Raw genomic sequence first — 144,179 nt, forward strand, 5'->3', positions numbered from 1 at the left:
GAAGAGTCATAAAGATTAAAGCACTGACGAAGTTTTAGTAACAACTGGCTGATGCCACAGTTTAGACAGCACAACTGGATTCTGTTTGAAGAAGTGGATGATAAAAAGAACTGTTCTCAATGCTACACAGACTGAGTGCTGACACCCCAAAGACACTGGAATTTGCTCATTCAGTCAAAAAAAAAGGGTGAGAAAAAGACCCTTAGGAAGATTTTTCTTCTGACTCTAGTACAGTGGGGCATAGTGCTACTTTACTGCTTTTCCCCTCTCCTGCACTTATACCCTTCTGCCCTTTTTCTTTTCTCAGTGTTGTAAGTCTTCTCAGAAAGGATAGACATTCCTCAAGGGCTCACTGAATGTTGCACCTCCTAGGGATTTTTGGAGAAATAGGAGAGGGAGCAGAAGTATTCAATGTGGATTGCACATCTAGATCTAGCGGGCCAGTTACCTTGGCACAGTTTGTCCACCTCCTTTGCACACTCTGTTCATTTTCAGTAGTGGTCATGGTGAAATCCTGCTTCTCAGTTGTGGTTCAGCTTGATTTAGTACTGGAAGTTAATATTTATTGCAAAGCTTCACATACCTGGTTCAGTATTACGTATGGTCCTTAAGGTTTATTCATGTTAGGGGTGGTGTTGTTCTTCCTCCTGGGATAAACAGGATCTGTCTCTCTCTAGTAAAAGTTTGTTCATATCTATTACAGAGCCTTTTCATCTTATCAGAGAGGATAAGATGAAAAACAGAGGATCTCCACAGTTTTCCCTAAAAAGCATCCGAACTTTTACAATTTTGTGACAGTAGACATAGTCTGCGGAAGGCATTCATTTTCTTTCCTTTTGGGGAATTGTATACACAAACCTTGCTGAGTATTCTCATCTCATGGCCCAAATCAATAGCCATTCATAGCTCACTTTGATTTCATAGCTTATAAAATCTCACTGACAAGAGTCTATTACTCTGGCCTCAGTCATTTTACACTATGCCACAACAGATGCTATTACATCTCAAAACTTCTAGGGTTCCGCTGAAACTTCCCACTACTATGTTAGCCAGAATATAAGAACTTAAGGTGGTATCGGTGATGTAGGTTTTGAGACTTTCAGGAACCTTAAAATCTACTGAGTTACTTTTTGCTTTTTATTTCAGGATCTGCCAAAGTTATTTCACAGTCTCTGATCTCCTTTATGTCATGAATTTCCAGAATTTGGAAAGATGTACTATAGGTCTCAGCAAACAGCCATTAGCAAGTGTATTTAGAGAGCAGTATGTGTCTCATAAGACACTGCTGCAATATAGTTCATCCCTTCATGCAAAGCACCTTCAGGTTTCATTCCAGTTATTTAGGGCTGGCCTGTTTGTCCCCCCAAGATAATTTTTCTTGTAGTATGAGTAAGATTTCTGCAATCTGATATGAAACTCTTTTGTACATCTGGTCAACTAGACAACACTGAATCTCATTACCACATTTTATCCCCCACCCATCCATCTGATATTTTGTCTTTAACTCAACGTTTAGTAGCTAATGGTAGGTGATGTAGCAAATGATCAGTGGAGAAGAGGTCCAATGCAGCAGTTGTGTATATACTGAAAGGTGGGGTTTTTTTTATAGCCAGTATTATCCCTGGTTACCTTAGCACATTTAAGCTGCAAATATAAGAAAGAAAAAAAAAAAAACAACAAAAAACCAAACAACCAAAACCAAACCAACAACAAAGCAATGCATTAAGACTTAAATTCATCTCAATTCATCTCACTTAATTAATTTAAAACTCAGTGTGATTCAATGGAAATTGTTAAGGGAGTCAGGTTTGCTAAACAATGCCTACCAAATGATTGAGCAATTTTTTGTGACTGGCAAATAAAAAGAAGGAATGGATAGGTCTTAATTCCACAAACCAGAAAACAACTACTATGTTTTCAAAATAGAAATGTTCAAAATCATAAATAAAGGCATATTCTGTGGAGATAGATGTTCTTGTTTTCTCATCATGTATTTCTAACTCCTGTCTGAGAAATATTTTCAAGATCCCACTATTTTTATGAGTTCAAGTGATTATTGGAGCTGTATCAAGGTTAATGCTTTGGTAACTGGACTGAAGTTGCTGGGGTAGCACACCTTCTGCTCTAGAGAGCATGAAATTACAGAGGCTGCATTAGCAAGCTCCCACAAATAACCTTGCTTTTGGGGATCACAGATGAATGGGAACATTTCTTTACTGGGTACCTTATTTCCAGCTAATATAATTTCTCCATGATAAGCACAAGCTTTTCTCACCTGGAAACAGAACTGATAAAAATATGTATATCCTCTGTGCTAGGTATGACACAGTTCAGCCAAAACAGCATGAAACAGGTAAATGCATGGTGGTACATCTAGAGGAGGAAGCAGCACTGTGCATCAGGAGCGGGACTGGAGACAGATACAGCTATTGCAAAGGACATGACACTCACACTATATGCCTTTCCAAGGTTTTACTTTGAAGCCTGTCTTGAGTACCAATTTCATATTTATTTTTCAGAGGACAGCCTCACTTTAAAGGACATGAACATTATTCCTGCAGGACTGCTCTTCAGATCAGAACACTAGCATACTTGTCTGCCTGTAGTGAAAAGGAGCATTAAACTACCTAAGGCTGCTGTGTTTTCTCTCTAAAATCCTGACTGCTTCAATATTCAACCCCATTTAGTCCCTCCAAGGTCCATACTACCTGACTAAGAAATCAAGTGCATGCTGACCCAGCTGAACTTTCCAACATTTTGCCATGGTCTATGTTGAGTCTTTGTCATCTCTATTAGTTCTTTCCTGTTAATTTTTAAAAGTTTTTGTGGAGAACAGGTTACTTGGTTTAAATTTTTACTCTGAGACGACTTGTGTAAGAAAGTAGACTACTCTTGATCACGATGCAAGAAAATCAGCTTCCCAAAGTGGATTTGGATGATTCTGAGAGGGTTTGAAGGGCATGGGGAGGTAAAGGGGCAATTCCAAGAATTTTAAACCAAATCTGCCTTTTGTCTGATTTAGTAACCCAACTGCAATTTCCTTTGCACCTGTCTCTGTGTGTCTGTGTGTATGTTAGTTTCCAGCCACACCAACCCCCTGACTGTCTCCTTACACTCTGGAACAAGTGCTAGTGGCACCGCAAGAGGTGGAGTTGGGAATGCACAGCCAGGCAAAGGGGAGACTGAGTCCAGCCTTACGTTGGTTTAAAAGCACAGCCTAAGAGTGAGCCAGAAAGAACACATCACCTATGGCAGGCATGATCCATCAGCTGCTGTACCTTGTGACTTTTCAACTGTGAATACGAGGCTCGGGAACAGGCACTAAACGTGAGGCTCAGTTTGCCTCACCCAGGGTATGCATGTGTGTGTGCCTGGGGAGGGGGCTGCAGGTATCACTTTACACAGTACTCTACACACTACAAACCACTTTGGGTGTCTGACACACCACTCCTCCTGAACTATATGACAGCTTTTCCCTGCAAGTCAGCACCCTAGGCATTTCTGAAACCTACAAAGAGAGAGTCTTGCTGCCTTAATTAGCTGTCCACCTTTTGCATGCAGGGGCATTCAAAGGGAAATTTTTTTAAAGGCTATTTTTAAATGTCATTAATCTGCCCTCTATGCAGATTCCCAGTAGGGGAAAGCAAGTAACTTGTTAATCATGCAACATTAAGAATACAGAAATCTATCTATTATAGTCAAATCAGCCATGATATTTTCAATAATGGCTTGGAATTAAATCATAGAATGAGCTAAATACCAAAAATAACCAATTCTTATACACACTAGAAAGCCTGTCTTCCTGATCATTCACTATAATTAAATCAATTGAATAGAAAACTATAAATCGGCCCAATAGCAGAAATACATGAAAGAACTGATACTGGGTCAGATCAAAGGTCTATGCAGTACCAAGTCCTGTCTCATGTCAGCCAAAGCAGACATTACGGAAAAAGCGTAAGGCCAAGGCACGCAGGCGACCAGCTTCCCACAAGCACTCTTTCAGCCTCCAGCCTTTTTGCAGCTCAAGGTCTTCGTAGGCCGTATGGAAGGTTTCAATGTGTTTAGCAGTCCTTGGCCTATTTCTCTTCCAGGTTGATTTCTCTTCCAGGCCAGGTTGGATGAGGCTTTGGGCAACCTGGTGTAGTGGAGGGTTTCCCTGCCCACGGCAGGGGTGCTGGAATTAGATGATCTTTGAGGTCCCTTCCAACCTTTACCATTCTATGATTCTATGATTCTATGATTCTATGATTCCCTGACCTTGACTAGGAATCCAGGTTAGCTTGAAATATCCGCCACTGAACAGCACTGCTCTTCGCACCTGCGTGCTCCCTGGGAGAAGATTTGTTTTCCTTTGTTTGTGCTGATCTTGCCATGTGGCAGCTTCATCAGACATCCCTGCCTCACGTATTTAAAAGACAGAGTACAACTGACCCCATCAGCCTGATCCATGCCCTTTCTAGTATATATTTACTATGTCCTTTCAAAGGCATCTCTTTTCCAGAGCAAAGAGTCCTAATTTACTTAATTAGCGTTTGTATTGAGGCCACTCCCCATCTTCCTTAGTTTGTCTCGACTTTTTCTACTGAGATGAATGAAGCAAAATTGCACAAAGTGTTAAAAATGTGTGTCTTGGACAGTAGCATAGTGAAGTGCTGTTTTAATGTCTACTCACCGCCAAAAAAAACTTCCTAAAATCTCATTTGTGTATTCTTGACCTTTCCCAGTTTAATACCGAAACCGAATTATTACTAATGTCTAAACTACATCCTTACAGCTAATTTTAACATTTCCTTTTTAGATTTTGTTATTTTTTTAGTAGCTTATTCTTTTTTCCTTCAGCACAGCACTTAACATTTGTGTTACAGACATCAAGTATCTGCCAAAAATAATAACTGATACTTGGTAGCTCTTTCCTCTACCACCTTCAGACAAATCACATCAAAGGAGTGACTGACCTGGAGCCATACACCTTGGCCTCCCTGTGTGCAAATTACATCACCTTTGCAAGAGCCCCTCCCAGAAATACATTCACAGAACCCTCCTGTTTTGCATACCACCGAAACTCTGAGTCTGTGGCCAACCTGCACTGATGACAAAAACGGAAACTTTCTGAGAAGGTTGGCATTAATTGTACATTCTGTCATTGCATTAAAAAGCCAGGATAACACACATTAGTTGTAAAATCCCGTAATAAAACTGATTATTAAGTATGTTTCCACTAGAATATATTTTGAGACCCAAATATTTGCTCAGGATCTTCCCTCCGCAACTTTTCATTTTTCTTGAAAATGCAAAAATTGCAGTGATCTTTTTGTACTGAATTGATGAAGCTACTTGCTTCCCACAACTCTTGCCATGAAGAAGAAAGTTTGTTTGGCCCTTGCCAACAAAATAGTTTATTCTAATGTGCAAGTAATCCATATTTGCATAGAGCCAAGCAAACCAGCTCAGGCAGATATGGCGTTTTTGGCAAGTGTCCCTGTGATCACTGACAAGTAGACAAAACAGGGTGCTATAAAGCACATAATTAAACAACAGACATGTAAAGCAAAGGGTGTGTACCAGACTCCATTTTAAATTGCAAAGATAAAGAGCACTAACCAAAGTGTTCTCTTTTTTTATTTGTGTAAGTGAATTATAATAAAGAATAAGTAAGTGTAATATGTATAAAATAGCTGAAGAGAGTCAAAAAGGTGAAATACTGCACAATATAGAAAATATGGTTTTCTATAATATGCAATACACAGTTCAGGTTTACATGAGAAGGTTCTTATCAAATGCCTTGTAATATATATAAAATAGAAGTATTAATCTAAGGGAATATTGTTAAAGAATACAATAATTCTCACAGCATTTATTCTCTTATGACCTATTCTTTGTAGATACAGACAAATGTTGGTCTGAGAAGCAACACACTGGGAGACAGCCTTTGTGTGTGAGAAACTTTTTCAACATTGTGTCTGGATGAGGAAGAAAGTTTCATATCCTTAGGGTGTATTTATAATTAGAATGATGTAACTGAATCAAAGACATTGTTTCTTAGGAAACTGAGACATCTTACTCTGTGGAGGTTATTTTAGGGTGGTGCAGAGGGGGATTCTAGGTTTATTTCATCTGTTAAGAAACCATTTTTCTCTCTGCTGTGATTTTTTTTTTGTTTTTGTTATTGTCCTTTCATTAGTATTCATTTAATTAGTGTTTTTCTTCTTCCTCATGAAAGTATAGATTTTCCTCCTCATCCCAGAACTGCACACATATTGCTACACTCAGCACAGACGGGAAGAAAAGTGACTAGAGCTGCTCTCTCTGCCCATCACCATTTGCATGCTGGTCACTGGGTTGTACTTGGTAAACAAGCTGATGTTCCTGCCTTAGGTAGCTGCACCTTGAAGGGTCTATTTGCAGGGCTTCTGCGAGACCACGAAGAGGAAACCCAGGGACTACTCTGAGAGGCACATGAGTCATTTCTGCTAATAGAATCATTGAATCATAGAATGGTTAGGGTTGGAAGGGACCTCAAAGATCATCTAGTTCCAATCCCCCTGCCTGCCATGGGCAAGGAAACGCTCCACTACACCAGGATGCCCAAAGCCTCATCCTCATTCTCAACTTCAGAGTTAAGAAGTGTCCATGTGCTCACAGAGTCCATGTTCACGCATTAGGATGAGTAACATGCCTGTGCGTCCTAAAAGAGTAAATACATGAAAGAAATCAATGACGTGAGTTACACAGGGACAGGTTCCTGCTATACTTTCATCAATGATTTTAATGTCCTGGCAGAGCTTTCTTGAACTACACTATGTCCATAAAGAACCAATATCCAGATAAATACCTGCTGAACAACCCCACTTGTTGACAGGTTTCTTCATTTTAAATTACAATTCAGATTTAGAAAGTTAAAAAGAAATAAGAAACTAAGACAACATGTGATGTCTCAGTCTCTTATAACTCTTTTATAGCAGTCCTGAAATAAAAGCTAAGTTCAAAATTATTCAGCAGAAATCATTGCTACGAAATAGAATACATCCAATAGGAAAAGGTAGCACCACAGATTTTGGTATTCACCAGAACTGTGGAATGGAGAAAATAAGTGTTTCTCAAATACTCTGAATGTACAGTATTCCAACAGTGCTGACAAAGCTAGCTAGGCTGAAAGCTACACAGCACACAGGTATCCTACACTTTGCACTTCTTTCTAATCTCTTTGCAAATTGAAATCCTTATCTCATTATTTAGAGGCTTTGATTCACCTTGTCTCCTTGGACGTGGACCTGGCACCTAAGCCGATGCAGGCAGCATTTTGCATAGGCAATACATCCTCACCATCGTTGCCAACTTCGGCTCAGTTGTGTGGAAAGGCTCCTGGATGCTGTCGTACTCCTGCATAGCTGAGGGCATATTCTGCAGGAATTTCATTTAAAGGAGAAGATACATGCCATTAAACGTGCCATTTAATACTCGAGGAAGACAGCCACTCTACGCTGTTCCATAAATCCGCGTTTTACCACGATTCTCCATTTTTCTGACTTCAAAACTGGGGAAGTGGCATCCCCACCCCTCCAAAGCGTTGTCTCAGGGTACCCCGGGCCGAGGCGGCCGTTCCTGCCGTGCCTCGCTCCGCAGCCCTCCTTTCGGCGCAGCACCGGGCAGCGGGCACGCAGCCCTGGGCAGCGCCGGCCGGGGCGACCGCGGGTGACTCTTCTAGGGTCTGAAACCGGGCGAGAACCGAGGAGGACATCTTGGCTGCAGACTCTGCAAGGGACCGCCGGGACCCCGCCGGCGAGCACGGCGGGCGCGGGGGGCGGGGAGCTGCCTTCAGGCCGCTCCGCGCCCGCGGCGCGCAGGGGGCGTGGAGGAGAAGGAGGAAGAGGAGGAGGAGAAGGGGTATTTCGGGGCGGCGAGGAGCAGGTGGCGCTCAGTGTCGCGCTGGGAAGCGGTCACCTCGGGAGCGGCACCGGCCCGGCCTCCGCACCGCACCGCACACCGCACCGCGCCGCGCCATGGGCTCCGCGGGCGCGGCGCTGCCGCCGCTGCTCCTCGCTCTGGGTAGGTCGGTCTCCCCGCTCCGGGTAGGGGTCCCCGCGCTGAGAAGGTCTCCCTGTTTCGAGTGGGGCTCCCCGGGGGGAGGGGTGCGGGGCGGGGGGCGCAGGGGCGGCCTCCGGCTGCGGCCGCCGCCTCTCACCGCGGCGCCGGGGACGGGGCAGAGCCGTGTGCGGTGAGCGCCCGGCTGCGAGCGCCTCTGTGGTTTCTGGGCCAGAAGCGTGTGTGGCTGTGGCTGTGCGTGGAGTGCGATGCATCGGCGGCGTTTTTAAAGCGGGTTACACTCCTGAACTGCTGGATCGGCATGGAGACTCAGCTTCCCGCAAAATGGAGTGTGTGCGCGCTGCGGGGTGGGGGGAGAGGGAATGGGTGCAGTTTGATGTGTGAATTACCGTGATTATGCCTTTTTAAAAGGTAAAATGATATTCTCATTGTGGATGCTGTTCCTAATTTGCAAGAGTCTTCTAGGTCTGTTCCCACCCTGTTGGGCAGATGTTGCTCCCTGGAAAAGGACAGGGAAACTTGAACCATCTCCTCCTTCTCTTGGCTGACTAAATTACCATTACATATATTTTCCTGGGAACTATAAGCCATCATATTCACTTGCCATGAGCGAATTCCCAAGCACTTCCAGAGTTTTAATATTAATTTATACTCTCACAAACTCTTAATTAGCAAGTCACTGAAGAAGCAACATAAAAATGAGTTTTCACTGATGAGCTGTTCCAACTTGTTCTTTTAGTAAGCATGGCTAACACTGTGGTGGAATGTGCGGCTGCAGGGTATGAAATCAAATACAAAAATATTAACCTGTGATGATATATGGTATATAAACAACCTGGTAGTTTTTTTTTTTTTTAAAAAAAAAAGAAAAACTCTTAAAAGTATCAATGGGCAAAACTTTCACTCTGCGCTTTTCCTTAATCCATCCTTTATTCTGCTGGTTACAGTCACTGCACACCAGGACCATTAACATGCCCTGTGATTCATGGGGTCTTAGGACTTGCGAAGGTTTGTAGAGTGGTGCTGAAAGAAAATAAGGCCTGATTGGGAGAGGAGGATTCCCCCAGCAATGAGACGGACAGAAGTGGGATAGGTCTACTTTGTTCAGGCGCTATCCATGATTTGTCGTTATTTATACAGTTGAAAGCTGTTATAATTTTGATTTCTGATGTGTCGTGTTTGATGTTAGTGGATGTAATTGCTGAGTTAATAGTCGCTTAGGCCTTACTGATCCTGTAGAAGCAGCAGGGAAAAGAAAGTTTCAGGACAGGTGCAGTTTCCTGGAGTGATTTGAAGTTCCGCTGTGATGGTACTGTTGTAGCTTTCCTATAATCGTTTTCAAATTGTTTGAATTCTGATGAACTGGTTTACTTTCAAAGGCAATATTCTTGAATTTAATTGAGCTAGCTTAGCTAATTAGTCAGTACTTCAAGAAAATATTCCAAGTTTATTTTAAACTTGATTTTATGTCAGTGTATTCACTTCTGAATTATCAGCTGTATTAAATGGACCACATAGGAGTATTTCTTTGTTGTGTCTCCAGATTCAACTAAAAGTAATGCAATGGTTAGTAAAGGTGTGGGTTATTCATTGTTGATGTGTAATTTGGTGTTTGGAAAATCGTTAAGAACTTTGTACATGCTACAAGAAGAAAGGAATTGAACTACCATTTTGATAATACGACTCTACTACCAACCTTGTTACTCGTTGACCAAAAAGCATAGCATACAGAAGTAGATTTGTTAAGAGGAATAACAACAAGTGGAGGGCTTAATAGGGCGACCTGTACAACGAAGCCTGATGCTTTCTGTTGTAACACACTGCTCTTAGCTGCTTATAGGTTTGCAGCATCGAGTTCTTTAAATTTACATTTTAAGCATCCATTTTTTTCCTTATCCTGTTCTTAAAAATTGGAGCCAAAATAGCCCAGCTATTTCTGAGAGTGAGGCCAGTGGAAAATGCAGTAGCTTTCCTGGGCTCAATTCTGCTAACATTTTCTTTGGAAAGCTCTAGTGTCCTCGTGCTTCAGAGGAGATATTTGAAATTTGTCAGGAAGGTGCTATTTGCACCGTCTTGAAAATCTACCTAAATTTGACCAAATAACAAATCTTTGGAAAACTGTGGTCCTCTGGAAAGAAATACATTTCTGTCAGCTTGATTCTAAGATAAATTCTCTTCATCCTTGATGTAGAGCTTGGTCAGTTTTCCTCTGCTATTGAGGTTGTTAATGGGGTGTAGCTGTTTCTGTGTGAGGTCTAGATCTCCACCTGCACTCCCTCTCTTGTGTTCTCATGTTATTTGGTATTTTTACAGCAATCTGTTGTTGTTTGAGGCACTCTGCTTTCCAGTTTGCTTCTGGATCCTGGTCCGCTGGTTGTCCATACCACATGCAGTTAGCTAATTCCTGGGCTCTGAGTGAGTCAGACTGTTCTCCCTTTTATGAGAATCACTTCAGAGTCAATTCTCAAGTCATAGTCTTGGAAGGCTATGCCTAGTGGATGAAATCAAATTTAATGTGGCCTCACCTATACTATCTCAGCAGCCCTTCATTCAAGCCCACCACGCACCTTCCTCCAGCAACCCAGGATGTGAATGATATAACTCTGACGCATCCTTAAAATCCCCACTTTGTGAAGCACAAATCCTTCACACTATTTAACTCTGAAGTGAAAAAATCTCAGCTAAATAAGGGTTATGCCTTTTGGGCCACAGGTGTACCACTTGAGGACTGCTAGTCTTCAGGCCTCCCTGTGGGACCCTGCAGCCTGGAGAAGAAAGCAGCCCTATCTGAAATTGGGAAGGGGGGTGGGTCTCTGAAACTTTGGATAGAATCCAGAGTTTCCAAGTGTAACCCTTTTTCTGTTTGGTACATATCTGACCATTGCTGATGAAAAACATCCTATTGTCCTGGGTCCTTGATGGCAATGGGCTGTAGAGGTGTATAGAGAGATAGGAGAGAACTCCACTAACATAGCCTTTTTCTTCAGATCACTTTTGTTTAAACTGGGATCAAAGTTGTGATAAAAGAACAGAGTTTAACATGCTAAAGTTAGGAAGTGCCTGAAATAAGTTAGCAACCGGAATTTGTCCCTTCTACATATCAACGCATCATGCTGTCACTGCCTGTGGATGGGGGAAGGTACTGTGATCAGAGCAGAGGATGAGACTCCTGACTTGCTTAGTTTTGAAATTATAAGGTGCTTTGTGAATGAGGAGGAAAGGTATGATGAAGAGAAAGGAATATTGGGGTTTTTTCCCTTGCAAAATTGCATTCTTTCTCTCCCTTTTTGTCACAAAAGCCGAGTGCATTTTCAGGCGAGTCGTTTAAATCAAATCTTTGACATGTGGTTGGAGCTTTTGTGTTCCTCTCTTTCTCTTTGCTCAGCCAGGGGTTCTCAAAACTGAAGCTGCGTTTTCACGATCTGGTTAAGCTGACCTGAATGTGCGGCTGACGCTGCAAGGACATTTTGTCCACTCCTGATTGCGTGTTCCCACCAGTTTCCCTGTGCTACCACGGGGGCTTGGTCTGGGGAACAGGTCAGGGACCCATTTGCCTGAATAACTTTTTCCCTTTTTGGGGCCAGGTTGGTTTTGGAGATGAGCTAAACTGATCCTGTTCACTTCAGCAATTTTTTAAGTGTTAGCGCTGGCATAAGGGACAGTCAGAACTCGTGGCCAGAGGAGGGAGGGAAGCTGGAAAAGTGCCTTTCACTAGTAGCCAGCACTTCCACTGGCTTGTGCTGGTTGTGAAAGTGCATCTTGACATGCAAAGCTGCTGTCTATTCACAGCTGTGAATGAAGTCAATGGAAATTGTATTTTGAATGTGCCAAGTATTCTGAAAAAATAAAGTTTTAGCTATATCACTAAATATCCAAAAGCAGTAAGTACTTTTGACCTTAAACTTTTTTTTTTCTTTTGTAATGAGGCTAAGGATGATCTCTCATTGCACTTGAGTGTTGAAAAATAAATTCTTTGTCACTTGTAAATACTTATATCCCTATGGTCAAGATACGTAGAGATGAATACACAGGAAGCTGCTAATTCATAAGGTTAAAATAGTATACATAAAAAGCACAAGACCACAGGCAGCAAGGACTACACAGATAACTGTATAGCAAGTGAAAATTGCAGATTTGGTGCAATAAATGAAGCCAGAAGTCCAGGTGAAAATGCAGTGTATGATCATAACACACGTGCACACGCACCAACTTAACGCTCTACAAACCATCTTAATTTCTGTCATTCTCTCTCTATGTGATCATGTTTTATTACCTTGCTGGTTTATTATCGTAGTTGTGAGTGATGTTAATGTTAAAAGTAATTCTAAAATCTGGAGATTCTTAGAAACCAAACATGAACTCTTCTTAAACTAAAACTTTCTTCAGTATTTGCTACTTTAAGAGTGTTTTTCAGGTACTAGGAGTGTTATTATATATTATTTTTGGAGTTTTGCCTTTCACAGCATTGCGCACTGAAGTAAGGCTTCATTCATGCTGTATTACAGGGCTTGTATTTTGTACAAATGATGTTTATTTTAGAAAGCATACAAGGTATTGCCATCACACTCCTAAACACATTAACAGTTAATATTTATTTGTGCATAATTTGGGCAAAATCAACACGAGACCTTACTAACAAGTTTTAACTGTGTGCTGTCTGGCTCTGAAAAAATTTTTGATTTTTTCTTTTTTGATTCAGTGACACAGAATTTTCATTTAAGAAGTCAAAGAAGTAAAAGGACAGATACTCCTTAGTTTTATTGTGTTTCTTAGCCACTATATAAATGTTATTCATTGTGGTCTTTCTTCGCTGTTGTTAATTTTGAGTGAATGAAAGTGGGTTTTGCATGTGCTTCATGTAATGTATTTTCGTGAGGGCTAATAACTGGAACTGCCAATCTAACAGCTTAATGTCGTAACAGCTGAATGTGAATAAAATATTTTACTTTAGGGTTAGTGCAGGTAAAAGGGAGTTTGTACATCTTCAGACAAGTAAAGCAAGTCATTTTCCCCGGCAGAAATCTTGGGCAGTCTCTATCCAGTGTTGTTATTTTCATTTAAAGGTTTCCTTTGTTAGGCTCTGTGCAGGCTGGTTCCCATTTCCATGGTGACCATGCCGAAATGCAGACGGGACACAGGCTGGATTCTCATCGGCGTAGCCATGCACTTGCATACCAACACATGTTATCTGCTTGGCTTAGGACATTTCCATTAGCAGTTTTAATGTTTAGGACTTCTTTTTCACATAGTGATCTCTGGCCCTGTGATACAGCACTGTGTTAGGATTTCAGACCCTGTACAGCGAGACAAAGCAAGTTGATAAGCACATTTTTGTGTAAATAAATAGGCTGTACTGTTCCCATTCAAATTAGTCAAGGACATCAGAGAACTGTCTCAGCCTTGGCTTTCATTTCTGTTAAAAAAGATAGCTGAGAAGGATTTTTATTTATAAACCTTTAGGTGAAAGACCGACATGTATCTGTGCTAAATAGTTATATGAACATACCCCCTTCTCAAGGCACTGATAAAAGGATAATAAAAATAAATGAATGTGAATTACACGGGATAAATGATACCTTCTGTCTATATTAGCTGAGTGTGAGTGTGTATCCCTGTAAAGCAATATGCAATAATGTTCTTCCTGTTCACGCTGCACTCATTTTCTGGAGGTGGAGAATACTAAAGGCATCTAGTGGAGTCAACATAAGCTATGTGAATGTTTCCATCGCTTCCAAATCAGGATGGGAGTTCTCAAATACCAAATAAACTCAATATTCTGAGTGCTAGTAATTGTTACTTTGAATAAGTCCCCAAAAAGCATTTCAGGATCTTCACAGGACTAAGTTATTTTTATTTTCTCTCAGAGGTGCTTGTTCTTTAAAAATCTAATAAGACTTGCATATTATTCAGGACTTAAAAGAGGCATTATAGAGGCAAAGAAGTGAGATCAACACAGGCTTTTTGAATGCAGAAGGAGCAAAGACATTTTGTGTATAACCGAATGGCATCTGCATGGTTGAATGTCACACATGATGAATGTCACGGATTCTTTTGTCCCTTTCAAATTACTGATAGACAGGGTGAAGGGCTTGGAAGTTATGCACAGCCCTGGTGGAACTCTCTTGCCTTATTGCTGATTTATTTTGCCCTTTGAATCCTGCTTCCCAGTTCCTTTATTTCATACAGGATATTTTTTTAATCACGCAAATCTCCTTGGCCAATACAGTCAGTGATTTCTGAAGAAAAGACAATAAAGAAATCTTGAGGAAAAATACTGTTAATAACGCACTTCTGTAAGGGAGTGTTTTGCACAGTGGAAATACCAAGGAAATAATGGAGTTTGGGGTTGTGGTGGGGAAAGATTGAACTGGGGTTTTGCCTTTTATCTATCTACTGATGTGTCTATGTGCCTGCCTAGCCCTCTATCTCAGATATAAGTGACTCTTAAGCAAGAAAGCTGGCAGCAGTTGATGCTGCGCTAAGGCTGGGACATAAAGCTGTGTGTATAAGACTGCACATGCCCAGGCTGCCAGACCCACTGGGTCACCCAGTTAATAACTGCCTCAGCCAACTGCAAGATCAGGCTTCTTATCTGAAGGAGGAATAGCCGAGCTGTGCTTGACTCACGAGCTTAGTGCGGCGATGGATGCCATTATGAGAAGTTGTCAACCCTGCACTTCTTTTGGGGTGTGCTTGTCCCATGCTGTGTGCTGCCTGGAGTAGGGCAACTGCCCGCAGGTGAACTGGCTGGGTTAGCTGACAGGGTGTCTGCCTTTTCCACATGCACAGCAGACACTTCTCGTAGCTTCTCTGTTCTTGTGACTGTTGTGTTCATGTCTCCCTTCGAGTGCGAAAGCACACCAGGTAAGAAATTGTACTTCATTACCTAATCTGCTAAAACAACAGATCAGTATGTTACTGGACTTTAAGCTTAAATTTACACTTCGTTGTTCCCTTTCTATTACGTAAATGTCTACGTAGGTGTCCAAATCAGGGCAACCTGTGTCAAGAGTAAGCGACCTGGTTTCTTAATAGCAACATGCCACAATAAGGAAAGGAAAACAGAAGAATCCCCTGTCTGAAGCAGAAGCAAGTGGGGTATCTTGTCCCTGGGCAACCAGTGTGTTCTAGATGATTAACAAATATCATTGCAATGGAGGGTGTGTGACTCAAATGTTTCTGTGCCTGTATCCTTATTTGCGTTTTCTATTTCAGAAGAATGGTAATTGCTAACTGAAAAAGGCACAAAATTTTATTAGTTTTTCATAGATTCTACTTTCTTAACTGTAATTTCTAATGAGACAATAAGAATAGCGCTCTAATAACGAACATGAGAGCAATTTAATCCAGTATTCCTACTGCGTAGTATAAAATTTAGTTATCTTTATGTATGGTACTTCAGATTCACGTAGAACTGATTGGATTTATAGATATTAAACTCAGATTTAGCTGAAATTTCTCAAATGAGAATTTAGCTAACTTTTCCTAAATGGGAAAAATTTAAGTGTCATGACACTTTGTCTAACTATGCCCACTAAAGACAATTCCTGTTTAAATATGCTGAAATACCTATAGGCCAAATTCAGAAGAGCAGAAATGACTGAAAATGAAGTAACTCTCTTACTATGATTGGCAAAGCAATAAACAGCGAAAAAAATCCAGCAGCACTACTTGGATAGTAGTCCTTCAGTAGCTCTGCTAATAATAGTCATCCATTTGACTCTAGCCAAATATCCTTTCATTTCACTCTCTCTCTCTTTTTGTTGTTTTTGTTTTCTCTTCCAAACTGTCCAAAGACAGTTCATCACATTGAACAGTAAAAAAATACTTTAAGAGTCTCGGGAGTTGTCTGTCTGAGAAGGTTACATCTACAATGCACTTCACTTCTCCGAAGACAAAAAGCAACTGTTCTGCTTTTGTGGAAGCAAGTATTATCTCCAGAAAACTCTTCTTAAATGTGCATGAGCCCTGCTCTCTGATCCCAAAATGTACAATGGCTGCATTTTACAAAAAAAGATAACTTCTTTCCAAACTCTGAGTAGAGATAGCCAGTCAGCCACCTGACCACAGGTGTCTGGATACGCCGGACTCTGGTGTGCAGGCCAAGGGCTAGGAGAGTGCACACTGCAGCCCTGCTTCGCCTGAAACCCAGTTCCCCTGCCTCAGAGTGCAGTTAGGTGCCTTGAGACATTTAGCTGCTTTTAAAGTGCATGAAAAATATTTGCTTGCAGGGCAGGAAGACTCCTGCAGTTAAGCAGTGAGTCGAGAGGAGTGTTTGAACTCCATCCTTCTCAGGCACCTGCATGAGGTGCCTCCTTACCCTGAGGTCAAGGGTGGGGAACAATTTTGGGAGGTAGGCGTCTAGTTCAGCTTTTTTTCTAGAAGTAGCTGCCTGAGAAGTGATGGTAATAGTCACCTGGGAAACGAGGGCTTAGTTCTCCCTTGAGGCTCATGGTGATGTAGACTCACTTCTCAAACTTTTCCAGAAGTGTCTTTGCTACCAAGCAATAAAGTAGAGAAGCGCTTTCTACCTTTGCTACCAAAACCAGGTCTCAGCTTATCCCAGGATGCGTATTCATGTTTGCAGGCAGACAAGCAAAGACACATCTTGCCTGTGGCCTAACGTCTGGGGCACTTAGCTGAGAGAGAGGAATTCTGAGTTGGCCTTTTTGGACAGCTCTTTCAATTCACATTTGGTAAATAGGCAGTGCATGAAAAGAAGTTATTTATCTATTTAGTTAAGTCGTTTAATTATTTAGAGCAGAAATTATTTCATCAGGAAGCATTCATCGCCTCTGGCTGTGCTATCAGAGTGTATCTAGGGTAGGATACCTTGTTCTTGGGCAGGGGTGCCTCTACACCTGTATCATATTCTAAATTTTAATGTGACTTTGTGCTATGAAACCTAGGTGACAGATAATTTTAAGTTCATTCTGGGTTAGGCAGCTACTGGAGTCTGGGCTTCTTGGGTTGTTTTCCTGATTGTAATGAGCCTAAATTTTGCCTAGGTCCTATCTGGTGCCACAATCGATCATTTTGGTATGCATTAAGGAGGAATTTCAGGTGAGTGAGTGAGACCACCTACCTACCATTCAGGCTGCCAAGCCGTCAGCTCCCTTTACAATCAGGGGGGAGAAATAGTTGTTAAGTCTGCTATAGGAAAACAAAAGTTCTGATAATAGCTCTTCCAACTATTGTGTTATATATCCTGTGGTGGTTTGGAGGTTTTCTTGTTGCAGGAAGCTGATGTAGCAAACTTTTTACAGCTGAGGCTGGTCTTGTTTCGGGGCCTGTCTGTGTACAGCACAGAAAGCTGAGCTCCCACCTAGCTCTTGTGAAGCTGTGAGGGAGGAACAGGGTCCTGGAATCGATGTCCTGAACAGTGTGATGGCCGAGTTGCTCTCTGCCACTGCAGCCCGCACGCTGCAGGCTGCGACACTGGAGCGGCAGAGGGATCGATGGGGATGGCGAGTCTCTCAGACTTTTTCTAATTTAGCCTTTTCAGGTGACGTTTAACGATGATATAATATAATACGATACACTAGTACGTTATAATACACTGAAATTTTCATATAGCCTGGAGTGCAGTATGGGTGGGGAAATACAGATGCCTTTGGTTGCTTTCCCATCTTCTTCGTACCTGTGTGCAATCATGCATTTTCGTCTGTGTATAAACATGTTTTCTTAGCAGCTGAGACAACGAATAGGGTATAGAGATAGCAGTCGCATCGGTTTCAGTGTGATGACATGCATTTCCTCTGTTGGAGTCGTTAACGTGGCTCATACTTCCCTGACTATATTTGGAAATACTGCTGGTTTGAAAAAAGGGTCAACAACTGATAACATGGGCACAAGGGAAGAGAATTTGCTGGTGTGAAATGCCACTTGAAAAGTCAATTTTTATCATAGGGAAGCACATGAAGTGTTTTTTATCGTCATTACTTGTGAAGCCAGTGACCTAACTGCATATATAACATGCATGAGTGTACAGCTTGTTAGCCTCATGTACTTTTAATCTCTTTGTGGTATTGTTTAGAACAAATTGTCGTACTCTAAGGTCAAAGTTGAAACAATCCTGTTTGTTGTACCAAAATAAAAGAACAGAAAAACTGCAGGTCATATTAAAAAGATGCAATTCACATTAATTTTCTGTAAAAGAAAGTTTGTCCCACTGAACTTAATGATGGAAACATGCTGGAGTAATAAATTTGAGTAGGCTTGAATACTTAGTATCTTTATTAAAAACACACAGGAAGTTGTCAGTCTTGCAGGAACGGCTCTTAAGCATTACTTTGGTGAATCGGTTCTTGTGTATACAGTAGGTTGTTGAGATTTCTTAACTCCAAATGAAGAGCAACTTATTCGTCTGCTCTGGGAGCCAAGGAAGGCAATGAGTGGGCCACAAATAGAGAGTTATCAAGAGAAAGGCAAGTCTTTTGGAGTAACTAATGCAGTCGTGGCTAAATTTAATGAGATCTCTTATTCTGCAACAGTGCCAGAACAGTAAAATAGACAGCACCTAGTCATGTTGTCCATGTTGAAAAGTTCTCTCCAACTTTTCATTGACACATATGTGTGTCATCTCATGTTTGGGTTGCTTTTATACCAGGTTTTTGGTAACTTTTCGGTGCAGCTTCTTGGATCATAAACAGTTGTAATTGAAAGGCAGCCTCAGGCTTTCACACACTCGGAGGCTTTCAGGCTAGAAGCTGACCTACATCCAGGAAGAAGCGGTCGGCCAACTAAGCCAAGAAAACTTGCTGGAGGGAGGGAGAGGGGGGGAGGAAGAGGGGAGGGAGGGAGGATTTGTTACTAAATGAGGCATTGTTTTTCTTTCTCTGGGTGGGTTTTGGTTGGGTTTTTTGTGGCCTGTAATTTATTTCAACACTAAATGTTATAATCTCTGTTAATAATTAAATTGTTTGAGATATTGTAGCTGATGTGAAGAAAACATTGGTCTCAAGATAAAAGAAATTAAAACAAATAGATGAAGCGGTAAAATGAAGACTTGCCTTTTAAGGCTTCTGTAAACACAATGAAATACCAACAAAGTAGTTGAAGTGAGGATTATAAAATACTTATAGTACAAAAAATCCAGTGTCTTGCCAATCACATTCTTTGCTCCTTTCGATTCCTGTTAGAGGTTCACGTTGTTTTTATTTAGAGGGTTGTTCTCAATAACATATCTGTTCCATTTAAAATAAAAACAGATTAACTGTGATTATACACTTGCTGTTTCAGTACATGAGCTGAAGATACCTACTTGCCTTTTTAAGTTTATACTGATGAGGTTGTGCATGTTGAAGAAAAAAAATAAAAAAAGCAGAGAAGTAAATATATAGGAGAAAACTAATAGGAAAATATTTTTCACTTACATTGACCATATTGGGTAAAGGTTAATATACCTTTCCAGATAGAATTATAAGCAGTCTTCTATTTTCCCTGTGTAAAGTGAGTTGGATTCCACGTAGCCCTGACCAAGTATATACTAGATATGTGAAAAAGGTGTTTTATATTTATTCTCATTTACAGAAAAGCCTCAAATGGTGCAACCAGTATAGAATTAATTGTTTTACATTAAAAGAACTTGATTTGATGACATTATCTATGCATGAAGCCAATACGGTGAAGCAGATCAGGCTGAAGACTAATATGTTAGAAAAAAAAAAAAAAAAAAGTTCATTTTTGGTTCATTTTGGGCAGATTTGCTCCCTGAACAAGCTCATTTCAGGGAGAATTGCTCGGTGGCTTCTGAAAGCTACAGTGAAGAATATCTGTGCTGCAGTTCAATAGAATAAAGTAACTACATGCTGCTTGTTTTATTCTTTGTGTATTCACAGTCTTGTCAATAAAACCTTTAAAACACAGTGTATTATGAAAGCTGGTCAAATTACGAGTTGTTTGTTCTGTAAGAATAGTTGACTAATTCCAGTTGGATTATTGCTCTGGTAACATAGGTTCTGCATAATAAGGGAGTAACTTTACTCTGACACCAAAATGTTGTTGCCTTTTAATAAAAAGCAGTAAAGTAACACTAAATATATTTAATATGAAGCAAATACTACTTGACTGCCCTCTTTCATAACTTTATTACTTTCCCTTCCTGCCTTCCTTCCACCTTCTGCCTGATATTTCAAGGACAGTAGGTGATTATAGTGTGAACGGTATCTGTAGGTGCCTGTACTCCTCTGCTAACTTTGGAACCCGTGAGCCAATTTCAGCAAATTTTTGTAGAGGGGTGAAAAAAATAACCAGTTGGGTGTTGGAGTGAGACAAAAGCACCTTTACAAGTTTCCTGACAACTAAGGAGATCCAGTGTGACCTTCCCAATACAAAACACCAGAAAATCCACCCCAAAGTGAGCCCTTAGAAATGCTTCAGTCATGGAGAAAGCTTGAGCTGAAGCGCACAATCCAGCGTGAGATGAAGCCAGGCGGAAACCAAGAGTTACGAATTCTCTCATCCCTCCCACTCCTTTCTTTTTCTCTGCCCTCAGTGGGGTCTGACAGGATTCAGGACCCTGCCGAATTTTGTCCTTTGGAGGAAGAAATCTTTGAGACCAAGGGGAAGATTTTCTTTGTGGAATTTTTAGTGACTGTCTTGGAGCAGATTAACATAAAGGGCAAAGTAAAGCCGCCTTCTGGAAAGAATAGATGCTTTAAAAAACGCTAGCTTGGGTAATTAAGGCAATGTTGACTGTACGCGTTTTACTGGCTGCCAATCTAGGAAACTGCTTCAGGAAGCAGACAATAATCCGGTAGGATTTTCTTGATAGTTTTTTCCAAAACAATTCATGGACTAAATAACCCATGGAAGAATGCGCGTAATACTATCTCGGTTTTACCATACTGCCAGGTCAATGCCTTGCTCTTCTTTAGTGACTACGTGCTTACCCCTTCCACTCCCACGTCCCGCAGCGTGCCGATGACTTTGGGTTTGTCAGGGTGTGCTGCCCTGTTGGAGACAGCACAAGGGGCAGCTGTTGTAGCTGTGGCCATGACGCCAAGCAGAGGGGAGCTGCCCGCAGGGTTTCTTTCTGTTCCCTCTTGTGGCATCGTTACAGGTGTTGACGCTGGCTCACAAAGAGAAATGGTCGCTTAGCTGGGTTATATAACAAACTTTTTCTATTTTGTAGCTATTGGTTGTTCAAAGAAGCGATCACCATACCGTTAAGTAAAAAAGGTGATGAAATTTCCTTCGCCGTAAAGTTTCCTGCTGGCAAGGTTAACACTAGGAAAAGTTAAAAGTAACGCTTATCGTGAGGTGGATCGTTACAGACTCAGTGGTCAAATTGCATTGTGTCTTCTTTTTTCTTTATATTGTGATCGTTAGACCTGTTTGATGCAAGCTATAAATAACAGCAGCAGTGAATGCCTCTGTTTGACTGGATGTTTTAATGAAAGATAACACTTGGCATAACTGTATGACTATGGGATTCCGTCATATATTGCCGTCTTAAATTGAAGCATCACCTGTGCGATGTAGTATAAAGAGATTGAAAATTCTGGTTTACTATTTAGGCTGAAAACAAAATGACACGTTTATTATGAGACTTATGACACAAAACGCAGACTAATAATATTTTTAGTGTATTTAAACTTTTAAAAACTTATTTCACAAACTAAGTAAGCAAACACACAAAATCTGATTTCATTTTTTCTCATCCAAATAAAGTGGTTTTTTTTCTTATACTGATTAATCTGAATAAGGAGTTACAATCAGACAACTATTACAGTCATGACATTAAACGACTGATTATTCGAGATACGTTTTCTGCTTGCTCACTTTAAGCTGTGAGCTTTACTTACAAAATCAAAACAATTATGAACTGGGTGTACTTAATATGAGCTATTACTTCAATAAACTTGCTTCAGCTTGTACTTCAATGACAGCAAACAGAAGGCATTATAGCCATCATTAGACATGTCATTTATAGTTACGGAAGAATTCCCACATGTTCAGGCTTAAAGGTGCACAGTCAGAACATGTATTGTTTTTCATCCTACTAGAAGCAAGAAAATGGTGATGCAGAAGTATAAAAGCAGCTATACTTCTACACTGCAGCTCCTGTGGTATGCACTGCAATAATGCAGTTGCTGAAATATGGGAATTCCCACCCGCCCCGCCTTCCCCCCCGCAAAAAAAAAAAAAAAAAACAACAAGCCCACAAACATGCAAAGGGATAGTGGAGTTTACTGGAAAGCTTACAGTTCCTTTTATGCCCTTATGATTTTTTTTCTAACTTTTCTTGTCCGAAGCTTTATGTTAGGAGCTACTCTACTCAAAGAATCTGTCTTCTTTAAACCAAAATGCCCCCTGCCCAGTCAGCAGAAAGGAACTGCTGCTTTTGAAGTCTTCAGAGAGGCCTTCAGAAGCTTTCAGCTTGTATCTGGCTTCCTTTGTTCCTCGCAGTCTGTTTGTTTGACTGTAAATAAAGTGCCATTTACAGACAGAAGTTAGGAAGTGGATTTTTACTTGCCCGACTAATCTCTCATCATGATCGTTAGGTCACAAAGTAGAAGTCTGTAACCAAAAGCTATTAAAATCCAGATAGTGAATTAGTTTTGTTTATTTCAAGATTCTTAAATTATCAAAGTTCATTGCCTGAAGGCAGCAACAGATGCTGAATCTTCCCAGCCTAGAATATACAGTACTTTGAATTTAGATGCTTCAATGATTGGCACCCTTTTACTGACTAAGATACCCTCTTATTCTGGCACAGGCTTAAAATAGGTTTGAAGCAAACTTAGCATTTTTTCATTTTTTTGGCTATAATGCTTGAATTTCTTGTTCTGAATACTGTATTTAGATAGATGTACAAAATGGATAAAAGATGTCCTTATAGTGTTAGCACTATTTAAGATGGAGGAAAATGGCAGGAAAATGCCTAGTATATTATTGCAAGTATAGACTTGTTAGATCCAAACCAAGTCAGATTTGTGTGGAGTAGATCTAAAAATCAAAAACCTGCTAATGATTATAAAAATGTGGAATTTAAAATGACTGTGATTGAATTTATACTGAAACTGTGGTTCACTTGATAATGTTTGTGGTGAGACAGAGTGTATTTGCCAGCTTTTCTACTTTGATTTTGCAAAGCAGTCAAGAGTGAAAGGCAAAGCTGATCCATAAGAATATTGCAGATGACATCATGTCTTCAGAGGCAGGGTTTCTGGTTGGTTTTTTGCTCTTCTTCTTTTCACTGCCCATGACTGGCTGCCTGGCTAGAAAGTGAGGATGACAGAGGCAGTTTTACAAAGAGACTTGTGCTCTGGCAGATACTTTTTCCCATTATTTCATGTAGAAATTCTTACCTTCAAAGAGCGCTGCTCTGATGCTGCCGTAGTGCAAATGTTTAAAAAGAATAAAATCAAGCCCAGTGGTAAATGGGAAAGACGAGTGAAGTGGTTCAGTAAGGAGATGGAAGGAGATGCTGGGAGAAATAAAGAGCATTGCTTCCATAAGCTGTGAGGAGGCCCAAAGAAGCTGCAAGGAGCTGAAGCATCCCTGGGCTGGGCCAGGCAGTGTCTTTGGTCCTTGGAGTCAGCCCCCATCTTGGAAAAAGCAGAACCACAAGAACGGCCCTGGAAGGTCCAGGGAGAGGTGCAGTACCCATGGGAAGGCAAGGGGAGAGGTGTACAGGCAACACGTAACGCAGCACATGTTGTGTTGACCCCTGTCTGACTTGTCATAGCGCCCTAAGCGCATCCCTCCAGCCTGTCCACACCACACAGCTCGGTGTCATCAGCAAACTTGCTGAGGGTGCACTCAATCCCACTGTCCATGTCACCAACAAAGATGTTAAACAGCACTGGCCCCAGTACTGACCCCTGAGGAACACCACTTATCATTGGCTTCCACTTGGACATCGAGCCATTGACTGCAACTCTTTGAGTGTGACCATCCAGCCAATTCCTTATCCACTGAGTGGTTCATCTGCCAAATCTGTGTCTTTCCAATTTAGAGAGAAGCATGTTGCATGGGACAGTGTCAAATGCTTTGCACAAGTCCAGGTAGATGACATAAGTTGCTCTTCCCTTATGCACCAACACTGTAAGCCTGTCATAGAAGGCCATCAAATTTGTCAGGCACGATTTGCCCTTAGTGAAGCCTTGTTTGCTGTAACCAAGCATCTCCTTTTTTTTCCATATGCTTTAGCATAGCTCCCAGGAGGATCTGTTCCATGATCTTGCCAGATACAGAGGTGAGACTGACTGGCCTGTAGTTCCCTGAGTCTTCTTTTTTTCCCATTTTTAAAAAGGAGATTATGCTTCCCCTTTTCCAGTCAGTGGGAACTTCACCAAACTGCCACAACTTCTCAAATATGATGCATAGCGGCTTAGCAGCTTCATCTGCCAGTTCCCTCAGGACCCGCAGATTCGTCTCATCAGGTCCCAAGGACTTGTCCACCTTCAGGTTTCTCAGATGGTCTCGGACCTGATCTTCTCCTACTGTGGGTGATTCTTCATTCTCCCAGTCCCTGCCTTTGCCTTCCATGACTTGGACTGTGCAGCTGGAGCTCTTGTCAGTGAAGACTGAAGCAAAAATTCATTGAGTACCTCTGCCTTCTCCATATCCTGGGTAACCAGGTCTCCCATTTCCTGCCAGATAGGGCACGTATTTTCCCTAGTCCTCCCTTTATCACCAATGTACCTATAGGAGTTTTTCTTGTTGCCCTTGATGTCTCTGGCCAGATTTAGTTCTATCAGGGCTTTAGCTTTCCTAACCTGATCCCTGGCTGCTTGGACAATTTCTGTGTGTTCCTCTCAGGCTACGTGTCCTTGCTTCGACCCTCTGTAGGCTTTCCTTTTGTGATTGACTTTGTCCAGGAGCTCCTTGTTCGTCCATGCGGGCCTCCTGGTGTTTTTGCCGAACTTCCTCTTTGTTGTGATGCATCGCTCCTGAGATTGGAGGAGGTGATCCTTGAATCCAAACCATTCTATGATTCTATGATTCTGTGAATCTTAGCCTACTTTCTTGGGTGCCTCTTCTCTCCAGGGCTTTCTCCCATGGTACTCTACTAAGCAGATCCCTGAAGAGGCCAAAGTCTGCTCTCCTGAACTCCAGGGCAGTGAGCTTGCTGTGTGCTCTCCTTGCTGCCCATAAGGATCTTGAAATCCACCATTTCATGGTCACTACAGCCAAGGCTGCCCTTGAACTTCACATTCCCCACCAGCTCTCCTTATTGTTGAGAACAAGGTCCAGCATAGCACCTTTCCTTGTTAGTTCCTCTGTCACTTGGAGAAGGAAGTTATCATCAATGCATTCCAAGGAACCTCCTGGATTGCTTATGACCTGCCGCATTGTCCCTGCAACAGATACTGGAGTGGCTGAGGTCCCCCATGAGCACCCGGAGTCATGAATGTGAGGCTGCTCCTATCTGTCTATAGAGGGCCTCATCCTCTGGGTCTTTGTTGTCAGGTGGCCTGTAGCAGACCCCCACTATTAATGTCCCCTGTCCCTGCTCTCCCTTCAGTCCTGACCCGTGAGCTTTCTATTGACTCCTTATCCATCCGCAGGTGGAACTCCATGCACTCCAGCTGGTCACTGACATAGAGCAACACCTCCTCCTTTTCTCCCCTTCTTGTCCTTCCTAAGGAGCCTCTATCCTTACATTCCAACACCCAATCATAGGATTCATCCCACTACATCTCCGTGATGCCAATAAGATCGTAGAAAATTATCTCTATCCCAGCCAAAACCAGCACAAAAACACAGAGTGTCTGTACACATGCTCTTCTCCGGTCTTAAATAACATGACTCAGGAAATACATTTATCTCTAAGGATGTTTCCCAAGGAACAATATTTTTAGCAAAGGGTGATTGCTTGCTTTCCAGAGGCCAGCTGTAGATAGTGGTTGTTCGAAATAACTAATATATGATTTCATGTTTTGGGTTCGTGGTAAAAAAGTAGTAACTGTGTGAGTTGTATTTAGTCTTCTGCTAGTAACATTTGTGTTTTCTATTTTGTGGGCAAAAGTACAAAATTAATTGAAACTTTTAAAATGTCATGAGCTTTGCCTGCAAACCGGTGGTTGTGATTTTGATGTTCTCACTATGATGTTATTGTTATTATTGTTATTAATATAACAGCTGAGCTACTGGGATGGGCTGTTTTATGCTGATAACCCTGTTAACCTCTTTCCCAAAGCTGGTTTTGGGACCTGGAAGAGAGTGATATCAACAGTAAGCCCTCTGCCCATCAGAACTAGAGAAATGCTTAGAATTTACGCTTACGTTTTTAAGATGACAAAGATTGGCACATCTGTCCTTAAATGTTCCCTGTTACAATGGATTGTCATAAAGTCTGCCACTTTCCCACACAATGACTCATACTAAATAACTACGGGTGAGGCATATTTTGTGTGTAGAGCAGATAGGACTCATGCTGTCTGGGCACATAGGAAGGAAGTGGAACCGTGAGGGAAGTTGTTTAACCTGTGAGCAACTCCATGAACCTGCCTCACCTGGGAACCTCGGGCAGTAACTGCACAGGGCAACCACGGGTCATGATTTCCTCTGTCACTGACATTTTTGGAGGGTTATCAGGAGCCCTAGGTGTTCCTCAGGGGGGCTGTAGCTTGTTCTGGAGATCCCACCGTTGTCTCAGTCCTTCCACCTCCAAGCTGGGGGAGAACTCTAGTCCCGGCTGTTAGGGGACTCTGGCCCTTCTGCAGCTTCTCTAGTGGACATTGTCCTAGATGTCCCCTTACAGCTCTTGATCAGAAAGCAATCAGGTCCTTTATGAATGAGAAGTGGACCCCCACGCCCTGCAAACTGGTGACACTTAGGACCTTGTCCCCAGCCCACACTGCCAGTTCCCAAAAACCAAAAAAAACAGCACAGAGTGGCATACCCTAATTCTTACGCATGCAAGTGCCCGAGGAAAAGCAATTAACACCTCGACTACAGCAAAGTAGAGCTTCAGTGTTAAGCATCATGATTTATTAATGCAGTTCTATCTTGCATGTTTGTATTTCTAGGTTTTCCTGTTTGGACAACTGTTCACACTGTTTGGACTGAAAACAAAGGCTTCTGGCATGATAATGAAATGACTCAAAAATGTAGATTCGCTGATGCAGTGGACGATCTGATTTTTGTTCCAGTACTTCAACTGTTAAGATCCAGATAGGCACTAGAATATAAACAGTATTAGCAGTTACAGTCAGTGCATCTTCATTTTACTGTACCTCAGCGGGCTGTTGATGTGTTTGCTGTGCCATAAGCTAAACTTGTGCCTTAAGGTAGACGAGGATAACAGACCTCTGAATCGTACTTTTTGCCTGCCTTCAGCTAAAACATTCCCATTAGTAATGTTGCAACTTTTGTTAAGGAGAACAGCCCGCAATATTTTAACACCTGTGAAGAGTGCTAGACAGACATTGCGCATGGGCAGATGGGTACTGTAGGGAAAAGGCTGGGTTTTCTCTTGCACGTGGCTTACGTCTTGTTTTCTTCTATCAGGGGAGCCGGCACAGATTAAGAGGCTTTTTCACTGCCATCAAAATTCTTCTTTAATTGCTTCTGTGATAATCATAATCTTTCTGTTAACAGGCATTCTTCGTAACTGCTGTGAAGCCTACAATGTTGGGCTGCTAGAAGCAAAAATATTTTCTGGACCATCAAGGGAGCAGTTTGGATATTCAATTCAACAGTTTATAAATGAGCAAGGAAAATGGTAAGCAGTTTGAACACCTTGTTTTGTGTCCAGTTAGAAGATTAAAGAAAAAATGTTGCAACTCATTTTTTTTTTATAGTTCCAAATTTCATTTAAATGCATTCCAATTAATTCACTTTTATATTACAGTTATCTTTTAACTAGTAAATACTTATGTTAGTAAAACAAAACTGAAAATATTCTAAAGGCATATGCATATGAAGGTTTAGGCTTTTTTCCTTTACACAATATGGTCTGAGGTCTTTCTTTCTGTTAATCTTTTACTGTAGTCTCCAATACGCTGGTTTGCTCAGACTCACAATTCCTGTAGAATTTTAACTCTCATTTCATTCCCTCCTTTAGCAATAGCATCTCTGTTACACATTACATATTTGTGGAATATTTTTCCATTTTAACATTATTGAGGTTAAAAAAAATGATCAGGGCTGGGAAGTTCCAATTATGAATATTAAAATTAAGTGTACTTAAATTTATGTCATTTTGTGTCTGGTATAGTATTGTATTCGCTTCTCAAGGGTTGGCATATTAGCATATCTATCATAACACAATCTTAACAAAGCCCTGTGTCTGCTGCATCTCTTCGTCCATAAGACTTGATGTGAAATCCACTGTTGCCACAACATTGAGTTTGATGTGTAATTAGTAAAATATTTTTTCCTGGTAATGTTGATTTCAAAAAGAACTTGAAAATACTAACCCAGAGGAAGCCCATTTAGTGGAAAACACATTGTTTCCTCTTTGGCAGCCTCAGCAACACAAATCTTAAGGTGTCTTTCATAGCGAGGAACATATGTCTATGAATATCTCAATGATAACTACTTTAAGTGGTTATTTGTGTGTACATGGTTTTAAGTCTATAGCAGGAAGTCACACAAGTTACTTATATTATCCTAAGATGAGACAACATTTTAAATGTGTCATTCTCCATAGACTGAAATGGTATCAGAACCAAAATAACCACCAACTGGCATATTTGCTTAAATGACGATGGACGGATAGCAAGTAACTGAACTTTTTCTAGTAAAAAGAAAGTGAGATGTCAAAATCTGAAACCCATGGAAATGCGTATGAATATATATTTTACAGTTAAAGTTTGGAAATCTCATACAAAAGTATTGAGCTAGCTGAGACATTTATGCATAGCCCTGCACAGAGACACTGTGCAGTTGCAACTGGTTGCACATGCGAAGATGTTAGACTACCTAGATCTCACGGACCTCTGGCGTTACTGTGTTTACCACCAGTGACCAGGAGGCAAAATAAGTGGAGAACAGATCCGTATCCCACAAACTAGGAGCTCAGCATTTTCTCTCTCTCCGTTGCATAGGCTGCCAGTCTAACCCCACTCCTTGCCTGATGTTGTGGTGGCTTCTCACTGTGCTTCTGCCTGCTTTAATTATGTGTTTAGTCACCCATAGATTAGAGCTCTCTTTTTTTAAAACTTCTGTGTAAAGCAATTGAAGGAGAACAAGAATGTGTGCCTGAAGTTAATTGAATGCTTTGGCTCATACACGGAGAAATTATGTCTTAGGTTTTATCCTTCTTGTAAGTTCTTCTATAAGCTTTTAGGAGGAGCACTGGGTTCCAGACTCACCCCAGCTATTTATGTTTTATATTTCCCTGTTTCATTTTTAATTCTGATATAAAAACTCCTCCACTACCACTTTCTCAGATAATATGTGGTGGAGTTTGGGAAAGAATGTAACTTTGGATAAACTTTTCCTGTCTTCTCCCAAGTATATGAATATTAATGAATCTTGGAAACTTTTCTGTAGATAGGCACTTCATCATTTGTTCATTCGCTGCATGATGTCTGACCGTATCTCCAAAAGTGAGGAGAATTTCATCAGCTCTCGTTTGAATAACCATGACTTTAGTTAGAGCTCTTCAGTGACGAAAACCTCTTTTCAGTCTTCCTCTCAAGAAATCATTAGACAAAAAAAAAAAAGTCAGTCATGGTTTACTCTCTCCTCTTCAAGTCTTGGCTATTTTCTTTTTCTTGAGGTAATGGAGCTTTTCCTATTTCTATGTTTCTATGGACACTCAAGTTGTTCAGTAGAGTTGGTTTCTCCTATAAGTGATGCAGAGGCTGCAGTCCATGTGCAGGGTGCTTGTTGATGTGGTTGAACTAGGAGTGAGATAAACAGTTCAAGCTTTGCGTAAGATCAGTACGCTGCTTTCTGTCAGAGGGGTGCATTTATCACGGTATGCTTTTATGAATAGACTGTCATTGTGCAGCAAGAATGTGATGCCCTTGAAAACTCTGTTCAGGCACAGTGGGGCTGCGCACCACATCAAACACTACTGGGGTGGCACCTCTCTCCAAGGGAGAGGTTATCCAGAGTCTCAGATCCACCAGAAATTTCATCGTTTCCTAGACCTTGCTTCTGTTAATAAAATAACATGGTGCTATATTAAATACAGCTTTGAAAATCATCCTGTATGCTTTCAAAAAGAGCAGAAAGGAGAGATACAACAAAACCAGCAGATGTTAGTTATATTAGTTAGCTGTATTTCTGGAAGGTACATCTGCTGAGGCAATAAGGGCTGTAGAAAATGTTAAAGAGAAGAAAATTTTTGCAGATTGGGGACTGCACGCAGCAGTATTTTGTCAGTTTTGCTTGGAGATGAGTTCAGAGAGAGGAGAGAAGACAGTCTAACCAGGAGCACAAGGCTGTAGAGGGGACTAGTACGTGTTGGGAAGCTGTGACACAAACCAGCAAGGGATCCCTTTTTGTATACAGTCAGATGATCCAGGATAATTGGACACTGTTCTGCTGTGCATTGATGGGCATTGATGGCATGTGACGCTCATAAATAAGGACAAACTTGCAAGTCAAGCACAGCTCAAGCTTTTCACAGTGTCTGGTGGGAATTTCAAAACAGGAGCTCTTTAATGAACTCAAGGAAAATTGTGAACACCAAAGAAACTCATCAATTAGAAAAGTTTAGGCAGTCCACCACACAAGTAATTAGCCGCAACAGGAACATCATTCACTTTACGCTCTGGTTCTCCCTGTCATGAGGTCATCTCTATTTGAACCTTAAATTGAGACCAAATTCTCTGTGATTTTAGGAACATAATCTTGTAGAAATTGTACCCTTCCAAGTTTGTCTTGAATGTGTATGCCCTGAACAGCAGCTGATAGTACATTCTGCAAAGCGCACAGTACTTCATGCTGAGGTTTGGTTTTATATCCATCTGTCTCAGGTGAGGAAGATATACCTGTATACAGCTGTTAAAATGCTTTTTTCTACCCATCTGTGGGTCTGTGGATACATTCCACAACAGAGCTAAAATCTCAGTCTGCTGTTGAGGTACAACATGTTGGGTATCAAGTTGCAGCCATCCCGCTCAGTTGTGTTTGTGTGCTTAGGATTAGGAATTTTTGAATTTTGTTTTGCGATTTATGTTACAGGATATTTCTTTTTTAGAATATTTTGTTTCATTCCAATGTTATGACCGTGATGGCCTCTTAATACGTACCACCTATACTGATGTATCACAGAATCCTTGCACTACTTAATAGTTTCAGAAATCATTGCATACTGCTCACTAGTCGTGAAAGCCCAGCAACCTTTCTCCTGAGGTGGTGTGTTGCCTTTTCAGAGCAGTAAGATGTTTTGCTGAAGAGACACATTTCTGTAGCAGCTTTTGTTGAAATCAATACATTTTCAAAGCCTTTTGATTTTAATAAGGAAGGTAATTTCTGCCAGCTTTTTTTTTTTTTTTCTTTGAACAAAATGCTGCCATTGTTACAGCTCTGTCTTTTCAGTGCCAGGACCATTGCTAAGGTTGAGTTCTTTGCCCAGCTTTTGCTTCCCCGGACTGCATGCCCTACAGTTTGCCTTCTTCCTGCTTGGAGAAGCAGCTCTGGCTTCTGTCTTCTAGAATTTTAAGTTTGTCAGTCAAACTCTCTTGCCATAACTGGCTGCAGTTTTTGAAGTTTTGAGTCTTTTTTTCAGAGGATCAAAAGTTTTAGGTGATGGTAAGTGTGCAGAGAAGCTTCTATGGGAGTGAAGAGTTTTCTGGTCTTCATATCTATTCATTGCTTCCTGTAATTGTAGGGAAAAGGGACAGAAGATTTAAGAGGTCCTTTCTACTTTTATTTTCCTATTTCCTATTAGCCATCTTTGTGTTTAAAAAAACACACTGAAGAGCAAATGCATGAAAATGTAAAACGTGCTCTGGCAACAGCTGGGAATTCAGCCCTTCACCATGAATTCTGATTTTGTTTTCTGCTACATCACACTTTGCCAGTTACTAGCTTTGTCATGGTGTAATTTCCCAGCAATAATTCCTGTTGCACTTTGATCTACCACTCCTGCAGCCTGTGTGGTATGGCATCGCCGCTGAACTTTATTTGACTTCATGTAGTTCTTTTGCTTTGTATATAGTGTTGGAGACTGACTAAGGAGCTGAATAATCCAATCAGTGGCAATATTACATGCCAGTCACCATGGTATTGTGTAAAAACAGTCTGCGAGGACACATGAGGAAATTTTGTAAAAATAAATATTTAACTCATGGCTGAAAAAGACCCTTCATTAGTACACTATACGTGATACAATTTGTTTGGAAACAACCATTTTCAAGTGTTTTAGTACTCATTTCTTGCATTCTTTCCTGATACATTCTGTTTCACTCTCCTTCATGTGCATCCTGTTTAATCACAGTGAAAAATATTTTTGTAGTTAGCAGGATGCTAGCCAGATACTCTCTCACTTTCTTCACTTCTGATGTTTCAGGCGGATACACATGCATTTTCCCAGAGCGGTATTGTGTAACTCTCTACTGTAATGGTTTATGTTAATTTTTGAAGGCAAGTAGGACTTGCTGATTTCTAATACAGATTAAGGCTAGTATTAAACTTACGTAAGGCTCAGAATACTAGAGAAATAATAATTAAGTTATTTCTCGTGACTTTTAAGATTGGCAATTAAAAGTAGAGGGCTAGGCTTGGCAGAAGTTGGTTAATAACTTTTTCTCAGGAGCGTATTGATGGCAAGTTAGAGTAGTCAAGTCAAATAAGGGAAAGGGTTTAATAGCTGTGCTCATTTCTGAAAATCACAGGGTCAGTAATAATTAGTTCTAAGTTTTAAATTCCGAGTATGGATTGTTATTTTTTGGCCTACAGCATAGTTATGGCATTGAGATTCATGGACCCTACAAATCTACAAAGGAGCTAATATAGCAAAGGCGAAGGTAGTGTAGTAACTTCCAGTAAAGTATGAGGAGTGTAAGCTAAATGAAAGAAAACATGAAGTTTGCTTTGGGCACAGTTGACATAGATTTAGATTTGAGATTAAAAGTAGAAGAGTATGTCTTGTTTGGCTTACATTTTTCTGTTTGTACCACGCAACAGCTGCAAGGTTAGTTTTAGGGCTAGCAAAAGTGAAATACAGTTGTGAATATTACGTTATAGGAGTGGATTTGGTATAAAGAATGATGGTTCTTTGATATAAATAGATGTCTGGATGGGAATTAATGTTGAGGTTGGGGAAAACAGGAGTTTCAGAACTGACGTTACTGCTGAGGAGCATAAACCCCATGGGGTGAGCATAAATATGGATGCTGAAAAGGGGAAGGCTGCTTTTTGTAAACTCTGTGTATCGTGTTTGTCTCTAGTTTATGCCAATAGCAAGGGTGAACGTTGGAGTTAGGCTTGGAGTTAGGCATGGATTTGGAGGCAGCTAATACTCAAGCATGCTTCTCTCCCTCTTCTCCTCCTCTTATTCTCACTCCGTAGTGAAACTATGTGCTTTGGTCTTCAGGATAACCCAGGGCTGCAAAGCGATGCCAGTGCGGTGCAGAGATTTACAGTGAGTTTCGTGATCCGACAGAGTAGTGCAGGCGGTATTTCCAAGATCCGTTAAGGTCATTCTTTGACGGTGGCTATTATCCTGTCGGGACTCTGAATCATTTGCCTTCTGGGAAACTTAGAAAAAACAAACAAATATTTGTAAATGTACACAGTGCAGTGTTCAGCTTGACAGTGCTGGAAAGCTGTTTCAGTTTCAGATGTTACACGTGCAGTTTGCCATACTTTTTAAAACCGTTTTCTGTTTCCACAAAAGCTGTTAGCCCTTCTTCTCTCCCATCAGCCCAGCTAGCATTTTATGACTGTAAATAACTCTGTAGTACTGACGAAGGGGGAGACTGTAACATCATATCTTCCTTTTATCAACCACTATGGAACAGATCGAGCCCACCGTGTCACTGCAAGTGTTTGTGGGTTGTATCGTCCATCAGCACATGATCGATGGAGTAGTTTCGCATGAGCTCTGGTTATTTGGTCCTGAACTATGCAGAAAAGGTTATATTCCTCAGAAAACAATGAGAAGATCAGAGGCCTTCTCACAGCTAGTGTAACATACACTGCTTTTATATAGAGAGGTATTTATATGAACCTGAATTGCAGGTTTAGAGATGCTAAAAGTACACAAAATCCTACTCCTGCTGCCTGTGTAATCACTGTTTGTCATCAAGGTAATTGAGAAGGACGCAGGTATTTTTAAACTATTGCTACACACAGAAAATAGAATCCGAATTTACCCCCAACTGAACTGGTAAAACAGGGTAACATTATTTGTGCTCTTCAGTTTGTGTTTAATTGAGATGAAATAAATTTTTAAAATGCAGTTAGCAGTATTTTCTTTGAGAAAGCTAAAAAGGACTTAAACTCTTCCCTGTGCATCTGAAACTATGTATTTTTATCAAGGCCATTTTATTCAAACTAGTTATAAAATTGCAGCAGTAAAATTAGATGATCACTGGAAAGTTGATATGATGTATAGCAATTGCTTTGAAACATAATAATTTCATCAAATGTGTTCTTTTTATAGTGCAAGGTATGCACATTAGCCACTTATAAAATTTTAGATGATGACGATTTTGCTTTTAGCTACCTATTGACCAACTAAAAAAGATGTTTTTTTATGAAACACCATATTCTCTACTGAGGTCCCATTGCTTGTCCTTTTACTGTCCCATAAACATACTAATTGCTATTGTAGACTGTTCTGTAGGAAAGGAAAGTCATATTGCTGCTGCAGCAAATACCCACGCTCCCTGCTTTCTAATAATCCATTTCATTTTTTCATATCCCTTGAGGCCATCTTACTGTTGTCATGTTTTGCCTTACCCTTATTTGACTGCACGTTAAACTGTGCAAAGAATTGTCCTTGTCTTCTAGCCCTACATGACCCTAAACTGTCTGGTGGTTTCACTCTATTAGACATTTATGCTGAAAAATAGGTATTGTTAAGCAGTATTCTCAGGGGGTGAATTAAGGCTTTCGTGAAGGCTTTCAGGTAAAAATTAAAGGGATCTCGAGGAGCAGATACTGGAGAGGAAACCTTATGGCAGACAAAGGAATGAGTCAGAGAAAGTGAATCACTTTGTATTGTAGGCACAAATTATCAGAAGTCTTAACTTTCTTGTTCAAGATTAAATACTTCACACAGCAGGCTGTTATCACCTGCAGTATTTTCTTTCTGACTCAGTGTTGTCAAGGTGTGGTAGTGTTCAAGCTCAGACACAAGCATTTGACTGTTGCTGAGCAGATCCTGTGGGAAATGCTTCTTATCAGCTGAAAGAATAACTGAAAAGGAATCATTTAACTGTTAACTGACAGGACAATATTTTTTTTGTCTTTCAATCCCCGGTGTATATATTTCTAAATATGTATGCATCTGTATATATTAGTATCTTTGCTGTATTTCTTCTGCCACGATGACATAATGTCACAGACACAACAATACACGTTTGAGGCAGCCTAATCCCCAGAGGCTTCTTCACCAAAGTTGTCCCTGGTGAATCCAGTGTAATAGCAGACAAGTAAAGCTGCTGAAAGCTTCGGAGGTGATTCCCGAGTGCCTTAGGTGCTATATCTGGTAAAAGCCTCTTTACCTGTTACCTACAGTGTGCAATGCAATAATGTGTTTCAGTATCATTAAATAACTAATGAAGTTCCTGTTCCTTTAGGTTGCTGGTTGGTTCACCCTGGAGTGGCTATCCGGCTAACAGAACTGGAGATATCTATGCATGTCCTGTTGATACGTCCAAAAACACATGTAAAAAATTGAATTTACAAGGTAAGTTGCAATGAATACTGTTTTGGTACAATTGTTCAGTTTTATCTCACACCAGGCCGATCTTGTTAAATCTTTTCTTAACTATCTGTCTGCATAATCTCAGTCTCTGTCGTGTGTGTGTGTGTGTTTGTGTGTGTGAGTGTGCTGCAAGGACTCGGTGCCAGCTCCTGCTGAGAGCCGTGTGTGTGTTCCGGCACTAGTGACCTCCTGCCTCTGTCAGCCCTGGAGGAGCACGCCCCGTACATGTGTGCTCGTCCGTGGCAGTCTGTGTGCCCGGCCCTGTCGGCGCCTCATTGTGTGTCCATGTCTGTCTCTCCAAGTGTGTGCTCAGCTCCTCTGCTGGTGCTGCATCCCTCAGCCTGGGCAGCGCTCCGGATCCTGGGCACTGGGCTGGGCTCCCACGGCCGGGTAGGAGGGTTCTGGGCACGAGCAGCTGGAGGAGGCTGCCACGCTCTTAGCATAGCTTAACATTTGTTACATTCTCATTTCAAATAGCACTTAGTGAAATATATGTCTTACAAAGCTCTTTCTGCCTCTGTTTTTGCAGACTGAGTATAGAATGGGATTTACTTTTGGATACAGTGAAAATACGGGGCAGCAGAGCGTGCTGAGATGCCTACTTTATGTTCATTTGTGGTGCAGAGCGTTTCTGTCCTTCAGTGCTCCTTCCAGGGTTTTGTCTAAACCCTGATACTGGATCAGAGGAGTCTGGTGTCCTGAGGAATGTAACAGTAACTGCTCAGCTGCAGCTACTGGGCCAGCCAAAAATACTTAATAGATAGAGCTGTTCTTCCCCTCTTCTGCCTTCAGCTGTCTTGAGGGCAGGTATGCTAAATGGCCATACTTAATTCATGTCTATAGTTAATGATTAACACATTTTTGACATAGATTAGCTTTCGTTTCTTTTGTCTTGGAATTGTATGCAACCGTTTGTAAAAGGCATCTTAGATTCTGCAAAATCAAGCTTTCAAAAAGGATTTCTAACTTATTAAATTGTGTCTACATCTTATTTACTATTGTGTCGTGACTTAAGCTCTTTTTACTTCAGCTTTAATAAATATTCCAAATGTGACTGAGATAGAGGAAGACATGAACCTTGGCTTGACTCTGATACAGAACTCAAAAACAGGAGGATTTTTGGTATGTATCAAGCATGTATTCAGTATCCACAGAAATTCCCGAGGAGAATGAAGAAACCAGAATTCACTGCATTTTTTGATAAGTCCAAGCTGAATGTTATTTATTATGCAGCATGGATTAATACATATTCTGTGTATTTTAAAATGTTTGATACCACTGTCATTACTTGGGGTCCAAAATCAGGAAAATTACAAATTCTCTCCTTCGTTATTTATCTAAAAATCCTATTGAAGGGCACGTAATTAAAGATTCCATAATTTAAGTCAGACAACATAGGCAAGACTATTTCCACCATGGGCATCTTTAAGGCAGCCTTGTATAGTTCTGATTATGCTTTCAAAAGACAGCATGGCATCTCTTCTCCACTGTACGTGCTTGCACAGTGACTCTTCTTCCAAGATCTTAGGATTTCTGGTCCCTAGATATGTGATATGTTTTATTTGGTTAGTGAGCTGAAGGAGGACACATTTTCTGTGTGTGTGTTCTGCAAACCACTCTCCTTGGAGCATGTAAAACAGATTTTATAATTAAAAGGAAGTTAATGCCTGTTTAATATGCCTTTTTACAATCCTAACCGTAAGCATGAAAACTATTGCAGCATAGGTGTATTCCAGTTTGATGCATACATTGTAGGCATGTGCAGTAATTAAGTGAAACAATCAACTACAGACAAAAGACCTTTGAGGGTGACTTTAAGCTCTGTATTTTTTTGTTGCATCTTCCTAGTAATCGCAAAAGTATTCAAATGTGTATTATCTTCATTACTGCATAGCCCAGTTCGCTGTGCCGAAAAGCAGGCCTAATCCCAACATTTCCAGCAGCGCTCTCGGAGTTAGAAAGTTAATAACTTCAAGATACAGCAACAGTGCTCTTCTTAATTGTTGGGTGATTAAAAAAATCTTATTCTATCTCTTGGATGATACCTTTAGTTACTGTTATTACTGTCCCATGCATACCCACTTTTAATCAGTATCAGTAATTGCAGTCATTTAAAACATCTCATGCAGAAAAATTTGTATTTTCTAATAATACTTGAACTTTTCTCAGTTAAAAATAATTGCCTGATCTAGCAACCTGATCTAGTTGGAGATACCCCTGTTCCTTGCAGGGGGGTTGGACTAGATGACCTTTGAAGGTCCCTTCCAGCCCTAACCATTCTATGATTCTATGATTCTATGATCCATACGTTATTGATTGACTCTCCTTAACTTGCATAAAGTAACAAAAAAATAAAGGTTGAATGCTAAGACCTGAACAGTTAGCTCTGTTGTTGGCCACAGGAGTTCTCTTTGACATAAGGAGAATGGAGGGTACTGGAAGCAGGTGTTTATCTGTGACTTGGCCTCAAAAAATATCAAAAGCCCCATGATTTAGCTGTGGCAAGAATTGGACGAGTGGACACTGTCTGCTTTTAATTGCAAGCTGCTGCCAGCCAGGTCTTCTCTCCGAGACACTGTCTCTGGCAGCTGTTTGGTGCCATGTGATTACTTCCCACAGGTATCCTAAGTACAGGGCAGTCGTTTCCACATGCTCATTTTCCTGAGGCATGCTTAGTCCTGTTGGAAAGGTGCTTAAGAATTTCACTGATGGTTAACAACTTTTTTTCTGAATTTCTGATCTAAGGTTCTGTGAGTTTTTTCTTGGGGCAGTGCTGTGCCTTTAGTTGGAAAGATCAGCTCCCATCTTCCTACGTGTAAAATCTCCTTTCTATATTTAATACCCCACAATCATTTTCTTTTGTCCTTTGCTTTGCTAAACAAACACAGTTTTTTGGCTGAAATGTGCTTTTAAAAATATACCTCTCCCAAACATGAATAACTAGGTCTATGCCATATTCCACATGAATCTTTCCAGGGCACTATATAGTGTATTTGGTATTCTCGTGTCTCAACTGCAAGTGCTTCTTGTTACATATCTTTAGGCCATCTTTGCTTTGCATGCTGGCTGCATGCTTATGGTCACCCTGCAGTCAGCCAGTGCCTCCTCCATCTGCTCTTCTGTCTTCCACTCAAAGAGCTCCCAGTTTATGTTTAGATTTCTTCATATTAGTCTTTAAGGGCAAGTCTGTGCCCCTTTCTAATATTCCACTTTTCAAGTTCATCAGTTCATATGTGATCTCCCAGTTTTCCTCTGCATTAATGATGCGTCCTAATTTTCTGAGTCTAACAGTGCTAGAATATTAGAGCTTTTCCCTTTTTTTTTCTTTTAAAGTGACAATTGCCAACGTTTATGAGAATGTTTCTATTTTTTGGTCCAAGATTAGCTTCATAATTTTGAGTTACCGCTAATACAGAAGAAAACTAGGAAACAGGTGAATGAGATTAATCTAGATTAATCTAGATTAGTCTAGAATGAGACTAATCATTAAAAAATAACTTTAAATTTTCAGCAAAGACGCAAGATTAGTTTCCCCAGAAGGCAGTGAAACACACAGCTGACGGGTATGTGAGGCCAGGGCCAAAGTTCCTTTAGCTGCAGCTGAATAGGACAGTGCATACTGTGAGGCTGCACCCTCACTGGAGATGATGAAATTTAACTTGTAAATATTTTGGCAAAGTGAATTTCCCTTGGGAACAAGGCTTCTCAGATCAATAAATGTGCGTATGTGTGTGTGCGTGCGTGCACTGGTCACAGAACTCTTCAGCCTGGTCACGCTGGTGGGTAACTGGACATTCCTCAAGAAAAGCTCCTTTCTGAGTGTTTGCACGGACGTGTGTGCTCGTGGCTCTGATGCCACCTCCTGGTTACTGGAAGTACTTCTCTGCACGTTTTTTACCGATGTGCAAATACCAACCCTGGTTTTAAACTCACAGTTTTTAGAGCAGGTGGCTTAGAGCAGGGCAGATTCCTTGCAGACCAGGTCATGCTCCCTAGGTGTTACTGCTTCGCACAGTCTGGAGGGGCCAGCTTGCAGAAGGAGGCACTGGAGGCATGATGAATAGAAAATCCTTTTAAGGAGAAAGTCTATGAAACAGGTTGCACTGTCACTGTGACTGCAAGGGGTTTGGCCTGATAACCCAAGAGGGCTTCTCTGATCCTGTGTGCCTGTAGTCCTGCTTGTTGTGCTTTTGTGTGTGGATATGGTGAGACAAGTATTTATTATTTTTATAGTTTCTTTTTGTTGTTATTTTTAAAGACTTGTGGTCCCTTGTGGGCACAGCAGTGTGGAAGCCAATACTATGCAACAGGAGTCTGTTCTGAAATCAGTCCAAGTTTCCAGATCCTAAGAAGCTTTTCTCCTGCTGTTCAAAGTAAGGCAACATGTGCAAAACAGATTCAATTGAAAAAAAAAAAAACAAACAAACATATCAAATGAAATCAAGATACATTGTGTTGGGGACTCTTAATTTGGGATTTTTTTAAAAATGTATGTGCAAAAAGCAAAGTCCTGTGATTCACGTGTAAGGACTAACGAGTTGTGATCCAATGCTGGTATGAATATGGACTCACTTCTCTGAATTCAGAGGCATTGCACCAGTGCAGGCTCAAAATCTGCATGTGCTTCTATGAAGTCCTCATTCTGGCAAAACCTTCCTGATCTGAAGTTTTGCCTGTGTGAGACCTAAATATGCACCTCTGGATTTAGCCAAAGAGTTGTAAGTATATTGAGGCTGAAAGTGCATTTAATCTTCACTTTATATTTTTATTTTAGAGTGTTCCTCTGTCATAGATGTTGTGGTGGTTTGTGATGAGTCGAACAGCATTTATCCCTGGGATGCCGTGCGGGCATTTTTGAAAAAATTTGTACAAGGCTTAGACATAGGCCTTAACAAAACCCAGGTAAGTCAAAGATATCTCTGAGAAAGACCAAAAAAACCCAACCGAAGGCAATGGGTTTTACTGGCAATTTTAAAGGAAACCAAGTGTGCTTTAGTGTAACTACAGTACCTCCCCCATAGCCACAGATTACGCAGTTGTCTTGTATCTTTCCATATTGGATTTTTTTATCTCACAGCTAACCTATTTCAAAAGGGATTAATAATTTGATTTGAAATATAAACCAACTGAAATAGAAATCTAGGCTATATCTAGTGGAGTCAGATCTCTCTCATGCATTAGGTGTCAAAGTAATTGAAATGTAGTCTGTGGGGATGTGGTAAAAGTAGAACAGATTTTTAATGGGCTTTTCATATGGCTCTTACTTTCCAACTGCTGCATCTTTAAAATAAGAGTTTTTTCCTGCTTGGTTACTGTCTGATCTTTGAGTTCTTTCTTCCTTTTAAATTTGTTGATGGTAAGGAAAATTTTATTGCCTTTATTTTTTTAAACATTTTCTGTCTTTACAGTTATCCATTTTCCATAAACAGTTCTGGGAACAAAGACTGGGGCACTGGAAATCTCTCTCCCAAAGGCTGCCTTCTTCCTTGGGCGACTTTGGAAGTGAGGTGCTTAAAAGTTAGGCTTCCTGCGCAGTCCCTTCGGAACCTCACCTTTAGAATCTTCTCCTCTTGTTTTCTTTCATGCTAAATCTGTGTCTTAGCATATGTCTTTAGCTTCACCTGTATTAAAAACAAATAGGGTTTGCAGTGCTATCGAGTAACTAACCTTTAGGATTTCCTTAGAAGAGATCAGATTGAGGTGCTGTGAGCTTGTAGAATTTTTGCAATTTCCTCAATTTTCCCAGAGCTCCCTGTATTATTGCTATTCGTCAGCTCTTCCAGAAGTAACCAAGCAAACATTTAATGCCTACTGTTTCAGATTGTTTGCATTAACGTATTGTAGTCCGTGATAAATGACATAAAGTGCAAGAGCACTTTAGTTTTCTTTGCTTTCCAAACATGTTAATATTAATTGGTTTTGTATGTGTTGAAAGAAAATTATAACTCCATGTGCATCTGCAGATCTTTTACTCCAACCTGAAAATAAGTAAGTGTCATGATTCTACGTAACTGATTGTAATGTGTGATAATCTTAACATAATTTCTTTGTTGCTAGGTGGGTTTAATTCAGTATGCTAATGATCCTCGTGTAGTATTCAACTTGAATACATATCAAACGAAGGATGAGGTTGTTAAAGCAATGGAAGGAACGTATCAGAAGGGAGGAGATCTGACTAATACTTTCAAAGCCATTGACAATGCAAGGTAAAGCACGTTGATGATTATTGTGCAACTATTGTAACTTGCCATACGAGGCAACGGGGACATCCTGAAATTCATTCCCACTGGAGGTGCACGTGCTTGGAGCCTCTGAGGAGGTTCCCAGCGCTAGGTGGAATCCTTCAGGTACATTTACAGTGCCCCATGCAGAACAGCACAGGGATATGTAAACTAGACTTGCAGAAAAGCATGTCTTCAACCAATGGGTTAAAATCTACACTAAAGCAGTTCTGGCACCCAACAGAATAGATTCAGTTGTCACAGGTGCCTGAACATGACAGTGCATCAAACACCATGGACAAGCTTTTAGGAAAGATACAAAACAATTGAAAGAAGTAAAGTTTTTCCCAGGATCCAGTGGGACTGGTACCATTCATGTTAGCAGGTCAGGTTTTGGTTGATTGCAGAGAAAATAAAAATCTCTGTTCTGTTGGCAGTTTGTCATTGCAGCACCAAACAGGAAAAACTTAAAACAATGTACTGTGACTCTGAATACATATACAAACCAGATCTGTTTCTCAATAGGAAGATGCTATTTTGCAGTTGAATCAAGGACAGGACTCTAGGCCAAAATACATGCTGAACCAAATGGGCTTGAAGATCTTGTTTAGAGACAGACAGCCTTCAGTGGAGTTGATATTTGCAGTAATATTGAGGAACCTGTTATTAGTACTCTTCCACTTTTGTTCGAACTCGATGGTCCCAATTCCTGGCAACTTTCATGTTACAAAACATTAATAGTTCTGACAAAAAAAACTTTTAATTTAGAAACATTTGTACAAAAAAAAAATTATTTTCCCTGGAATGTACATTTCTGTCAGAAATACCATCCAGTCCTACTTGTTTGTTTTTTTTCCTACTTCTTTGATTACATTTCTGATGACTCTTTTGAGAAGTGCTTTGGGAGGAAGCTATCTGGAGCATAGTTGAAAATTCTTATTGTGTATTGTTAATTTCCAAATAGAAAGCACTGCAGATGCACCTTGGTGTAAGTCAGTGACGGGCATACTCATTACAGCATATATACAAAATTCAGTCCATTATGAATTGATGTGATAAATCCAATATTTTATAACAGACAGTATGCCTTCTCACCTGAATCGGGAGGACGTCCCACAGCCACAAAAGTGATGGTTGTTGTGACGGACGGTGAATCACACGATGGCTCCAACTTGAAAACTGTGATAGGTAAATGCAATGAAGACAATATAACCAGGTTTGGCATTGCTGTAAGTAATATTATAATTATATATATTATTGCAATTTTTGAAAGATCATTTTGTTGTGTACATATGAAAATGCCTGATCTAGATATAAGCTGTATATAATGTATGCAGTGTTACTCTGGTGAGACTGAAACTAGGCAAAATTTATCTTTATGGTAACTACTGAAATATTGGTCTTCTTTAACTGGCTGAGAAAGCAAAACCAATACTACTTGGGCAACTTCAGTGGTTTTCTCTTTTGCCTTGGTTTATGTATTTTTCCCATCTGAATGGTCACTTGTATAGGAGTACAGTTTGATAAGCAATTTAGTAATATGAAAGTAATTTTATTTTGTATTAATATGTAGGTTGCTTACTCAAATAATACAGAATGAAATGGAGTAACACTGTGATTTCCTTCACTCTTACTATTTTGTTCTTTTTACCCAAGGTTTTGGGATACTTAATCAGGCATGAACTTGATACTAAAAACTTAATTAAAGAAATCAAAGGAATTGCTAGTCATCCAACAGACAAGTATTTCTTTAATGTGTCATCTGAGGCTGCACTACTGGAAGAAGCAGGAACGCTTGGAGAGCGCATTTTTAGTATAGAAGGTAAAATACTCAATGTTTCTGAAAAATTAAATCAGATTCTCCCAGCTGATGAGCTAAGGATTTTATTTAGCTTCACCTTAGTGTAGTACTGTGAGAATGAGGGGCAGCTGCAGCTGTGGGCTGCTCCCCAGGAGGGCTCTGGTTTGCACAGGTGTTCTCCCAGCCACCCCAATGAGCCTGAGCTTCAAGTTAGTTTCTGTGGTTTGTGTGAAATATTGCCCAGTTGCTGAAAATTTAGTTAAATTGTGGGCTTCAGGCATCCACTGGGGACTTGTCCGTATGCATCCAAATGAATTTGGAGCTATTACCACTGGAGGAGTAAAAGTATCTTCATGCTTCTCAGATTCTCCTGTGTTTTTCTGTTAATGCCAAGCAACTGTAAACCTAAAAAGCAAATCAGAAGAGTAGGTTACTGATTACAGAAATGAAAAGCTACAGTAATGCAATCTGTGTGGCGTCTACCAGGCTCCCTCCCTAGCCTCCCCCACAGTCCTCTGTGTACTGTTTGGAGGAAGGTGCTGTAGAGTCAACTCAGGCACTTTGTCCCTCCAAACACAGCTTTTTAAAGTCAAATTTAGACCATGCTTGGAAGATTTGTGACCTGCCCTCAACCCTCCATAAGGAGCTTTCCATGGCTGCAGCCTTCCTGTGCTCAGGATGAAGTCTTTCCTTCTCTTTCCCCTCTGCCTATTCTTTACCGTGCCCATGCCGTTAATCAAGTCAAGGGGATCGGGTGAGCTCGTCTCTTGGGTTTTTGGTGCACCCGGTGAATTCCTGTTACCTGAGTTCCATCCATCTAACTTAGGAAATACTCCTGCACGTCACAGTATTTTTCAAGACAATTACAACAGTTTTATATGATAAAGAACTTTTCTTTGAAAGTTGTGAATATGCAGTTTTTAAAGCTGCTAATTTCAGTGTATTATTAGTGCTTCCTAGGCAACATAAAAAGAGATTAACCACAGTAACAACACTGTGCAGACTGATTCAAACCATCTTTATCACCATCTTCTGCCTTTTTGTGGAAGAGACTCATAGCATCATGGCTCCATCTTACCAATTTGCCATTGAGTCCTCCAAATAGTCTACAGTTCATTAGCTCTCAGATTTCTGTTGTTTGTAAATGTTGGAAGTGTTTTAGCAGAATTGGTGGATTTGGAAAAAATAACATACACTCCCTATATAGCTATGCTCAGAGGCAGCAATATTTGATCTCTTGTGTGCTTCTATAGGGTTAACCATATGTGAATATTTGTTTTACCAGGTACGGACCAAGGTGATACATTCCAAATGGAAATGTCACAGGTGGGCTTCAGTGCGTATTACTCACAGAAAAAGGTATGCGAATCTAATTATTTAATGATACTAATAGATGTAATTTTGTAGACTTGGATGCTTAGAAGTGCAACAAAATAAGGCTAATAAAAACCCAGTGACCAATTTTAAGATTTTTTTACAAGCAGAAGAATGTCAAATTACTGTCTTCTTTTTTTATTTGAATACCACAAAAATTATTTCTAATAGATGCCGTATATCCCTAAAATGAAAAAATATACATCAGTATGTGAAGTTGAGAAATAATTTCTTTCATGTAATAATTTTGAGATGTGTTAATCCAATTATGTCGGTGATTCTGAGTTCACGTGGCATGAAAAATTCAATTGCTCCAAGTTATTATTTTGTAGTTGAGTAACTCAGAGGAATTGAAACCATATTATAAAGCTGATATATTTCTAGGCAGTCACCGAGATGTAAATAAATCAAGTCTGAAAGGAATTTGTCTAATATTTTAAAAATTCTTATTTGTTTAAAGCATATTTCATGAAATTAGAAAGAAAAATAAATCAATATATTTTTCTTGCTAGTCAATTTTAAGATTATCTTGACGAAATAGATCTTCTTTGTAAAAGTCAAGTGTGGTTCAAGCAGCTTTCAAATGAAAATAGAGGAATATTGTTTCTTTCTCATAACCGTTAAAGATTAATGAAATAATTTTTGAAAACTCCTCTGTATTTGCACAACTTGAAGTTTCAATTTACCAAGCACTTTATGCTAGGAAGTGGCAAAAATTAAGAAAGATTTGGGGTTTTCTTCTGGAAAATTACACATACTATTCTTACTGCCATTTTCTATAACAGTATCTCCGTTAAGTAAAGAGTTTCAATAATGTGAATAATCTAAACTATGTTTGGTTTATGTGTACAAGTCTAAGATTAAGTATTTCTGTATTAAGTATTCTGTACAATAATCCATACTAGTTTGGATTTTAGATTTAAGTGTTCTCTCAAGGACATCTCCTGGCAATACATTTAAAAAATGAAATTTTGTATCTTTTTCCGTCAGCTTTTGTGTGCTCTCATTGGCACTTTTGTTAGCAAAAAGAGGGCTTTAGATTTTTCTGACAGTTTTGTTTGTCTGATCATCAGTTGTCTGAGGATCATGAGCGCATAAAAGCATAGACTTGGCAAGCCCAACCCCAGGGTGGACAGGCTTAGGAAATTATCACAGCGTTTAAATAAACCCGTTTTAGCTTGAGTTGCAGTGCCCTGGGAGCTAAAGCAGTCACTTATCCTCTTACAGTAAGAGGGGTGATAATGCCCCTTAATAGGTCAGTGAAGTCCTGCATGTAAGTGGTAACTGTAAGCATCTCCAGTCAACTGCTTGCAGTCATTAGACTGTACATCACTGCCCTAAACGCAATGACGCAGGAAATGACGAATGGTAACTTCAGCTTCACTCACACTTTTTCTGAAATAGGTAGTTCTAAAATGTTGATTTTTGGTTTTTTTGAAGGACATTCTCCTGCTGGGTGCTGTTGGGGCCTATGACTGGAGTGGAACAGTAGTTCAGGAGTCTTCAGATAGAGTCACCACCTTTCCAAGCCATGTATTTGAGAAAATTCTGCAGGACAGAAATCATAGCTCTTATCTAGGTAAGGGGCTGAAACACAAATCTGGAAATGTATGAAACCTTTTTAAAGACATTAAAGAACTTGGGAAATTCTGCTCTAGCCCAACTCCTGTTAAGAACTGATTTGAGAATACGAAAACAATTTTATTTACTGGTCAACACTTCACTGAGTGAAATCTTTATTGTGTTTTTAAAATTATGCTCATATCAATGTGGTAAGCTGCAAAAAATCAGCCTTTCTGACAGAGACATAAGAAGTAATGGAATTTGGAAAGGCTGCTTAGTGTATCATACTGATCATTATGGGTATCTCCTATTTTAATATTTGTATGTACTTCTCCAATTACATGTGGATGAGAAGTTGATTGACTTGCTATGTTTCATAGTCTTTTCTTGGCCTTTTCTAGATCAGTTTAGAGTTATAGGAATATTTCTGCAGTTTAACAGAGGTCTTACTTATAACCCCCATATATTTTCTGACACGTTTTTGTGACTCTATAAAGCCACTCAGGTTGTCTTCTCAATTCATTGAAATGTTTTCTGCAAACCTACAACATGCCCTCTCAGGCAATTCATCCCTGAATAATGCTGCTACATCAAGCTCCTATGGCTTTCTTGTCCTTGGTTATTTATTGAGATGCTGTCTTTCCAACTATCATGCACTTTTCCCTATGGCTTAGCGTTACTTGCATCCAACACAATGAATAAATCTAAACCTAATTTAATGAGCAGTAGCATTTTTGCATGTGTGACCTCTTCAGACTTTCTGTTCTTCCCTTTTTTAGAATAATTCTTCAAAGGTCAGGTTATTTCTTTTCAACACTTCTCCACAAGGCACTTTTTAGAGTATTGGTCCTAATCTTTTTGGAGCAAGCAATGTTGTTGCCTTTTCTGTGCCTTCATTTCCTTTCTACCTCCTCCTGTCCCCCACTAAGAGGTCTCTACCCCAGCTCTCTTACCAGCTTGAGGGAGCTCAAGCTTGCTAGAGTGGCCTCTGTTCTGCACTACACCCTCTCTCTTCAAATGGCTGTATGGTGTATTAATTAGGAATGCATGGCCTTAATTTGCGGAATAAAATCTTATTTTGTTGTTCCTTGTTGAACTCCTAGTCTCCAGTGATCTCTCCCTAGAGAAACAGTGGCTGAACACAAGTCTGAATTAGACTGGTATATGTAATGACCAAGGCATACTCTGTTTAGACTCTGCTTTTCACATTGTCCTGCAGCTTGCTAAAGACCTGCATATTCTGCCCAATCACTAGGATTTTGTTATTCAGTTTAAACTACAGTCTTTGTAAAGGATGATTTTGTTTTCTTCTGTTAAAATAAATTTGCTATAATTAAACCACAGAAATGTAAAATATGTAGTAATGCTAGCTTTATAGTGCTAATACACGTTTAAAATTTGCAAGTATTGAAAGATGTTTCCTGAAAGCAAATAATGTTAGAATAATGGGAATGAGGATTAAAATGTTCAAAGACGTTCAATGAACCTAAGCCCTTCAGCTGACAAGCTATTAATATAGCCTGTTGTATTCAGCCAATACACTGGGCTGTGGTTTGGTGAGCTGTGGGAAAATGCACTGCAAGCTTTGCAGAAGCTAGGTTTTCCTTCCCAGTTTGAAGGCTGGCCCAAATGTTCATCTCATGTTTCTCTATTTCTTCATTCCAAGAATACTTCTTGCACTCTTTTTCCTCTCTCCTTCACAGGCATTACATTTTTGCGGTATACGTTTTACTGAATAAGCTAAACTATTGTCCATGCTATTCTGCAAACCTGCTTCAACTTGATCTGCTTGTCATTGTTCTCTCCAGAAGACTATTACAAATTTTATGCACATGTGACAGCTTAACTTCCTGTCTGGGCGCACCATTCTCTGCGACTGAAGTACCAGATTGACTCATCCTCTGTGCCTTTATGGATAACCAACTGATGACTTGTAGTTGATGGTCTCTCACGCATGTTAAATGTTGGCTTCTCTCCCCAGGTTATTCTGTTGCTGTTCTCTCAACTCAGAGCTCCGTCTATTTTGTTGCTGGTGCACCAAGATCCAACTACACTGGCAGAGTAGTGGTTTATGATGTTGACAGCGATGGCAATGTCGCGATTGTGCAGTCCCAGAGAGGCGAGCAGGCACGTATTGACACAGCAGTAAATTGCAATGCATTTGTTCTTGAAAATTTCTCTTTAGTGGATTCTATTTAGAATCCACTTGAACTTTGCTCTGCCATTAGACTATTTCAATGGGCTTAACTGTAACTCTTAAACAGTATTTTAGGAAGTCATCCAATTAGTGGTAAAAGATAATATTCAAAGCTACTTAATATATCATTCTGTCAGCACTTCTAATTGGGAGAAACTCAGCGAGCTCCACTCTGCCTGAGAAGTTGTGAAGTAAATGACATCAAAAGAGAAATTGGACGCTCATTCTCTTTTTCTCCATTTGGAAACGAGTAGCAAGTTTAGATGGTTTTGGTTTTGTTTGTTTCTAAAACAAATTTGAGACCAAATCAGAGATTGGGTAGTTTCATGTGCACAGTTTTATCTAAAAGAATATACCTCCCATAGCTTATTCTCTGTTTGCATTCTTATTGCTGAGTGGTAAAGCCATGACAGCAGCTACTGGGCAGGAACAGTGGACACATGATAAAGATATGGTTCTTCAAATGCTGGAGTATGTTATAGAGTAATTTCATTCTAATAGGCAGTTTCATTCATTAGCATTGGACTATTTCTAGGTGTAAGTTTTCTGAGTCAGGTGCTAAAACAGTATGCTTTACAAAATCCACATACAAACACAACTCTCTTACTACTGATTTCAGATTGGCTCCTACTTTGGCAGTGTGGTGTGTTCAGTGGATGTTAACAGGGATTCTGTGACAGATGTGCTGCTTGTGGGTGCACCGATGTTTATGAATGACCTGAAGAAAGAGGAAGGAAGAGTATACATGTTTTCCATCACAAAGGTAAAAAGGAGGCACTGTAGTAAAGCTGGAATTAGCTTCCCACCTCTCTATCCATGATAAGTGCTGATAATTTCATTTGCAGCTGGAGGGATTTACTGTTGTTCCCTGGACTACAGTTTTACCAAAGAAAAAGCAGTCAAACTGCAGTAGTACTTAATGACAGTGTTGGTTCTGTTAAATCAGAGAGTGATCAGAAGAGCCATCCCTGGCCCCACAGCCAGCTGGTGCAGGAGACTCACTCAAGCTGGCATTGCTTAGGGCTAGCTTCTTTCAATGCAGACTGGCCACATGCACACTAAAAAGTCTTTGGCCCTGGATCTTTTCAGGGTCCCTAAGTCAGTATTTAACATATCTTTTTCAAAGTGTTAGAAGTATTGCGAGTGGTGTTTTTGTAAGGAGAATCAGAGCGTGTGCTTTTCCTGCCTGGGGTGTGGCAGAAGGGCAGGGGTAAATGACGCCAAGCCTGCCTGGTTAGAGGTCTGCGGATGGAGCCCTTCCTAGTGCGATCTCACCCATTCTGCTTTTCAGGGGCAGCTGCAGACTTTCCCCAGAACTGCTTGTGCATGTAATCTGGGAATAAGCCAGTTGGAACAGACCAAAACCGAGTCAATAGCAAGTTAGTAGCTAAGCACTATTGGTGACCAGGGGCCTGCCACTCTAGGTGGCTCCTGGTCCTGGTTTTAGGCACTGTGCTAGGCACTGTACACAAATATAACACAAGGTTGACCAGTTCTCTGAAAAACTTAGCTCAGGGCTTTTGCTAATTATTTGTTTGCCATTTGATTTTGGAAAATCTGTTCAACACCTAGCAGTATTCCCAAAACAGTTCTCATAAATGCTCTTCTGCCAGTTTTCTGCATTGTTGCATACACTTTCACACTGGATGGTTGCTATTACTCATGTTGTCTCCTTTTTTCAGCGAAGCTATGTTATCATCCCTGGAAGTGTTCAAGGCCACATTGGATGAGGCTTTGAGCAACCTGGTGTAGTGGAGGGTGGCCCTGCCCATGGCAGGGGGGTTGGAACTAGATGATCTCTGAGGTCCCTTCCAACCCAAACCATTCTGGAATTCTGGGATCTGTCTAATGGTTGGCTGATTGTGTTTTCACAATGTCTATATTAACACTTCCTGAAGCCTCTGGCACTTTTGAACAGTCTCTCAATCCATCATTGGATGTCTGGATATGCAAAGTAAATTAATACCTGCCATCCCTCAAAGAAAATAGAACCTAGCCTTTTTACTAAGTAAATTGCAATCAAATAAATAGTGAGGTAGGACTATCCTCTTCAGCAGCAGCTCACAGTAAGATCATCCTAAGGCAACAGGACACTGTACCCTAAGGCAACTTCAAGGTAGATGGAGGTGCTAGAAGTGGTACTGCTGGCAGCTGACATTGGCCTTTGTGACTGGAATTAGACACGAAATACGGAAGAAAAAAAAAATGAAGGATCTTTTTGTGTGTTTTGAAAACTGTCTAAATTGGAACAACATTTAGTCATTTTCAAATGTTAGGTTTAAAATTATTCAAAAATTAAGAATAATGAAAGAAATTTTTTTTTCCAAGAGCCTGGATGTGTGGAACTTCTCCATGTTGTGCAAATAATACTTTTCTAGTTATTTTTAATAAATGACTTGGCTGATATTTCTAAAATTTTAAGCACAGTGTGATAACTGAGGTCAAAGGTGAGAATAATATTTGCCAGAGAGTTGAATTTAAGCTAGTGTAAATGTGATTATTTAAGTATGAAGATCTCCAATCTTTCTTCCTTCATTGTCACTGGAGAGGTCAGGAGTTTAGCATTTGGACACATGTTTTTTGCATTAGTTTAGTTAGGAAATTCCATTTCTGTTTCAAAGAATTATGTCCAGTTACATAATTTCCATTCCCTCTGCATAAAACCTGGTAATCCAAAACTGGAAACTGTATTTTTCAATGTATTGTGAAACTTTCAGAACAGTCAGATGAGGACAGTGAGAGCGTTTAAGTTTCATACATATGGTTATATTTGCTGTTAGTGCTTTGCGTAGCATGCTTTAATTTTGCTGTGTAATGCTTGCCAAGACTCTGAGACATAATGCAAACTGAATGGGCAATACAATGGGGAAGGAATTCAGGGTTGAGCAGTCCAAGCGGAATGTACTGGAAAACAAAAACAAAAAACAATGCACATAGATACTGCTCCTGTGTCTCATCTGGTGTAATGGTAGCTGTGTTTTTGCTTTTTCTTCTTTTTCCTTTTTTAAAGGGAATTTTGGATCAACAAGAACTCTTGGAAGGTCCACAGGGGTCAGAAAATGCTCGCTTCGGATCAGCAATCACAACGCTTGCAGACATTGATTTGGATGGCTTTAATGATGTTGTAATAGGTGCACCGTTGGAAAACCAAAACTGTGGAGCAATTTACATTTACAATGGATTTCAAAAGACTATACGTACCAAATATTCTCAGGTAATTACCTGTAATTACCTTTGTTGCCTAATGCTGTACTCAATGCCTTTAGATCCACTAGAGGGAAACAGGATTTTCTGTCTTTTAATTGGCTACTGTTTCATCCGTTTAAAGGAGTACTGTTATTCTCATGGCTTATTTCAAGTTTTGTGCCTCTTCTTACTTCAGTTGACAGCATGCCTTGTTTGATGTTGTGGTGCTTTTAACTGAACCACATAGAGGAAAAGGACTTGCAAGACGCTCCGTCTGAGCCTCTTGCAATTTTTGGTGCCTGAATATGAAGTCAGCTAATTTCCTATACATTTTTTGACACCCATTGTTCAGGTTTTTAGGGTTGATATACAGCAATGAAAATGAGATAAATCCCAGCTCTGTAAATTATAAGTATGTATTATTAAAGGAAAAGACTTTCAAGGGCTTCTGCATATCCTATATGCTAATATAATGGTTATTTTAATGTCACTTTCCATGCAGACCTTCTGGTTACAGAAAGTATTTGTTAGAAGTCCTGTTAAGCTTCCTGTTCTTTGAGTTGCTCAATGTGAGATGGAAAAAGTTTCCAGTAAGTACAAGCTGGCATACAGCAGTCAGTTAGCTGATCTGCTCCCAAGACAGAAAAATCTAGTCCATTGTCTGCTCCAACAGGGGAGGAAAAAGTGCTTAAAAGCATCTGAGAAAAAATCCACAAAAGCATTTTGTTTAAACAATACATTGCATATACAGTTAATATCAGTGAAAATCCATTGCTTAGGCTGCTATCTACAGACTTAAGCATGCTTGTGGCAAACTCAGTAACCAAACTCTCTTTCTCAGAAAATTTTAGGATCGGATTCTGCTTTTGGACAACGGCTCCAATTCTTTGGAAGATCAGTAGATGGCCATAGAGACTTAGATGACGATGGCATTACTGATGTATCAGTTGGTGCTGATGGAAATGTGGTTCTGCTATGGTTGGTAAACCCTTTTAGAAAGGAAGCACTTAATGATTCAGATGCAAGTTGAGCATTTAGTTAATTAAACAGCAAAACAAACAAATGAAAAAGCTCTTTCATTCCATGTGTTCAGAGCTAACACACTTACTGCCTCATTGCTGCTATCATAGCTAGCTGAAAAACAGCATCAGACTAAACCTCGTTTAAGCATTTATCATCAAACCATCAAAAGCCAAGGCAGTGTGGGGCGCAGAGCCAGGGCACGTGGGGCAAGCTGGGTGGTGGAGGCTGCCAGAACGGACCTGGGCAGGGATGGGAAGAGCCAGGAGACACCCCTGCCCACTGCTGCTGTGCAGAGACGTGGTCCAGAGGGAGGGGGCAGCAGCAGGGAGTGAGGCTTGCTTGAGAGTGTTTGTAGCAGCAGGTTGTACTTCAGTAGCACGGTATAATTTTGATAGCTGAGCCTGAGACAGATGAAACCACTTCCCGCACAACCCGCATGACTTTTATGGACTGGTAGGCTAATCTAGGGGAGAGAGTTGTCCTGCAGGGTAAGGACAAAGAGCAGTGAAAGAGAGTTGGCACCTATTTCTGGCAAGAAACCCATCATTTCTGGCATGTGGCCTTTGCCAGAGCAATCTTTCACAAAATAAAGAAGAAAGGCTTCACAGAACCCAAATCTTCTGCCTCCCTAAGTACTGTTCCTTGAGGAGCTAAATTAAGATGCAGCTTGATTTCCTATCTGTCACCTGTCTTCTAGCCTGAGGCTCCCCATTGTAAGAAGAAAGACATCACTGACTTGCTACTTATTTCACAATTAAACGAGATTTTTAAAAATGAGTGGTCAGTTTGGACCTTCGACCCACAATAGAACTGCTGCTGGTGCTGGGGGAATTGTATTAAAGAAAATTACGCTCCTTGGAGTACCAGCATTTATTTAGGTTTGATTAATGAAGATGCTCTTTTTTCTTTCACTCTGGCATTTGGTCTGATTAATGAGTTTCACTTTTGATTAAAGTGTTTGTTTTTACGTGCAGGGTTCCTTTGAAACTGTTCTTCAAAATCTTGATTAATTACATAGAAGTTGTTTTTCTGAAAAATAAGAGTATTAATTACAATGAAGAATTACCTTTCTTCGCCTTCCCAGACGAGCTCAGTAACTTTCCTGAAGGAGCAGAAGAAGGTTACTTACTGGGAAAACAGGACAATGGCTTCATTATCTGTTATCTTAAGGGAAGGATTAGAGCATTAGGATAAAGACATTGAAAAATGTTAACATTGGGAACTAAGAAAATCAATGCTACATTTACAGATAGTAATAGACAACAGCTTCGATGTTACCCAGTGCTCTTGAAATCACGTCACCTTTTAAAAATATTTTTCAGGTCACAAAGCATTGCAAATGTGTCCATAATTGCCTCATTTAAACCTGAGAAAATCAGTCTGCTGAACAAGAACACAGAAATAACTGTCAAAATATGTTTTCGGGCTACATTTAGACCTGCTAAGAGAAATAATCAAGTGGGTAAGAGTATTTCAATGACTTGTCATATATTAATTTCTTCAAAAGACCATTATTCAAATGAGAAGTGGAAATTCTAAAGATACATATGATTGAATGTCAAGAAAGGCAAAATCAGTATAACACAAGTGCTTGAGAAAGTGTTTTTAAGACCTACTTTCGTCACTGACTTTATAATCTTTGAAAAGTGAGGAATTAACAGTGTAAAGGAGAGCTGTATCCTTGCTGCTCAACAAACCCCAGAAAATGTCATTAATGAGAAGCTGATTTTTTTTCAACCTGCTGGTTTCAATGCAGACTGCAGACTTTTCTTCTCTCTTCAACCAAAAAAAAGAAAAAAAGATTTCCATAGGCTCACTGCAGATTTCAGTGTGGAGAAGCTCGTCTTTTCAGAGGACAGGAGAGCACCAAATATTTCTGAGACCAGCTTCTCATGAAGCTATTTAGTTAAACATACACGTCATGGATAACACCAGTTGGACTGCTTCAGTGCTATGTATAGTGCCTTTAGGAACTCATGATTGTGAGATATAAAATAATGGTGAACTTCCACAGCATATTAGTCATAATATGAAGAGAAGAAGACAGAAATTATTACACGATTGAAGAGAAGATGCAGATTCTTTATAGTCTTCTCAGAGTTCAGGCATATGGTTGCAAGGCCCCTTTATCTAGCGTAATCCTGGCCCTGCTGACTGGCTTCTTGCCTGAGCTGCAGGCTCAGACATCTGCAGTGGAGACTGGATTGATTGCCATTTAATGTGCTCTCTGTGGATGAGGACTTATGTCAGGATTTAAACCTGTTCGTCTGCTTTGGAGAACACATGAGAAAATTTTATCATTTTGAGACTTCTCTGTGTTTAGCCAGCTATGAAAAAAGTAAAATGTTTAGTGTGGTTTGCAAAGCCTGGTCACTCTCTAATGTTGCGTGTAGTAATGAGATCACGGGTAGTCATACTCAGCAAAAAATGTACTGTTATTCTTCTTGTAGCTATAAAGTACAATGCAACATTGGATGCAGATCTCCAGTCTTCTAGAGTGACTTCTAGAGGATTGTTCAAAGAAAACAATGAAAGGTACATGCAGAGGGATCTTGTGGTACGTCATGAGGACAACTGTGTTCATGATGTCTTCAGTGTACAGGTAAGTGCAACTGCAAGCAGTCTAACGTGACAAAAATGATCAGAAGAAGACACTGATGAATTTTACGTCTCCAAGATTAATTTTATGCACAGTGTACTCCATGACTTACTTATGTTTCTCAAATCCCCCACAACTGAAAAATACTTAGTAGGATTCTGATTTCGAAGAAACTAGTAACTGTCAAATTCAGCACAGCTTTTTAGGATAGAAGAGGCAGTTGTTAATTGTGTAATTCAGCTCTGATATAACACAGAGCCCATAGTCCATATTTTCAATAGATTTTAATTTCCCTCAGAGTAGATTCTTCTGTAAGAACTAAGACATACATGCAAATGTTTTATCTCAAACTAACCACTTTCAGGCAGACTTCTAGTGCATGCTAGCCCTAGGTATACACCTAGGAAAAATACAAGAACGTCTCCATATTTCTCTAGAACCAAAGACTGAACACAGCCCTGAGAGTTGCCTTAAGCACCTGCAAGATGCCAGGTCAGGCAGAGGACTTCAATTCCTGCTCTGCTTTGCCATGCAAATATTTTTGACTTGTTGATCACATCTAGTGCTATTGTGAAGCCATGAGCCATAGGGCTAGAAGAGTGTTTTTCCAGTGCTAAGAAACAGAGCAGACATGAGGTAGATTGTGTTTTGGTGTCGCTCGGGCCCAGCTGCTCTCTGTGATGGTAAGGCAGAGTGGAATAGGAATTTGACTTCTGCAGCCAAGTGCGAATGAAAGTCACCTGGTGGTGGCTTTTGAGGACCAGCTTCTGCAGCTGCAGAGAATCTGCATGTTCCTTAGCCCTAGAAGTGACTGTGAGGAATAGTCTCCAGGGATCTTAGGAAAATGAGTTTTATCATGGAAAAGGCACTAAAAGCTGTTTAGCAAGAGGACCCCACACTAGGCAATCTCTTAAAAATATTGCAGTCAAGAAATGAGGCTTTATACTGTTACTTCTTGTTTACAGCAAGTATGATTTTACTATGCATTCTCAATTTACAATAGAATTACCAATTTTACCGTGTTGGCTTTGCTGACAGCTATCATCTGAACCATGTGTTTTACAGGAACCTTCCGATGCAGTGAATTCCCTTAGTTTACGCATTGACGTTGGCCTTGCAAATCCTGGCTCCAGCCCTGTCCTTGATATATATTCTCCTGCATCTGTGGCCTATAGTGTGAGTATGCAGACTTACTATTGAAAAATGCATGGCTATACACACATCCATAATGTATGGCCCCCACAAACACCAAAGAGGTACCTGCAAGTGAAAACTGGCATTCTAGTTAAGTCACTGGGCTGAAAGAGGCAGCCGGCGCAGGGAAGGAGGGCAGCGGGGTGTCCCCTTGTTTCTTTTATACCTTTGTCTGTATTGCATGGGCTTGCTCACACATGCATCAGCCACCATGGCATAACAAGCATGTTGGTTGAGCCATGTCACTGTTGATGTGAGCTTCTAGTTGATGGCAAAGATGAACTCTTTTAGGTTAGTTTAACCTACAATAAAAATACATAAGTGAGAGATGGAAACTCTTTGATTGCATCACATTCATTGTGGCTTAACAATAACCTGCTTGCACTGTTCTTATGCATCAGTTAACACTCAGTAACATGTTACTACATGTCAACTTGCTAATATGTCAGAGTTTTTAATGCCCTTAAAAGGGATTTTCTTATCTGCAAACCAAGAATGTGCTTCACCTCAAAGGTGTTTGCACTCTACTGTCTGTAGATAACTTTAAAGTGGAACACTGTCATTCAAGGAATGTTTTTGTTATTCATAGATTCCTTTTATTAAAGACTGTGGTGAAGATGAACTTTGTTTCTGTGATCTTGTTCTGAACGTTCAGCAGAAGGCAGATGATGGGTAAGAGCTGAATCAGTGGAATGGAATGGGTTTGTCTTTAGGCTTTGGATAAATTTCCAGATGAGTGCCTTTCTAGTTCAACATCTACTTAGAAATAGCAGGGATGAAAAAAGCAATAGCATTTCTGTCTAAATAACTAATATATGAAAAAGAAGTATGATAGGAACACAGATACAGAAGTAGGACTCTTGTCAGCTTAGACAAACCCAAGTTTTAGTACCTTAGGGACTGAGGACACAGTGAGTGTTCAGAAGAATTGTGTCTGGCTGGCTGCTGTCAAGAAAGTGAGCACGCTGGGAGAGCAGCAGCGGCTGAAGCAGCTATCTCCGTCCCTCCTGCGGGCAACAGTGAGGATCCTGCAGCAGGCTGTGCCACCGAGGTGCTGTGGTCAGCCATTTGGGCAGCACATATTCCCAGTTCATATGCAGATATACGCATACATGTACAGTACAGAGAGAAACAGAGCTGCCTCTTCCTGGAGCTGCCATCCAAGTCCACCATCCACTCTTTGTCCACCGTCCCACCAGGGCAGAGCACTTGAAAATGGAGTAAGTGACTTTGACCATACATAATCAAGGTCCTGCACTTGAAGAAGACACTAATTCCATTCTGTTTTAAGAAACACTATCACAGAGTTTCTTATGTCAAAGGATTTAGAAACCAGAGCATTTAAGTGCGTAGAACGTAGGAAATGTCTTGCTGTGCTTGTTATTTGTTGTTGGCTACAGGCAACACTTTTCTTATGATCCACAGCTGTTCTAGTACCTCTATTTACAACAATGGACTTTATTTTCCAACAGCAAACAGCAGTTTGTTGTCAGCAGCAAAAACAGAAGATTAACATTCAACGTGAAATTGAGAAATAAAAAGGAAAATGCATATAACACCAGAATCCAGGCTACGTTTTCAGACAACTTGTTTTTTGCTTCATCTTCTTTACCGGTATGTGATACCCAGCCTCACTGTTCTGTTATTGCCACTGATTCTCGGGCTTCTCATAGAAATTATTTTTTTTTCTTTCTAGTAGTGCCTGTCCCAGGAAAGAATGTATGTGCAAAACTCTCTCCCAATTTATTTTCTTGGATACCAGAATTACTCCCTTCAGCATATCAGTTTATTTAGGTCACAGAGAGACACTGCCAACTCAGCATAAAAGTTGGAAACCTGTTCAGCTTGACCTCACCTCAGTATTTCAGTCATCTTTTCCTCACTTTAGGCCTTGGCACCCATGTCTTCTGCTTGACTCCCAACATGCCTGAATGCAGTTGCTGTGCCACAGGGAATTTGTGTTTGATAAATTAAGCACACAGCATCGATGATGTGGCCTTAAAGCACAGAAATAGTGTTACTGCCAAGGCCATGTGTTCCAGCTAGACAGCTAATCAGACTGAAATGATTGCTATACCAGGAGCTCTTCTAATGAATTTTGTCTTACAAAAGGGAAAAGAAAGGAATTATATGTACTATTTTGGGGAATGCAGTAAATCGATAATCTCAACTGTTACTCCCAAACAATTCATGAAGGATGAAATCCAGACTTCAGTGCTTGGCTTATGTGGTCAGGCTGCTACTGGAGAGGTGTGTGATAATCCTAGGGGTGAAATGCAGAGCAATCTCTATACTGAAGGGAGAAGTGGGATAGGAGCATTCATCACTGCCTAGGAGCAGCATTTTCGTGATCAATGAACTGGCAGAAAGACTCCACACAGCACTGAGGGTGCCCCTCTACCTCCCCATCCTGTTGTGCAGCAAAATTGCTCTTTCCATTCATGCCAAAAGACCACACTGGAGCTAGGATTTTCTTTTGCTTTAAAAGCCCATTTGCTTAGAAGTATTTTGGCCTGCAAGTGAAGCTTTTGACCAAAAATGTGCCTGCTTCAAAGAAGGAAGAAAAGCTTAATCTGAGAATGTATGGATGTTGCTCAGTTTTTCTGTTGGTTTTTTTTTCGTAGCATAAGTCATGAATGGTAAATGTCTAGTAGTGATGCGTTTAACAAAAGACAGTAAATGTTAGTGAAACTCTTTTCAAAGTGATAATAATGGGCTATGGTCTACAAGTTTGACTTTGATATAGGACGATGACATGCTAAATATTCTGCAAAGTAGTAAATAAACTCTTATGTCTTGCAGATTTTCCTACAAAAAGTACGATAGAGTTCCCCTCTGCACACTAACTTCTACAGTGAGAGTACTTCACTAGCTCTCAGGTCGTGTAAATACGGCTGCAAAAGTTCTGTAAAAATGCTCTAAAAAAGGCACTGTACAAGTTAATGCTGGAGGTGACCTGTAGTCTCTAACCTGTATTCCTGCTTCCAAGCCCAGCACAAAATTCTAACAAGATCATGACAGCTCACAAGACATCTCACAGGACTAGTCCTCGTCCCATCTTTCTCTTGCCTCTCTCCTAGCCCTGCCTATTCCCCACCCGTCTGCTGCATCTCTGGGAATGACTGCCGTAACACCTATCTGTACTACTCCTTAGCGTAGTAAGTGTCCTGTTGAAGATACAGACTGGGAACTTCCTCTCTGCTTTATCAAGACCTGGTACTAAGATTACTTTTCTGTCTGTTTCCTCTGCAGAGCGATGGGACTGAAGTCTCATGTCAGACAGGAACAGCACAAAGTACAGTCATTTGCCAAATAAGCTATCCTGTTTTCAGAACAAGACAACAGGTACAGCTGGCATGTTTAAATAACCTTGAATGATACCCAAAAGCTTTTTTGTTGTTGTTTTCCCCTAAATCCACATTTGCTGCTGGTGAGGATTTCTTAGATTTGCCAGCAGTTAACTTCCCTTTGGGTTTCAGAGGCATTAGAAGAAGCAAACTGAGGGCTAAACTTCTGTGACCTGGTGTCAGATGAAAGGAAAAAAGGCTCTTGAAGCACATTTGACCCTACAAAACCTATGGGTTTCAAATGCTACTGTAGCTTTGTAACTCTTGGAGAGTGAGCGCTGGGGGCAGAAGCAGAGAGCATCACACATATCCTCCTGGCAAGTGAATACAATTCCTATCAGACCGCTTCTGCTGCGTAAACCTGGAGTAGCTCCCTGTCCTGCTCTGTGAATCTCATCTCTCCAAGAAGGCAGCATTGCTTTGAGAGCAGAGGGGTGTCCCACACAGCCCTAGGATAGATCATATATCCTTTTTCCCATATATACCATAAATCTCAGGGTGTCCATGGTTTTGTGGAACTTAATCTCTTATTCCTCAAGGACAGAAAAGAAATAGGCTTCCAGCCTCTAACACAACTGAAGCAATAAGAAACTTGCTACGAAGAATAGAAACATGATGTTCTGCAGTGGACCGGCAGGGCAAAATATAAAAAAAACCAAAACAAAACACTAATTACATATAGAAAGTTAGGTTTGTTCTAAATTTGTAATGGCATTGGTCAAAGCAGACCTGTTGAAACAAATGGAAGAAAAGAGTGAATACAAAGCTTGTTAGTGCTAGTGTTAAAAGCATGTAATTGAAGCAATCTTGAATGCTTTTTGTTGCAGCTTCTAGCTAGTTACACACAATTTAAAAATGCCAATAGCTCATGTTTTGTAGGGAAAAGTGAGAAGAAAGCAATTCTGGAGTGTTAGAAATTACCGGAATATTACACAGAAATTTATGGAGACTTCAGTACAGAAGGCAATTCTAGGTTGTTGCACGTACAAGTAATTATGTTGCTGTTGGGAAGTCCTTTGGATGTTGTACCATCAACTCATTTAACTGTATGTTCCTTGTCTCTTCCATAGGTATCCTTTGATATTAGTTTTGATTTTAACTTGAAAAATCTTCAGAATGTGGCAGTTCTAAGTTTTCGTGCATTGAGGTAAAGTATATAATTGGATGAAAGCAAGTTAGTATTCATACCTTATTTGCATAAAATAATATTGTAACACCTGACTTAAATGTGTTTTGATGAACAGCGAAAGTAAGGAAGAGCAAGAACTGGACAACCAGGTCAGCTTATCAATTCCTTTGCGATACGATGCAGAAATTCACTTCACAAGGTACGCTGAGTAACGTCAACAGTCACTGCCATTTTGCCAAGGCATTTGAATATATAATAACAGGCTTGAAAGACCACTGAAAACACAGTGAAACTTTGTTTTCTTTGTGGAAGTCCTAAGAAGTTACCACTTCATCAACAGCATAATTTCAGGTTCTTCCAATAATCTTACATGTGAAAAAATCATGGAATGTGTAGTAAGAAATCATAGATCCATGTTTACCTCTGCAAAATCGTTACAGATGCTTACGTGAAGGGAAGTGGTATAAAAACCAAACAGTGCTTGTGGTTTTGATAATATAATTAGTGTATACTATATAATGAGGTTGGGCCTCTGGGCTCAACGGTGGTGGCTTTGGATCAAATCTGGAGTTAAAGTGGTCAAAACTAAACAAAAGAACAACAGAAAGAAAAAAATAGCCCAGCTCAAACTCTCAGCAAAGGCTGGGGGTGGTGGTGGAAATAATTATGGACGTATCTGCTGAATCTTTGAACCTTGAACAAAAATATAAACACTTGTTAGCAGTTTGAGATAATGATTTGAACTGAAACCTCAGGTGACACATGGCAGTTTCCCCCTTGCTGCAGCTGCGTTGGCATCGGGAGAAGCACACCTCTCTTTCCTGCATGCTTGCTCAGAGACTGGCTCACACCTACCCGTTCCGTCCTGCTGTCAGGCCTTTCCCCTCCCTGTGGAAGGCAGGTCGGGGCTATTGCAAGAAGGATCCTTTACCCTGGGAAGGGCAGTTTGTAAGGAGAGACAGCTGGGCAGGCAGGGGGAGAGGGACAGACAAAAATCCCTTCAAGACTGATCTTCATGTCGTGTCCTTGAAACCTCTTATCTTCAGCCTTGGAAACTGCCAGTGATTTGGGATGTACTGAAACAGTAATTAGTCTATTACTGTTCCAAACAAGAATAATTTCAGTTACAGTTCAACTTAAATTAGAACTGAAACAAAAATACCCTGGTTTGCCTCTTGGATTGAGATAGGATATTTTCCTTTTCATCAAAGAAAAGATTTGTTTATATTTCCTAATTACTGAATTTCTACAATAAACTACATGTAGTTATGTTTGATGCACTTGGTCATCAATTCTTGGTGAAAAAATGTTTTTGCATCCCGAAGCATTCCAAAATTTGTAAACGTAAACTGATAGAAAACAAAGAATAATTATTCAAAGAATGACAGAAATTTAAAAAAGAGGAAGCTGCTTAAAAAGGAGTTAACAATGAATTCAGGAAGTGAATATTCAAAGACCACCATAACTACAAGAACTGTTGGCTGTGGAGGATGACCTGAGCTGGAGTAGGGACCACGGTACAGAAGCCAAGATTAATAACCTGCAGTTGCAGCAGCAGTTTCAGAATATTCCGAGGCCCTGCATTCACTGCGGCTAGGTCCACCACTTCTGGAGCCGTGTAGAAGTTTTTCAGATTATTTTAATTGCAGAGAAGCATTTGTGTCAGTGATGACACAAATGAGCTCTTTGAGCTCCCTGAGAAAGTTGCATGAGGCCTCAGCAGAAGCAGAGTGTTTGTTAGAGTTAGTAGAGGCACAAAGACTACACAAGCGTCTGACTAGGTGGCTAGCACAAAACTTCAGCAGCCTCCTAGGAAACTGAGATGGTGCAAATTGAATCTGCACATTTAATTAGCTGAGAAATATGAACAGAAACTGAATGTTTCAGAAGTGGCCAGGCAAGGAGTCTATAAACTTGAGTAAAACCAGCGGTTTAAATACAGGTGCATCTCCTGAGTATGAGAAAATGCAATTTCATATGCAAGTCAAGGCAAGAAGGAACCCCTCCTGCCAGAAAAGGAACAGTTATTCTGGGACATGAATCAATTTAAAAGAACTAAAGGAAGTAAACATCAAGCCAAGGTCGAATTTTAAATGCTTCCCTTGGAGTTAGCTCATTTTTACACTCTTCCACTTAGGAAACATCTATCTGGAGATAGTTTCTTCTTGAGGCAGGTAATATAGCCGAGGAGCAACCTCTTGAAATACAAGAGTTGAGAAAAAAGGGTTGTCTTGTTGAAGTGAAGCCTTTCTAGGGCAAATCTCCTAATCTGAGTTTCCAGGAGAAGAGGTGGAAATCAGTCTTGCCTGTGACTCCTGCAAGGACAAAGAAGCTGATACTGTGCATCCTGGAAGGGCTGGAGATTTGAGCAATAAGGAAGCAGAAAATGCATCACACAGGTTTTCCTAGAAGTCCTTGTGAGGATGCCCTTCAAGGAAGGGGCCCAAGGGAGGAAGTATGAAGGATCAAAAAGGATCCGCGATGCAGTATGGAGGAGCACAACTGATGAGGAAGCACCTCTGTGAGACTGCACGCATTACCCAGATTAAATGAGGCTAGTGGCACTGGTAAAGAGGTTGGATTTGCACCTTGTGCTAAAGGAAGAGCTCATGTAGGAATCACGATAGCCTCTGCTCCTTCTTAACTCACTCTCCAGATTGCTTTTCATCTGCTCAAATTAGCCTTCTAATGAAAACCGATAATGAAGAGCAGACACGGTTCTGAGATGGCTGAGCAGAGTTGCTGCTTACACATGGATGCAGTGCACTACACAGGGATGCATTCATTGTTTTTGAGCATGGTCTCAGCTGGCTGAGCCCCTCTAGCATCCACAGGCCCTTGCACCACATCTTTCCAACATCCTTCCATCACACACCTGTAATTTCATGCTGTGGTGGGCTGCAACCACCCTCATACTACTTCGGAAATTTTGAATCCCATAAATACTAAAGAAAGCAACCCAGAGGAGGTCGAGGACCATGCGATAGGTACCATGCACGTAAGCAGGGTGCTGTATGTTTCCACACCCAAGCAGTGTGGAAACAAGCCTGCCTGTGGTCTGCAGTGTTAGGGCCAGGATCTCCCTCAGAGCCCGTCGGTATTTGCTGTTACAGATGTACCAAGGGAGACTGTCAGAGGGCCCTTTCTGGGGAGTGAGACCACTGGAAGGCTGAACGGTGCATTATGTTCCCAGGAGAGGAGCTTGCAGTATGGCACTGAAGCACCACAGGGTGCAGGAGGCTGGGCAGAGCCTGCGTCTCATGCAGCCCTCCTGTCTTACCTTCACGTGCTCGCTTCGGCTACCATCTTCAGTACACCGTATATTTTCTTAACCAACTTTGCAAAATTCGAACTGCAGAACAAGTGACTGATTTTTCCTCTAACTGTACTTATGACCTGTTTTGTGAAGGCACATCCAGTAACATATGTTTTCAACGCAGCTGCCAAATTGAAATGTATTGTTTTATGGTTGTTAACTAGGCTTGCCAACATCAACTTCTATGAAGTATACTCTGGTCAAAACATTCCTTCCACTGTGAATAATTTTGAAGATATTGGCCCCACGTTCAACTTCTCGGTTAAGGTTAGTAAATGTTTCTGGTTCTGGTTCGAGAAGGGGCCTTACCTCCTCCTGTAGCCTGGTCCCAAAACATAGTTGAAAAAACACTCCTGATCTCACTGTCTGATTTTTGATGCTTCTGAATCAGTCAAGTAAGGAAAAAAAAATTGCAAATAGCTGGGGGATAAATGCTTACTATCTTTATGAGGTTAAGGATGAAATTTGCACTTAACTGCACAAGTAGAGTGGGGGAAGGATCGGTCCTGCACTGTTAACATATTTAGAAGATGGTTAATGCTTAACTTTAGGCCAACTTAGACTGTTTTTTTCACAGAACGTATTTGTCTTCTGCTGACTTGATAAAGGAAAACAAGTCTTTGCAGGCTTGGACTTTGAAACTTGAAGTTTGGCAAGCGTTACATGCTCAAACCAGACACAAGAACTAGCCAGATCACAGCATTTATTACATAACTCAGAAAAACCTTGATCCAAATATGCAACGTGGAAGAGACTTAAATTATGTTCCATTTACATTCCTCTAACTGCTGTGCTAAAGGACTAAATAACAGGCCTACTGTCTGTGGCAGAATATATGCTTTTCAAAACATATTTCATGCACTTAATAAGAGCTTTGCTAAGGAAACAGACAGGCACCTGAAGCTATACAGTACACGTTCTGCTTTTCTATTGGCATAATGTAGTAACTACTCTAGTAAGTGTCTTAGTACAAAAAAACATTGATGCAAAGGAGTCCAGTTCTTCCATACTTATCCATGATTTCTGATTTTCTTGCTAAATCAAATAATTTATGCAGATGTAACTATAGCTACCTGAATTAATTGTGAGTTACTTGCTTTGCAGGTAACAACAGGAACTATTTCAGTAAAGATGGCATCGGTAAAAATCCATCTTCCAGAACTGACCAGCAAAGACAACCCACTGATGTACATAACTGCAGTTACCACAGATCAGGTGAAGAACTGAATTACATAAACTGCTGTCCTTTGGGGTTTAATCAGCACCATAAACATCCTTTATTTCCACACAGTGTGGCTGAGATTCAGAGAATCTATGCCCTTTCTCCATGTCTCTTCCTCATAAAGGGAAGGGAGATGACCATGATATCAGTAGTACACCAGTCTATTACCTCGCAGATGTGGATTATATTTATGGTCCACAGCTGACTTTTCTTATTACTCTGGAACTCTTCAGCTAGGTTCTTCTCCAAGTTCCTGGGAAGGTTATAGTTAAAATGGAATTTTAGATTGGGACAAACCCTTCAGGTCAGTCTACTGGGGGTGGGAAATTAACCTTAAGAGGCATTTAATTCTCACCAAACCCACATACAGTCTCTTAGTTTCCTAAAGTATCCAGTGTTATATAATTCACAATCTAGCCTTTCACAGCCACCATCTCATCCCAGAAATATATATTATGATGATGACTATAAACTCCTGAGTATGATGTCATCCAGTTTCATTCCTGCCATCTTTTCTAGGCCAGAGGTGTTACTTGTCAAGCTCAGATAAATCCATTGCAAATAGGGAAAAGACCTTATTCTGCATCTTTCACAAAAGAGAACTTCAGAGCTTCCAAAGAACTGGTGAGTAAGACTCAGGGCTGCAGTACCACAGGACAGGGGCACAGACCTGATCCTTAGGAGCCCACTGCTGTACCTATGGGGACAGCTGTGGTGGGGGTGGCATTCCTCATTCACAGTGCAGGAGTGGAGCCTATGGATGTTCTCACACATACTGCCTCTGCCTTAAAAGAATAGGTGCGTGTTCTTCACAGCCTGCAAGCAGTTAATCTTTATACACAGAATGGCAAAGGCGAGGGCAAAATTTGGGATGTCAAAAGAACATTCATTGAAGTGTATTTTTAATGCATGCTATTCCCTCTCCTTGCTGTTTCCCCTGGAAGAACTGTAAGAATGTGAAGTGCAGTACCATTGCATGCAAACTGGAAGACGTTATGCTGAAGGCAGAGTACTTTGTGAACGTGTCCACCCGAATCTGGAATGGAACCTTTGCTGCTGTGAGTATCAGCTGCATCTTCAGGAAGGACCCAATACTCAAATATTCCCTAACTCCTGATATTTTTTGAAGTTCAGTAGAGAGACCTTCCAATCTAGAAAGATCTTCCTTTACTTTACATTGTTGTGTGTGTTTTTCCAGATTGAAAACTTGAATCTAAAAGTAAACTAAGTAGTGAAGTTGCATCGTGGAGCTGGTAACCTTCAGTCCAGCACAAAACCTAAGAAAATGCTATGATAATGCAATCTTTTCAGCTGAAAAAAACATTTTCTGCATCTGTTAAATTCATTCAAGGGAAGCAACAGTTTCCACAAAGCTCAACATAGGACAGCAGAGTACAGTATCATCATAGCCTGGAAAATAATGTTGCTTTTAGCTTTTGAACATCACAGCCTACATAGTGATCATTTTAAGTCACATCAAAATAACAAAAGCCTGTTAGTGCTGCCAATGATATTTGTTAGAGAAGGTGTGGATTTTTTTTTTTAATTGATTTTTTGGGTTTTTTTAGAGTTGATGTCAAGGAAACCGTCCTTGCCTAAAGACCTACAGGATGCTTAAAAGTATCTGTCAATAATATCTTAAATCACCATGTGTCCTCCGGGATATAACTCATCATGATCTACCAGACTTTTGAAATGAGATCATGTTTGCCTCCTAGCTAGGCAACCAACCAAACCGTCTTGGAGTCCTGGGTTTGCCTAGAGCATCAGGAACATGGTGCTTTCTCCTTAGTTTGTCTGGCAAGTCTTATGGCAGGTATTGACACTTAACAGTACGGCTGTTGTCAGCTTTAGCACTCAGCTCTCGAAAGGAAAAGGTCAGGTTGATAATGTAATATACTTACGCAAGTGTGTGAAGGAGAACATCTGTCTGTCTTTAAAGTTTGTATTTTTCAAATTGATGTGGTCAAGACCATTTGTTAGTGCTGTCAGGTACGCCGAAGGTGGAGAGCTGAACAAAAGGTTGCTACCTTTGCAAGAAAGCGAGTGGAAATAACTGGTTTACCACTGGGCAGTGGGAAGGAAAGATGGCATGTCACAGTTTTCCTCCCATCTCCCATTTTGTTATTTTCTATTTGGTCGTCACAGCTCAGTGCAAATAATCTTGCAAGCACTCAATAATGCACATAATCAGGCTTTATATTTTGTGGCAATCAGTCATGGTGCAAGAAGGGGATAGCAAGCTTGCCATTTCCTGCTAAGCAAAGCAAAGAAAGACGTGTTTAGGAATTAATGAGGTGCTATGAATAGCGCTCAGGCAAGTTTCTAAACATGTGGGAGTGCAGGACAGACCACTTGGGCAGACGGGCACAGTGCAGGCGTGCAGTAACGGTATGCTGCACACACAGTCAATTTGGTGCGTCGCGCCGTTGGCTATGGCGGACCCAGGCTTGCCCACCTTTGTCAAGCTCACTGTACCTCTTCCTGGCACAGAGAAATGGCTGAGCAAAACGACAGAGCAGGCATTGAGGGAACAATGAGGAACAATGTCAGAGGGAACTGAGGGAACAATGTCAGAATTTGAACAGTGGAGAGGAATAGATAGTGATAGGAAAAAACAAATGGGGAAAAACAGAAGCATTGGATAGAGGTCGGGGGGAAAAAGGGAAAGAACATCCAGTTTCCGTTTCTTTCAAAGGCCAGAGATACATCTGCATCTGTCTTTTGTTGCTGAGTTATTTCTGCCTTTCTGTTATTTTCCCCCCATCTCTTCTGTGCTAGCAGCAGTGACAGCTTTGAAATAACTATAAAAATGGATATATAATCAAATTCTTCTGTTTTGCGTGAACTATATGTTCAAGGAAAAAAAGCCAGTTCTCCCGTTTCATTGCTACTAAGTAAGAACAGCAAAATTATGTCTGGATTACTGATACATTATTACTTTCATAGACACATTAGCTTGGGACAAATAAAAAGATAAATTTTAATTTTCTTAATACTGTAGGTTTTTTTCTGGTTCTGAAGTCTTCATTTCAAAGCAAGAGAATTATTTTAGGATGTCTACAGTCTAATTGATTTGCCATGTAAGAGCTTTACAGCTTTGTAATCTTCTCTTTCAGTTAACTTTCCAGACATTGCAACTCTCTGCAGAGGCAAAAATCGATACACATAACCCTGAGTTATTTTTAATTGGAGAGAATACCCTAACTGTAAGTGATAGATAAGTATATTTTTTCAACTTCTCTGTCTTTTACTGTAAAGTGATATTTAATTTCCAGTGTCCTTCAGGATTACATAGCAAACTACAAACCCTGATGACTTTCAATTATGTTGAACTAATGTATCTTTTTGGCTATATAGAAGCTCCCTTAAGTTACTAAAATGTTTTCATTTCAGCCAACTGCTATATAAACCAGACTTAGTTAAAATCTTAGATCTCAGATTGTAGAACTATCAGCAAAACTCAGTTAGACACTTCTGAAATTTGTTTAGCTTCCTGTTCATGAAAAGACCAAAATTTGGACTTCTTTTTACAATGGAATTAATTTTTGTAGATAAATGAGCTCTGGGAAACATTTTCACAAATCTGATTTATAATCGTACTTCTGTAAGTGTATTTGGTTTGATGTTTGTAGACATATGTTTGGCACAGGTCTCCAGCAAATATACTTAATCTCCTTTGTAAAAGAATGTGGAGTATTTTTTTGCATTCGGAATCACTGTCACATGGACAATATGGACACAGCTAATCTCTTCAAACCACTGCTTTATTAGTGTAGAATCCTCCCCCCCAAGGTTTCCATCTGATATATACAAACATTAATAACACTTAAAGAATACATTAGTGCTGTGGTGCTGTTGTAATAAAAATATACCTTGTTCTCTTGGCCTATCTAGAGAGGAACACTCTTCCATTTGCAATACTAAGTTTAGATTTATTTTTACAGGATTTATCAGCCTGTTTTATTCATAAAAGTAACCAAGAAGACCAAAATGCAAGTTAGTAAGGGAGTCAAATATCTGTGAAAATGTGTAGCATAGCCCATTCACAGGCAATGGAAAATTCAGTTAAATATGTACAAAGACAGTTATTGATGATCTGTCCCAATGTGGAAATAAGACCATAATTCAGTACTATTTTTTGCCATTGTTTTCTCATGGATCACTCCACTTCTTGTGAAGGACCTCTAAATAGACCCATTTGTATTCAGAGAAACCTTCAGTGCCTGAAGAAGCAAAGGGAATATATGTGTAGTTCTGGAAATAATGCCACGTTTTTTCAGAAAAATTACATACTTGTGTTTGAAGTGTGCTGAGCGCCTCAGCTTTGTGGCAGGGTATTTTTTCTGCTAGGAGATGAAACTCATTAATACAAAATGCAAATATTCTAATTAATTGCACAAGTGTTTTAGGTAGCTCATAAACCATGTATTACTAGGTATTTTTCCACAGTTGGAGCATGATACTGCCAAACTTACATTACCAGCAGTTGGTGATTTCAGGAGAACCAGAATGTAATTATTGAAATGACTGTTGATTAAGTTAGTTGACAGGTAAAAGGTAATTCCTCAGCCAGCCATGAAAACATCTGCAGCTGAGATTTTTATAGCTCTGAGGCAGTGGCTGAACAGACCCTGAAAGTTATCCAGAGGGATACACAGTGGCTTTTGGTGAGGCTTACAGCCTGATCCTTACTCGATAGCCTCTTGCCCTGTGAGAAGTCTTGGGAAAATGTGCCAGCTGCTGGAGGTACACTCTCCCTAGGGCAGACAGTTTCCTTTGGCACTTCAGTGATGGAGTCAGTACCCAGCACTGCATATACTTCTTGTTAGGCCAGTAGTGATACCCAGTCTTTGCCCTTCACACCTCCTTGGGAACAGCACAATGCAGGAGCAATCTGAGTTTATTTCCGTACTTACCCTGTTGTTTTAGACAAGGGTGGTAGGATTTATCCAACTTAATATCTACATTAGTCATCCATATCAGAGTTATTAGCCCTTTTATAAACCCTAATCTGTAGAAAGAATAGATGTTTCTAAGATGCAATTCATCTCACCTTAAAAATGATCCTGAAAATAAGTAGGGTGAATTAGGCCCTAAAAGACCCTATCCTTCTCCATTGCAAACCAAGGAACTATATTGTGGATATAACACTAGATGAGGTGAATCCCGGCTGTGGTGTCTTACTGACTACATTTTGTCTTCAAGGAATATATTTGTTCTTAGGCATCAATTTACCTCTCCAACAGTGCCACTTCACCGTTAATCTAATGGATAAGGCATTACTAGGAAAACTGCACATACACATGAGATTGGCTCTTTTGTTTGGATGAGCTGGGGTGCTGTGTAGCCAAATGAATTAATATCGCCTTGTGATGCTATGTGGGGAAGCTGCTTAGGTATCTTTGCGTAAAAGCTTTCAGATTTTTTCCAAGTTGGAAAGGACTGCCAGCTGGAGGACAGAACATGAACCTGCTATAATCATCACTATAGCCATTCGGTTAGAAAATACACAAAGCCATCCTGCCTCAGTGAAATGAATACACATGGCCACACCTACCACAACATTAGAGCCTTCCAGCAGAAATGACTTAAATCACTGAGATGTCAGTCCAGTGCAAGTTTCCCAGAAAGCTTAAGATTAAATTACACCAGACAAATGCACTGAGCAAGCAACCCTGAGAAAGTAAACCGACGTGACTTCTTTTATCATGTTTCAGGAAGGAAAAAAAACCTTCTTTCTAAATGCATGTTGTTCCAAGATTAAATCCAAAGATTTGACAGTTCATAAATATTATAGCAATGTCTCCCTGAGCAACTACGTTATATGTAACTATATAGTTGGTCGTACTGAATCTAACTAGATAGGGTATCACCTGAAATCTAACTTCCAGACACCATATGCTGTTCTGGGAGCTCTCTGGTATTGCCCGTAGTTCAGGAAGCATAGATGTGCTAGAAACACTCCTGTTTGATCTATCCATCTTACAACTAATTCATGTGGTTGACTCAGGAGAACTCCGATTAACATGAGAAGATCTAACAAGTTGCTAGTGGTTTCCCAGAAGGTAGGGACAGTAGGCAAGAGAGACAGAGGTACCTACCCAGCAGGAGGGGAGAAATTTCAGCAGAAACAGTGAGCGCATGATGGTGTCTGTCCTCCATGATTCTTATTGCCTACTACAGCCGCCCACCACAGACGACAGGCTCTGACAGCGCTCAGTTGGATGTAGTGCTTCTCCAACGGATGCAGCAGAAGTCTGTTTTGAGCAGGTGGGGCTCTACACCAGTCTATTCCCTACCTGCAAGTAAGCATGTCTGGTTTACCTAGTGATGGTGTGTCCATGCACTATGGGAACAACTCCAAAAGACCTCCTGTTACTGGAGAGGCAGAAAGCTGGCAGGAAGAGATTGCTTCTCTGCCTGTTGTGTCTGGCCAAGATGGATTAGAGCCTCTAATCCTTTAATGGCACTGCTGTGTGCCATGGTGGTGCAACCAGGTACCTGTGGACACCATTGAAAGGGCTGTCATTGCCTGGTGTGTTCCCGTCACTGATCCTGGAATTCGTGCAGTCCAGCTATTCTTGATTATTGAAGTATGTGGTTTACAAATCCTACTTTATATGCAGTTAACATTAACCCCTAATGCACAATCTCTCTGCTTTCAGATCCCAGTTACGATAACAAAGCCGGATGAGAAAGCCGAGATACCAGTTGGTGTTGTGATTGGCAGTATATTGGCTGGACTCCTCTTGCTGTTAGCATTGGTTGCTGTTTTGTGGAAAGTAAGTAGGTGTTTATATTCTAAAAAAGAAAAGCAGCAAGGGATAGATACATTTGGGCTACTTTCTCTGGAATATCTCTTCTCTGGTGCTGAACAAAACCACATGTGCGTTTTGGTGGTACGAATAATATTGGCTTTGCACCCTTGATGGGAGCATTTAGAAAGGCTTTAAAAATCAAAATTCTGAAATGGGTCCCCATAGAAATTGGCAACGTAAAGATGATAAAGTGAGTGTCCAATGGTCCAAAACGGAGACTGGCATTTAATTTTTTTCCTTTTGACACTGCCTGCCTCCTTCCATAACTCCCCAGCTGGGCTCTGAACTCCCATGATAGTCCCAGTGGGAAAAGCTGGAGATTAGAAGCAAGGAGGGAGAGGATATACACTGAACAGACAAAAAGAGAACAGACAAGGGTAAGGGCAAAAAGTAATTTAAAAAGGAGACCTAGATGAAGGGAAGGGTAAAGTTTTACTATGTGCCAGGGCATTGTTGCCTGACGGGCTTCTTGGCACACCATGGCAGCATGGAGATGCCTGTATCATGGCAGGGAGAGAACTGGCTACTCAGCACTGCCGTTCTGGCATTCAGTTGCACCAGGCAGGAGTTTAAGGTCCAGCTCCTTTCATTTTAGAGTTAGGAATTGTCCACAAATCAAACACTGTATGTGTGTGCATGCACACATGCGCGTTTCTACCGACGCACTATTTGGCTTAGCTGAGAAATGTAACTGTCAATGATTGACTGTGATGTGGTGTTATTTTAATACTTCTCACAGCTTGGTTTCTTCAAGAGACAGTATGAGAAAATGACACAGGATATAGAAGATATCGATGAAATTACAGAACTCACAAAGGACAAAGACTGAAGAAGCTGAATTATGTGGATAAAGAGGAGATCTGAGCCACCAACAGTAGTTGTGATCCAGTTGGCTCTTCAGCTGGAGTGCCTTAAAGCTTAGTAACATTTAAACGTTTTTAATGAAAGTGTCTTTTTATAGATGAAAATATTTTACAGATTCTACTCTATTATAAGAGTAACTGCGGGACAGTTTGTTTTTTTTCAAAAATGATTTATAGTGCCTTTTCTTGTAAATTTTTGCATTTCAAACAAACTTAGCCCTTAGAACTGGCAGGTCCGGAGTTTACAGTAACATATTGTGCCAGCAGCTCTTCTCCTGATCCACTGCAGAGTGAAACAGAGCAATTTATTTCAGATTATTATGGAACAGCATCAGTTCGTAATTCAGTTGACAAGTACCATATGTGTAAAGGACATTTTCTATTAAGTTGATAATGAATGTGTGGTGAATACTGCTTCCAGGCCGGGGTAAGAAAACTCGATTTTTCATTGACTAGGTCCATCCTTATTGTTTTAGAGAAACAATTTGCACCAGCAAACCTTTGTCTTAACTAATCTATAAAGCAGGAACTGTGTATGAAGATGCCTGTCTGGGTGCTACAGAACAACTGGATGGGCAAATTGTTCCAAAAGTTCACCATATTCCTTGCACTAAGGTCACAGCTAAATTACTGAAGTACATTGTTCTGGGGAAATATTGTCAAATGGTATGTATAACTGCCTTCTGCATACTTTCTGAGAAAAAAATATTAATTTCATAATCACTTACAGCATGCTCTCTGCAATGTTAGGATTGGTTTTCACGTTTCATCTTGAGAAGCACTACCACTACTGTTACACTGGGCTTTATGCTCGCAGTCTCTCTGACATCAGTTAGGCTTTTGACCTAAACAGGGAAGACAATCAGGATCTTGCCTTCAATTTTGTACTGAAAGATTTTTCAAGACTAAGAGCATGAAGTGAACTAAAGGGGATAATGACTGAGGAAGTATGCATGTTAGGGCAGAGGACAGTCATGATCTAAGCTCTGTAAATTGTTTACTGCCCTTGTTTCTTTAGCCATGTCAGTGCCCTCCAGGAGACCAAAGTTCAGTATGACCTTCTTACCTGTCATGTTTTATTTGGTCCTACGTGTTCATGTTTTGATGGAGTTAACTTATGTTTTATACAGTAAAGTACTGTAGTGCTCTGGAAGGAGCTCTGAGCACAACTCTTGGGTGAATTTGTGTTGGTTACACACCTCAAGTTTACCACGGCCACTACGCTGCCAGGTTTTAAAGAAAGCTCAGTCTTTAAAAGGCCCATGCTATAGGACTGGTAACAGTCAGGGGAACCGGCCTTTTGGCTGCCTTTTCTCTCTCCTGGCTGGCGGTTATGCTTACCATCAGTTGTGAGAGATGTGTGTATTGTCTTTACGTACGCTGCCAGGCAAGTGAGATTGTTTCCAACTCAAGGCAATTTACTTGAAGAGTAAAACATTTAAAGGTGCCCAACTCAGATCTTCTTTCCCCCAAAACTAGATTGTAACTATGCTTAAGCACCTTTCAGATTATTTTGTGAGGGACTCCTCAAAAACTAGTATTGGGCACGTCTGAAAGTTTTACTCAGTCTTTTTAATCAGTAATCAGTCAGGGGCCAACCAGCTCTTTGGCAAATAACAGCTTCATTTGCAGTGACAGCTGGATTGTGCTCAGTGTAATTTTATATGTGTTTTGGATTTATTTTGCAACTATGAAATGTTTTGGTTTTTTTTTTTAACATTCAGAAAAACAATCCAGATTCTGATCTTGATTGTCAAAAAAGATAGTTGCCATCAGCTGAGTTTGTGACCAAAACAATTATTTAAAAAGTAAAAAAAAAAAAAAAGGTAGCAATTGCATAAAACTAAAGAATAAGCTCCTGACTTGTAATTATAAACCCTGAGGGCAAAGGCTCTGAAAGTAAAGATAAAAACTTGTCTGCCTCAATTCTTTTATATACACTTCTGAGGAAGAAAACAAAACCCTACACCCATATGTGTAGGAAGCTCCTGCATAATCAGGGTCACACACACCAGGCCAGAGGGGGAATTTCACAATGCAGCAGATGGCAGCGTCTTACATTTCTGGTGCTGCTTGCAAGGGAAATTTAGGCATTCGGCCAGATTCCCGTCTTCCACCTTCTGTGGGAGGTACAGGTCAGTATCTCACATCCAACTTCTTTGGGGATTTAACCGTTTATCAGTTAGGTAGCAGTGATTCAATTCACTCATCTTCACTGGGTTTATTTTGTCCCAGACAACAGGATTTTCCCCCCAGCCTGGACATAATACTTTTTCCCAAAAGAAAGGGATGGCATAGCAATGGGTTAGGTTTTTGTATCTTAACCACTTCAACTTACTAGTTTAGTTTTCTTTTAAAATTAATACTTAAATGGCTAATTCAGTTTTTGTAATGGGTGAGTTTATTGCACTTTTAAGTTGGCACAGCCGCAAATAATGCTGGAAATATTATGTATATTTTGTATTATGCACAATGGGTTGGTTTGGGGTTTCTTTAGTTTTACTTTTTTAAAACAGCATGTTACAAGTAAAATACTATTCTGAAATGTTGAGCTTCAGCATGTGCTTCTGTTTGTGCTTGCAGCAAGAGAAGTCAGATAATATCTGATTCTGGTCTTGAAATCTAGCTGCTGACTTCCTGAAGTGCTAGAATTAAGTCCAAAATCAGAGTTAGTTTCATATGAGCCTATGTATAGATTTGGGATGTACAAGAGAGTTTATCATCAAACTGACTTCTGAAAGCTGGTATGTAAGCTCTCTGGAGCAGGGACTGTATCACTGTGGTACCCACCTGAGGGCCTAACAGCGCTACTACAATAAAACCAAGAATACTGCTGAGCACAGACTCATTTATTTTTAAACAGCACCCTAAGGAGAAGAAATGCTACTGAAAGAGCACTACATAAAATGGGGCCAAATATGTCTTCGATCCAGTAGCATCACAGTGGAAAACTCCAAAGGTATGAGTCTGCTAGGTATACACAGAAGGTGCACTTGAAGTCTTGTAGGTTATGGTCATGCGTGTAACACTACCAGTATGCTATAATGCACTGTAAGTCAGTTCACTTTAGTGCAAAATATCTCTGAATAGTTGGTATTAAAACCTTACCGTGGTCAGGCCTTCCTATAAACATGGGGTTATCATCACTGGCACCTAAAATTACACCGTATTCTGTCAGTCTCATGCCCTGCACCTTACACGATGTACAGAATTTGTCAGCAGTAGCATGTCCCGATACCAGCTCCGGCTACTCCCCACCATACGCTGGAAAAGCCGAACGCAGCATTTCAGCAGAAGCACAGTGGAAAAAGGAAGAGAGGGGGGAACTTGGCTGCGAATAGGAAGACAGTCATGGCAGTCACCACCTGAAAACTAGCCAGTTACACAGAGCTTCCCTTCTTTTTTCCACTTTCAATTCCTCCATACTTTTAAAAGTGGTACATAAACATTCAAGCTACCAACTTCAACACTTCCATAATACAGAATCAGATGACCTTGATCTTAAGGCATAAAACTCCATCTTTCACCAAGTCTGTGTTCCGCAGAACTGAAAGCCAGATTCCTTACATACTAACTTGAGTGTGTTATCCTTTATATCCAAAACTGAGGTACAAGAAGTTTGCAAATTAAAGACTAAAGAAAATGAAGGTATGAAAATGCATCTTAGAATTTATAGCTAATTGTCTCAACTTTTTACTGCCTTTAAAGGTAACAAAGTGTACATAATTTTCACATCCTCACACAGACATGAGTCCTGTCTTTTAAGTCTTCCTGTCTGCCTTCATTTGTGATCAATTATTCATGGGCAATCACAAGCTTTGATGTGCTAGCAGTTTTAAAAATGTCTGCCACTTTTAAAATAGTCAAAATGGAACTTTTAAAACCACTGCTATAAAGATACATCAGAATGCTAACTTTTGTAACACTTGCTCAAATTGTACAGTTGGTTTGTTTTTAAACGAAGCCAGTGCCTGTGTTTCCCAGCACAGCCAGCACCTGAGCGGGTGGGAGCCGCTCCTCCCGCACGGCCGTCCCTCGGCTGCCATCTCCTGGGTAGGCTCCTTACAACACACTCGTCCCCCCGCCCCCGTTTCTTTCCTGACAATCCCCCGGCTACTGTTCTCATAGTATGCATCAGGCTCTTGAGAACAGAGCAGAATGAAGGAACAAAATCAGGAATGGAAACTCTTAAAATTAAGCAATGCTGGTATATGAACCTTCTGCCAGACAAAGGGATGGATCAGTGTATACAAATGTTGCCAGCCAAGACCAAGACATTTTTTCACGAGGACAAACTCTTGCTCTGAAGACACGTGCTTCCTTTCCACAAACATCCCTCACCTGGCAGATCTCTACAGGAATCACACGATGACCCTCTGGTCTGCAGCGTCTGTTCTCGGGAACATCTGTCCACAACTGGAGCCACCACCTGTGCAGCATGCTGTGATAGAGCTGAAGAGCCAAGGCACAGAAACAGCTGGACTGGTCCCAGAAAGCTAGGACTGCATTGTACGTTGATCTGCAGCTGCCCAGCCTGCCCATCATCCCACTCACCTCACCAGAGCACAAGGTAGCCCTCAACCAGCAGCCGAGTCCTGCACGTGTGGAAGCCAGGACATGTGCAGCCGCATCTTTCCGTGACACAGTCAGATGCAGCTGGGATTCATCCCTGGGCCTGGAAATTTGGAAGCGCTTCTGGGTCGCTCCAGACATAGCCTTAGGCAGCTGCCTTAGAACAGAGTAATTTGCTCTCTTACCATAAAACACCTCCCTATCAGAGAAGGTCGCCCTACAGAGGGTGCCGGAACACCAAGCTCAGAGTAGGGACTTACATTTCAGTGAGATACATTTTACCTCTAATTATGCACATCATCCCTCCTAGGGGCATTTCCATTTCGCTTTTAGATGCCAGCTGAAGAACCCAAAGTTACACAATACCGATACATCATTGTTCCAGAACAAAGCAGTACTTGCCTCACGCACAGCTAGGGACACAAAATGACATTTCATTGTTTTGACCATGGCAGCGTACACACATTGTAACACTCAGCTGTGACTCAGTACAACATCTCTTCCATTCATTGTTCCTGGTCACTGTGGGGAAGTACACAATTATTCTTTCTCTTCTTTTCTGCACCCTCCTTCCCAGCTGCGTTGCTGATGGGGAAGGTGCACTTAAGGTCACCCTGGAGAAATCTTCCGGAGGACTGCAGCACTAGAGAGGCACTAGTGCGACTCAGGAATGGCCCCTGATCGCAGGGCCCCAAGTACAATTTAACTGTTCTAAATACCACTGTTTTTCTGTATCAGAGCACCGCACCAGTATGCAAGCACTCATAGGTTCTACTTCGTTCATAAACAATCCACTACTGCAAGGCAAGCCAGCTGTTAATTTTTGTCACATTAATATACTAATTAGTTGCATGGTAACAGCAAACATGAACGTGGAAAAATGAACACCAAAAATGGGAAAGTTTGTGTATTTCTTTGTTTTCTAAAAACAAAAAGAATTATTTGACAAAGTGATCTGTGCTCAGGATTCTGTACAAGACCCAGTAAAAATGACATTCAAATAGCAGAAGGCTTCTCTCCAACCTCCAAAGCAAAAGAAAATTCAACCTTGAACTTCTGCCTGGATAACAGGGCCCACATGGTTTGGAGGCTGCATATGTGTAAGCACGCAAGGAGCAGCTGCTGTCCTGCAGAGGAAGGACTCGCTCACTTCCATTGAGAAAAGTGAATCAGTAAATCAACAAGCACAGTTTAACCATGCTTCTGCCTAAGTTTTATGTTTCATGGGGGTTTACTTCATGCAGATATGGTAACCATTGCTAAGTATTAAAACTGATTGAGATCGCCAGGGAAGAAGAGACCATCACCTATTTTTCTCATTTTATTTTGTGCAGCTAGCAGCTATTTGTGGATTTTTTACTGCAAACACAATGAAATGGACTATACAGCTGAGTCTACGTGTTGTGTGATGTAATGATACATACACTTGAGCAAATCATTTTACTTTTCTTTACCTCATTTCCCTTCCTTCATATCTATCTTGTCTACATTGATAATGACGACTAGATAAAACTGCCTCTCGGCATTAGTAAAAATGCCATACACAATGGGACTTTGAACTCTTAGCATCTAAACACTAACATGGCACAGTACAATAATATAAACAAAATTATCTTACTCAGATGAGTAGCCCATTGTTTCCCGTGGAAGCACAAGCATTCTATGTCAGCCTTTTTTAACGAGGTTTCAAAACAGTAACAAGACAAAACCTGTATTAAAATTATAAATGTGAATATAAATGCATATATAAACTGCAAAAAATGCAATAGACGCTTTTCTTTGAAAAGCTAATCCATTTTGATGACTTTGAATCCTAATGTGTCTGAAGTCAAACTACTAACTAATTAAACTTAAGAGTTATTTATTTGTAATAATAGCTGGTTTTTCTTTTTTCTGCAGCACCATACAATTACAGAGTCAAAAAGCTCCTACAAAATTAATCATGTCTAAACATCATTAAGTAATTACAGGTTTGCATGTTATTACTAATGCAAGTTTGTTGCTAGTAGAATATCAGCTCTAACTTTGAATCAAGGTCTGTCCATATTTTTTTAATGCAAATGACTTGTAATATCAGCTGCACAGTAAAAGTGTTTCTGTGAGACAGAGCTACTGGAACATAACCACTACTAAAAAGTTAATAACTCTGGGGTATACTTTATATTTTCTTCTCTGTCTGTACCAAAATGTTTAATCTACTTCAAGTAGCTTTCATGTTACAAGAATATCAAAATAGCATAAAGCTTGCAAACTTCTGCAGTCATATAAAATTAAACCACTCAGGACTTTTTTTAATATTAAAAAAAAAATCCAATTGTCTTGTTGTGACCTCCCATGCAGACAGTGAACACAAACTACCAATGTAACAGCATTAAAGCAGTATTATCACAGAGGACTAAACACCTTGCAACCAAGACTTTTAGGGAAGATTGTTTTAAAAAATGATTCCATGTTAAAATGCATAGATGATTTCAACGGAAAGTAAAGAACACTTAAACCCCCTAATTATTACTCATTCATTTCATTCAGTCCTAATTAAATTATTCAGATTGAAATTACTATTACAACTTCTTAAAAATATAGATTCTCTGTAAAAACAACTCAAAGCTAAACCAGTATGCTGATTAGGAACAGTAACACTTTATTTTTAAAAGAGTACAGTTATTTTTCTGAATTCACCCAAAAGCATTCCTTGTTTTCTTTCCAAGAATATTCATCCTCATAAATCTCCTGCAAATATAAACAAAAGAATGGGAAATATTGTCGGACTCTGCTACACACAGCCACAAGCCAGGCCAAACAACTTAACAGCCATCCTGCTATTATTTACTGATCACAACAGGACTACACTGCATTTGGCTGGCAAAGAGAAAAGAGGGCAGCACCCTTAGAACATACTGACTTACATGTGGGCAGATGCTGAACCTCAGGCTGAGCCCCATTAAATGTAAAAGGACTCATCTATACCCAAGTCAATTCAAGAAAGATATCTAGAAGAAATGATATAAAAGCTGTAGAGTACACAGCACTCATGTCTGAACCTGCCCTTTTTACGTGTTGGCATGTTAACCTACTGTACCATCGTTTTTGGGAGAGAATATTTAAGAGTATACAAAATGTCAATATTAAAAAAATAAAAATTACAACAAGACACAAAATACACTAAGTGTTAGATCTTCAGGACAGACTGGACTACACAGAAACAGTCCAGTCCCAAGCAGCAAATTCAGCAGGGCTCTGAGCCCCTGGTTTTTCTTTCTGGGACCACAGAACTCCAGTACTCTTAAAGAGGTGTCAGAAAAGTGGAGTAATGTGGAGAACATCACTGTTAGCACATGCCAAGTTCTGCCTGGGAGAGAAGGCAGAGGTAACACTCATTATTTGCGTGCAACACTGTGGTTATGCAACGAGGCTCGCTCTAGATCCGGGCTGGCCTCTCCACGCATTGTTGTGTGCCTATACTAGCTTTGGGACCTCTGCTCATCTCTTCATTGTGTGCGGTTGCTTAATGCTTTGTGCTTTCTCAAGGCCACAGGGATGAGGGGAAAACAGAAAGACAAAAAATCCCCACTTTTACTTGTGAACTGCAATGCTGTCCAAAGCAAAGCTGACTCAAAGTTCTTCCACAAGCCTGTGCAGAACTGAGTGTTGCCACTCAAAAGCGGAGAGCTCAGGGCTCCTTCACTTTGACCCCAGGATGACGTTAAAAGGGAGAGGAGCTGGACGGTACAGGCAAGGGAGGGCCTTCCAGGTGCCCTACCTGCCACAGATGGGCCTGGCTGCATTAGAGGAAACTCACTGGCGCTAAACATCAGCGTCCCATCAGAAGCAACTGCTGCCTGTAATGCTTCAGCTCCTTCCCTTAAGAGCAGCAGTGGCCTTTGGTCCAGCTGTCTGCACAGGCCTGCAATCAAGCTTCTCTCCAGACATACCTTTTTCCATATTGGGACGGATGCTTTTAAGGTATTGATGCAGTACGTTACAGCTTCAAGGGATTCTGCTCTGTGTGGAGAGGAGACTGCAATAATTACACTTGCTTCAGTTATTGGAACCACACTAGGGAGAAAAGAGGAACAACAGCAGCTTTAGCTAATGCTTAACATCAAGAGCACCCACAAGTTGTGGCCATGTCACGTCAGTATTCTGGCCACACGCTCTCCTGACTCATTCATACTGAGCAAGTGTCAAGCCATGTCCAGAAGATTATACACTTTTAAAAAGAAAGAAAACCACAACCAAAACCAGTACCAGATGTGAGAATTCCATGCGTTAGAATAAACAAACCCACCAGACATAGGCTTTTTTATTCCATTCTTTTTTTAAAATAAAGTCTATGGAATTAATAAGGGGAAATTGCTCACTTGCAACAATGCATAGGAAACTCTTTGGAAGCTGGCTTAATAATGAGCAATAACAAGTTAGGAACAGCCAGCTCCTACGTGAAAACCTAAGGAATCATCTCAGCTTGCACAAGAATTTGTGAAAGAAGAATTTAAATGCCTCAAACTACGCAGATTTTGCAATGAAACTTAATTTTTGACAAATTCTGATGTCAAATTATGAAGTTTTTCCTGTCTAGTGTGGGTTTTTTCCAAACTTAACAGAAGTAGCACAAGGTTTCGTTTTGCTCCTCACAAGGTTAGTATTCCCCAAAGCTGTCTCCAAACCCTCTCTCTATAGCAAGACTCCTCTGGCAAAGACTTCATCTTAGGAAAAATCTAAGCTTAAATGCTTTGAGCTGCCCTCACAAGAATCACCCTCTCTGTTGACTACAGGGGAAATCTAAGGAAACTAACCCTCAGAGCTAATATTACCCTTTGCAACCACCTCGTAAGTTCCTTCTGCTGAGAGAAATGGAAACAATCATTTGCAACCAACTCTGCAAATCCTGCTCGTTTCAGTGAGAAATCTGATGAACAGTGAAGGCTCAAGAGTATGTCAGACACTAGTGTTCCATGTTTTGAACCCAACAGAAAATACTTATCCAAGACGCAATGAAGAACTGGAGATCGTGCAGCAAGCATGACTGGCAACTACCATGCCTTTCCCCTCCACATAGTCTAAGCTTTCAGGTTCCCTATGGCATAATTTGATTTAAATCTAACAATAAGTAAACATTCTCTTGTGAGACCCCACCTCGAATACTGTGTCTAGTTCTGGTGTCCCCACCATAAGAGAGACATAGATTTGTTGGAGCGTGTTCAGAGGAGGGCCACAAAGATGATCCAGGGGCTGGAGCACCTCTGCTACGAGGACAGGTTGCGGGAGGTGGGATTGTTCAGCCTTGAAAAGAGAAGACTTTGGGGGGACCTAAGAGCTGCCTTCCAATACCTGAAGGGAACTTACAGGAAGGCTGGGGAGGGACTTTTTACAAGAGTGTCCACTCATAGGACCAGGGGAAATGGGTTTAAGTTGAAGGAAAACAGATTTAGATTAGATCTTAGGAAGAAATTCTTCAGTATGAGGGTGGTAAGACTTTGGAATAAATTGCCCGGAGAAGTTGTGGATGCCCCCTCCCTGGAGGTGTTCAAGGCCAGGTTGGACAGAGCCTTGAGTAGCCTGGTCTAGTTGAGAGGCGTCCCTGCCCATGACAGGGAGGTTGGATTAGATGATCTCTGAGGTCCCTTCCAGCCTATGCCATTCTATGATTCTATGATTCTGAAGCACCTTCATGAAAGAGATCAGAGAAAAGAGAGTGCTGCCAAGTTCACGTCTTTAAAAATAAACACAAAAAAACCCCAAACATCCTCCCCTTCCCTGGAATGAAATGTCAATCCCTTCTCCCCACTTGCAAACCATCACACTAGCATCAAGGATCCTGCAGCCTAAATGTGGACTCCAGCTAACACTACCAATACACACCTTGTTGAGAAGATGGTTTCTGAAACTTAGCTCTGCAGTGAGAGTTTGATCCTGCAGCCAGCTTTGCTGAATTACAGTTTATAAAGACTCCTGCACATCCTGCAACTATGTAAGCACAGCCATGCACCAGACAAGGATTAATACCGCATCTGCAGAAGGACGGGGTCTGGCCATACATACCCAAGTCTATGGTGCACTGCAATATGTTCGACCGACGGCCATTTCTGTCTAACATCTCTGCAGATTTTCTTTATTTCAGTCTCTGCCATTGAAGTATATGCTTCATATTCTAAGTGAACCACTTTTTTCCCTTCAAAATTATTTCTTGTAGTACCTAAACACAAATGATTAATCAATCAAAAGCATTAAGTAAATAAATATATATTTATAATGTATTTATTGTTAAGATATTATACATAAATACTGGGTAAAACCCAGGATCTCCTGCTATGGTCAAGGTCAGCACTGTGCAAATATAAACAATCTCCCCTAATCATGACTGTGGAAAGAGATCCTTTGGACAAGAGAAATCTTTACAAGGAAGAACATAGTCTACACATTATACAAGTCTGCAGCCTGTTATGCCCAAGGCTGGGACATCTTCTGTGGTGACAGCTAAGGTGCAATTGTTGCATTTGCCCATGCAATGTTTAAGTGTTTGGTATTTAGTAGCCCAGCAGCACTAAGGTTTAAGCACAAAACAGAGTCAAGATCTGTACGATGTACATTAAGCAACAGGACAGAGCTATCAGCCTTGACCTTCACCAGCCCATGGATAAAACAGTGTTTTACTTTCTGCCAACATCCGAGCTGCTAGAGCTTTCATACAGGTGTGGACCTGTGGTTTGCATAGCCACAACATCCCACTTCCCACTCTGAACAAGCTGTGTCCCAAGGGGATGTCAAAACAGCTCCCAGGCAGTCCTGTACTCCAGAGCTGCTGTTCTGTTCAGCCCTAGGATAGCCACACCAGCAGGGAAGCTTCTCACCACTTTGTCCCAGTACAACTGTCTAAAGAGCTGCCATGGTCTTGTTCTAAATGATTCAGAATGTGTTTTCTAAACATCCTGGGTTCACTCCAGGAATTTATTTATTTGAGAAGCATGAGTTTGGGGTGTGGACAATCTAGGTTCCATTTATTAGACTATTAACACACCCAGAGATCCAGCTCAGAACTCACCAATGAACAGAGACACTGCCCCACAGCATGGCGAAATGACAAGCTCTGACACTTCATCTACAGAGAGCTTTTCAGACTTGAGCTTGATAAAATCTTTTGGCACATCTTTGCTTTCATCCATAACTCACTAGAAAAGCTGAAACCAAACAGACTCTGTTGTTGGTTTTGGCAATACTAGCATTAGCCAACTGCTTTCTATCCAGTGCTGATGCCCCAATTTATGCAGAAAATACGCATCATCTACTTTCTCACACCAAGAGATCAGTCTCCACAGCAAATTCACTTCTCAGCAGACTTGCTGAGAGAATACTAACTGCAAATATCAACCAATGACCTGGTTTTTCATGCATACAGGTTCCTTCCTGGTAGGACAGACTGGTTCATTAGGACAAAACTAGAACTAGTCTGAGGCCTCAGTTTAACCGTATAATCAACCAGCATGGACCACTGTGCTAGTAAAGCTGTGGTAAGGTTGTCGGCCACTCCTCCCAATCTTATCCTGACATCAAACACGGTTTAAAATGGAGATTTCTGATAAACACAGATTAAGAGTTCTAATCCTAAAGTTTAATGTCTCCAGGACATTCAGGTCCTCATACTATCAGTCTGTTTCAGTGACACAGGAGACACTTCTGATTTCTCCAAGTAGAAATCAGTCATCAGTTCACCTAAGAACGAGAAAGAAAAGAAGTACTTTGAGCAGCACCAATGGAACAAGCTACAGTAAATACATGGACTGGCACTTGAAAGCATGCAAAGAAATGAAGCTATTCTAAGGAGACCTGTTCCTTTGACAGCAACCAAAAAAAGAAAAAAAAAAAGGTTTTTTTTTAAGCAGCAGTCAATTCTTTTTCTGTATCATCTTTTCTGTTAAAAAGCAGCAGGAGGTTTTTCATTATTATCTTATTTAAGCAAGCTGGGTATGTACTGTCAGACAGAAACAACTATGAAAGATTAACAAGACCTAAAACCCAAATTCAAAACAATGCCTGACCTCTCTGGCAATTTTTTTTTCCATTTACTGCATATGTGTTAATCATTTATTGGTGCACCAGTCTGTAGTTTCTGTTCAGCACAATGGTCCTCTCCAGCAGGAAATGCAAGTTATACTCTCTCAAAAGAGTACCGAGGTGGAGGGAGAGGACTGCAATCACATTTCTGGACCTAAACAAAAAAAGATTATAGGAATATTATACAGAATCCATGAGATATTTTAGAACAGGATGACACCCCATAGGAAGCTAAGCAAGAAGTGATACCTACCTAACAGAACCTGGACAGATTCAGCCTCCACTAATGGGTGGGATGATGGCAATCTCGTCTCCGGGCTGCAGGACCAGGAGCTGATCTCCAAGAAGCACGTACTCCTGCCGAACAGCAAAAACCACTTGATCCCGGATGACAGCAAGCCTGAGGGGGATTGGCAGGAGCACAAATAGGTTTCTAAATAGGGTGTTTGCATTTAACCATGAGACTTCATTAAACAACAAACTGGTGCACAGGCTAGGGCAGCTGAGGTAAATACCACTGAGAGTTACACAACTCTGCTTCCAATACGCTTTCAAAAATACAACAAACACTCGCCTCCTACTCTTGGATCTTCTTCCGGTGGCTAAGGAGAAACCAACGCAGTATTAATTTTCAGAGGTGAGGAATGGGATTGGTCATAGGCCTACATCAGAACAAACCAATGTATACCAGAGCTGCTTCAGCAGCTTCTAACAAAGAAGTAGGTAACTCAAGAGCGTAGCAACCACCCAATTTGGGATTAGAAGGAAATGTTCCCCTAATTCAATCTGGCTGGACTGAAGCAATTTTCTTACACAGCAAGAAACATTGCGGGATGCTGTTCATGAGAGCTCATGAACATTCAGTGGTCAGACAGCTGCTCTTATGTAAACTCACAGTGTATGAGGCTATGGGTCTTTTGCACTTAGAGGTCTGAAATTTGATGCTGATAAGGAATGGCAACAGAACTAAGAGGGCAGATATGGCGTGTTTTCTGGCAGACCTTCTATGTATTTTTTGATTTCTCACCTGTGAGACATTGCTGTGAGAGTCTACTACTCTGGATACAATTGGGCAGGGAGTCACTTTCATGACTAAGTGCAATCACACAGTTAGTATGAGGGCAACACCAGTAAGACACCAGAAGAAGAATGACGACATTTTACTTTAGAAGGTGCAGGCGTGATAAGTGTTATTGTTTGAGGCCACACAATGTGCCACAGATAGCAGAGAGCCGTATATCCTGGGAACAAGCAGGCACGCCAAAAGGGTACAAGTAAAAAGCATCTTATTTCCTACCAGCCAGATAGACAAAAGCAGGCAAGGCACAGGCTGAGCAAAACACAGTAGCACTGACTCAAGAGGGTAGACCGAAGGGAGGGACTGTATGAAAGTAAATGAAACCACTGAGGAACTGAGTGCAGCTATAGAACTGAAGTGCACAGTAGAAGGATGGGCTCTAATTAATGTCACTTGCAAGTTAATCCATTGGGGAAAATGGGTGGAGCAGACAAGCATTGTCAATTATGCTCAAGCTGCAGTCTGAATATCCGCTAGCAATGTGCATAAAAGTCTGTGGTCAATGCCCTACGATTATGTTCAGTTTTTCCAGAAAAGCTAGGAGCAGAAGCATTTTCCAGGAAGGCCGCTGTGAAGTAACTGCACATGCAAAATGTACCACCCCAAGTCATCATTCATAAAAGGACAAAGTTGACAAACTATGGCAAACTGACCAAAGGTGCTGCTCCTGCTTCTGACACCATGTAATAGACTCCAAAGTAAAATACACTCATTCCTTATTGTCTCCTCCCCCAAAACACACTTGGTCTCAATTCTCAGTGAGGAAAAGGCCTCTGGTCTAACATTTGGTTAAAGCTTCTCATTTGGAGACAGATGCCATTGCTAAACAGTTGTGAGTTTTTTTCATAGCTTTTGAGACTAGATCTAATAAGAAGGGTAGTGCCTAAAGGAGGACTTTGGCAAAAAGTCAAAAAGTCCAAAGTTACGGAAATTCCAGGGCATTCACCACTAAATCCTGAGGACCTCAACCTCTGTTAAACCTTTTTTTTTTTTTACTCCCAACCCCAAAAGAGTGTTGTACCTTTGTCTATCACTCATTCTTGACGGGACTGAGCACCTTCCCTCAGCCTGAACCCGAGGGGGATTTCTGCTGATACCTCCAAAGAGCACCAGTACTGCAGGGTTCCTTACAGCGCACACCTAGCGCTGTCTCAGGACCAGACTCCCTATGAAATGCAACCAACAGTGTTTTGTTTTGGTTTTTTTTTCAAAGCAGAGGAGGTTGAGAATGTCTGAGCCTGTTGCCTATGTGAGGGTCGAATGGCTGGGAGCCTGTGTCAGGGCTTCAGTTGCCTTCCAGAGCAAGCCATAAGGGACCTAAAATACCTGCACGTGATCAGGAATTTCTTATTTATTGCCCTGGCTGTGCCTGGTCCTTCCTTGAGACACCTCACCTACCTCCTCCACGGGTTAATAACGTTGCTCAGGTGGTTTCATGTGCGGTGGAGTTATTGCACTATGGCCCTCCTGGACAACAGCCACATATCCTGAACCACCCCTCAGGCCTCGCTTTTGGGTTTATGGGACCTAGTTTTTCCTCGTGTGTACATAAAGCTACAGCATTTGCAACCGGCCAAAACGCAAAACACTAGCTGCAGGTTACAAAAAAAAAAAAAAAAAAAAGGCGATGTGACTGGTTTTTGGTATCAAAGTACTAATAATGTCTTCCAGCTCGAATCTAAACGCTGAGTTCGCGTTCACCAGAAAAGCCCAACCGCGTTAAGGTTCGTGCACCTCCGCAGCGACCTCATCATCCGATCTAGGCGGTCCTGCTCCGGCAGGGGGATTGGACTAGATGATCCTTTGAGGTCCCTTCCAAACCCTAACATTCCGTGATTCTGTGACCTTCCCAAGTACCTGGGGTGGACCTTGACGATCTCCTCCCAGAGCTGCAGGGCGCTGATCCGCCGCGGCACCGAGAGGGTCTCGCAGCGCAGCCCCGCCAGCTCCGCGCTCCGGGCGAAATACAGCACCGAGACCTGCGCGGGGAAGAAGCGCCGGTCAGGGGAGTGGGGCCACGGAACAGCCCCCTCCCCCCCCCCCAGTTCCTGCACGGTAACGGCTGCGAAAACACCGACACAGCCGGAACCGCAACAGCGCGAGGAAAAGCTTTTCCTGGCTTTTCCGAACGCCGACAGGCGCTGTCGCGCTCGTCCTGCCTCGGCTGCCGGAAGGAGATCGGGGAAAGGGGAAGCGGGTGGGGGGGTAAATCAGCGCGGATCCGTGTCCCGCTTCCGCCGCCCGGGCCTCGCCCGCCCGGCGCCCCTCCGCGGGACCCGCCTCGCCTCCAGCCGAGGCCCGCTCCCCAAGGGCGCCGGCAGCCTGCACCTACCTGGCAGCGCATGGAGCCGCCGTCCCCGGCCGGGCAGCCCTCCGCCGCGGGCTCACGGTGGCGCCTGCGCCCGGGCAAGAGGCGCCGAGCGCGGACCGCCCCCTGCGGCCTGGGCCGGGAGCGCGGCGCGGCCTCGCTCCGCCGCTGCTAGGCCGGGCTGGGCCGGGCCATACAGCCCGGCCGCGGGGCGCTTCCCCCGCACGGGTGGGTAACGGAGGGGGCAGGCGGCCCTCGGAGGGTGGTGGGGGAGCGGGGGGTGAGAGGCCGTGGCTTTGCCCCTGAGACGCAGCCTGTGATTTCCGGGACAGCACCGCAGAAGCCACGTTTTCACGGGGGCTCAGTCCCCATAGTGCACGAGGACTGCAGATGTTAGACATCCACCGCCTCGCACGCGTTATACGTGCGCTGCGCGTACACATCATAGGCATTTGTAACGTGTAAAAGCCAAAGATCCATCAATATGCTGGTAACGGGATTCCTGGGGTAGGTCTGTTCCAGTGCAGAGATGGCCGCGGCATCTGTCTCTCCGTGGACAACCGCTCGCCTGCAGCAGCTGCCTGTGTGGAAGGAGAGCATGGTGGAAGAAAGGTGGCCAACCTCCTGCAGCGTGGCATCGGAGAGGGAGAGGAGAGAGAAGAGAGGAGAGGAGAGGATAGGAGAGAAAAGCGGCACAGGGTATGTGCCAGGTGCTGCAGAGAGATCCACTACAATTGTTCTGCAGGACACAACTGTGACACAAAAACATGTCCTGGGTGGCCAGGACTCTTTCTGTGCTGTTTGCCTGGCAACACTCATAACCTCACAACGGTAAATGAGGAGCTCCTCTTGTCAGGTGAACCAGGGAAACTGCCGTCATTACCAGTGGCACGGAGTTTGTGGTCAGTAATCATGATTTGGGCAGGTGGTTAGGTGGAAGGCATCTCTCCTCGCTGGATGCAACGCTGTCAGCAGAAAAAAAAAAAAAGCCCTCAAATAAAGAACTACTATCCAGTCATTTCAAACAATGACTGAGAAAGGAAACAGACCTTTCTTTGTAATAATTCTTGTCTCTCAGGTACAAAGACAATGTAAGTTAAAGTGATAAAATTTTCCAAAAAATGTGCAATAGAAATACAATTAGCTCCATGGAGCATCTATTTTGTACCAGTTACCAGTATCTTAGTCCTCTGCTGCTAGGAGCAAATGAGTTATTTTTTAAAAATGTTTATTTGCTTGTTTGTGAATGATTAACTACTATTACAAATGGAACTCCTCAAGACAGCATGTGTCAAGTGAATAAAACGATTGCTTTCTTTTTTCTCTGGACTATGAAATTTTGGATCTGTACATCTGAAATTAAATAGATTACTTCAACAAGGTGTGCATGACCCAGCCAGTAGCTAGCAAGTGGCTGGCATGTATTTCCAGGGCAAAAGATGTGCCACAGGTGTCTGTTCTTAGAGTGAAGTGGGTGAGTGCTGTGCTCAGCTGGAGCAAATTAGCCCCTCAGCCCATAAAAAACGGTGAGCTTTGAAAAAAATCTATCTGTGCATTTAGGATTGAATTTAGAGATAGGTGTGCTATGGAATAAGGAGAGAGGAGTTACTGGCAGTGAATTTCTGGGTTTTCTTTATTGTAGTTCAAACTCAGGACTCACCTAAGCCAATACTTGAGTATTTTTCAAAGGATGAGTCAGACTTCAGCTTTGTGTTGCATGACTTAGGTAAAGGTGGAATTGGTGCCTAGAAAGCACAGGAATGGAGTAGGAGGATTTGTGACTTTGATAATCTATTAATTATGTTCTAGAACTGATAAAAAGAGGTCAGAAGTTCTTAAACAAAAGTGGGAATTAAGCTGAGGTGTAATATGGATGTCTAAAACAAAACTCCCCCTAAATACCCTGTTTGTTCTGAAGGTCTTTTCTTCCAGGTACAAGGTCTTTTCTTCCACCTCAGCAAGAGGTGTGGCTACAACAGTGCTTGGTTTGCAAGAGTGAGTTTTATTCAGATTGCTGTTGGTTTGTTTGGCTTGTTTTGTGGGAGTACAGATGCCTACGTAAGATGGAATGAGATGTTTTTATAGCTCTGGAGGAAACATGTTAGCTCTGTAGATAATGGGATTTCAAAACCATCTCTTCCCTGTGATTCCTGAAGGCTCGCTCCACATGATTTTCCCTTAAAATATTTTCTGGTTTGGATCCTTCTTCCAGGCACCATCTTCTTCTTGCAGCTTTTGGTTTGGAGTGTAATTGTGAGTAGCTGCAACATGTAATGTCTAGTGTTATTTATAGAGCCTAATATTTTGAATTAAATCCTGTTCTAAGCTGTGGAGTCTTTGCTTTAGCTAACAGGTGTGTCTCTGACACAAATATGTATATTAGCCACTCAGATTGTGTTTCTTTTGGTTGTGTTTAATTTTAAAATCTGTGATAAAGTCCTCCAAAGCAGATGCTTCCTATTCCTCTTTCCAATCTTCCTTTGTTTTAATAATGTTTAATGAAGTGCAAGTGTTACCGTATGGAGTTTCCTTATACCACCCAAACAGAACGTGCCCTAAGAGAAATTCAGTTCGAATAATACTAAGCAGAGGCAAATGGTGAGGAGCTGTTACTCCTATTAATTTATTTCTTACTTATTATCAGCATGCTTTGAACTTGAATATCTAGCCTGAGTGTACCCAAACACTAAGTCTAAGACAATGATTCTGCATTGTGCTGATGAGTGGAGAGAACCACAGCAAAGTCAAGAAAATTTAAGTAGGTACACTAGTCTGCTAGTCCTAGGGTATTTTTGTGATGACTTATTACAAGAATTGGTATAAAACATGACTGCGTGCACTATAAAACAAAAGAGGAATGAACTGGAGACATTGTTAATATCTATTTCTTTTTACCAATGACTGACTTAATGTCACTGCAGCAAGAATAACTCTCTGGGACTGCACAAGACTCTGATTGTCTAACCTCTAGTAGACTTTTTGTTTCCTTTTGTTTTCATTTTAGACCTTTTCTCAGTACTATTTGGTATAAAAAATGAGTTACTTCACTAAAGTTTGGATTTATACTTGGGAAGTCTTCACAGAACTTCTTTTACTCCGGTTTTACAGTTGTGAAGAATTTTAAGTTATGTTGGTGCTAGACCTGAGTGCATCTTTGTTACACACCCAAGATGTAGATATTGATGCATAACACTGTGTTTAGAGGAACAGACACAATTCCTTTACTTTGAGCTTCCTGAAATAACCAGGAAGAATAAAATTGATCATGATCTGGAATGACCCTTCATTGCCTTTTGCACCCTTCATTTGGCTTAGGCAACCAGCCAGATCTGAAGTCAGTTTAGCATTAACCTCCTGGTACTGAGTTAATTTTTTAAAAAACAAAGCTGTTAGGAATAATCTACAGGAATGCAAAAGTGAGGCAGGTATAAGAGATATGTCACCATGAATTCCAGTCATTCCACTGAATTCAGGTCTGAATTTGGCCTCATACATGTCAACACTGGTAATAATCTGGAAAACATTTCCTTCCTACTTTGAGAGGAAGGAGAGCTCTTCCTTGAGTTTCCACGGTGGAAGAATGGGGAGAAAAAAGTGAAAATATGAATCTGTCTCAGGCACTATGACCTCTAGGATTCCTGTGTGTGAGGTATATGTGGCCGTTTGACCAATGTCTTTAACATTCCCCTTGGCACTCTTTGAAATTGTCTATTACAAAACAGATGGTGCAGTAGTTAGTTTTTGAAGGGCTAGAAGAGCATGACCACATCTGGAATTAATCTTTAGCTCCCTACACCAATAGATCACCCAGTTTTAAGAGGGCCTTCCAATATGAATGCGTTGCACAAGTACAGAGAAAGAATACACAGCTTTAAGGCAGAGTATAAGCAGTCTGGAACTATAATTCATAGACACACAACTTTTCTGTTCAACTGTCTCAGTTATGGCCAAGTCTTTTCTACAAGAAATTCTTTTCATTAAGCAACAGCAGTAAGTAAAATATGTAACTTCTTACATGAGATTTTAAAAAAGTCATAAATTTTCATTTTTTTTATAAAGTATTTTCCTTTTCTGTTGATGGCTACAGTATTCTAAAGAGATTGCCTCTTTGATTCTCATGCTGTCCTTTGCCCCAAAACCAGTGTGCACACCAGCATCATTCAAATAAAGCTGGCTATGGAGTTTTGGACGATCATTAAGCAGTGTAACACATGCTCTGAAGAATGATGGGAAAGGGCATTAGGGCGTTCAGTGATGATGCTACAGTAAAAACTATTTCTGCAATCTTTGATGCCAAGGCAAAGCACAAGTTTTATCCCTTAGAACCTCATATTTTAAAGTGCCTGGTACTGAACTATTTGGCTAATATTTGATCTGGATAATCTAAATATTTAAAATATCAAACCCGTTATCTGTCTTTATGGAAAAAAGAATTGTAATATCAAAAATGCATTCCTTCCTTCAAAGGCCCCAAATTCGTGTAACAAAGTAGTTGTAAGGGCAAAGAATTTTGAATTCTGTCAAATCTGCAAGTCATGTCTCTGATACTATATTTAAAAAGATAAAATTTCTCTCTTGTATCTAGTATTTTGCTTGGCTTCTGTGCTTTTCTGTCCTTCTTTGGTAAAGCACCTAGCACAGGAAGACGTGAAATGCCTGCAGATAAATCATACAGCGTTAGTTTATATTTCCAGATTAAATTGTTGGCCCTCTAATTATTGCAATGCATGAGAATTTGAAAAACTGCACAAGGTAAGAAACATTGCACAATATGGATTTGCTGAAGCCAATGGAATTCTACAGGAGTTACTCTGATCTGTGGGTGGCTGATTGAAATAAAACTAACCTCTTAACCCATCTGTTCAGAATTTGGATTTTGAGGTAGACACTTGTCATATCAGATTACAGATTGCACCTACCTTGCTTATCAGTTCTTTAAAATGATTGTAGCTGCTTTGCTCAGTTCAAAAATGTAAATTTTGCTGAAGTTTTTACAGTTTTTCAGATCAGTGTCTTTGCCTGCCTCTGGGGGCATACACAGCACAATTGTGGTAGGATATTCGGCAAACAGCAGACTAGTTTAGGTGTAGGTTCTGATTGTGTCATGTGGTTAATTCTTTCAGTATCCGTTAAAGTGTGCTTGTTGGTTTGCCTTCAATCTTTTTCTTACACTTAAAATGTAAAGATTATATGGCTGATTCTGTGGAACGGTGGGCTTGTATTTAAACATCCTGATTAATTCTACAGTTAAAGTTTAGCAGTTTTGAGTAATAAGAGTCAAAAATGCATACACTTTAATAAGCACTCCAAAGAGACAGTGGCACAACAGACACTAGGAGTAGATCTGCACTGACCCTGCGAGGGGGTTGGCTGCAGCTTGCATCATGCCGTGTTCCCATACCTACCTCCTTGCCATCTATGTAGCACCCTTGCCGACGGTCTGCAGATGTTCGTCGTCACAGAGTCATTATATAAAAGCAAATCAGTATTCTTACTGGAAGTGGTGTATGCTTTTCACTTGCCTGTTTCACCATTTCCAGAAAAACATGGCTAGATCCTGACTCTGATGTCTTCCTCTAAGGTTGTTCAAAGTGGCATCATTTCCACTGTCCTATATGCCCTGTGCATATTCAACCCTTCTCTGTGTTTGTTGACAACTTAAATGCTTTCTTTGTAAGTAAGAGAGGCATTTTTTCCAAGAAAGATTATATTCTACTGAAATTTTTCCAAACCCTGAAAGAACATTGTGTGATTAGTTCTGAAAGCCAGTCACTTGATAACTTTTACTTTTTACGATGGATCAGTAGTTTTGTGAGGGAAATAGATTGTGGCTGTGCAGTTAAGAATGAGTTGAGTTTTGTACTTCAGATTTACATTACAAGCCATGCTATATCCTGGCATCCAACTAGGAGATTCTGCTTACGACTAAGTAATATGGGACTGCCCGTGCTGCAAGCAAATAATGAAAGCCTGTCTTAAACAAAGTGTCCAAATTCTGTGTGCCAAACCAAGACGCTAAAGTTCCTATGGCTTTGTTTAGACTAAAAGTTTCATTTTCTTTTATATATAGCAGCACACATATCCACATGAGGGCACCAGCTGACATCTTATTCTCAGAACGATGTGTAATCTGTTTCTGAAACGAGTATGTCAATCAATGGTCACTCCATCCTTATACTTACTGAGCTGGAGTAAACATTGAACTGTTAAATGTTACAGTTCCCAAATTTTGTTCTTTTCTGTTTCTTAAGAAAGCAGTATTTTCATTTGCCCTGCGCTCTTCATTCAACAGAAATCTTGAAAAAACTTTTCATCACAGAGAAGTGGGGATGTTAAGTTTTTTAAGAAAAAAAAAAGATTTTTTTTTAACCTGGCTGCATAATGAAAAGTAAGTGAACTCTTATTAAAATTGGTAAGGTTTATTATTTCTTAGCTTTGAAAGGAGAACAAAAATCCCAATGTTTTACCCTCATTTTTATTAAATCCACAAAAATATGCAGTCAACACCCATTCAATTTGTAGAAGTTATACAATCTTTAAAAAAAGAAAAGAGTAATTGGTGCTCTACTCTGGGTTAGGCTGAGGATGCAGGACCAAGATTGTCCACTTCCTTTCCCTGCTAACTGCAAGAACACTGACCAACATAAATACAGTACAGGAACGATCGCATTTCCTCTGCCGGCTCCCAAAGTGTCAGGCAATCAAAACTGCAAAGGCTTGAGGCTTTCTTCAGGGGCCAGCAGGCTGCATCCTGTAAGGAAGACGTAACAATGTATTAGCTAAATAGGGAATGTTACCCAGGCAGACTGCAGGGTTATTTGACAGAGGTGACTGCACGCAACATGAAGTGAGGGTATTTTTCTTTGAAATCAACTGGACAGCATTTCGAAAGAAAGAGAAACTTGTCAGGAACTTCCAAAATGTTTCAGAGGGTATTCACAAAAGCTGTTTTAGCCTAGTGAGGCTAATCTCCCTGGATTCTAAGCAGTGGCAACCAATAGGCTTTTCCAAAGAGTGATTCAGAAGAACCAAATTGACTTCTCTTGCTTGCCCCTGGCCAAAGCCTGTCTCTCCATTGACTTTGGGGTGATCTGGAGAAATTGGCCTCTTGAGACTAATCTTTGTCTTAGTGAATACTCTCTCCTGGTGACGGAGAAACAAAATACCATTATTTAAAGATTAGATATGGTACAGTATAGTTCTCTGGAGTGGGGAAAGCCTAGGAAGACTTTTTCTCAGCAGAAAGCCACAGAGTTGGAAAAGTCAGAAAAGGGGTTGAGCTGAGGACTATCCTCAGTCATTATTGCAACGCAGATACATAGACAGAAGCATGTTTCATAGCAGGAGAGCAAACTTGAGTATTGGAGCAGACATTAAAAAATTGTCAAGATGGGAATCTACTGGCAATCCTGATGGAAAATAGTGACTTTAAAGAATCTTTTAAGTTATTTTTTGTAAGAAAAAATGGTAATTTGAAAGGACAGTATTCTCCCTTTAGCATAGTAATTTAGTCTTACAAAATTTACGGAAGTACTCTAGGTCCAGAATCCTCAAGTGACTATTTTTGGGAAAGAGAAAGAAGTTAATGTCTGTAAGATACGTCTCTGCATTACCTATGCACTGAAACAGTGAAGTTCTCCATGCAAATGTTTCATGTCCTCTAAATATAAATTAGATGCATGCCAGAAAATGTTAATGTGTTAATATGTATAGACTTGTATTTTGGGATATTGTTTTGGCACCAGAGCTATGTTAAGTGATTATTTCCATTCTTCAGATATTACCAAGAGAAATAGAAGAGATGATTAATGGATGTTTTTTTGTTATAGGTCCCAGCGAGTATCTCTGATATTTTAATGATAGCTGTATGTCAGGAGATGAGAGGAGAGGGACAGGGTGCTTTGGTTGTCTTCTTGCATTGCTTTTTTCCAAAGCATTTTTAAGGAGAAGTGATTGGCAGAGCCAGTAAGTGTTACAAGTGTTACATTAAAAGAGGTTCTGATTGATCCATAAAGTACTTGTTCAGCTATCTAGAAGTCTGGATTAGGTGAATATACATTCATCAACCGAAAAGCCTGATGCCTTGGAGACACCAGAAGGTTTCTAAAGATTCTGGATATCTGATTTTAACATAGGTCCAACCTTTAATTTAGCTCAATGCAGCTGATAATATAGGAGAAAAGAGGATTTCCGTGTCCTGAGAGAAGATGACAAAGCTAATAATGCATAACAGGGAACCTGAGACTTCACCATGAACACTGAGACAGTAGAAATAATGCAGAAAATGTAGCCTTGTTGCTGAGTAAAACCCCAAGAGGGTTGGTGCTCTAAGCACTATAGGAGTGTTCATACCTGAGCGGAATTGTGAAGCTGATAACACTCTGTGTGCCAGGATTCATTTGGTGCATGTAGGTCACGGCCTCTTGAGTCTAAGTGATACTGAAAACTCAGAGGAGATTTCCAAGGCATTGCAGGAAATACAATAACTAAGATAAGGATGAAAAATAAAAGGCTATAAAGTGAAGCTGCAGTACAGAGTGGTGATAACACGGGCTAGGGTAGCAGCGATTTCTGTGGCAAGCTTCAGAGATGAGGTCTATCAGAAAGGATGGGAGTCATTTGACCTAATTTTAGCTGTCCAAGTGTTATTTAACCAGCCTTAATTTGTTGCCTAGACTTCTCCTATAGTTAATGAAGAGGCAGAGGCATCTTCAGAAAGCAGTCTTTCACACTGGCCTAATTTTAATACTTATCTTCACTAAGGTATCTGTTGTCTAGAGGCAACTGTGGAGCTTCACTGGCTATAGAGGGATTATACGTGACTAGATTAGACACCTGACTTGTAGGTAGCTAAAGTTAAGGGAAAATAGTCCCATCAAGTTGTAGGTGATATTGTGTATTTGCAGCTCGTGTCCAATAGCTCTAAACAAGGAAGTTTTAATAGTTGAAACCTTTCTCATGTTTAGTACTTGGAGACCAAGGTACTACAAATGACAGTGAAATAACGACACCAAGATTGGCGCAGGAGAAAGCAGTGTTGTAGAGAAACAATCTGGATGCACAGTCACGTGTATGTGAACAAAGTGCAGGCTTTGAACACACAAGAAGAGTCCTTGTATGACTCTGTTATGACTCTGGATAAAAATTGAGAAGTTGTAACTACAGAGGTCGTGCAGCATTTTCCTCTGCAACTTTCTCTTGCTAGTAGACTTTCAGTGAGTGCATGGATCTTCCAGTGTACTTAGAAGTTTCTCTTCCTTAGCACTTTGATTCACAAATCGAGTAAATTGGTTTGAATGAACCATTTCATAAACTGAATCCAAATGTGTTAACAGCATGAAAGCTCTGTGATACAAACCATAAAGTCTCCTAAAAGGGTCCTGCTTTTTCCAGTGCTGTATTTGGAATAATGCTATTCAGTAATTCAAAATTTTTTTGTATTAAAAGAATAATCCTTCCATGAGCAGAAGCACTAACATGTTTTCCATGGATTAACTCAGATGGCTTACCAGATATCTCTACCTTGGAGATCAAGTGACCAGTGGTATGACTGGTAAAGACATTAGGGCAAACTGCAGTTGTGGCAATTTTTTTCTAACTGCCAGGTAATATATATATTATATTCGCGAGTATAAATTATATTTGAATAAAATTATGGTGTTTTTTTTTTTTTTGCTCTAGTTCAGGATGCGTCCCAATTGTTTTTCCCCAGCACATTTCGGCCTCGAGGCAGTCCTCTGACCTCCCCTTCCCTAGTCTGGACTCCTTCTGGACCCCTCAATTTTTTATTTTTAATAAATATTTATGCAATTTCATTTAATAAATATGTATACCCACAACCAGGGAACTACAGCCTCTTTTTCCAGGAGAAGCAGGACTTTGACATACTTGCTTCTGGCTGGTGTTTGCTCTGAAGGACAGACCGCAGCAGACCTTTTTCCTCCCTCTTGCAATGAGTCTAGATATTCTGCAGGATGTTTCAAGAGTGTGGTAAAGGTACTACCCATAGCAGCTTGAGGGAAATACACTTCGTACTGATGTACAGCAACCGTGTAGGGCTCTGGGAATTGCAAACCTGGGTCTTTTTTAGATGAGTGATGTCCCTCAATCGTATTCTGCAGGACTGATACAAATGGAAAGTAAATATTGATTAAAATAAAGGAATGTCTTTTTGCCTTTCCATTTTAGACTCAGAGGTAAAACCACTACTGAAATTCAAGTTCTCCTGTCTCTGACCAGAATTTATAGCTAATCCTAACAACAGTCTTGTCAGCTCCTTTTAAGCCTACATATCTAAACAGTGAGAAGTAAAGTAGATGGAAAGTTTGAAGCATACCATGTCTGCTTAATACATGAGAATGGTATCTGCAGGCTTGAGTTTGTGGTATCTGCAGTCTTGAGTTTTATGGGCTTTCTGCAATGAGGACGTTTACGGTCTCTTTTGGAGAATTTGCATTTACAAGTCTTGTCAAAATTCATAATGCCCTTAAAGTATTGCAGATAACCAGTTAGTGATTAGCCCTTTTTGATAATGAACGGATAGACACACTTCAGTCAACCTGATGCTAATGATTACTGGCATTGTATTAAACGGCTAATGAAAGCATTTGTTGCTGTAGTATGTGCATGTGTAGCATTTCTAATTCCGTAAGCACTTTCAGCTAGTGTAGCCAGCCTCACCATCAAATGTGGTAGCTGTTGAAAGCCCTCTAGCCCCAGCCAAAAAAAACTTTGCAAAGAAAGTGTATCAGTTCACCATGCAGCTGCGTGGACATTGATGCCAGCTCAGGAGAGAAGGTACGGGTGGGAACAAGCAGTGAGAGGGTGGGATAATTTATTTCAGCAGCAGTGTGGGGTTTATGCCAAAATAAACTGCTCATGGGACTACTGAGTAAGAGTTGCCAATATAACAATGATATGTAAGTAGAAACTCACACTGATGAAGTCTTTTGTTAGTCATTCATAAATTTAAGAACAGAAAAGTGAACCCAGATTTCAGAGTAGCTTTGGGCATCCAATACCAGAATGTCATTATTTTCTCGATATTAAATTCAAAAAAGGAACAGTTTAAAAATTTGTACATAAAGTTGGGCATGCTGTTGCCAAAGAAATGAAGGTGCAAGTTAATGAAGTTCAGTGCATTTCATCTGCTGTCTGTGCACGTCATCAGCTGGCCTTTACAGCTGGGGTCAGGGTGCTGGTACCCCCAGACACAGGCCATGATTGTGGGCAGAATTAGATGTGGTTCCCTGGAAGTAAAACTGTCCCATATTTTGTCTACACCCTGTGATTGGTTTGTCAAATTAAAAACTCACAAGTGATTAGTTGTACTAAAGAAGTGATATTTGAAGTTCTGAGGAGAAATCTCTAGAATATCAACTAACCTCCTGCCATTAAGTGAGGGCCTACAGATTACTCAACTAATCTGGAATAAAGCTTTCCCTGTAAAAGTAAACTCTCCAAAGTAGAAATTGATATGGAATTTCCTTTGGGCTCAGTACTCAGATCTCAGACCTGGGAAATGAATGTGATCTATAACAAACCTAATAGGAGCTCAAATGCTACACAGCCTCCTCCAGTGACCCCAAGGTAATAATTCTTTTCTTTAGTGCTTCTGTTGCTACTTTTCCTTTGGGAAGAGCATCTTGGGAATGGTTCTGAGGACTGAGGGAAAATGCCTCTTTTTAGACCTCTTCTCCTGAACTCCCATCTCAGTTTCACACAGCTCCAGCATCAATCCAATTTAAAACTGCTCACGTCCAGTTTTAGCCTCTTTATTACCAAGATTGAGTGATGCACACAGTCATCCACACATAAATGAATATGTTTAGTGGGAGCCTGTAGCTTATAAGCCTATAGTAGATCTGAGCTTTTGCTTTGCATCTGAACAGAGAGAGAATGGAGCTGTTTGTGACTTCTTTTTCAAAAAGTTGTTGCTCAATGTAGTGATGCTTTTTCTCTGCAGCAAGATGAGTAGGAGTTTTTAGTTAAAAGAGTTGTTTTTACAATCCAGTGTATGAGTGACAAGGGTTATAGTATGCGTGAGGAACTGTGGGTTGGGAATCACTTCTGTCTTGTCCATTTTTTACTCTTAGTATGTGACAATCCTTGTTTGTAGACTACTAGGATCTCAGAGGTTGTGAAACTGAAGATAACAGAATAAGTTAACAGAATAAGTTAACAGAAGGTCCAGAATTAACTTCAAGTAATCACTTAATATAACTTATACCTCATGTGTACCTGTTCTAGCTTTTTCACAATTCTCCTTGACCTGGTAGAGATAAAGAAAGTGTAAAGCTTGATGCAAATTACAGCACCACTTTAGCTATATGTGCAAGCTGTGAAGACTTTTCACCTTGACATTGCCTTTGTATGTTACTGAACAGAGATTTGTATTTTTACCTCTTCCAACTATGGATCCTTCTTCTCTTTAGTCTCTTCAGGAGGCTAAGGCAAATTATAGCACATTGCTTTTGGCAGCTCTGAAAGAAAATTCGTGTCTTCAAATTCCAAGACCAATATTTGAAAGGACTGCATATAGATATACCACATATTACCTGCACATAAATGAGACAGAGAAACACTTTCAAGAAGTAGGTAGGACCTGGGATGGAAAAGCATAATATCTTTCTTTCAAAGACCTTGCATTACCACTGTTTCTACATACTCGTCTTGGAAATTCTTCAGTTCTGTTTCTACCAGTGTCACAGAGGTTTTATTGTTAAAGTCAGACTGCTGGGGCTTCAGAGACATTGTGACAGTTTAGTACATGCGGAGGAAGGTATCTCAGCTTTAACTATTACAAAGGGGAAAAATAATGTAAACTATCAAGAACAGACTGTACTTTGTTCTGTAGGAACTGAAGTATTTCAATTAGAGTAACAATCTTTTAAACTAAATATTTCCCAGCCTATCAGAGTTTTCACAGTACTGCTGCCCTAAAAGGAAATTTTAAATGTGATTAAAATACATAAAATGATGCTAGTAAGTATCATTTTTAAGATAAGTTTACATAATTTCATTGCCATGCAGTCTGAAGCAGACTAGATCACCATAATCTTAAAGCTTAAAAACATGTCAAGCTGGAAAGAGGGCATGACAGCACAGAAGTCCCAAGCAACAGCCTGTTAGCTGGTGATAGAGTGGTGTTCTAAGGAAAAACAAATCACTCAGATGCCTTTGACCACACTGTTAAGCAAACATTTATATTTCTGCAGAAGAAACACAAATATAGCACCGCTCTATCTGTAGGTGAGAAATCTGGATGGATATTCACTGATGTGTGCTTGTCACTGACATCTGCTGTGTCAAAACTCTCCCAGAACTTGCCCACCTCGGTCATTGATGTGCTGGGAATTCACGAGCCTTCCCTGGAGCGAGGGATGGCCATGGAGCTCCCCAGTTTTATTTCACTGAGCAATCCCAGGGCACCAGAATCCCACTGATGGGATGGAGAAATTTGCAGAGTATATGACAGGAAAATAGTAGGTATTGATAATATGTGATTATACATATTATAAATTTTGCAACTATTTCAAGTTCAGTACCTTTGCTTGCTAAAATTTGCAACCTGGTAATTCTCATGTTGCCTTCTTTTAACTGTTGGCATTTAACAACAGTATTGGCCATTACATCAGTGTTACACTCAGTCATGGGGAAAGAACAAGATAGTTGCTGTAAACAGTCTCGGGAAACAGAGATCAATGGCAGAATTGATTTAAACTGACCCTGACAATGAAGTGGTCTCATCACAGGGCTCTGCAGCCAGGGCCTGTTAAAATAATCATTTATTTTCCGTTCTGTTTTTGAGACACCGAAACTTTGTCAGCCTTGAAACAGAATGAACTGCCAGGAGTGTAGTTGTTTTGAGTAAATATTCCCAGAATTTCAACACACCATGGATGGCAATGACGTCTCTTTTGGTGTTTGTTGTCCTAATTCCAATACACAACGCTGAGTGTAAAACACAGAACTGTAGGTTACTCTGCAATAGATTTATGCAAAGAAAACAAAAATCTTAGTAGCTCCGTAATCTGCCCCTTTTGTTTTAATTTTGCTCTGGCATCTCTAGAGTTTCCAGCTTTACCAGTTTTCGAAGAGGCTGCTTTTCCAAGAACAACTTTCTCAAGGGGCAAAAGGATAAAGAATAATTCCATAACATGCATTCTTAAAGTTTCCAGAAAAAAAAAAAAAAATCTTACTTTTTTTCATCTCTTCCAGGGAGGGCTTAGGCTACACTTGATTTTTTTTTTTTTTTTTTTTTTTTTCTGATTTGGGAAACAAGCACTGGACCTCTGAATCACTTCAAGATAATTGGACATCTGCGATTACTCTGAGAATTACCCCTTGAATATGTGAAGGGAAATATTTTCACAATGGGATTGGGCAAGCACTGGAACACGTTGCTCAGAAGGGATGTGGAATCTCCATTCAAAATTTACCTGAGCAAGGCACTGAGCAGCCTGACCTGACGTGGAAAGTAGTTCTGCTCTGAGCATGTGCTTGGACTGAGTGAGGTCCTGAGCTCCCTTCCAATGTCAATTCTTCTATGAGTCTATTATTTTGAGGACTTCCACAGAAAGTGCTAATTTCTTCAACTCTTGCCCTTAAGTTCTCAGTGGATCCCTTTGCTCAGGACCACACACTTATTGCCTGCTTGAACTTGGCAGCCCATAAATGAGCCCTTATTAATTGATAAAATACAATAACTGGAGCATTTTTACAAATTAGATGGGTATTTAGAAAGTGGGACACTTTTCTTAGTAACTTAGGTAAGAACAGAATAATCTTGGTTGCCAATAATAGAAGAGGAACGTGAATTTCTTTCCACAAAAACACCATTTTCTTGAATGGAGTTAACACTGATCTGTATATTTGTGAGATCAGAACCAGGTCATTGTTTCTTGGTAGCCTGGATGCCAAAATGCTTCTGTGTGCTTGCTGTTCTGACTGCAGTTTCACATGGTCAGCAGTACTAAATGTTTGCAGTCAGCCCCGAGACAGAAAAAAAACAGCAAGTTCATGTTTTTCTTCAGCTGAGGCACGGTCTAGATTTTTGCTTTCTGTCCAGGTATTGGGTTTGGACCACAAAATGCTGATCCACAGCTGGAACTATCCCAACGTTCGGGGCTTTTGCTACTCGGATTTTTCCTCAACCCATTAGGTAGCAAACGGTTCAGTTGCAGAAAATGTCATTATTTGTGGATCTGCCTCAGAGAGTGGCAGACCTGGTTCCACTATTTGACCTGTTTTTGTGGGTTCCTTTCAGACCTCTTAACATTTGTTTCTTCCTGGCTGAGTCTCTGGGGATGGAAGGAACAAAGACTGGCACGTTTTTTGCCTGTAGCACTGAGCAGCACTATGGCTTCTCTGGTTACCATATGTCCCAACATGCAAACGCGTGGTGCTAGCTCGTGCAACGACATGTGCTACGCCACTGCCTGAATGGGAGAGTCACACAGGACTCAGCCCCATCACTTTCTTGCCTGCAGGTCTACACTTTTCCCTCTCATTCTTCCTCAGTTTTATGCATGTAGAGGTAAGGTTTGTGGGGCATGAGCTGAATGCAAAGGTCTGATTCATCCAGTTTAACTGAGGGACTTAAACTAGGACCTTATTTGCCCGAGGCTACCTTAATAGTCTGTTAAGAAAGCGAGACATTTTTGGGCGGAGAGGGGGTTGTTAGGAGTGAGCTGAATAACACTGTGGAAAGATTTTCCCTTCTCTTTCAAGCAGGAGCTAACAATGAATAAATTTCTGATTAAGGTACCTGGCCAGCTGCCTGGAGTGAGGTGAGATGAAACCAGCCAGAGTACAAATGCTAACACAGCCAGCCCTCAGCCCCGACAGTCCAAGCAACAATCTTGTTTTCCTAGCAGCCCCTCAGACCTGGCCTGTTTAACCTTTCTTCTGTCCTTCAGCCACCACGTGCCGATGACACTGTCCTTACGAGCAATGCATGGATTCTTACCCCACAATAATTCATTCTTCTTTTCTAGAGGGGTTGGCAACAGCAAGCTACCTGGCACGTCCCAAGGTCCAAGCTTGCCTGCAAGCAGGCAGAGAAGATAGGAGCAGAGACGTGGAGCAGGTTTGGGAGGCAGAACAGCAGTGGGCAGAGGGGAGAGAAAATGGGGTGCTGAGCTGAGGAGGTGAAAGATGAAGTGAGGAAGATGAGGAGATGGTAGAAATTCTTAGGTTAGGAGAATACACATCTGGACTTTTGGAAGAGATGTAGAACACCTAAATCCTGGCAGGGGCCAGAGCTGTGTGAGGTCTGCCTTGGTGCACATAACTGCTCCACACATCGCCATGTGCTCCAGCCCCTCCACCCTGTTAAAGAATGGAGTCCAGCAAGTAGCTCAAAAATCTTCAGGAGATTCAGATCCTGATTTAAGTTTGATCCTACCACCCCTAGATGAAATAGTTTAGAAGTACAGAAAAGGTGAAATACAAAGAAGCTAAAAAGAAGGAAGAAATGCAAAGTTGACTAAAGAGGAAAGGGGAATTACCGCTGATGTGCCCAGGATTCTGTAGGAATTTCCTTTTCCTCTCTCGGCTAAGTATTTCCAGATCGTGTACCTAGATGTCGTTTTGTCAATATTTAATAATTGCCCATGAGTCAATACCAGGTGTGTCTAGCTAGCCTCCCACACTTTTGGGGTCAAAGAGAACTTCCTCTAGCTCCTGTCACCTTTATCAGGTGTTGCCCACATTTTTTCCAGGAAAATACTTCTATCTGCTGCAAAGCAAGTCCTGCAGTGGTTTGAGACTCTGTCTGTCCCACTGAAGCTTGTGTGCATGAGTAGGTACAGTGGATCTGGTGCACTCCTTTTAACTGCTGAGCCCACATTTGGAGTCATCTTTTATCTCATTAGAGACAGACAGCATCTTTTAGCATTTTGAATTACAATCTTTTTCTAGAATATATTTTTGTTCATCTATAAAATGCCATTAAATTAATATCCTGGTTTCATGTGCCAGACTGGCTCACAGAAGAGGGAAAGAGGTCTAGCAATAATTGTTAGGGTTTTGCCTTACAGGTTTCCATCTATTTTTGTCTATGATTATTCTACTATTAACCTTGTTGTAATACCAGATTAATTTTATAAATCTGGAACTAGAGGTGGGCCCAGTCCAGCCTGAACATTTGTGTGTACATTTGTGTGTTTATCTTTGCCTCTGTGAGGCTCTTTTCCAAGGAATCGAAACCTGGATCCAAATCCAAAGTCCTCAGATGGTGCCTGTCACTGCAGAAGGCTAAACCAAAACAGCTGAGCACAACTTTGAAGACATTTAGATTCTTAATCCTGGTCCAAAGGACTTGAATTCCTCTCCTTCTCCCATCCCTTTAGTCTAGATTAAAGATAAGATCTTGGGAACACGGGAAAAAGAAAAGAGAATATCAACAGTTGATATTAATTGCTCTCTATCAATCCCTGAAGAGTTCTCAAAATATTTAGACAATCCGATGTGAGTAACAACATTAATAAACTAAATGTGAGAAAGAAAAAAAAGCCAGTAATTGCAGCAGAGTTTAAACATAAATAAGTAACAAAGACCTCTAAATATAACAGATAAAAAAGATTAAAGAGAAAGCATAGTAAAGAGAAAAAAATCAAAGCATTGTCCTCAATGCCATAGGGGTCACATGAATTAAATAACTCTAATGTCTTTCCAGAAAGAAAACATCATTAAAAGCCTGGAAGAACTGAGTTCTGAATTAATTCTTCATCGACATTCAAAGCTATTCCCCCTCCCTTCCATCCCAGCATTTTTCCTAAGGCCTCTTGCTTGACCCATAAAAACCCATGTAATTGTCATAAACAAAAAATAAACTTCTGACCATTAATGGAAGATTAAAACTTTGTGAGAAGTAGCGTGGAGTAATCAAGCCTTAAGCCAAGAGTATATTGAAGGTCTGAAACAAGCTCTATAAATATGAATCTATGGAATGTATTTATTTTATTATTACTGTTATGCACCATGTTTGCTAGTCAGTTATATTTATTAAATGTCAGTTACTAGTAGATTTATTTGATTTAAAGGTAAAATACTTGTTGATTATTTATGGCAGTTCTGCAAAGTAGTAGAACCCACATTTTTACCAAAAAGATCCCAGTTAGTGCAATTTGCAAAAGCTTGTGGTGGGTTAGCTTAACCCAACTTTTTGAAAAAAAAAAGTGTGACATACATGATTCTTCTTGCATTGGTCTTGAGCAGGCAGATGTCTTAAAACCACCTTTACTCTTTCCCTACAAGGCACTGGGGCAGGTGGCCGTTCAGCATCCTCTGGCCAGCACTCCCTTCTCCCTCCTGCTGAAACCTCTTCACCATCTTCCTTATTGCTTTATATCTGCTGATCTTCTCTTTCATCAGTCGTTTCTAACAAAGTGAAGCAGTGGAGTTTAATATACTTCACTCTTGGGTAGCGAGTGTATTTTTTCTGGTTTTGCTCGCATTTACTTATAAGAAGTTACATTTCAATGCAGTCCTACAATATTTTCATTAAGATGAAACACTGGGGGCATTTCCTTTGAGATGAAGGATATGTCACAATTTTAAGACTGTTTCTTATGTGGTTCTTCAGTGACATATACTTTTTTCCTGTGAAAAAAAGAAAACACAACAAAGGGAATTGGCCTGGGGAAAATGCTGCTGAGATACTGTTAAGAAGCCTGACTTAAAGCCAAGCAGCATATGCAGAGTGAATGCTCAGTCCACCCATTGTGCTTACCGCCACAGGGGGCTGAGAATAATACCCTATGAGATTTTAACAAAAGTGTGGTAAAAATATTCTGGTATAGCTGCCTCTGTTTCTGAAATCAGAAACCTTAGTTTTTAACTTAACTTAAACTGTGTTACTTGAACATAGGTTTTTATTTCTGTATTAACACCACATTATTATGCATTTAAAGAAGAGCTGTGGCGAGAGTGCGGCTTGCCTCAGCATACAGCAACATTAGCAACTTTAACCCGGGTACCACCCTCATTCCAACGCAGGTGGTGAGATGCTGATACGGAGTCCGCAGCTGCAGAGGTTATGGCCATGGTGCATTTACTAGCTAGGTCTTTCCCCAGAAAGCCGCCTGTGAAGAGCTATTTCAGTCTAGCCTAATTTAGAGCAATTTTTGGACTGTTTTAAGTCGGACTGAGGAAAGACTGCTTTCAGGCATAGGCTAGAATTAGGAAGGTGAAGAGAAGAATTGCCTTTGTTCACTTTTAACTCCCCTGTGCCCAGGACAGTGTGATTTAGCAGAGAATCTGAGAATCTGATCCATGACAATTTTTCTTTTCCTTTCAGTCAAAATAAGGATGATCATTTAGGGCCATCTGATAGCTTGGAAGCATGGAAGTGCAAAGCAAAGAGGGGACAGCATGCTGTGCTGGCTGATCTCCCATGAAACATACCCTTTCAGGGGCAGAGACCTGGTGTAACTGCTGCCTCCTGATGTCATCACGGTGGCCAACGCAGAAGGTGGTTCCCGAAACGGCAAACACAGCCCCGGTCTTTGCTGGTGGCAGTGCAGCGTGTGCTGCCTCTTGCTTAGGGCCTGGAACAAATCTGCCGTTCAGCCTTAAGGAAAGGAAAGTAAATTAGCGAGAATATTAGCTACAACCTTCAAAAAAAAGCTTATTATATTGTCACAGAATGCCTGCAGATTTATGAGGCCTTGAGAGTACAATAAATTAATCACAGTAGTACTTGTTTGCTTGTTTGTTTGTGTAAAGATTTGCAAAACAAGTAATAAAGTGTTGATGTGATTTTTTTTTTTTTTTTTTTTTACTTGGAAATCCATTAGATCTTGTTCTGGGTCTAGTTACCTACTTTAAGATGAGCTATTCTGGAATACATCTAGGAAGCCAGGAGTTGGTTGAACGTGGTTAGGATTTCAGGAGTCACAGTCCCAAGTCTTATCAAAATCATCCAGATCATAAGTTTGATCTTCATTGTATTTGTTCTTTAGCTGCAACGGTCTTCCAGAAATTTTAGTAAAACTACATGATAGAATTTATAGCATTACAAAGAACTAGCTAGGGAAAAAAAGAGGATTATTAAAAGTAATAGGCACTGACTTTCCAGTAAAGTAAATGGAAATAACAAATGGTTTTATTTTATCTCTTGAAGTAATGAATAATTGAATAGAAGCTTTCCGTTTAAGAAGACTCAGATGTTTTTTATTAGAACTGCTAAAAAGCTTAACAAACTGTTTCAGAATTCACCAAATTACATCCATCTGCTTAAACTAATAAAATATAAGTGATCATTTCTAGTAGTTCTAAAGAGGTATTAATTCAAAAGTTGATATATTAGGCATTCTTCGCAATCTAGTTCAATCCTTATTCTTCATCTCGCTGTACATCAGAAAAAAGTGTGTTACACCTAAGGCACACTGAAACCGTAGATGTTCTTACATGCCATAGCAATGCCAGCCCGAACTCCTGGGGACTTCCATGCTATCTGCATGCTACATTGCCTCTTGAAGGAGTCTGTTTTCTCAATTGATGACATTGCACAGCTTTTATTTTTGGCAAGACTTTTTCAGTAGAGTGACATGATGTGAAATAGAATAACCTGATGAAATACAATAAGTTAATAATAGTGTTGTACACAGAGCACCTTTCATCATGACAGATCCCAAAGAGTTTTACAGACTGTACATATAGAAATCGTTCTTCACCCACCACTGAAATGCGGTTACTGCTGGAGAAGAATAGGGTAACCGTACCATGCCAGGAATAACAGCTTTTTTTAAGTAAGGGAAATTAAGAAAAATGTCTTCACATGAAACAATAATGGGAATATTTAGGAAGGACAGATCTAATTACTAGCATTTGCTTTTGGTCAATGTGTTTAAAGGATTTCTTGTAAATATATGAATCAGTAATAGAGATATAGGTATCCGTAAATATTTCGTTTGCCACAAGTTCTTATGATTTCATTTTGCCTTTACTCAGAAACAGCACCTTAAGCAGCAGAAAAGAAAACAAAGGAAAAAAAATAAAACAAACAAAACAAACTGTTTAAAGACTACATCAAAATTTACTCAAAGGAGAAAATGCTATTTAGTCACTCAAAGCTGTCTTTAAAATGCTAGCATTTTCTCCCAAAGTACGAGGTAATTCTAACTCTTCCATCTGGTGTAATTCAAACAAAAAGGAATTTTGTCTGTGTCCAGGTAGAATATTGTCACATCAGAATCTGTCAGGGTGTCATTCAGTGCAATACAATGCTGGCAGCAGAAAAACTGATGTTATATTTGCTCTCAGTGGTTCATGATACATATGCATATGTTGGTACTGGAAATGTCAGAGCAAATGGAACTGTGAGCTATAAGCATTTACAGTATAGATTTATCACTCTTGATTTCAAAAATACAGTTAAGTTGCCATAAGTCATCCAAGCCATGGTATTTGACTGTGCATGTTCTCCCAGCCTTTACTAGTTGCCAAGTCATTGAAAAGAACTTAAACTTTTTCCTTTGCAGATTAAGTCTATTTGCTGTGAGCTAACAGCACTCCCCTCCAGTGGGCTTATATGATGTGCTGAACACTTTGCAGCCTGTTCATATGCTTTTGCTGCAAAGAATTATTGAAAAATAAAAACGATCATATCAGGACAGTTTGGGAGAGAGAGAGAGGGATCATAGCATCCTCTGTTTATTGATACTTACTTCAGCATGTAAATCAACATCGGTGATTTGTATGATACAGTATTTGGAGTAAATCTAATAAATCTAGCCAGATAAGAGACAGGAATTTGTTCATTGCTTCTTGAAAACTTGGAAAATTATTGTAAATTGACTGAGAAGTGAATAGGCATGTGATCAGTGCATTCATTACCTGAAGGGTTATAAATGAAGAGTAACAGTTAATGGCAGTAGGTTAAGCTGGTGGTGAATTATCCATACAGTGTCATAGGGATTAGTCTCATTGCATGTCAATTTTGCTTTGATGGAAAAACATAGTAAAACTACAGTAATTAGGTTTGGGAAGTGAAGTAAACATGAAGGAGGCCAGCAGTAATAATAAAGTCCACGCTGAGACGTAAGGAATATGAGTTGGAAGTATTAAACTGTGATTCAGCCTGAAAAAAAATGCAACCAAATATAACTCAAGAATCTAGAATTTCTGGAAATTAGCAAAACTGAAAGGTAGTAACAATGGACAAGAGTTTAGATATGTGTAATGAGATCTAGTGCCTAAATAAAAAGTATGTTTCAGGGCTAGGCACTCATAGGAGAACAGCAGAAGGCAGTGAGGAGCAGCAGCAGCTGAGTTACAAATCAAGATGAAAAACTAAACTTATCTGCAGCTCTGACAGGAGAGCTGACTGTGCTGGGTAATAGCCATGTAGCAGTCTTAAGTTTGATACGATCTGAGAAGTGAAAAGCATCACTCCTGTGGATTTTTTGCCCACTGCTGTAAGGAAATTCTCACATCTCCTCCCTCCTTGAGGCCCCACTTGAATTTCTTTTCCACTGATAACACAGAAGTTACCTTCACATTATGATTGTAAACCTATTCCCCTTATCTTAGATTTCACTCTCCAGCTCCTTCCAATCTTCTACTCTGGGAAAAAGCCGTGTAGACTGTAAAAAAGAAAATAAATCTTTTTCATAGAATTTTTGCCAACTCTACAGAATTCCCCATCCCGAAAAAGCTCCCAGCAAAGACAATACTGGGGGGGAAACATGCAGTAATTAAGGCTTTAGTCTGTGATCAGGAAGGCTTCGATTCATACCCTACTCAAGCCCGGATCACCTATTTGATCCCAGCGTTGTTCTGGCTCTCATTCCTCATCCTTAAGATGGATTTAATAGTCCCTTTCTACATCACAGAGGTCTTGTGAGAATAAATACACTACAGATGGTAAAGTACTCAGACATTAAAGTCCTGAGGGCCAGAGGAAATCAAAAGTTATATCCATGTATCTGTCTTTGGAATCATTTGAAATTGAATGGACAAAGCTTTCAGAGAACACGCTAGAGACAATTGCCTAACTTACAGTACATATTTTATTCAACGAATTTAATTTCCATTATGCTTATGAATTGTCCATGAGTGGTTTAGGAACACAAGAATTCCCACCCCACCAGGAGGAGAGTTTAATAGAAGGCAGGCGCCGTGGCACTGCAGCAGGGAGAGCAGCGCGGTGCGCAGCCTCCCCCGGCACCAGCCTCCAGCCCTCCCCTGCCAGCGCAGGACTGGCTGCCACAGTTTGTGGCTGTCACACATATATGTTGTTCCATTGATTGCATATGGAGTTCAATCCCAAATGTCATTTCCTGGAATGTTTTCCCTTTTTTTAAAAAAAAAAAAAATTATTTTTAGGTGTCTCCAGGTATACCCTGAGACTTTCTAGAGAGTTGGAGGTCCCAGCAGGAAGGACGGGACGTTTTTCGTAGAAGTGAAACCAAAATGAGCCCATTACCATCAAGCTGTTGCAAACATGGATGGAATTTAATAAATATGTCATCCCACAATGAGAAGGATCTCAGCGTCAGCCAGCCCACCTAACGTATTTTAGCAGTGATGCTCTGTGTGTGGTAGTGCTTATCCGTATGTCAGCTAGTACATTTATAAACTTGACCCATTTTCTGAGACTAGGCAGGATCTGTGTTTGAGTGGATTTGGGGCTTGGTGCAAATATTTACAAATATTTACAAACAAGGCCTTGCTTTTTACCAGAGAATACTACGTCTGCATTTCTAATCTCCATCTTCTTTTTTTCAGTAATAGATTTTGTATCTTTTCAACACTCTGGTTTGACCAAAAGGCGTTTTTCTCTTGATTAAATCTGTTTTCCTTAAAGCAGCTTTTCATCAGGAAAAGACTCATTCATGCTCAAGATCACTTTCTTGTTACACAAAACTGCTAGTTGACCTTATCAACACGCTTATTATTATTAAGTAATTCTTACAACAAGCTTTGAGATCATTATCCTCTTACTGGGCGGCTAGGATCTGGAAGCAAAGGCAGGCAGAATACGTGATATTCCTCCAGGCCACAAAGAAATCATTAGCAGAAGGCAGATTAAAATCCTGATTCCTTGTCCAGTATTTAGATGATGCCTTTTCCTTGCTAGTTTATGCTGTTGTTCCGTGTGCTAATGCCATACAGTGTTTCTTACAGCACTTGAGTTTAGGTCCAGTGTTTCAGAGGAACCTAACAACTACAATAATAGTGGCTGAACCCTCCTGGTTTTGTGCAGAGACCAAGAGAAGAACTGAGAGAGAGATAAAGCACAGCCATGGGAGCAGGGCATGATTTTGATCCTCTGTAAGGTGAAGTTGCCCAAACAGATCACTAGGCAGTAGCTAACTAAGCTTTTCCAGTTTACTGGAAAAGAAAACATCACTATTGTTTCAGAACCACAGTAAGCCTGTCTTGGTTTACTGAAATAATCCTAAATTGCCTTCGTTTAATTTGAAAGCTGTTTTTTCTAGGAGAAATGCTGACTTGTTCTGCAGAGAGATATCTGCAAAACCCTACAATGTGGTATATAACCCTTTTTTTTTTTTTTTCAGCCTTTATAAAAAAAGAAAAAAAAAAAGACAACTTTTAGGTCTTGGCTACTTTTTCTTATTAAATATGTCTTGGCACTTGCCTAGATTATGGAGTAATCGCTTGCACAACATCATCCTTTAAATAGGTCAGCCAAAGCTCTATATCCAAATACACTCTAAGCATTGCTCAGATCTCACTTAGAGATTTACAGTTGGGTTCTGTCTCTCTAATGGTCTGAATCAAAACTGTGGATACGTCCAAATGCCCTGAAGCAAGGGTATTGCAAATGCAGATCCGGTTTGTCTGGTACAAGTCTTTCATTTTCAACTAAGGCTTCTTCTTTTTAGTTCTCTTTTTTTTACCTCATTCAATTAAAGCAAATGTGTGTTGTTATTTCATGAAATCTAGAAGATATTATTTTCCAGCATGAGCAATATTCGTATGTGAAAAATGAGAAAGCGATTAACTTGCAATGTATCTATCTTGAGTGAAACTGATGGAGAAGAATAAAAACATGGAAATTCAGGACATATGTTTTGTAAAGAAAACCTATTGTCCTCTCTGGGAGGCTTTATTTTTCCAGTTTTTTAGGCAACGCTTCTTTGGCCCATAAATCAATACGGAGGAGGTCCTGGTGCTCAAGCCTATGTTATTAGCTACAGTTGCAGAAGGGTTGTATGTGTGGTAGGATGGTCACCAAAGGTCCGGAAGAGGCCACTCGGGATATTACAGTAGCTGTGACTGTTTGAGGTAATCACATTACATGCAATGCTTGTTGTTTTGTTGTGACTGATATTTATATCAGAGTCAGAACTCTAATTAATCCTGAACCACCACAGTGAAAAACTTTCCAGAGGATATGCAAACTGAGACTAACTTTTCCATGGTTTTGTGAAGTCTCGCCTTTACGTGATTTCTTTTTTAACTCTGCGTTGTTGTCACAGACAAGTACAGGATAAGATCTGAGTGTTCGTTATGTCTCGCCCTCCGGGATATAATTTTTCATAACTATCTTTAATTGAATCGAATTAACTTTTCTTTATAAGTCTACAAAACATAAGGTGTGCTCAGGTGCCTAAGTACGTGCATTAACATTTGTGTTAACCCAGGTCTAGTTTTGTGACTGAGCTGTCTGGAACACATACCAGAGCTTGGTTTTGGCATACTGGAACCTGTCTTCTGGCCGCAGGCATTTATATTCTGGCATTTCCTTTCATAAAAAAATTAACTTCATATTTACAAATTATTCTGTGCATAATGACAAGAAGGATTTATAGATACTTTCTTCTTCTGTTGTTGCCATTTTAATCGTCTGTTGAGACTTAAATTTGCTCTTCTTGCCTTGCTATCTCCCTCTATCCTTCCTGCAGTGACAGCTTTGATGCCCATTCATCTCACAAATGCAGTTTTTCACATTGCTTTAGAACTCAGCTGCACCTTTTTCTCCACTCAATCTGTCCTCATCATTGCATCCCACTGGCCAACACACATGGATTAGAGTGACGGCTTTACTGCTGTGAAGAGTAGAGCTGGGAAATAAAAAATATATTATCCCGAGCTGGTAATACCTTCTCTACCTACCAGTAATCTCAGTACTTTATCTTGCTCTTCATCTTCTCTTCATTCATCACTTCTACTTTCCGTTTGTTTCTCATCCTATCCAAACTCTAAGAGTGAGGTGTTCAAGCCAAAGGCAGCCTTCTCCCTATCCTCTAGCCCTAGTGCATCTGTGGGTGTTGATAAAAAAATCCTGCTTAGGCAGATAGGAAGGCACAGTGCTGCCCAGGCGACTGCGTGGGATGAAAGTTTTAACTGTTTTGCTGTCTGTGGCATGGTGGCAGAGTGCTGCTCTTCCCCATGGCTCAGCACCCACTTCCACATCTGATGCAGAAGAGTGTCTTGGGCAAGGCTTGACCTTTCCATCCCATTGCATGGGTGTCAGAGCCAGTGGTAGCACTTTTGTACCGGGACAATGCCTGGAAGTCCCTCAGAGCTCCTGTGCACTAAGTACTGCGCATAAATGTGGTGGAAGAGTAGCCCTCACCCCAAGTAAGTCCATCTTTGTTGCCACGTGTTTTTTAACTTAGCCCAAGTACCAAAATGAGGACAGTCTGTGCATGAGACCATGAGAAAGGAGATGTACTTCTTATATTCCCATGCTGCAAATGCCAAAATCTGACCAGAAGTTTTGCTGCTTTTTTTTAAGTCTTAGTTATTATTGGCATGATTCATTTTTTGTTTTGTAATAGTACCCAGATGTCCCAACCAGGGTCCTGCTGGGCTTAACACCATACAAGCATATAAGAAGATACAGGCTTTTTCTTTGTGTAGAACTTGAAATTTAATTTAGGAAACAAATGTAGGATCTTAAACAAGGTGAGATGAACATCAGGGTGACTGGTTGCTGTAAGCTGGCATTGCTTACTGAAGAACAGTGCTAAATCGTTCACTGAGACTTCTACGATGCAGGAGAGTGTTGGTCAGTGGCCCGCCGTGGCTCTGCCATCAGCCATTGGCCAGTGTCAGTCTGTTGCAGGCTTTGCACCAGGAATGAGTCCTGAAGCAGAACTTAGAAACTGATAAGATTGATTTAGTAGACAAAGGCATGCAGGCTGAGGGGGAGACATACAGCTTGCTTAGTCCCTGGCAAGGTAATGTTGATAGGGTTGGGGAACAAAAGGTGTAGAAAAGTATTAAAAGGGAAAAAAAGGCTCCCTGGTGCAGCAGTGAAGGAGGAAATCCCGGTTCAGACAGGAGATGTTCAGCTCTTGGTGAGGGCACGGCGTAATAAAGACTAGGACTGAAAGAATGAAGGAGAGGAAAAGGGTTTCAAAAGGTTAAGCATTTTTATTTAATCCAATAATTATTCCCCTTTGGATCTGCAACACTTAGTTCCGTGCCTTCTATTCATGAATTACTAAGTACTATATCAAACTTATTACTTTATGAATAAAACTGTGTTTTTCTAACAGGCCGCTTAAGTAATTTCTGAGAGTACTGGTCTTTCTGACAGTGTGTAGGGGAAACTGGTGCTTTTCATTTAATCGACCATTTGGTGGCAGTACACGTTAGCAGCAATACCTCGCTTTGGGGATGATATCATGTTACTCATTACGGTTGTGTCTCAACTTTAGTCCTCTCAAATGTATCAAATGCAGGAGCCAAATCTTGATATAAAGTTTGCAGTTCTAAGAGGTGAATACCTACTCTTAAAGCCCACTAAGACATGCAGGTAAATAGGACATTCCTATGAAGAAAATGCATGATGAGCTGTTCTTTAACTTATCATAGTATGTCTATCAGCTACAATGAAAACAGTTCATTTTGGCTTCCTACCATTTTTCCTTCTAAGGGACTGTGACATATTTTCATAGGAATTATGCTTATCTCGAAGTATCAACCGTATGCCTGCACTGCTTTTTTCTTTACATGCAAAAATAAAATGAAGGCAAATTAAATAAAATTAATGGCATGCACACAAAGAAGAAATTCCACCTATAGGGTACACTATACTCTGAGTGAACAGTTTTATCTGGTACAGTTTAGAGAGACGCACAATATCCTGTTTTTAATGCAGCACAGGTGTTGGCAGATCAAGTTACCAAGTCTTGTTAAATCATATATATATAGTCATGAAATCAATTTTCTATTTCTTATACTTGTGTACTAGATCAAATTGCTAAAACTAAAAGGAGGGAGGTGAAAAAAGGCCAGTTACTTGCTCGTAGGGGTTGATACTTGCTAATCTCTGTTTTGATCCAAGCGATATTTCATTTGACTGTTTATTTTTGCTAAGATGCTTTTTGAGCTTATTTATTGAGCTATGGTACTTCTTGGGAAGTGTTTCTGGCTGTGGACAAATACCATCTGCACTAAAGTAAACTTCTGTATAAAAAAGCTCATTAGTACAAACTGAGACCAGAGAAGGATCCTAGAAAGGGCCTGAGGAGGGAACCTCTAAGAGTAATGGAAGGATGGAAGGGCAGAAGGACACTGAGCTTCAGGACTTGTACAACAGTCCAGCTTCAAACTAAACAACATGTAGTCAGCTTGTATTAACGTTACTGTATGCTCTGAAGCAGGCTGCAGCCACCTGCAAATCACTCCTGGAAGCAAGAGAGTTTCTGAAATACAGACATGGAGGAGCAGAATGCATAAATTATGTATCACATATATATCTAAATATATATGCATGGTAATACGTATCTGTACAAAAAGGAGAATATAAGCTCTGCGTTTTCAAGTCTCTATGAATTTTAAAAATGTGATTCAATATGTGAGCACCCAAGTTAACAGTCTCAGCTTCAGAAGTCCCTCACTTTTCACCAAGAGCTACAGGTGCACACTGGTTGCCGGTAGCTGTCAGCGTAGCTAGATGCTTGAACAGGGAACTGGTTGTTTAACTTGATCTTCTCTGGTTTGACAGTCTGGCTTCCTATATTTGAAAGTGTTTACTTTTTCTCAGAACAAAACATTGTGACGACATTGCGAGGCAAAACCTCGCAACACCTCTCTGCAGTAGACAAGTGTTACTACTGCTGGTTTTGGGGTTCTGGAAGTGAGAGAACCAAACCAATAAAACTATTGCAATACCATATAGTGGCCAGAAATATAGAAACAGCCACAGTCTGTGGGTGGGACTCTACAGTAGTTTCTGAGTCAGATCATCAATATCCTTCTTGCTTTTTCATCCAATTAATATATTATACTGAGAACACCATCTGATTTAGTTCAGAGCTTAGACATTAATCTAAAGCATAGTTTTTTCCAGTAACAGTCCAATTAGAACTAAAAGGCACTGGGTATTCTTGAAAGTTGAATAGTATTTTCTGAAGAGATTTGGACATGCTTAACTTTCTTAGCAGTACTTGCAGTGTTTGAGTACTACCTGGAAATACTTCTTCCTACCATTGGGAGTACCCAAGTAAGTCAGAGAAGGCTGGGAGTTTCCACTGAAGACCTCAACAACAGAAGAGATGGAGCTGCCACATTCTCCGCACCCTCAGCAGCTATAAAGCAGCTCTCCTTTATCTCCTAAAATAAGAAGGTTTCACTGGCTAAGGAAAGTTTCCGAAAGATTACAATTTCAACAGTTAAAAGGAGGATAAGCAATGTAACAGGCAGTGATTTAATGAGCTATTGTTGGTAATAGATGATGTCTGATTTCTTAATGAGCATGTACTTCAGTCAAAAGAGTGATTTGTGGCATACACAAGGAGATCACCCTGGCAGACCCGTTGCACATTTGTGCAGTTGTTTTGTCTTCATTAGGAAGGAGATGAGTTCCCTGAGCTCACCTGTGCCAGGACTTTGCCACATGAGCTTTGTTACCACAGAGCTATGTGTTAGCTTGGCTGCTCCATCCTTGTTCCTCGTGCACTGTCCTCTTGGGTAAGTACCAACTAACTGACTCCTGCTGCCATTAAGGAGTGAATTTCCTGAAGAGTGGGTGCCAGGACAGTTGTCATGAACAGCCCTGTACCCATGCCATGCTGGCAGTGTCTTGCTCATGTGCCAAGAACCAGAGACTGAAGAATAAACATAGAGTAAAATTCTGCTGAAGACAGCCCAGCTTCTGTTTTTAGCGTGAGGTGACTTTACCATAGCCTTAGATTTTCCTGCTGTCTGCACCTACCAAACATACCAAAATGTGTGAAAACTGTAAGCTGCCTTGTCTTCATTAAGGGTTTGTATTGCAGTAGCTGTAATGTTTTGGTTAAGTACAAATCAGTTTTCCTAATAAAGAATCACTGTGTATCTGATTTCCACCTTTGCAATGGCCTAAACTAAAGACTTTTCATACAGATTTTTCTCCTTTCCATACTGCTGAAATAGTTTAAATTATCATAGAAGTTGTTTTTCTAAACCCTGACTCCCCAATTTTTCAAATTAGTGAGTCTGTCAATGAGAATAGTAATTCCAACATGTATCTACTGTTTGCTGAGTTGAGACACAATTCTCTTTAAGTAACATGATTCTTGATCAAGTGATAGAGAAACCACAAACTTTTACCTTGGAGGAATCCTGGTGAGCAAAAATATTTATGTTTTCAGGAAATCCGTGACTTCTCACCTTCAGTGGAGCCATCTGAGCTCACATTGCTTGTGCTTTGCTCTTGCTTGTGATTATAAAATTTTTGTGTTCAACACTGTGAAGATTAATTCCTACCACTGTCCTATCAGTGAAGCCACGCATTGGCTACTGCTATTTCTGCTTTAAACTATCCACATCACATCGCTTTGATATGTGGCTATGTTGCTGTGATGAAAGACATGTTCTGATCAAATATCTATGATTCTATGATTTGTGAATTTTAGCTCTGCTTAACAGCTATTGCTTCCTGGCAGTATGGTGTCAGCAGCATATTTAATGAGTACAGTGTATCCCACATGGCTATAAGGAACGGGCAGTACAAATCAGTATTTTCCAAATCAGTAGGAGATTACCTGTCTGTGAATAATTTTAAACAACATTCAAAGAGATCCAAAAGCAAAATCCTTCATTCTGGGTCACTGCATGATTCTGTGACTCCAATGCCCTTTGTGTCCAAAAAGCAACAAATTAATTATAGAATCATAGAATCGTTTAGGTTGGAAAAGACCTTTAAGATCATCAAGTCCAATTGTTAACCTCACACTGCCCAGTCCACCCCTAAACCATGTCCCTAAACACCTACACATCTTTTAAATACCCCCAGGGATGGTGACTCCACCACTTCCCTGGGTAGCCTGTTCCAACATTTTTGGTGATGAAATTTTTCCTAATACCCAATCTAAACTCTCCAGGTGCAATCTGAGGCCATTTCCTCTTGTTCTATCACTTATTACTTGGGAGAAGAGACCAACACCCACCTCGCTACAACCTCTTTTCAGGTACTTGTAGAGAGCAATAAAGTCTCCCTTCAGCCTCCTTTTGTCCAGCCAAAACAATCCCAGTTCCTTCAGCCACTCCTCGTAAGACTTGTGCGCTAGACCCGTCACTAGCTTCATTATGGTCACGCCTTTGCATTAGTTTGAACTGTGAAAGATGTAGCACAGGTTTTACATTTTTGAAAATGACAGGTTCAGTTATGTAAAACTTCACCCACAGCCACGATCCTGAGCTTTGTCCTGTGCTGGATTTGGCCAGTCAGAGATCAGGTGAGAAACTGTCAGACTGGGATGTAGGTCACTTGGCTGTCATACCCTGACTACAAGGTGGGACATATCTCATTCTTGGTACCACAGGACTTGTGCTGTAGGTGGGAACACCAAATCAGAGAGCAACTAAAGTGCTGTAATGATGGGCAGCCTCTATGTGCATAAGATTGTTCTATGTCGGAAGAAAATAACCTTTTGAACCTGATACTGTCCTCCTTTAGACTATGGAGCTCTCTGTCTCAGTTCGTTAAGACAGCGTCAAGTACTGCAGTTAATGATCAATGATAGAATTAAGGGGGATCATGCATCCACAGGTAGTGCCACAGTCTTGTGAGCTGTCCATAATGGTACCTGTCAAAAGCGGTGTAAGAGCCATTAACTTCAGTCACGCTATTACATTTGGGTTTTTTATTTCAGTAAAACCAAAGCTGTGAAGAAAATTTATTTGAAGTACTGAAGATCTGGTTACATCTTACTGAATCAGAAAAGAGCCTAAATTAGCCCACTGAACAAGAACAGCATGCGCACAAAGGCATGGCGTTAATCTGCAATATTCTCTCCTTGGAGAGGGACCCACTGTCTTTGCATACAGCAGGAGAGAAAATGACCACTACATGCCTTCTTTTCATCCTAAGGGAGAAGTTAACGGCCAGTCATCAGTGGGAGTATTGTAATGCCACCCACTTGATGTCTACATGGGAAAAAAAAATCCAGGCACTGGGGTTTTCTATTCTGCTGCTGGTTTGTTTTTCTGTAAAGTAGGATGTTGGGCATCAGTTCAGGGATAATGCCAATGACTAGAGCCAAAAAGTGCTTTGCATGACCCCATTTTATAATCAGTAATTAGACAGTCACAGAACTCTTGCTGGACCTTTGCTTGGTTAATACTGGCTTGACACCAAACAGAAAAGGAGGTCGTAGTCCGATCTCTCCTTCTGTACATTTTAACCAGTTTCATTTCCGTACAGAACATTGAGTCCGTCTGTCTGTCTACCCCTTCACCACTCAGCCAGGTGGAAGCAAAGGGCTTTTCTGGTGACTCTTGGCCACCAGAAACCAGCGGGAGCGTTGCTGCTGCCTGCAAGGGCCAACACAGCAAATGCATCTTTGTGTGAATCTTTAATGTGACAAAGGTTCTGGCTCTGCACCGGCCAATGCGAGTGCCTGGTGAGGTCTGGACATGTCTCCTCTGACTGACGTCACTGTGGAACCATTGGCTTTTAACCAACAGGAAGGTTAAACAAGAATGAGGAGAGGAGAAAGGAGAGTTTCCTCTGATGACATGATCTCAGCTGCCCTCTCTGGGAGAAAGGGAAGAGAGAGATGAATATGAAATGAAGGAAAAAATAATGGGCCAGAGACCAAGGGACTTGTCCTGGAGCCACAATCTTGCCTACGTTCTCCCTCTCACCGGTACATGGTGGGACAGGGACAAGAAAGGCTGGAGACACTGAAAAAGGAGAGACATTTTAGTACTCCCGTACTGTAGGCCTGATCCATTTTAAATACCTGGCCTGGTTTTCAAAACTTTCAGATGTCTGGTACCCCAGCATGAAAACCAGAACCTCAAATTAGTCGTCTATAAATTGTCTGTGTAAATTCAGGCATCTTAGAATGACTGCAAAAGCCTAAGAGCAAGCTAAGCCAGGAGCTACCTTAATGTCAGTCAGCATACTGCTGCTAGGAGCCAGCCAAAAAAGAAACCCTGAGGATATCATATGTCTTAGATCTTGCCCTTTACTCAGGGCTGCAAGAAATTGCTTTTATGCACTTGATATGCACAGCCAGGACCCTCTCTGGAAGGTATATGTCTCTAAAGAACTAGGCAGGGCTCATTTGTTTCTTTTAAAATGTAGCCAGAACTTGTGCTGTGCCCTTCGAAAGCAGGAGAGTGCTCAGGGGAAACAGACTCAATTCTTTCCTCATCTCAAAATACTTTAATCTCTCTTTTCCCCCTTTCCGGAAGGTGGAGACTGCCAGGAGGTTATACAATCCTAAAAGGCTGATGCAGGAGGAGAGAAGGACTCTTCTCACCCTCTTGGTAAAATGAGGCTGCTGTGCTGAAAATAGAGAAGACCGACTGAGAGAGGCAGAGTATAGACCGTATAGTCTAGTGCTTAGGCTTGCAGCTAGGGAGCACAGTTCTGGTGCCTGTTTCCATGGTCATTCCCGTATTTTAACTCTTTTGTCTAAAATGCAGACACTGTCTTGGGAGCAAAAACCAGAACTCAGAACTTCTCCTACTGACCTGAGCCACTTAACCAGTAAACTACTGAATTGTGTTTGGCCCAATAAACCTTGAAGTCCTGTCAGTGCAGTGGCATAGTGGTGGACTGTATGTCTTCCCAGATTGGTTTATAGTCTGGTGTCAGGACATGTCCCTCTAAGGGAGGAGGTCTAACTCTGAATTATCTCATAAAGAAGAAGGAACTAAACTTGATCATCCGTGTCAAGATGGATCTATATAGATGCACGAACTGAGCAACTTTGGAGGAAAATTTAAACTGAAAAAGGTCAACTGCCTATTAACTCCAGGTGCCTCCACACATAGTCAGGTATTTTCAGTGTCATGTTTTGGACTTCAGCTCCTAGATCCCAAATAAATTGCTTAAATCCTCTTTTGGAGCTGGCCCAAAGTCATGGTTAGATCTTAACACAGCGTTTACATTAAAAGCCACTGCTTTCTCACCTTAGTTTTGGGTGCAAAGTTCACTGAGTTCATGAACATAAGCCAATGATCGTGAAAGTTTGGCAAACAAGCTGAGGTGGTTCAGAGAGCTGGAAATCTGGCAGACCTACAGCGCTGGATTTCTACAGTTCATGCATCCTCAAAGCAAGAGAAATTATATTTACACCCCCAAGCACCAGCCTGAGCAGAGCAGAGCTCCGTGCGGAGAGCTGGGAGGGAAGAGGAGGAGGGAGCAGGGAGCCTGACCGGATAACAGCATGCCCATAAATGCTGTGACGTTGGAGATCCCCCGCCTAACGCTGCCTAAACTGCTGTGTGCATGGGGAGCCACACTTCAACAAGCCTGCAAGGCATTTGTTAGCGCAGCGTGCCATATCCCGGCACTGCAGCTGATTGCTCACGGGTGGTAGAGGAGACCCTCACATCAACATCAAAAGCACCTTCGCACGATATTGGCCACTGCAGCACACAGTGCAGACAGGTGACAAAAATGCACCTGCAGCTCTTACTAGCACGTGTCTGCACTTACGGTGAAGCTGAAAGGGAGAAGGATAGAAAGCGGCGGTGGGAAGTGGTCTCTAGATGTCATCCAGTCGCGCCTCCCACCCAAAGCTTGAAATCGTTGTGTTCTCTCTCTCTTACTGTCTTCTCAGACCCCTTGCATGCTGACAGACTCGAAGATGTGGAATACCATTTGGGTTGCAAAAGCCAAAAAAATGCCTACATGAAAAGATAAGAGAAAGAGGAAGAGAGAAGTCAGGAAAAAGCCTCTAGTTTTAAAATGCACCTCGAGGTTCCCAGGTAGTCTTGTTGCAACCAAAGTACATGGAGCTTTTTTGTTATTAACCTCAAGATGAATGGCTTGTTTTAAAGACAGTAAAAATGCCACGTTGTGCAGGTGCCTGTAAGTGTGGATGGATTTCTCAGGAGGACTTCGGGGACCGTAGCCACAGTGTCGGCGCTCTTCAGTGCTCCGTGCCACCTGCGGCGTGTGGGGGGGAAGCAGCTGCAGCCCTGCACAGCCCTTTCCCCAGGTCCTCCTCCCCATCACCTCCCTGTTCGCCTCCAGACCTGTGTACCTGCAGTTGCAGACGGGAGGTTGTTAAACAAAATGCCAACTGAATAGAGCAGAAACTAGTAAATGAGCAATAGAGGAATTTGAACACCAGAGGGCAATTAGAAAAGGAGCCGAAATGGGAATAATTAGATAATATAATTCTAAACGAACGGCAAACCTTAGTTAATCCTATTGACCATTTACAATAAGTAGAACAAATGGCTTGTCAAAGAACTGCTAGTTTTTCTATGGTTTGATAGATCAAGGTTAGTTACTGTTAGAACCACAACATTATGCTTTGTTTCCAACTGATGAAGGAGTAAGATTGATTTGAAACATATGGTGAAAAATACTGCAGCTCTTTGTTTGCATCTGTTATACTTTTACTTGTTAGTAATTGGTTCACAAGTTCCTTTTCTATTTTTGCTGTATTTTTTTAATATATTAAGTGAAAACAGAGACTTTTTAGCAGATGCACAAATGAGAGGATAAACATCTCAGAAAGCTTTGAAGCTGTGTTATGTTTTTCCTCCAGTTTGTTTTGTATCTCTTGGACTACACACAGGATTTTCTGCTGGTGAACATGGACGTAAAGACATTTTGTTGGGTCACCTGGACCTGGTGAGAAAAAGGTCCGTATCTGACATCCTGTGATAGCATTTTTCAGAGAAATAAGGTTTTCAGAGAACCCAGTAGTAGCAACTTTTTTTGTGGTGTGTCCGTATTTTTAAAAGGGTTGACTTGTATTGTATCAAAAGGGTTTTGAAGGAAGTCCCAGAGTGTTTATTTAGCTAAAGCCAAGGCACTGTCACATGACTAGTCCTTTTAAAATGCCTTCAAACTGCAAGCAGCCCAATACTTGAAGTTAATTCTTAGGGATGCAATGCAGAGTATTCGCAACATTTTCACGTCTTTATTCTCTTGTTAGACCATGAAGAAGAGCTAATCATAACCCCATGATCTGTGGGTGAATACCACAGCAAGCCTAAAAGCCAGTGGAAATTACAATGTGTGTGCTTCAGTACAATCAATTTTGTTTGTTATTTTAGTGGCATGATTCCTGTTTACAGCAATCAAGCCGTCATGTTACATAGAGTAAATCAATAGGGTGATAATGTAGCTGTTTACTGTACTTACAGACTTGCCTGTGACCATGTCTAGGACACTCCATATCCTACAATGCAATGCTCTTCATTTTTATTTCCCTTTGGATCAAGGTTGACATAACTCACAGGTACTAGCAAATCCCACCATGCTACAAAATGTAACACTTATAAGAGATGCATCTGGTACATATTTATAGTGAGCAGAATAAGGACTTGTTTCAATTATGCGTGTGGATTAGATCTTTGAAGAAAAAAAAAAGAGTAGGTGTTACCTCATGCCCATATAAATCCAGTGGTAAAATGTGCCTAAACCAAAACCCCCTTTACATGCCGTTACTTGTAGACGCACATTAACGTGTTTCAGGCACAGCTCTGAACAAGATACACAGACATATGTTGCTATGAATCTTGGAGAACGCACTGTGCTTACATTTTCCAAGCTACGCAACAATTCCTGCAGTAGATTTATGTTGTGCCAGAAAGGGACAATATACGGATGTCCTGTGGGCTTAGAACAACATATTTTCAATATACATCAAACACGTATAGGTAGATGAGCAAGTTACTCTTGGGTAAATTAGGAAGTGAACTTGCAGCGTTTCAGCTGTTTGCGGCAGCATGCCGTGCACGCAGTTACCTATTTCATCTCTCACTTTACCCAGGGCATCCTGTCAATCTTTCATTGAAACGTAAACATCATCTCTGGTAGAGGACACTGCAGAGTAATACTGTGTCATCATCCGCTGTAACAGAGTAAATGCTTTGCCACAGATTTACTCCGCAGCAGCTAGCTCATTAGAGAAAAATTAACAACAGTAAAATTGGGTCAGCTAGTTGCTATTAAGAGTTTTTGCATTTCCATTCCATGGGATGGAAATTGCATTCTGGGGACCAGCATCCCTTTTCTGGGAGGTGCAGGGGGATCAGGGAGAGGCAGGAGCAGGAGGAAATCCATGCAGAATGTTGCCTTCTGATTCAGCACATAATCTAGCAGACATAGCAGTGCTGCAAACTCAGATTTTCATCATTTTTGGGAGAGTTATGTGCAGCCACTTTCTAAACCATGTTTTGTCTGAAAGGAAAAAGAAAAAGCACAGTTAAAAGCCACGTTAACTCTCCAGCTTCACGGGGGCAAAATGGAGATTAATGATGACAAACTTTCTGCTTCCCTCGCCTGTAACTAAGTTATTTTTGCTTTGTGTATTTACAAGGGGCAAGATTTTGAAGACTCCTCCATGTTATTTGCAGCACTGAGGGTTTTTCTGAAGTTAGCGACACTGATTCTCTTTTCCTGAATCTCTCCTATTTCAATTATTTCTAGAGTGCAAAACCACTGCCTCCACAGTGTGCCCATGGAAATAAACTGCAGTGTGTCGTGGTCTGCAGATTTTACATTCCCCAGAGCATGCTAGGTTTGGCGTTTCTCCTTCTGTCTCACTCAGACTTTCCAGTCTTCCCTGGAGGGGAGCATTCTTTGGCAATCCCCTAAGTAAACCTTGCCTTGTTTCCTGGGGTTTCTGCCTCCCTTCTTTAGGTTTTGCTTTATGTGAATAAACTATACTTCTGAGACTCTTGGCAGATGACAGCCCGTTCCTACAGACTCCTGAGTCTCTTTCAGGGTCTAGATCATATTGGGTAGCAACATCTTCTTTCGGTTTTGTGATAGCTTTTCCATAATAACTTTGCATAATAAGAATTTATAAAATCAGATTTATGTGTTTAATAAAATGAATACCCTTTTTTTTTTTTCAGGAGATTTGGCATTTTATGGAATTCCATTTATTTGTGTTTCAATTAGCTTTGTTAACGATGGCAAAGTCAGTAATGATGTTTGGCAATCAAAACACATTATGAAGTATTTGAACAATACAAGGTTAGTTAAGTTAAAGGAGATGTTGTGCAGAGCATTTCAAATTGAATTTGGATAGTGGCAAGCATCTGTGTGTTTGGAAATCTCTAAGTTTCTGCCTGAAGGGTAAATTGAAGCTTATATAAACAAGAACTTGTGATCTAATGTTTGGGCTTTTACTGACACAGACAGAAAGACACACACAGATGCACACACATAAATCTCTATGGGAGGTTACAAAAAATAGGGAAAAAAAGAGAGAAGAGGTAGAGGAAGAGATGAGACATGTTAGCTGTCTATTTAATGTTTTTCACTCGTGTAATACAGTCTGGCAAGCCTTTTTCCACAGTTCCACCAAGCCAGACCTGTAAAAGCAATTATCTGTCATCATAACGTGAATCAAGCTTGCAACTGCTGTGGTTCTGAAAAGCGTGACAAAGTTAATTGAAATTTAGGCAGTGAATAGTTTTCATTTCCTGAGATAAGGTGTGTTTTCAGGGGAAGTTTGTTGCTATGTTGGCTTTAGTTAACTATTCTTAAGTCTCTTGTTAAAGGATTTGTGTTATTTCTGTGGGTGGATCATAGCCTCATCCAATTATGACTTCAGTAGAGCCAAACTTTGTGTCATATGCTTTACTAGCCCATACTGGTTTGCACATTCCTCTCACTTCACAAGAAGATTAAAAAAAAGAGGCAAAAAAGTCCTCTCTCAAGTGATTACAAACAGTACTTTGGAAGTATCAAATTTTACTGAAAGTTCATTTCACTCCAAAAATATCATTTTGGTGGCTTAGTGGTGTATTGTTTTAGTAGCTACAATAAAATTGTTTGAAATCTGGCAACAAATATTAATTCTCAGCCCCGAAGCTGAATGTGAAATATTCCTAGGTTTCTTTGGCTAGTTATTTTCTCATCTCCTGATTGTAGGGCAGCATGCCTTTGCTTTCACCTGGTTTTACAGCCTTTTTAAAGTGATCTCTGCATTAAAATGGCTTACTGTTAACAACTGAAATTCTGAAGGCATTCAGGGCATTGATACTAGTGCGAGTAATGTAAGAGTATGGAAAGGAAGCTGGAACTTTCTGAATCCCCAGGGTATATTACATGCCTGAGTCTCTTTTTTTTTTTAGCCCAGTTTTGCTCTATCATTCCATTGACTTGCAGTGGAGTTGTTCCAGAGCATGATCTTGTAAGATGCTCAACATCCTCAACCCTGACTGAAAGACTACACAAGAAAATTAAGTCTTCTCTCCACTGGGGATGTGAGGCGGGGATGAGGGACAGGGGGAGGGGGGAAGGAATTTTGGAACTTCTTGGTGCCAATTCAAGAGAAATATCAAAATTACCATTTGATTTTGGGGGAGGTTTTTTTAGAACTGATTGTTTTGACACATTTGAAAATTTTGTTCTGATATTGGCCCTTAGTTCTTGCTGTTGAGGTCTTTTTATTTCTACATAGAGCAATTTTTTAGCCACTTTGAAGGAACCAAACCAATATTCTGAAGAACTGAGTCAATGTTACTAAAGAATCTGGTTTTTGAAGGTAGAATTTCAGCAAATGTTTTCAGGCAAGATATACCAGTAACATAGATATGACCTGTGGCTACTAAAGACTTTTGCAGAGTTAAGCCCTAAATGAGAGAAGAAAGAAGCCTTAGTCTTCCTGTCAAACCCCATATAACATAAAAGGCCAAAATAGAATTAAATAACAGTTGTAGGAAAGCTTCCTCTCAAAAAGACTATGCCTCTTTATGGCAGCCTCCTGCAGCTCCCATTTCATCTTCCCTCCAGCCTCCAGCATTTCCCAAGTATCTCTGAGGCAAGAGAGAATCCAAGAGCGAGGATGCAAGAAAGGGTCACACCAGACTCAATTCTAGCAATTTGGGGCAGTTATGAGGCTCCCAGGAATACTGCAAGACCTGACATCACTATGTGAGGCTTAAATTTAATCTCACTGAAGTCATTAGGGTCCAAACTGATGCCATGAAAGTCAAGCTAACTTTTAGGGACAGTAAAAGTGTATAAACTATACGGAACAGGCTTCTGTGACCTAATAATTTAACCAGAGCATGTTTCTGTATTTTAATTTTTTTTTTTCAAATGAGTCTGTAGAAGACCTGCACGCCCCAGATCTACTTGGACTTGTTGGGCATTTGGCGCTAATCCTCAGGACTAAGCATCTCGAAGTTGATTCTGAGCCTGCGAGACTGGTGGAATGCACCTGAGGAAAAGTAAAGCCCAATATCAGAGCAGGTACCGTTGGACAGGATGAGCAAAAGACGGGCATGCAGCCAACACTGCAATGGTAGCATTCTCCTTTCCCACTGCTCTGCCAAATGTACTTATTTGATTATAACAATTCTAATTAAGCCCATCATAAAGCAGTGGAAATTTCCCAGGACAGACTTTGCTAGAAATAGGCTAAAGGAACCTTACTGGAAGTGCTCTTTCTGTGTAAACTAGTTATGTTGTCCTCTTTCTTGATTCTGGTGCAAGCTCTAATTTTGGACATGCAAACAGCTTTCCAGTTTTCCCCATCCTCTTTACCATCTCCAAACTGTTGCATTTTTGAACACTGAAGCATATGCATTATTTAAGTATTACATTTCTGCTATCTGGCCTGCAGCCATGCCCCCTTAGGCAATGAGCTCACTGGATCTCATAAGCCGCAGCAGGGTTAGGCTAGGTCAGCACGTACCACAGAGATCTTCAAGAAGCTGGGTGCTGCAGGAGTCATGGGTGGCAGTTCAGTAGGTGGCACCCTTTCCTTTGGAGTTCGCCTCAAAACACCACTGCCGAGTGCTAGATGGATTCACAGGTGCGACCCAAGTTCAAGTCGCCCACCAGGGTCACAAGCAGAGCGACACACATCCTCTCTCTTTCCCAGAGTCCACACTGTGGCTGCTGAGCCCGACATGGGCTGGGCACTGCTGGCAGCGTGTTCACCATTGAGACATGCCACCATGTAGTCCCTCTGTAGGAGATATACTATGTGGACTTGGAGATGACCAGGTCCACTTGCTTTATCACCTGCTACCCCCTCACTTGTCAAAACCTCTTGAGGAGCAGGAAAGAGGAAACCCAGGAAAGCTGTCCCTCGAGGATGTCAGGACCTCACAGGAGCTGGGAGGCACAAAGCCAAGACTAAATCTGGCCTAAATAATGAGATCTGACTGCCTAAAATCTCCCCAAAGTGTCAGGCAGATAAAACTTGCATGGCTTCCAGCCCCCTCTACAGTTCTTCAGTCGTGCTTCTCTGCATCATCTGTGACTACTTTGTCTTCCCTTGCAAAGGCTGAAAGCCTTCTGACTGCTATGGACACTGAGAGTGCAGAACAGTGTCCAAAACCTAACTGTTAGCATTTTTTTCCCCACAGAAATTGAAGTAGAAGGTCTCCCCAACCCAATGGCTTCCCATTTTTTTTTTTTTCACCTTGAGACCATTCGCACGAAAAGAAAAAAAGATTGCCTTCTGGAGCACTCAGTTCGCTTCCCCAAGATCTGTCGGGTATGGCGTAGCTCCCAAAACCCTTAATTCCCCAGACCACCTGGGAGAGCCCCACAAACCACTGGTGGTCCATAGACCACAGTCTGAGCACTGCTGTGTTAGGCTACCGGTTAGAGAAGAGGAAATTAAACACAGAAAGCTGTTAAAATGACATTGCATGTGAGTCATGGCTCCACATTAAGTAACGCTCTTACAGAGCACTTGTCTTGTCCCCCTGCATGAAAGCTCCCCACCTTCTGTCTCTAGTCTCTACCTCTTAGTAATAAATATCATGTTTTATTATTACAGAAATGAAAGAAATGCTAATGCTTTGTCTGAGAAACAATGAAGTGTTAGAAATAGAAATATAATGAAAGGTGTACGACTGAATACAGCACTCGTATGTCTGCTACTGACATGCAATGAATTGTTTAAATTTCCATTGAAGCCCGTTTAAATGAAATTTGCCAAAGAATACTTCTTCTCCTTTCCAGAGTGCACCCTAGTGCAACCAGACCCTGTCTCTTTGTTTGTTTAATATTGGGCTGTGACAAGCTTGCTTCAGCCCAGCCTGCTAAACAGAGGGGTCATGCAGAGAAAGGGTCTAGCGGCCACAGGTTTGTGCAATTCTCTGTCTGATTTTTAAGCTGTTTTTTAATGAGCTAATTTTTATGATTGCAGACTCGCTTAGGCTTTAAAAAAATGGATTCAGACCTGGGGAAAGGCTGCCATGCAACAGTGATCCCTTACAGTTGCTACTATCATTATTCATCTTTCATCATCAGATTACAAATATTGTCCCCTCAAACCTCAGATCTGAAGATGCACAGCACAGAGTACAACCCTACAGATGAGGGAAGAAGAAGGCTTCTTTCCTTGGCAGCCTCCCACTTTCAAATGTTGGATCCAACACTCCCTGCTAGTTTGCAGGGTTCTTAGCAGTGCAGTCGTGTCCGTATCTGATGTCTCAGTTCATTCCCTGCCTGTTGATGTGCACCGAGTGTGCAGAGCTCCAGATTTGCCTGATTCCTTCTGAGCAGCAACAGGGCCAAGGTCTGGATGTCGTGCTTGGGACCTCCTCCCCGCACTGGGTGGGGTGATCTTGTGCAACTCATGGCAAAGGGGCAGGGTCAGAACAATAACTGTCTGCCAGCAAGGATAGAAAAAAAATATCAAAGTGTCAAAACTGTGGCTTGTGATGCACACAGGATTATTGTCAGCCCTTTGAAGTGGTAAAGCCCAAACCTTACATTTTCAGCTCAGCACCTCATCCCTAAGGCTGTTGGTTACCCTCTCCCAGGATTGCACTGGAGGTGCGGATAGACAAGACAGGGCTGCCAAATCCCTCAGTCGCACCAGGCGCACGGAGTTTGGCAGGCTGGTGAGCAGCTGGCTGTGCTATCACGGCAGCGGGGCGATGATCTCTGCCTGTCCCGCCCCAGGGTTGCGATCTTAGTGGCTGTCTGCCAACAGAAAGATGAGATTTCTAGCTTTTTTGCTTCCAAATACCTTCACATGAGCTGCTGCTTTTGTGTTATCATTTTGCAAGAGCACAACTTGGTTCACTTTTATTGTTTAGAAAAAAAACCCACGTGTTTTTAAAGCATTTCCCAGCATATTAACTATAGTGACAACATTTCAGCAAGACCTGGCAGCATAAAGCTGGAAAGGAGGGAAGGAATGATGTAGGCAGGACTCTCCAGAAAAGCTTCTGTTACGAATGACCATACACACACCATACAGTTGACTTCAGGTTGGAGGCCACCTACACAACTCCTCTGCGGTATGTGTACAAAAGGCTGAGTTTGGGCAACTTGTGAGAATTTCCAGGTGTGTGTTCCCTACTTCTGGGCAACTTGTGAGAATTTCCAGGTGTGTGTTCCCTACTTCCGAATTTTGGTATTGATGTTCCAAACTAAAATGGTAGGCTCATGCTATCAACCATCAATGATAATGTATTACATTAACCATAATAATAGTAACAGGAATAATTGGTGGTAATAATACTAAAGAATAGTATTTTTTTCAAAAGAATTCACAGAACTATTGTTCAGTATGCAAATGTGGAAAATTTCACTATGCTTCCAGCAAAGTGAACAAGATGTATACTAAACTTCCAGCATTAATGCTAGAACATTTTTGATAGTGACAAACACACATTTTCTTTGGTTACTTTTAGCAGATTTTCATATCAGAGTAATGCAAATGAAATGTCAAACTGCTGTTCACTGCCAGACACGTTACTGTTTACACTTGGCGAAAAAGTTCAGAAAGTAATTAATCTTGCATTTCTAATTTTTACTTTGATTAGACATGTGAGGCATCTTAGTAATGCCAGAGGTAGTAAACACAAAATTATTAACAAAGCACTGGAAAACCACTTCCAGATCTTCTGGCATGAAGAGTGGAACTTGTGTCCCTGTCAGGTGGGGCTGTTAGCACGGAGCCTGGTGGAACAGTTTTTTTCCCATGAGCTTGGCTTCTAAACTTGGTTGGCTTCCGCATAGGACATCAGCAGTAGAGCAGATGAGGTATCTAAGGGACATCATCTCTGAAAGGACAGCGATCTGGCCAGAGGTGCAGAGAATCCCCAGAGCAGTCGCTCACCACAACCACTGCTCAGATTGTACCCAAAGCTGAGGCTGAACAGGCAGAGATGGAGACACAGAGAAGAAACCAAGAACCTTGCGCATCTCTGTGATCCAGTGATGTGTGCAGAGCAAGAGCAGGAGATGCTCCTGGTTGGAGTTGGAAGTCTGACAACTTTTATAACCATATGGACATTCAGGAATGCCAGAATTTGGGTAATGGCTAGAACCTGGGGGAAGCCAAATATCCCAAAACAACAGAGGCCAAGCTCCAGAACAAAAACGTTATGCCAATTTGAGACATTGTGGTGTAAGCAGAAACACTATTACGTAGTCGTGGAGTTTGAGAATGGGACACAAAGTACTTACGGACATAGCCCACAGCAAAATTATTTGATGGATATTTAGCACTTTCTAAGATAGTTTCATCATCTCTCCCATCTTAGTACATGAAACTCTTTGACCTAGGGATGGTCTGGATTACTGTGGGAGCTAAATGAACCCTTAGCCATAACAAATATGGAATGGCGCAGTATTCCCTTGTTTATTTTGTGGAAAATAGGGCATGATAGCACTTACGACTTTGTTACTTTTTTATATGGCTCTGTTCGCTCCATGCACCTGGTGCCTTTTGATGATTCATTTTAATGTGTTCAACACATGCTCGTACACAGACTGAGATCATGATAGAGAAGTGCTGCAGTGTGACTATCCAGGGATCTATGCCCAATCAGTTGTTGACAGTGACAGAGTGACAAATGTTGTCAATATTGTATAATGTGCAAAAACCTACTGGAAAATTCAGTCCTGTAAAATTCTGAAAAACACAGTTTTTCCAAAGGTTTGGTGATACAAGCAAAAAGTCCCGCAAGCACATATTTCTGTTGAAGAATGTAGATGGTTTCAGTACTTAAAGTCAAGCATACACATATGTTCTGTGGTGATCCAAAGCTGTTACCGCTGCGTGCATACGGCTTTATCTCACTTCCCCTTCTACTATGATAATTTATGTCAGATTTATGATTTACTGTAGATTTATGACATACACCAGACTGTCATTCCTCATAACTAGATAGCTGAAGTAATCTCCAAAATATTTAGCATCATACCTAGAACGTGCATTGATGGTACTCAGTAAATTTTGCTGAAATTTATGTAATTCCTTGTAAGGGTGTGCAGTACCCAGTACTGAAGAGGAATCCAGGGATTCCAGTTATTAATATCTCCAGTTATCCCAAATTACTAAAGGCTGGCTTTGGAGTGCATTTTCTGTCTTATTTCTTTTACCTTCAAGAGCACAGATTACTTTTATTAAATAGGCAGGCAGACAGATAGATAGTTATGGCTAAAAGTACCACAACAGAAAAACAATGTTTTTCATTTAAATTGTTTTGCTTTTCAGTCAGCTTGTCTTACTCAAAAGCAACAGAAGACCCTTGACTTCATTTATATTTCAAAGCATAGTCACTCTTTGACATCTGTTTCGGTGGAAGTTTAAACTACTTTGCTGACTTTGTTACTTTCTATAAATGTTTAAAGACAATTCAATAAAGTGCAATTTCTTTGAGACAGGTACTATCATGTCAGTTTGAGGTAATCATGGCCATGCCTGCTTACATGTTTCTAATGCCATTTGATAGGTGTCATTGACTTTTATGAAAATCTTTGAGGCACTTCCTTATAGACTGTGTTTGGAATTACTGTACATATCTCTTTCCTGGCCTCTGGCTGAATCTTACAATGTAAATAGGTTCATATGGCTGGCATAGAGAGGAATAAGGTGTGTATTACTAGAGCAAATACTTCAAAGCGGTATGCATGGTTTCTACAAAAATTAAGAACAGGAGACCCTGTGTAGACATTTTTCTTTTTTTCTTGCCCTTTTTTTCCTAGTTCCCTCTTTAAATGAAGAATGTCTGGGGTGAAGGTTTCCAAAAAAATTATTTTAAATCATTTAAATAAAGTTCTATGTTATCCTACTTAGGTTTTTTTTGTTTGTTTTTGAAATTGTTCATATGGAGACATGACAGCTTAGCAGACAAATTAGGGATGTTAGAACTTCTCAGTGCATCTATTACTGTATTATCAGCAGGTTGAGCCAAGAAAAAGACAAATGCCAGTATTTGCTATTAACAATGAAATAAAATACTTTAAAAATGTAACTACCAGAAAAAAAATATCAGCTATAAAAATACTTTTAAAAACACTGAAAAGCTGTATATGGTGAAACACCAAACCTGTCATATGTAATTATGCTACTGGAGCAACTGATATTCCTATTTAGAGGTAAGAACCGTAACTGAATTCATGACACGAAGAAGCTCATGTAACATATAATATGACTTTATACACTCTTGATGTCATTAGAAGAGTGAAAAGAAGTATTCCATTAGTTCATTTCAGGCTGGGAATGAAAACTACGCAACAGCAAATATTTTTTAAAATGCTTTCACTGCTGCTAAAGAGACACAACTCTTTGAAATGAATTGCACTTGATCTCATCAACACTGAATTCAGTCTGCAAGCACGAGTATAATGGATGTGCCCAAATGCTATTACAATTATTTTGTGTTGCAGTCATGAATAGCATCTTTTGCATGGGCAAGGCAAGAAAAAATTTATTTCAGTTTATAGCAGATAGACCTTAAGGCCAGGCTAGACAAGAGTACCATACTGTCACTCAGAAATTACAGTAATTACAAAATATTTAAAACTTTCTTCTGCAGTTAACACTAAATTATTTGATGCCAGATGTGTACGCATCTGGGCTTTGGCCAAAGCTGTCCACTTAATAGCTTTTTCCTTCTCTTTCCTTCCTCTAGCGTGTATTTTTGGTAGTACTTCTGGGGTTATTGTCACAACATCTATTTACATTTTAAAAGAAAAACAGAAGAATTTCAGTTCTGAAGCCCCAGCGGTTATGGAGAAAAAAGCCAGTTATAACCAGTTTAAGAGTGTCCGTTCAAATGAAGAGCAGCAGCCCTACAACAGCTTCTGTCTTGTATACAGACAGGATGTGGGCAATCCTAATCCCCTGCATTAATGCATACGGCATTTTACAACCAAATATTTCTGGGACGACTCAATTTCAGCTACACTACCACAGGAGATGAAGAATATGCACTGCCATCCAGGCACGAACACTTCTTGTCTAACAGCGATTTCTGGGCACAAATATTGCAACACTGTTTTTATCTCATCCATAATACATCCTCTCATTCCTACTACAAGTAAACAAGACAAAAAAAGGACAAAACTGCTTTTTCTTAATAGAATTATGTGCGAGACGTGAAACTAAGTGAGTAATAATTATGAAGTGACAAGAAAAATAATGATGTTATGCTTACATTTATAGAAGATGAAAATCCTAAAATACCATCTGCAGGTTGTGCATCATGCAGCATCTGATAGCTTTGTTTTTTTCTCTGAATATTAAGAAAATATGGTTACACCAGCTGAAAGCAAATGCGGCTTTAATCTTCTGTATGCTGTGGAAGAGGAATCATGTTCGGTTGTATCCTGTAGGTATGATCTATAGCCCATTGAAGTCTATAGCAGTCGTTACACTATTTCAGTGAATAGCTGGATCAGACCCAATAATGGGTACTTCAGAAAAGCAGTAAAGATAGGATTTGATGGTGTATTTAAGTCAGAAAATCATGAGAACCTGACTTACAGTGTAGTAAAGAAACATAAATCTTCCCGGTGGTATGAATAAATAATGTAAGGAATGTCTGTCAAGACAAATTGGAAAAATGCTATTAATGCAAACACTGGGCAACGTAATAGACCTGAAGAAGTAGCGGGGGCAATCACTTACACTAAAAGCAGATGCTGAACTTAAATCTGACTATCTTTGAATCATTAGAAATTGTTCTTTAAAGAAAGCTAAGAATCAGATTGTTTGAAAAAGTAAAATGTACCCATAATTTTTTCCTGTCAGAGACTATATCTAAAATACTGTAGATCACTGTGTTGCCATCAAAGAAAACACTAGCAACCCTCACAACTTGCTACATTAAATTCTGTTGCAGAAAGTTATATGAAAATTTTGCTTCCAATACAGACAACTCTGAAATGAAGAAGGCCCAGAATTATTAACATTATTGTGTTTTCTATGTCTTAGAGTTCTAATTACTCCATGGATTTGTGCAATTAAATTTTGACCTTTTAACTGTATGCATCAGAGTGTTCCCATCAGCTCTCAACACTCCTGACCATATTCCTTTGTTAGTCAGTAACAAAGCAGTTTACTGCTATTTTGAGTAAACCTTGAATTGTATTTTGTATTCCCCAAGTTGACTTTTGTTCTTGACAATGCTGTATATTTTTCTCCTCCACCATAAGCAAGCCCGTTTTTTTTTACTTCATGTTGCTCTGGCGTACTAATGACTTTCTTCCTTCCAACAGCCTAATTATTTCTTTATGTAACTTGTGTCCAGCTACCAGGACAGATACAGGATTACATCCCAGGTAGCTTAAATCTGAAGGTCCCGAACAGTTGGAGTAGCTTCCTGGTGGGCTGGGAGTGCTAGACTTTCCGTTTGCATGCTCCATAACTGAATTTTTGGTGAGCCATCACCTGCCTTTTGAAGAAGTCTCTTCCCAAACGAGTATTCATCCTGCTCAATTTAGCGCACCAATACAAGATCAGTAAGACTTGTCTAATGTTAAACGGTTTCTGCCACTCAATTTAGTTACTTCAATTTACTTTAGTCTTAATTAAAAACATCACTAACCACTTGCACTCAAACCGCTGCAAATCCTTGACATGAATGAGCTGTCCTCACCCAAGCCCAGCCTCCTCTTCTAGGCAGGCAGGAGTAAGCTGGAAACGGATCAGCCCCAGGCACTCTCCCTAGACCTGCCTCTGCGAAGCAGTCCCAGCTACAGGTCAATTTCTGTCATTTTTCCATAGCCTGTGTACCTCCTCCCATTGCCAAACACTGCTGCCCACCACTGCACCCTTCCTGAAGTCCCCAATCAGTTGTATGCCTCACCTCAGATGTCAGTGTGAATGCTCTAAGTTAAAAGATAAATCCTGTCAGGAATCACTTTGGAGGGATTGTTCAATGTTTATGATCCTTACTCTTACAAGAGCACTGGACCGTTTTAGCCAGACAGGTTGGGTAGAGAAAAAGATGCTTCACAAATTTTTGAATTGAAAATAACAACTCAGGAGAGGAAAAGACTTAATATAGACCTGAGAAAGGATTCCACATTTGTTCAGTATCTTTCAATATAACAAACAGAGCAAGCAAGCGTATAATCCAATAGGCACATATTCAACATTCCCTTCTGATTGTTGGCTCTCAGGGACACATAACTGATTTTTCTGCCACATATTTTTGTTTTCCAGCACATAGCATCCAAGAAAAATGACCTTTTAAGTTACTGTGTAGCTAAAATACCCATTTCCACATTTGTTAATTAACATGATAGTGCAGTCCTTTGGTCAGCTCTCTTTATAAAGCTTCTACAAATGTGCAGCACAATATTGGATTAGCTTCTTTTCTTCTCATACTTGAAGAAGTGTGTAATAAGAACTATATATAGGAATACTTTACTGTATATAGCTAGCTAAAAGTAGCAGAATTCCCACTCTAGTCAGAGCAAGCCAATAATTGCAGCATTAGCTTTGGCACAATAAAGAAGACATGTAAGAGCTTTTTCAAAAAAAATTGTTCTTTGACAAACATTTCTTGTGGTAACTTTAAGAGTCGTTTCCATCATTTTTCTACATAATAGATAAAATGTCCCTGGACTTTGTTCCTAGGTGCAGATCTTTTAACCTTTGCATTCAGGAATGCAGAGATTTTTCTTGTATTTCAAGTGACTGGGTATCTTATGTCACAATTACAGAGGTGCAGGTTGACGTACGTATTTCAGCTCACTGCCCATAGAGTATTGTTGATGTCATGAGGAAAAGGCAGGTGTTTTGCACTCTTTTACTGAAACTGCTCTCAGTAGATTGGTCCAATTATAGATATTCTTTGACACCTGTTTTGTTAATACCGAGGATTCAGTACCGAGCATAATTTGAAGGTTTGTGTTGTCTGCACACATGAGAGAAATCCCAGGCAACATAATTTGATCTTCAAGTTTTCTCCGATAAGTTTCTTGGCTTATACTTCTTTGCAAAACTAAGTAAACAAACATTAGTCTGCCTTCCAGTCCTTTCTAGGTCTGTTTTGCACGCATATTCATCTCTCTAACTGCCACCTCAGGGTGCAACTTGCATTCATATTGTGGGGGCCATAAAAATATGCATGCATAATAACTCCCACCTCCAGCCTGTGTGAACCGCAATGAAATACAAGAAGTCTCTATCGTACAGATCTGTCCATCTTTGATTTGGGAAGTTATGTCAGTGATTCAGTACTGAACTGATGTCTTTTAGCGCTCATACAATTATATGCTGGAGGCACCATATCTCATCTGGACAAGACACAACACAGAGGTCTGATCTACTTTGAAGTCATTAAAGATCAGTCTTTGAAAGAGAATCAAATGTTGGGCATGCAGGCTGATGTCTCAGTTAACTTGTAACTCTGGTACTTCCAGAGGTGCACACACACACACATATACACATACAGACTTTCAGGGTTCACATTTAAATGCTTCTTTAAAAGCACACAGAACACCGTAAGTGCTAAATGTAATGGTTACTATGATTACTAAAAAATCTGATATTGTTCCAGATTAAAAGTTTCCATGGAAATGTAAAATGTTCCTGTTTCTTTTTTTTTTTGTAGTGCGTGGGGGCCAAAGGGGACCATTAGATCATCTAGATTCATCTCCTGTATGTCACAGGTCATTAAATTTCCCTGTTACCCTTGTGTTAAGCTCAACAACTTGTGTCTGAGTAAATCATAACTTGTATATGGCTCCAGCCAGGCATTCCCATCTGACTGGTATGACAAGCCCCTTCCTCAGTCCCCCATGACCTCACATTTCCTACAGAAGTCTTGCTGCCTGAGCTTCTCCTCAGAGTCATTATTCTGTAGAAGAGAAACATTGGCTCTTAGACCAAACCCAGAGCTGATACTAGTTGCCCACTCCGATATTTTTCTTTTGAGTTTGTCCCTTTTACACATTCTGGTCCTATGTCCAGGTCTTTAACCTCTACTCATGACATACATACACGTTTACCATAATCTTTGGATCACAGTGTGCTTCAAGGTAATTTTACAGTGACCTCCTTTGCTCTGATTTCTTTTCTGGCTTATTCATTGAACATTTGGCTTTGTGGCTTTGAGATACATAGGGCAGCGTAGGCAGTACACACCCGTGTGCTTCATGTCTGTGAAAACAAACCCTTGGTAATTAGTGGTTTGCTATGGAGCTGGTAATCCAGTGAAATCCATATTGCAGCATTCGTTAGGACTCTGCTGACAGTTTTCAGGTTCCTGAACCAATGGAAGGTGTGGAGAGAGGATGGGTGACCCTGTGTTGCGTCATGCTCACTTCTGCTTTCCATTGCCTGTTGCATCAGTTCCCCCTTGCAATGTATGCCCATTACTTTATTATCTTAGAAAGGACCGCAACATCAAAAGCTTCCTCTCCTGGAATCATTAGGAGATATCCCCCACAGACAAGCCAAAGATTGATGACCTGACTGGATCTGCTGTCCTTGTTGATGGTCGCAGCAGCTTGTGTACATATCTGTCAAAGAGCCACCACAAAAACAGTGTTTCCCTTTCTTTCCATATCGGTTGACCAGTTAATGAGATCTACATGTGTAAAGAACCCTGAAGCCACACTGCAAAATCAATATAAAGCAAACACAATTTAGAAAGCTAAATGAAATACTCAGGGTCTGATTTTAGCATTTAAGGGAACGATAGGTCAAATTCAATTATCTGCTCTCAAGATGATAATTTCCATTTTACTAAATATGTCTCTGTTAAGGCTGGCAAAAGCTCCTTTGTTAGTGAGTTCGGGAGGGAAGAGAGGAAAGCAAGAGTAGCAGGGATGTATGACCTTATTTTACCTTTTGTGACAAAGGCAGATAACATTGCTACATTGGAGAGAGAACCCACAGGTCACCAAAGGCTCTTTGCTGAGATGAGATGCAGCTTTCTTTTTTTTTTTTTCTGAACTCTCGCTTTTAATTTTATTATCTTGACAAAGCCATCAGTGTTCATAGCTGCTTCAGAGACAGAGAAACTTCACGTTCACCATGGTATAAAAAACTAGCATGAGATCACCTGCTTCTTCTAAATAAGAATCTATGCTGAAGGGAAGCTGTAAGAAGAGCGACTGTGAAGAGATGCTCCATATCACTGGTGCTCCGTCTGTGTGTAAGGTGGGGGACAATCACACTAGCACAGCATAGCCTAGCAAAGTTAGATTTTTGCCTGCACAAAGTGATAGACCACGCTAAAACCGTGTAGGATCACCCCGAAGCCTTGGTCCCAGCTTAGGTTAAATTCCTTTCTTTCCCATTTGTGCCCTTCATTAGCACATAGCCAGCTCGTACGTTGCTCACAAAGTAACTGCATCAGATGTAGATTTTAAGTAATTAAGATATTGCTTTTGGAAAGGCAAAAGCTCTGTAAAAAGATGGGAATGCTATCTGATATTAGGTATCCACACGGTATTTGCCAGTGATGCCTCATCTCCTTTTCCTCTTCTTCTTTTGAAGATATAGGGGTGATTTTGAGTTGTCACCACTCATCAACTTTCCATGGCAATGAGAAGACAAAGGGATGTCAGGTGCAAAATGTCAAAATGTTAGCTTGATTCCTATGCTAAAATGGTCACCTATGAAATCACAACCCTCCAATCTCTTAATTTGCTACAGACTCCAGCAGACGTGTGCTTGATGGTTATTTCAGAAGATTTTGCCCTTACTAGAGGGAGGCAATCATTTTAAATGAATCCACAGATGATAGTTCATAGAGCTGTGACAATTTAAAGAACTCTATAATTGCATTACAATTTATACAGCCATGGAATTACTGGAAACGTATTTATACCACCTGTTTCAATGCAGACAGCCACAATTTTTTATTCCCAACAGTACTATTAGTTCCTCTCATCATATTACCTGGTCAGAATACTCAGAGTATCATTGCTGAACAAAGCAATAGATGGGATTGATCATTAAAATTTTAAAGGCAATGTATTGTATTGTCTTTCTCCAATTACTGCCAAGATTCTTTTTTTTTTTTTAAAAAAAAAAAAAAAAAAAAAAGAAAAGTAAAAGAAAGAAAAGAAAAAAGATCTGCTGCGCTCATTTTGGCACTTCTACCGCTGAGTGCCAGCCAGCATCAGTATCTGGCAGGGTGCTCTTGAACCACTCTCCAAAATAAATATAGCAGATGTCAGTCAGGTGTTTTTCTACCCATATGCAACCACTCGCCAAGAAATACATTTTTATTTTAGGCCCATATCCTAATAATCTAATGAATTTGTCAAAAAAAAAGAATAGATGTCCTATTAAAATAGGGTGAATCATGAAATATTTGCCTTCAACATCTAATTTGGTAAATCTGACTCTGTGTCTGAGCTCCCTGTATTCTAGCCAAGCAGAGCCAGTCCTTACCTTCTCGTGTTGAAGCGTTGAGCTCTTTAAACCTCATTTAAGTTATTAAGTTCTAGCATTTGCCATATCTGACCCATTATTCTCCAAAAGCACTTGTAGATTCCACCCTGCATGGCAGCATCGGCCTTACCTTTGCAGAGCTCAGCAAGAGTCTGATAGTATCAGCCCATGGGGTTACCCCATCCAGCACCTAGGACACCTGCAGCAGAGCAACCTTCTCCCCAGGGATTAGAGTAAGCAACCTCCCATGAAGATGAACAGAGTGGTCTCTCAAAAACTCTTTGGCTGCTATTCAAAATAATGTGTTAATCTGCTTGTGTTGCTGCTTGCTTGCAGTGATCAAAAGGTTAATTCATACACACAAAGGCACCGGAGGTGAAAACAATTATGTGGTTAATATATGAACCAAATGGACTGTAGGGCTATTGCTGCATGCTTTTTGCAACAAGTAGGCTTGATCACTGCAGTTCAACTTGCTGCTATCATAAGTTTCTCTCTG

At 40.7% G+C, this 144,179-nt stretch overlaps 3 protein-coding genes across 3 annotated transcripts; 1 reads left to right on the forward strand and 2 right to left on the reverse strand.

Moving 5' to 3' along the window:
* The first annotated feature begins 8,003 nt into the window (after positions 1-8,003).
* On the forward strand, positions 8,004-74,983 carry ITGA2 (integrin subunit alpha 2). Its single transcript, XM_086629289.1, has 30 exons — positions 8,004-8,049; positions 27,511-27,724; positions 35,712-35,821; positions 36,870-36,961; positions 40,098-40,212; positions 40,614-40,741; positions 41,897-42,045; positions 43,139-43,289; positions 43,717-43,882; positions 45,147-45,220; positions 46,676-46,814; positions 48,780-48,925; positions 49,615-49,758; positions 52,006-52,209; positions 53,023-53,159; positions 54,527-54,666; positions 55,655-55,806; positions 56,869-56,979; positions 57,587-57,669; positions 58,470-58,611; positions 60,250-60,342; positions 61,415-61,491; positions 61,589-61,672; positions 64,954-65,056; positions 65,894-66,004; positions 66,531-66,635; positions 66,956-67,069; positions 69,131-69,220; positions 72,680-72,796; positions 73,572-74,983. The coding sequence occupies exons 1-30, from the start codon at positions 8,004-8,006 to the stop codon at positions 73,659-73,661; spliced, it is 3,627 nt and encodes a 1,208-aa protein (XP_086485415.1). The 3' UTR covers positions 73,662-74,983.
* Positions 74,984-80,928: 5,945 nt separating this feature from the next.
* Positions 80,929-86,320, reverse strand: LOC104373797 (molybdopterin synthase catalytic subunit). Its single transcript, XM_086629532.1, has 5 exons — positions 86,304-86,320; positions 85,310-85,445; positions 84,310-84,463; positions 82,200-82,323; positions 80,929-80,997 (listed from the first exon to the last, which is right to left on the reverse strand). The coding sequence occupies exons 2-5, from the start codon at positions 85,428-85,430 to the stop codon at positions 80,929-80,931; spliced, it is 468 nt and encodes a 155-aa protein (XP_086485658.1). The 5' UTR covers positions 85,431-85,445; positions 86,304-86,320.
* A 260-nt stretch (positions 86,321-86,580) lies between these two features.
* Positions 86,581-89,756, reverse strand: LOC104373799 (molybdopterin synthase sulfur carrier subunit-like). Its single transcript, XM_086629533.1, has 3 exons — positions 89,730-89,756; positions 89,255-89,376; positions 86,581-86,719 (listed from the first exon to the last, which is right to left on the reverse strand). The coding sequence occupies exons 1-3, from the start codon at positions 89,739-89,741 to the stop codon at positions 86,593-86,595; spliced, it is 261 nt and encodes an 86-aa protein (XP_086485659.1). The 5' UTR covers positions 89,742-89,756; the 3' UTR covers positions 86,581-86,592.
* Between the last annotated feature and the right edge of the window lie 54,423 nt (positions 89,757-144,179).

This window comes from Tauraco erythrolophus, chromosome Z, assembly GCF_009769465.1.
Source record: "Tauraco erythrolophus isolate bTauEry1 chromosome Z, bTauEry1.pri, whole genome shotgun sequence".
In the NCBI taxonomy this organism is placed as follows: Eukaryota; Metazoa; Chordata; class Aves; order Musophagiformes; family Musophagidae; genus Tauraco; species Tauraco erythrolophus.

Bases quoted from the DNA above. Each gene is read 5' to 3' on its own strand.
- LOC104373799 (XM_086629533.1), bottom strand. The intron at 86,720-89,254 runs GTACTTGGGAAG...AATCCCCCTCAG, and splicing joins ATCGTCAAGGTCCACCCCAG to GCTTGCTGTCATCCGGGATC.
- ITGA2 (XM_086629289.1), top strand. From the start codon at position 8,004: ATGGGCTCCGCGGGCGCGGCGCTGCCGCCGCTGCTCCTCGCTCTGG. The intron at 40,742-41,896 runs GTAAGTCAAAGA...CTTTGTTGCTAG, and splicing joins TAGGCCTTAACAAAACCCAG to GTGGGTTTAATTCAGTATGC. The intron at 42,046-43,138 runs GTAAAGCACGTT...ATTTTATAACAG, and splicing joins AAAGCCATTGACAATGCAAG to ACAGTATGCCTTCTCACCTG.
- LOC104373797 (XM_086629532.1), bottom strand. From the start codon at position 85,430: ATGGATGAAAGCAAAGATGTGCCAAAAGATTTTATCAAGCTCAAGTCT. The intron at 84,464-85,309 runs GTGAGTTCTGAG...ATTTGTGTTTAG, and splicing joins GGCAGTGTCTCTGTTCATTG to GTACTACAAGAAATAATTTT. The intron at 82,324-84,309 runs GTATGTATGGCC...TTTTCTCCCTAG, and splicing joins GCAGTGCACCATAGACTTGG to TGTGGTTCCAATAACTGAAG.